Raw genomic sequence first — 128,279 nt, forward strand, 5'->3', positions numbered from 1 at the left:
CTCATCTGATTACAACATAATTTCACTTGCTTTTTGGCACCCCCCACTGGACATTTCAATGGGAACTGCAGAAAAACGTATAATGAAGCACGTAATTTTGGTTTGCAAAAATGTTGCCGTTGTTATGTACATTTCATGAAGATTGGGCTGGGAAAAAACAATGCTAAATGCAAATAATGACATGCAACTAACTATATAATCGTGCATAGTAAAGATAGCAAAATAAAAAAAGCTTATCAACTTTTAAAAGGGATAATAAAACAGTTCCCATATCTTTTGTTATTGACGTTAAAGACAGTTTGTCCTCAGCAGAATACTCAGCAGTATTTCAGTGCAAATTCATCAGTCACTTGGTAGAAGTTAACCAAATTAGACAGTGGCCAACATTTTTGATGATGTTGATGTTGAGAACCACTGTTGCAGTTGACCCTAGATGAGATGAGTGGAAGTTAAGAAAAGTTGGAATAAGAAAAGTTAGAATACACCCTGCCCTGTCCTGTATCAGTTGCCTGTTTTGAAAGTGTCTATGATGTCTCCCAGGGGTGCCACTGGGATCTGACAGGAATTAGTATAAAAGTACATCACATGCTAATGTGAAGACTGCAGCCTCAGTGACTGGATTCCTGTGCTGCAGGCAGGGGCTCCATGTCTCCAGTGGATGGTTTCCTGAAGGAGGGGCAGAGCCTGTGGAGCAGCCCAGGAGAAGAAACTCAGTTTCCTTGTGAACTGCTGTGATAGCATGAGCCGCAGAGGAAACTAGAGCGTATTCTAAGAGGACTAGAAACACATTTGAGAACTGCTGGTGGCTTTCTGTTTCAAAATGTTTAGCTGTCATTGATTCATATGTTGGTTATTTGTTCATAATGGCAGACAAACAAAAAGAACAGAGCATTTGAACATTTATTTATTTTTTTACTCCCTTTTTGACATCAAAAAGTTACACACTTCAGCTTTAAATATGATAAAAACCACTGGTTCCTTGTAAAGTTATTGTGCAGTGAGTTTATTTTGTATGTCATCTTGATATTAATGATCTTTGTTGTGCACTGCCACACTGAAGATCAACTTATCTGTCTTTGCAAGCCTCATGTTCAGGAGCACTACGGTAGTGGCCAAGTGTTTACCGCTGTTTTATATCACTCTTGTGGAGAGTGGGTGAATGTAGCTGGCAGGTCTCTCTACTCCTCATTTATCTGCTGCTTTTCTGTCTTTTAGGAGCACTTGAGGGGCTCTTCTACTGCTTGTGATCACAGGACCGGCTCTCAGCATCTCAAAACTTATATAATCAAGTACAGCAATTAGCAAAGTAGAGAGATGGTGCATCTTTCTAATATGAACAGGCTTATTCATCCACTACAGCACAATAACAGCCATCATTCAATTCTTGTAGTTTTATTTTAATGATCATCATCTTGTAATGCTCAGCATGCACAAAAACATTGAGGAGCATGGATGAAACTGAAGATACAGATGGACTGCAGGAGTGAGCTCATAGAAAAACTTTCTTTAGGGTTTTGTTTAGAGTTCCTTACACAACTCCAAAGAACCCTTGACAAGAAGTTTCCAAGTAAAAAAAAAAAAGAATCTTTTTTTATGCACAAAAGAGTTCTTGAAGCTAAAATTTCTATAAATAAATGAATGTCTTATGAAAATATTTATTCTACTGATAAAGTATCTATTGATATGAACAATTCACATATCCATGTAATGTTGTAGTAATTAAACAAACTATATGCAGATAATGTTATTATCCCATGTTTGGAAAAGAACCCTATAGGGTTCTTTTGATTGAACCATTATAAAGGGTTCCAAATATGAATCGAATGATATAACCATCTGAGGTTCTATATAGAACCATTTCTTCTAAAGGCTAGTTAATGCTACCCCAAAAATTTCAACATTTTAAAGGAATAGTTGCCCAAAAATTTAAATTCTGTCATAATTTACTCACCATCATGTCAATCCAAACCCATATGACTTTATTATGCAAAACACAAAGGAGTCATTTTAAGGATTCATGTGTCGCGTTCACAGATTTCAATACAATGGCAGTTATAAGTAACTTAAAAAAGGACTGAAAAGTATCATAAAAGTAGTCCATGCAGCTCATACGTCATATTCCAAGTCTTCTGATAGTTTAAAATGAAAAAAGTTAGTTTACTGTGAAGATCTAATAAAAATGTGCTGTATTTGCATTTGCTTTTCACTCATTAACAAGTAAAGGAAAGCTATGATGGAAGTCAACATATTCACAGTAAAATGACACACTACATGGACTACTTTTATGTCACTTTTTGGTCATAAATTCTATCATCATTTACTCACCCTCATGCCATCCCAGGTGTGTATGACTTTCTTTTTCAGCAGAACACATTTGAAGAAAAACAGAAAAATATCTTAGCTCAGTAGGTCCTTATAATGCATGTGGATGGTGATACAACCTTTGAAGCTCCAAACAGAACAGACAGACAGCATAAACGTCATCCACACGACTCGGCTGGTTAAATTAATGTCTTCTAAAGCGAAACGATCACTTTTGGTGTGAATACGTCACATGAGACTGTGTGAACTCCGGCCTCACGTGAATGCTCTATTGTTGCTGACCAGAAGCGATGATTTATAGTTAAAAAAAACGTAAATATTGTTAGATCGTTTCGCTTTAGAAGACAATCATTTAACCAGTGGAGTCGTGTGACATTTATGACGTTTATGCTGACTGTCTGTGAGTTTTGAAGCTTCAAAGGTCATTTCACCATCCACTTGCATTTTAAGGACCTACTGAGCTAAGATATTTTTCTATTTTTCTTCAAATGTGTTCTGCTGAAGAAAGAAAGTCATACACATCTGGGAAGACATGAGGGTGAGTAAATGATAATAGAGTTTTCATTTTTGTGTAAACTATTCCTTTAAGCTTTAAAGTGAGTCACCATCAACTGCCATTGTATCGAAATCAGTGAACGGGACATCCTTTAAAATGAATCCTTTTGTGTTCCTCAGTAGATAGAAAGTCATTTAACTTGAGGGTGAGTAACTGTGGGTGAACTATTCCTCTAATGATGGCTGCTGAATTTATAATGTTGGGAAACGTACTGTAACTGCCATTTTCACTCTGCCCAGACATCAACAGGGTTAACACACTTATTTTAACACATCCCAACAACCTTTGCTTGCATTTGTAGGGACAGTGTGAATTAGCCTTAAGAGTATAGGTTCTTGTCAGAATTCATCTTATTAATTATTTTAATTAGGCTATTACAAAATCCTAATTCTTATTATATAAACATAATAAGAATCCTTCTGTTAGTCTGTGTGGAGAGTTAGAAAATATAGAATGCAATAGTTTCTATATGTGCCTCTGTATGAAGCAGTTGTTGAGGTCCTGAGGTCAGTTCTGCCACCTGGTCAGAGATCTCACTCCCAAACCAAACTAAGCTTCTCCAATCACAAGACAACCAGTCCAACAGCTGTCTTTTACACTGAATATAATGCAATATCTGGCACTGTGCTTGTATAAAAATATTTAAAGCTGCAGCTCTCTAAAATAATGTTCGATTTCACACCAGAGTGCATACTCTGCACTCTTTGCATTCTTTGGGTGGATTTGGGTCGAGGTTACATGGAAAGGCAGATCTCTGCATTCTTTTTGTTTATCATAATGTCTATTAGGACATATCTGCAGTGGATAAGAGTCTGTTTTAACTGCAACTTGTTCAATTTGTCTTGGATTTATGTGTTTCCTAACTAGGCAGGAAACACATACCAGCTTCTGACATTTAAGAGCATTCACATAAACATTTTTACAGTTTATGACACATCACAGATTTTGTGGCTTTGCAAGAGATGAATCTAAATGTGAATGGAATGACACTATCCCATTTGGGATTTTGTGCTCTCCATATTTTGTTTCCAAACTTGGTCAAGACTCTGTATGAGTCATGAATGTCTGCCACTGACCTCTCAAATTCCTTATTGACAAAAGTAAATAATTTGAGGGAAATAACAGATATTAAAGCACTGCACTAAGACTGACAACAGTTCAAGGGACAGTAATCATTGTAATGATTTAATCAATGCATCAAATTAAAACAGATTGTTTGCCAATAAAACTTAGCAGTTCAGTTTTAGCAGTAAACTAATCACTTGTTCCCCAAAGGCATGACAATGTGCTATGAAAAATAACAATCAATTAACACAAGTATGAACAGAAAGTACAAAACAGTAAAACCACAAGACTAATTTAGACAAATATATTAAAGTAAATAAAGATTTTATTTAAACAATGGTTCTCAAACATTCAGACATTACTGCTTTTACTGCACCAAGACAATCGATTCTTTCAACAGAACCTGTGGTAAGTACATAAATACAGTTCTAAAGAATAAACAACACAGAAAACCTCTTTTGTATAAAGAAAGAGGGAGATATACCTCTTAAACCTCATCTGGGATGTGTAGCATCCTTTATGGCAGAGATCTTTAAAAGCCCAGATGGGAGACCAGTCCTCTAGAATGGGATCGACGTTGGGTCGAGCACACATTAAGGGCTGAAACTCAGACAGGATGGTATACTGAACAAAAACACGAAAAGTTGTTTTTGTGCTTGCCTCACTGATAGAGACTTAGCTCCATGTGAATAGTTCCCAAGAAGTCAGAAAACCCGGGGAAAGATTCCACATGCAGTACTGTGGGCCCCAAATTTCAGAACTGGCCCTGTCTAAGGCATATAGTCCCAAAGAATCCTCTCTGTTTCAGAACCAAACACTGGCCTTTGCTTTATCTTGCTCGAGCGCTGTAGGTGAGAAAATATATTATGTTAACGACACACATTACGTTTAACACTGCAGTAGCTGACATGAAATACTTTAGGGGAGTCGACCATGTCCTTCGAAGTGACATGCTACACTGTAAAAATGTATTTAGTCTAGAAAATAAAATGTACTTAATGTGAAAACATCTAAATAAACCTGTTTTACTCAAGTCAAACATTATTTAAGACTGAATCAACCTGTGGCCTGTTGCACAAAGCTGGTTGAACAAACTCTGAGTTTCGGAGTAAGTTTCAGGTTGAGAAAACCAGATAAAGCCAGATCGGGTTCAGCAAACTTGAGAAGCTCGGTTCAAATGTTCTCTGTCAACTCAAGAGTTTGATCCTGAGTTTGCGGTTAACCCTGAAGCTCGTGCACATGTATGAGTGACGTCTGCCACAAACAGCCAATGGGTGAAGCTTGGAGAGGGTTGGCATGATTTACTTCACACGAGACATTCAGCGTGATTTTCATCACTGCTAAAGATCGTTATTAAAATATAAAGAATTTCAACATTTACATAGCATGAAGAAACACCGCTGCTGCCACGAAAGAAAAGAAACTGAATATAATGTTTAATTTAGCTGATATAGGTTCACAATCAGACACATGCTTATTAATTTTAAAAGCATAAAAATCTATACATTTATCTAAAATATAAAAGCTTTTATATTTATTTCAATTAAAAGCCTAATATAATTTCATTAAGTGCAAGCAATGTCACTTTGTGTCTACGATATAATTTTACCAGTATATTTGTTCATGTGCAAAGACTCGTCACACAATAAATTTGTCTTTAAAGTGGGAGAATCACAATTGTTTCGAGGTTCTCAGCATCACGCACTGCATACAGGTACAGTATGTAAAGAAATGCAAAGAAACTCAATAATACATTTTAATGTACTGTCAAAAGATAAAAGGTTCCCTGATCTCTCAAATAAACCATCTTATAATATCATAATATGTTGGTATAATATATAAAATCTGAATACACTAAATATATATATTTCCTAGTGAAAAACACTTTAATTTGGAGCGACAGATACAGGGGGAGTCACTTTACTCACAGCTGATTGGTTCAGCATCAGTTTGCGATCTGTAACCCAGAATAAAACCTGCTCCGGAGCAGATTAGCCGTGTGGTGTAAGTTGCTATGGTGATGAACACTGGTAAAAACCAACCCACCTTCTTGAGCCCGAAAAACCAGAGTTTGCTCAAACTAAACTCAAACTTACCTGGGTAGCCACTGAAACCAGCTTTGTGCAACAGGCCTCTGAATACATTAGGTTACACCAACAAAACTCATTGTAAGGGTCAGATCATGTGGAAAAAACTGCACAAATTCACTTTTTTTACAGTGTATACTTTATCTGAAACTAATTTTAAAAGCTTTGTGCTAATTCTTTTTTTTATAATTATTATGCATACAGCTTTTATGACAACATATTAATTAAGAGACTACATGGAATATTTGTAAATATTAATAATATACTCTTAACCCTAACTTTGTCATTACTGGAAAAATCAAGTTGTCTTAAACATTACTTGAAATGTCACATTTTTGGCTCATTAATCAAATATTTAAGTTCACTGAACTTGTTTATCTTTAAAAAAAAATACCCATAGATTTTAAGTGTAAATTATTCAAACTTTTGAGTACAAAACTGAGGCTATGGTGAATACCCATAATGCTTTGCACTTTAATTATTTAATTATGTTTCCTTGGTCAAAGGGAAGTTATGGGGGCATTTAAATAGTTGTAATTAAGAATTTATAAATGTTTTTAGCTCTTTTGTAGTATTATTTATGTAGTTTTTTTGCAAATAGTTGTTTCGTGTGATGTCACCATTAGGGTGACCAGTGTCCGATTTGGACCGTCGACTAAATGTTTTTGTGCATGTACAGTTAAAGTGCAGGTATATGTGCATTTCTTTGGAGAATTAAGTTTATTTAATGACTGACCTAGAATCAGTTATGATCTTTATTTGAGGTGTGCTTTTGTTTGATCTATAATTGAATGAATTAAATTAAAATTATTAACAAAAGTAGAAACAACAATATTTATATAGCAAATCTGAGTTACATCTACTTGCATCTAGTTAACTTAACATAAATAGGTATGTTTTGGAGATGCCATTACTCAATTCAATTCAATCTTTTATCACATGTCGTTTGCCGTCAGGTTAGGGCACGGTGGGACTGTGGCTCCCTGTAGCCTTCTCTATGTCTCTGTTTGATTTCCGAGTACTCCGTTCAAAAATATAAGGCTGGACATAGAAATGCATCAGTAGTTTGACTACTCTTCAGACATGTTTAGTAAGTTCTATTCTCTGGTTTGTGTGCAGCTGTGTTGTGTTGTTTTGTCACTATCGCTGTGGATGACCTGTTTTTAGATAAACAAACGTGTTTTCGCTTGAACACCCCAATGTCGCGAGGGGGCTGCGTGAACTGTTGCTCTCGTGCCCTATCATGAACACACACAGGAGATCAAGTGAAGTGAACATTTTCACTAAATAATACATTCGATTTTAGTTTGTTTCTCATCAAACATTATCGTATGCATGCATAACAATCATGAGTCTCATGGAATAATTTATTAGACTTCTGAATTATACTTTTGTGTTCTTTTGAAGCTTGAAGAGGTGGTCACTATAAACTGTTATTGTATGACATCACTGAGCACAAATTTTTTTTCACAGTTTCTTTATGTTCAGAAAAAAGAAAGTCATATAGAGTTATAACAACACAGGTGAGTAAACAATGACAGAATTTTCATTTTTGGCTGAACTATCCCTTTAACTTAAATAGTTAAGTTCATTCTATATCATCACCAAGTTAAGTCAACTTAATTACACAAGTTTTAAAGACATGATTACTCAATTAAATTGAGAGAGCAAGTTTATTCAATCAATTGAGTAAAGTCAACTTAAAGGGTTTTTTAGTATATCTGTATATCAATTATAATGAAAAGTGAAGGCAAAAATTTGATTAAAACAGTAAAGAACTTGTTACCTGAAATAAGATATTCACTTTCCCTTATACATCCATATTAATTATAAGCTATTATAATCTTGATGTTGATCATGAACAGGGTATGTGTCAACTATCCAAAACATATAAATGCTGTACAGTGTAAAAAGTGGTACCCTGCAATTGTTAACTTATGGAGTGATTTTTACCTGATCTAACCCTCACAATTAGTTTTGTTGATGTAATCTAATGTATTTTGGTTGATTCAGTTATGGCATTTTAAATTGAACAAAACCAGTTAATTCATTAATTATTTTTTCAGTCTTGAATCAAAATTCCATAATCTTGTCTCACCTGTGTCATAGATATCCACTGACCCATGGAACGAAGCAGGCCAGCTAGGCGCCGGGATGCTACTTGGCTCCAACTCTGTCTTTATTCCATCTGTGCAGGTAGAGGGGCTACATGACGTTCTGACACCAGGTAACAGAAGGGGGCTGAAGCGAGGGTCCAGAGCAGGGCTGTGAGCGTGATGGAGCACATGGTGGGCATGGGAATGTGGATGCGGGTGCCGTGGATGCATGTGAGGGTATATCTCATGTATGTGGGGGTATCCCGCTCCACTCTGGGCTCCCAGGCCATAGTGCCAAGAATCAGTAAGCATAGAAGAAGGGGGCAGACCGGTCTGCGCAAGGTTGTGGTTACTCCAGAGGCCAGTGTCGGAAGGGTGGAAGGCGGGGGTGTGGTGGAAGTCAGAGTGAGAGGAGGGGACACAAGGGCTGGTCTGAGATGGGTAGCCGCTAGCCCACAGGGATGATGATATAGAGCCACACTGACCCTCAGAGTGGGAGCCTCCATCTGAAACACACAACGAAACAATCCGTTCCACAGCTCCACAATATATGGACATCTGAGATACACAGTTTATAGTTAAAGAGATAGTTCACCCAAAAATGAAAATTCTCTCATCATTTTCTCACCTTCATGCCATCCCAGATGTGTATGACTTTATTTCTTCTGAAGAACACAAACAGATATTTTATAAGAATATCTCAGCTCTGTAGGTCCATACAATGCAATTCAAAAGGGTCCAATTTTGAAGCTCAAAAAAGCATATAAAGGCAGCATAAAGGTAATCATAAAAGTGTTTTAATCCATGTCTTCAGAAGCCATATGATGTGGGTGAGAAACAGATCAATATTTAAGCCCTTTTTTACTATAAATTGTCCTCCCTGCCCAGTAAGTGGCGATATGCACTAAGAATGTGAATCGCCAAAAACAAAAAAAGAACTCTTAGGAGAGAAGAGCATTTAGGAGGGTTGTTTGAAAGTGGAGATTTATAATAAAAACGACTTACTGATCTGTTTCTCACCCATGTATTTAACCACTGGAGTCGTTTGGATTACTTTTATGCTGCTTTTATATGCTTTTTGAGCTTCAAAGTTTTGAACCCTGTTTACTTGCATTGAGAGGATCTACAGAGCTGAGATATTTTTCTAAAAATCTTTGTTTGTGTTCAGTAGAAGTAAGTAAGTCATACACATCTGGGATGGCATGAGGGTGAGTAAATGATGAGAGAATTTTCATTTTTGAGAGAATTATTCCTCTAAGCAAATAGCTATGCAAGGTTGTGCTGTATTGTGTATCAACACCACTTTTTCACAATATGTATGGCCTTATTGCTTGTATAAAATGGTTAATGCATAACAAGTTGACATGCAATATTTATAGGAAGTTGATACAGTCTGTCCTGCAGTGTTACATGCTGTACTCCATCTAAAATTATTACAAATAGAATTTTCTAATTCTTTTAATTGTTGTAAATATATGAATATTAATTGTGAGACTGCATGGAATATTTATACTTTAAAAAATTCCTTTGTCACACTGCAGGGCCATTTAAAAAAACCAGTGAAGGCAAAAATGGCGAAACACTTAAAAAAGAAAAGGTAACAGTCACGGCACCCAAAACATATGCTTTCCCTAAACATTCATATAGATTTTAACCAAGAACCTTCATAAAAAAGTTCAAGGACATCTTATACATCCCATAGCTTGTAAACAAAAACAGAACAGCCACGTCATTGCTGTTACTATATTGAGTATTTTAGCACAGCTGGAATTGAAACATTGTCCAATCAGAATTCAGGTCCGAAACTATCCTGAATAGTACGGTATAAAGTTAATATTTTATCATTTGCACAACTAAATTGATTTTATAGTACATTTATTGCATTTTTAAGATGACAAATATTGTAGGTTCTTAAATGGTATAACATTGCCTTCTACCTTTCCATGGTCCTCCAGTGGGAAGCTTGCTGGTTTTCGCTTCATTGGTGAAGGCGCTGGGCTGGCTCAAAGCACGGGAGAAATGTTCATCCACTACGTCCCCGATGTCCCCGCGGAAATAGGTGAACACCACACACCTGGAACTCAAGTACTCGGCCTCGGCAGGCTGCGTCTCCTTACAGTGCTCCTCTTCCCCAGAATTCTGCTCTTCCTCACTCTGGAGCTCGGGCTCAGAACGGGGCTTCACTGCTCCCAGCTGCTTGTGAAACTCCCCAGAATCCTGCATCCTGCTGTAGGCACCAAACTTCTTCTGCTGGAAGACACAAGTAGTTCAATGTAAATTGTGAGGGGTTAAAAGCTACAGCGCACTCATTCCCCATCTGGTGTTTGACCAAAATAGATTGTTGGGGATTATCTTTGAGTTGATGGCCTGGTGCCCACACTTGGCACATTAGTGGTTCGCAGCCTTCTGTATGATGGACTGTATAAACACATTCACTTGTAATTCACAGCTTGGAATTTGAAGAATTTCAGGTCGTATATCATTATATAATATTAAACTTTTAGCATTTAGTAGCATTGCATTCAAACATTAACTAAGTATGTACACTAAGAGTATTTTAGCTTCTTGAAAGTAGACACTATTTTAAACAGTACTGAGTTCACGTGTATGCTGGACACCTGTTGGCTGCTTTTTCTTCACTACTACACGGTCCAACTCATCCATTCAAAAAAAAAAAAAAAAAAAAAAAAAAAGTTAGAATTTTAGTTTTATAAAGAAATATAGACACAGACACAAATTCTGTTTGTGTACAAAACTAATTTCAAGCATTTAAGCATAATCATGAAGCTTTTGTGATTATGAGCTACATGAATTCTGTCTAAATAGCATTATAAAGAGTTTCAAAACTTTTTACTATTAGTTTTAAATGCCATTAAATGAAGCCCATATAGCAAATGTATTTATTTTATAATAATTCTTTATTTAATAAGAAAATATCTTGTCTAATATCACATATATTTATAAATAATTTCATAATATCCTCAGTAATGCACACAACACACTCACAACTGATGATCAGAGCTGTATACAGCAGGGCATCTTTCTTAAATCATCTCAACACAAGTTTTGAATCAATACTTTCTTGTTTGAGCTCTTCGTGAGTTAACTGTGACAGCACCTACCTGCTGCTGCTGCTGCTGGTGATGGTGATGATAGTATGCCGCTTTGTATGCTGCTGCTGCTGCCGCTGCTGCTGATGTCGCGGGCAAGTAATGATGAGCCCCATAACTCTGATGATACATAACATCCAAACAACTCATGGCAGACGCTTACACAAGCTCAAGAGGGTCTATAGTAATAGTGAGCGCTTTCTCAACCACACATAAACACATGTGTCATCATTCTCCCCCTATATAAACCTGAGCGTTGACAAAAGCACCACAGTTTGTAAAAGGAAATATTAGCATAAAAACAAAAGCGTCCCCATCGATGTTTCACCACCTACAGAGAGACAGCGGATCAAAACAGAGGTACAGACGCGAGCGGCTCCGCAAACTGCGCTCTAAAGTTACAGGAGCTTCTCTGATTGGTGGGAAGTTTGGAGCGCCGCGATCTGATTGGTGGAATCTGGTCACCGCTGAATAAGCAGAGACAAACATTTAAAAGCCACTCATCTACCAGTCTTCTGCTAATAGAAGATATACACTACTACTTTTAAGAGCTCATTCAGCTCAACAATAACATTTAACCAAAAAGTAGTTGGTTGGAAGGTATTTGTAAGGTCATGATGCCTTGATTTGCAATCCTGCTTTGATTTTTTTTGTTTCTTTGCTGTCCTTATATAATAATTTTCTGTTACGATGGTAAATGAGTTATTCACTGGAGGGAACATTGTAATAACTGATGACAATGTTGTTATGTCCTGTCCTCTAACTGTAATTAGCAATGTTTTGCATAGTTTTGCATTAGGTATGTGCTGCCACCTGCTGTAGGTCTGTAGGCCTTTAGACCTAACGCACACAATGACTGATGTTGGTGTAATTAAAATACACAAATGTGATAGACACTATAATACTTATGAGCTTCTTACAAGGCTGCAGTTGTTTATATTTAGTGAATAGTTCCTGGATACATGTGAGGGAACTCATTTTCATATTTCACAATTTTACATATTAGAAACATGAATAGGCTAAACATTCATGTTAGGAATCATTGGTTTTGTACATGTGAATCTGAAACTGAGTTCAAAGTGTGCCCATGCTAACAGAACTGTCTTTTAATATCTTTAATAATACTTTTCAGATTAGACATTTGACAATTATACTATATAGGCAACAAACTGCAATATAAATGTAACTGACTGCCAATTTTATGAATTATAACGGAATAAAAGATCCCAATCAAAGAGTATCTTTGGAAGAGTTATTTCATGGTTCCCATAGTCTGTTATAAAGTATTGTTTATCATATTTTTTTAACCAGTGATAGACAACGTACAGTACTGTGCAAAAGTTTTAGGCACTTGTGAAAAATGTTGCATAGTGAGGATGTCTTCAAAAATAATGTCATAAATAGTTTTCATTTATCACTTAATGTCATACAAAGTCCAGTAAACATAAAAAAGCTGAATCAATATTCGGTGTGACCACCATTGCCTTTAAAACAGCACCAATTCTCTTAGGTACACCTGGACACAGTTTCTCTTGGTTGTTGGCAGATAGGATGTTCCAAGCTTCTTGGAGAATTCGCCACAGTTCTTCAATCTATTCAGGCTCTCTCAATTGCTTCTGTCTCTTTATGTAATCTCAGACTGACTCTATGTTCAGTGGGGGGCTCTGTGGGGGCCATGACATCTGTTGCAGGGCTCCCTGTTCTTCTATTCTAATCTTTTCTATTTGCAAAAGTAATGTTTGGGAGTCTAACATTTATATTTCCTATTGACACACTAAAGCTGAAGATATAAATATCCATCTTAAGACAAATGTTTTTGTGAAACATCTTATGTGCCTAAGACTTTTGCACAGTACTGTAATTCAACCACTTTGTATAACATCTATACTCAGCTTCAGACCAGAGCAGTGCCAGAGTATATCCATTGTAACAAAGCCAATCTAAGACAATACAGAACAGTTTAGAAAATACATTATGGTTCATTATATTATTAATTTGCTCTGCCCAGCGATGTTCCCAGCTGTTGTTAGATCTCATCTACTCCTGTGGAGACAGTGTGCTGAACTTTTGAACAAATGATTGTTCACTTTGATGATGAGACACAATGCAGAAGGATATGTGAATAATTTAATTGTATTGGGGTACAAAGTTTATGGAAAATCTAGGGCACAGTTACTGAGTCTTGCAGTTACAACACACACACACACACACACACACACACACAGAGAGAGAGAGAGAGAGAGAGAGAGAGAGAGAGAGAGAGAGAGAGAGAGAGAGCAGTGGAGTCGATCCAAGTTAATCCTACAGGCCTGACTGAATGAATCTCAGCACAGTGACTTTTTCTCCCTGTCTTCCACTTTCCTCTAATAAGACACTGTGATGTTTCTAATCATGTTTTTTATGAGGTGGGATGAACATTTGAGCAGGAGACACAAAGGAATTAGTTCTGGCTCTTTTTCCTCTCTTTCTCTTGCCTCACATCTCACAAAGGATGCTTCAAAGGCCAACCCTGATGCATGTTGCCCCATAAGAGGCTGCTGCTATATTTAAAATTTCCACTGGCAAACATTTTATCAAAATCCCCCATGTGGTGAAGTCATTTTCCTTGAGAACAAAGGAAAATTAAAGTGCAATAAAAGGAAATATGCTCATTTAGATCCTTTTTACAATCTTACATTTACTAAGACCTCACATTGTTTTAAATATCCACAATCATCATTTAGTTGCTTTCACATCATTTCCAGAGCAAGACTCTGAGTCTGGAAGACGGCATGAGTAAGGACATCAGTAGAATTCAAAGCATCTAATATGAGCAATTATATGAGTTAATATGAGCTTATAATATTTGCTGATATATCACAATGGAAGTTAGAGGTCGACTGATATGTATTTTGCAATTGCAATGCCGATAACAAGGGAACAAGATGGTTTATGGCCAATGTAATGCGGATATATATGTGACATAGGCAGTGCCTGGTGTAATCTGACTACGAAGTAATTAGTTACTGTAATCTCAGTCAAATATGAATGTAACACATTATATTTTAAATTCTTGTTGACAGACTGCAGTTACTGACTTTAATGTAATTCATTTTATTACTTCAATGTACATTACTTGGGTTACAAATATTTCTGAAATAATATTATTTATGTAGAATACATTTAAAGGGATAGTTCACCCAAAAATGAAAATTCTCTCATCATTTACTCACCCTCATGACATCCTAGATGTGTGTGACTTTCATCTTCTGCAGAACACAAACGAATATTTTTAGAAGAATATTTCATCTCAATGAAAGTGAATGGTGATCAAGCCTTTGAAGCTCCAAAAGTAATAATGTAATCCATAAGTTTCCAGTGGCTTCTTCAATGTCTTCTGAAGCAATCCATTTGGTTTTGGGTGAAAACAAACTCCTTTTCACTGTACATCTTGACAGCCGTCTCCTTGGTGATCATGATTTCAAGCTCGATTACACTTCTTAAAGCGCCATCTATCGCTCTGCACATGCGTCAGCAACTAGGACGTGTAATCGAGCTTGAAATCATGATCATGCCTAGTATAGACTGCAATTGCAAAATGTATAGTGAAAAAGGAGTTACATTTTGGTCTATTCTCACCCAAAACCAACTGATTGCTTCAGAAGACATTGATTGAACCACTGCAGTCATATGGATTACATTTATGTGACTTTATCTCATTTTTGGAGCTTTAAAGGTCTGATCATTGTTCACTTGCATTGTATGGACCTGCAGAGCTGAGATATTCTTCAATACATTTTTGGTTGTATTTACCAGAAGGAAGTAAGTCATACACATCTGGGATAGCATGAGGGTGAGAAAATGATGAGAGAACTTTCATTTTTGGGTGAACTATCTCTTTAAAACTCAAATTATGTCCCTCACAAGTCATTGTAAGGGAGAAGCGTGTGTTGCCGAGTGTATGACTTAGTATAGACATTATTTAGAAGTCACTGAGCGGAAAAATATTTTTGTGAAAAGTGTTTCAGAAAGTAAAACGTAAAAGTAAAGTTATTAGTAATGTGATTACTTTCTAAAAAGTAATCATAAAATTAATCTGATTACAATTTCAGAGAAGTAATTAGTCATTTGCAGTGGATTATTTTGGGGGTAATTTACCAAACATTGGATATAGAGTTATTCGAGTTCATTAAGACAATTGAGATGTACACCTGTACGCTGAAATTAAACAACCTTTTTTATATTACATACTATTTAGTCAATTTAATAAAATATTTCAAAACAGATTTTGTGAATTGTCCATTGATAAGGCTGTTGGTAGATTTTTGGAACTGACACAAGCCACACTGCTATTAATTGGCTATCAAGTGTACATGCTGTTGGCCGATTTAATAATCTTAAAATGGTAAAAATTTCCGCCAATTCATCAGTCTGGCCGATTTTTCATTTTATCACTATAAAAGACACAAGCTGGAATTATTTTGTTACTTGGCCAGACTTTATTTATACTTCACCATACAAATCTACCTGTTGAAAAAACCTAAAAGAAATAACAGAAATTCAGTTGTGAATGAATGAATTTTTATTTATTTATTTTATTTTTTACTTTTTTCAGAATTGAGTTTAATCTACATGCTGCTGTTTTACAGTTCTAATCATCTCATCAGTCGTATGAGCAAGTGGTTGTTGAAATCAACAGAGGAAAAAGCAAGTGTGGCACAAAAGACAGACAGGTTGATGTATTGTGTAATCTAAATGCCATCACTTCAGCCAAGACCTTTGCTTTTGAGAATTTGCCTGCAAACGAAACGTGTGTTCAGAGAAACAGTGGCATTAACCCCAATTAAATGCAAATTAGAGGCTCTGTCTTTGTAAATGCTGTGGTGGTATACTAAATATTAAGAATGGAGATTAACTTGCATAAACAAAATCTACAGCACTGACAAAATCTGTTAGACAAGATAAACTATACACCCATTCATCTAAAATCCTTCTGAATATCTCATAGTCTGCTGAATTTATAAGTTTATTAATGTGTTCTAATTGCCTGTGAAGTGCATCCATATCATGATGTTTTGGTAAATTAATTAGCTATTAACTAATTTGGTTTACTAATTATATTTCTAAAATGTGTTTTTATTTGCTTAAATTTTAGACTTGATTTTTTTTTTTTAATCTTTTGAATTTCGCACACATTCCACACATTCCATGAAGTGTTTTGTTCCTTCAAATCAAGTATGTAAAGTGACAGGATGTATCGGCATGCATTCGAGGTCCATTCTCCGTGCAAGTTGTGCTTGAATGTCCTCTCTGCCTCTTCTCCAGATGGTTGTGCAGAAGTGTAGCCCAAAGAAAGGGGACAAAACCCAGGGATCTCAGAAAGAAAGCAGCACTAAAATGCATATTCTTTGCATCTCTGCTTTGCTTTAACATTTACACAAGCACCTCAAGGGGAGGTTCTGTCTTCAGTGCTCTGTCAAAAAAAAAAAAAAAAAAAAAGAAATATATATATTAGAGGGGATGTAGGCTATATCATTTTATTGGCAATTGTTATGAAAATGTAAACCATTTGTCATCAGTTATGCTGCATCTCTGTTTTAATAATTGAGAAATGAATCAGCTTGGTCATCATTTCAAGCCGATTCTTGGGGTAATAAGACCATGTACACTCAAACATGGATTAAAAATATGCTCTTGTTCATGTAAACTCTTTTTAACAGGAAATTTTCATGTTAAAGAGCATGATAAATAATCTATTGAGAACTTACAAAAATAGTCCATAGATACAATACATTTGTTTGGAAAGTACCAGAATATAGGGTGAATACAGGTAAAGTTGGGCAACTTGTGAAGTGGGACACTTAGGCTTAATGGTGCACTCAGTAACTTGTGTCTTTGTTTCATCTTGGACTTACACTGACACCTAGTGGCTTGGATGCAGCATCATTTAAAATCAATAGCTTTCAGTTTCAGATGCTGTTGTAGAAATTTAGTATTCACAGTCAACCATGGTTACTTTAACCCTTTTGCACGTATGATCAAACCGGTGTGATTACACTTGGCTAGGCTCAGAGGCGTACGATCAAACCGGTGTGATCGGCATTCATGCTGCTGTTTACCAGCAAAAGAGGGACTGAAGCGGTTGTTATAATGAACCAGCTGCTCAAATAGTCTTTTCAACATCACAATATCTTTATTTTTATGTTACAAACATTCAAACAATCATTAAATAAAAGTTTAAAGCTGTTACCGTCAGAGCTCACTGTTATGATGCAGCGTTGCGGCCATGTTTTCTGATGTCAAACAAAGAATATACAAAGTAGTCTAGTCCACTTCTAGCCATTTCTGGTGCTGGGAAAGTGGAAGGTTTTTAGAACCGTCTATGCTTGTAATACGAACTCTGAATCCCGTGTTGCATTGCAATGTAAACAATATGGTGGTGTGCATAGCCGACAAGCGCATTTGCGATGGCATCTTATCTATCATAAGCAGTCATAATAAACATCTAAAAACCACATTATATGTTTGATAATATATAATCTGTCCTTCAGTGCATCTGCTGTGAAGTGTAAAGTAAGATTTGTTTTCTTTCTTTATTTAATTACAGCATGCATTTAAGGACTCATGCTGGGGGGTGCGAAAGAGTGAAAGTGTCAAATAACAGGATGGTTACTGAGATTAAGCGAGTAGTATTTGGCTGGTCATGTGATTCTAACATGGCAGCCCCCATGTGCAGACCCTCTTCATGTAAAACAAAACAGATTTATAAGGTTATTGATATGACTGGAGTCTTCATTTTAATGTGAGTGGTCATGATTTCCTACATATATTGCAGCATTACAATTAATGTCTTTAGGAGTTAAACTTTTTTAATGAGGAAAAAAATACTGAATGCACTTTTAATTATAATGTGTATATTCTTCCATTACTACAAATCAGCATTATTGTTATTTTTCCATATTTTAAAAACTATTCACCTCTATCTATATTCATCATGTTTAATATATGAAAGCTATAGGATTTATAATAAACTGCCATACGCATTTAAATGAAATTTGAATGGAATTTCATTTTGTAATTAACTGTTGTGTTGTGTTCACCAGTTTTCAAAAAACATCTGTTTAAATTACTTTCTCTTTCCCCAATTTGCTATCTTGTATCCACCTTATTTATGACTGTTTGAATGTCTTCATGCCACATAATGAGCCAAATATTGTCTTGAATTAAAGGTCCATGTGAAATCCTGTACTCTCTAGAGAGCTATAATTCATAAGGTATACTAGACTCAGAGAACACAGCAATATCTTTACCAGAACGAGGCAATCATTTGCATAACTACCCCTTCATATCCCGAGGCAGTGTTAGCAGTTATCTATATGACATCTGTGAAGCATAAGGTGTAATGGGGTTCAATGTGTGTCACAGGCTAAATCAAAGAATATAATTTCTTGGTGAAATTTAAAATCCTTCCCCAAGACAAATGGTGAAATATGTCACCGAGGTCTTAATGAAAACATCAACAAGCATGTCCTCTGACACAAAGATCCTCTTCACATTTTTAATTGTTTCAGAAACAGTCCAGCTGCTTCAGAAATCACATGGTCACACTTGTCCTGCATTACAAATTTGAATGTTAATTGCATGCGACTCTTAAAAGGAGGCTCATTCCAGTTGGTTAGACCACCATGGAGCAGGTTCAGACATGGGCTTTTCATGTTAATTGGTCCCCTTCATTATTGTCCATCCATTTGAATAAACTTACCACTCTATCTTAGGACTATCTTTAAATAGGCTAGGCCTACAGGCACCAGATAATTGGATGGCTCTGTTTTAAAAAATATTGTCCTTTTGGCAAATTTGCTCACACTGGGTCAGAAAAAAATTACCAATTAATGTCATGATAAAAATTTCAAAGACTGAGATTGAGATAATCAAACTTATCTTTGCTCTGTGAACGTCAACGATGCACTCCCCATTTGACAGAGTGATTCATTGTGAATTGTTTTAAAAGGGACATTTAGATTGTAGTTCTCCTTGTCTTGAGCATACTTGAACTCCTGATTCTGCAGTGTCTGTTTGCCATTCTAGGAAAGTTCTTGAGAATACAATTGCTTATCAAGCACGCTATTGTTTGTGATAAACCAGAAAGATTCTGTCACAGGTTCTTTATTCTGCTGTGACAGCACTTTAAGTAATTAAGAGAGAATGCAGTTAATTCTCATGCATCTCTGCCTGAATTGCTATAATTACACAGCTTGTACTGAGAGCACTGTTATGAGCAGTTTGCTGAAAAATTGACACACAAAAGTCTGTCTAGACTTTGTCTATTTATCAAGGACTGTGTTACCCTGTATGAAGGACTCGTCCTCCCAATGCCCTTCTTCTTTTAACGATTCTAATTCCCCATGCAAATACCATTCATTTGCCTCACTCGAATAATTCTGGCCTCAGTTTAACCCTGAGGCTGTGGTTACTACAGTACAGGGGAAGACCTGCCACTGTGACCCCATTTTGAAATTATGCAGTACCTGAACATTTCTGAGGGTATCATTGTGCGACACTGTCCATGTGTAAGACATAATTGGACTAATTAAGTATGTGGTCATTAATGATGTGTTATGTGACATGCACTCATGCAGAATATGTAGCTGTACCTCCGTGCATGTGTGTAAGACAAACGCAACAGGGGTGATAATAATCTGTCATTACCCATAGTCCCTGGTTGGCCTGGTGCAGTATGGCAAGGAACACTCTGATGGTGAATTCTTCCCAGGGGCAGATGGAGTGGAGTCAGTCACTCGATATATTAGCTCTCTGCCACTAGTCCAGAGCACTCTGGCAAAACGCATTAATCACCACAAAGATGTGCCTACTAAATCAGTGCAATGAAACTCAGATTCTTCTCTGCTTGTTTGCATTCATCTAAAACTTTGTCTTGTTAAAAGCCACGTCAGTTACACTAACATTATGGCATTAAAAATGATTTTGACAGTGTGGGTTTAAGCTGATTAATTTACCAATGTAAAATTAATTACATTTTGGTATCTATTACTACCTTAAAGAAACAGTACACCAAACAATAAAAATCAGCATTTACTACATCATTCACTGTAAATGTCATAATTTACTGCTGGACATAATTTGTGCTGTTCTTTTCAGTGAAAGTGAATGGTAACCATGGCTGTCAAACAAGATTTTCATGTTAAGATTATCAGTGAATAACGACTTGAATTTTAGTCTTTTCTTCACACATAGCTATCATATGACATCTGAAGACTTAGAATATAGTGTGGCAGTAATATGGACTACTTTTATTATGTTTTTATAGAGCTTTTTGTCCTTTTTGGACCTTTTTAACAGCTCTTAGTCCCCATCTACTTTCAGTGTATATGGAAGAGAGCAGCTTGGACATTCTGCTAAACTTCTCCTTTTGTGTTCCACAGAAGACGAAAAAAGTCATACTTGTTTGGAACAACATGAGAGTGAGTAAATCATAACAACATTTTCAAGTTGGTGTGAACTCTCCATTTAAATAAATTAAACTCATAGCACATTACACTGAACATCAAAGTAAAATAAGCAGTGATTTCTGGAACAGTACTGTACATCTCCTCTAAACATCAACACAATAACAGACATAGTAAAAGCAGACTATTTAATTACACAGATGAAATATCTTATTTTATATTACTGTATGTATTATAGTCTGGAAACATAGTTAGCACATTAACATTAAACATCTGCTTGCCTCAGGCAATTCCACGAATGGAGCAAGACAGATAACTGTTGCAATGAATTCTCTGCGGGACTTCTCCAAATGCGCCGAAACAGATTATCTCTCATATGAAATGGAAATTTTAATATAATTTTAAGACACCCTCTATAGCGAATAAAATTTTTGTTTTGTCTCATTATTGCCTGCTAGAATTGGTTGGGGTGCTTGGGGCAAGATTGATCACCAGTGGGGTTATTACCATTAGCACATTTAGTGCTAGTCCCTGTTGCCAACCTTGCTGATTGCAGGAAAATATCTTCCTAATAACCTTAACGAGAATAATGCCCCCGGATGCGCTGTGTCCTCTTTAGAGAGAGGGTATAACGTGCTGGGGGGCGAGACATGCGCTATTCCTTCCAAAGTCACACTGTCTTGTTGGCTCAGTTTTCTTTGCTGTGGGGCAGTAATCTCCTGCCCTCACTTTGTCTGCTCCACTTTACCATATGATGAGCTTTACACCCACAAGGAACTGAGCTACAAATTGTTCAGATGGATGGAGCGTAAAATTGATAAGAATATTAAATTAACCATAGACAATGATATGCATCTACCCTGCAGTAAAGTCCACTGCAGTGATAGATATAGGAATAAAAAGACTGTTTATTTTGCACGATGACAATAATTTTAATGCTTTGGTATCTAATAAATTTGAGGGGAAAGATGGAGACAAAAGGAACCCTGATAGCACATGTAAATCACCCAGACATCTATTTGATGTGTGTGTTTATATCTGGAAGAAGTATTTTAAGGTTGTTTGCTCATCTGCAATACGTCTGTTAGATGATTCCTCTTGGATGCCAAAAAGACATTCAGCAGATGTCTTTGAGACATTTATGATTTAGAATGTATGTAAATCTGCTCTTGTTAAGACGTCAGTGTAAATTAAAATGAAGTGCATTCCAGATGAAACACTCTTAAACAGACATCTTGGAGGTGTACGTGTGCTATCTGGGTATATCGTTTTGATAAATTGTGAAACTAAACTGTAAAATAATTAAATTCACTCAGTACGTTGGTATTTGGTGAATAACATGTCTTGCTTTAATTCCACATCAAAACTTTAGTATGTACACACATAATGCCTGTATAATGGCAAGGTGCTGCTGTAACTGTTTACCATTTCTTTAAAGTTGTTCACCATTTTTAATCATCTTTTTGCTAGATGTAATCCCTAGATCATTTAAAATGGTCCTTTGGTGTGACAAATGAATTTTTAAAACCCATTTAATATTAGGTCATAAAAACTTATGGACGGTTTGGAAAATGTTTGTTAAAAGTAGCTTCTATAGCATGTCACTCAGTTTGCCTGTGGTGAAAGTTTCCATTTTTAGGAGTAAGTCACTGCCCCCTAAAGGACGCAAGGAGAACTGCAATGTAAATCCGCCGCCTGTGACGTCACGCCCTGCGTGACTCAATGGGATCATGTGCTAAAAAGTCAGTTGTGCTTACAAACAAGGAAATCTGAACCTTTGAATACATCGATAGTCTGTAGGTTCCCTGGCAGGGAGGTTAGACGGCGCTCAAATAAGCTAGTTTCATATTAAATCAAAGAGTATAACAAAGTATAACAAGTCATCATGGCATCTCTGTTTAAGAAGAAGACGGTCGACGGTAAGTCACTTTTTGTTAATTGTTTTATTACAGTTTTTCCACTGTCTAATCTCTAAAGTACACCTGTCTGTCTGCCTGTCTGCTGCTATTTGCCGCTGCATTTTTTAAATCATGTTTGCATGTGATCCAGTTGTCGCCCAGCATTATTCATTTAATAATTAAAGTAGTAGCACCTAAAGGTGTGTTTGCCATAAATGTAAAAGTACGTTTCATTATTGTAAAGCTCAATAATGCATACAACCAAGATTAGTCAGTAACCTCATTGTGGCTGCTGTACAGATCTTTTTAAATGAAATAAATAAATACAATAATTATTATGCATAATGAAGTCAGTGGTTGTTGTTTCTGTATTATTAATGTGTATACCATCCACACTCAGTGGGCAGAACTAGATCAAATTGAGATCACAACATTTGACTTGGTTAGCCGGTCAGATGTGGTAGATTAAACACCAGCTCTGCCTCAATTAGGGCTCAGTTGATCACTGTATCATTCAAACACCCTTACTGGAAATTGAACCCATGCATGCCATTTAAATGTTCAACAATCAAAGCACTCATTCATACATGTTCTCAAGCTGTTTTTGACCATACTGATATATATAGGTTAACATCATTCTAATTTGAGATTATTTTGTTATTATAGGTCAAATATATACAGACTCCAATAAATGACTCATTCACGATAGACTATAAGAAATGACAAGTGATTATCAGGAAAAGTGGTAAACTGTGATAAGATAATCTTTACTTACCATGTAATGCTATTGCCCTGGTTAAGAAAATTCCCATCATTTCCGAGCCTTTGTCGTCCTGAAGTCAGACCTTGGTGCCAAGGTGAGCGGAGAGTCAATGTGCCAAAGGATATTCTCAGATGGCAGAGTTGCTTTAGCTCTTCGAGTTTTGTGGACGATAACCCTCCCTCATTTAGACGTTTTTGAACACGTCATCTTTTACGTAGACTTACGTACACAAGTGTACACAAACTCTCCCATCAAGATTTAGGGATGTGCAAGTAACAAAATTAGAATGATGATTATGTTAAACTATTCAGAAAACTCATTGCAACTTTTTTTGCGACTTTAATCTCATATTCTTCCTCTTTTTCCATTTTTTTACCCCCAACATTAATGAACTTTTTTTAACTTCATGATTGCTGTATATTTCGAATTCTTTCGCAACTTCATATGTTCCCATTTTAAAATTTAATTTAATATTGAACTAACTTGGACTGGCTTTTCTCTTTTTCCTTATTTTCCATTTCCATATCTCCGTTTCTTTTTCTTTTATGTTTATCACCGTCTAATAAGCTTTATTCAACTTATTTCCCTATTTTTTTTTACATTTTTTTTTCTATCTTTTTTCATTCATTCATTCACTCATATACTTGTTGACCACTATATCCTATTCCTCTGAAATTATTATTATTATTTTATTATTACATCTATCCATTATCTTATTAGACTCATATGTGTTTTGAATTAATCACCACTTTTACTTCGGAAGGGCTGTTAAAATGAATTAACACTGAATTACCTTACAAAGTATATGAAACTTTTATCTTTATCTGAATTTTAGAATTTTATGAGCATCCATTTGTCTGCTTTATGTTTTTGAAAACCAGAATCCTCCTAATATAACCTCTTTGGCTTCTAATATTGACCATTTAACCGCATGGTCTATTCTAATATGAGTGGCATTCATGAGGGCACAGGTGGGCTGATTGCTGTGTAGGAGAGCGTAACTTCCCTGTAGGCGTTGTGGCTGCTGCACTCTCAGGCATCCTTAGAGAGTCTGTCCCCTCAATGCATGAAAATGTAAGGGGCATGATCTCGCAGGCCTTACCCCCAAACAAATGTCAGTGTTTTGGTTTTATGTCTCCCCAGTCTTATAGAAATACAATTATTTTACTCAATGCAATTTTCAGATCCAAAAGTGACAGTTTTTTATCGAAAGTCTGATAAATTCAGAATTCTGTGTCTGTTGTCCTTAAATGTGTCCTTGTATATTTGACACTAAACAATCAGTTTAAAATATCAAGTTTTTCTTGACCAAAAATTCTGGCCATAGACAAAAACAGGCCAAAATATGGATACAAAAGTAAGCAACAATGTTTAATGTAAGCTCGATGTGGAAAGACCGTTATGTTGAAGGTTAAAAAAATGGGCTGGATATTGATACAGATTTCCTGATTCAATTCCGATTCACAAGCTCTCGATTCGATTCCAATTCATATGGGTATATTTCAGTTATAATGTCCCTTTTGCTTACATATGAATTAAATTATCTCCCAGCGAATGCTGTTAATTATACAGGGGACCTTGTAATTAGGTACATTGCGAAAATATACATTTTACTAATGATATTTTATTAGTTTTTCATCATTTTGATCACATTTTGTTTAAAATTAAGTAATCCACGTATTCAATCAATAAAATAAGATATTATAATTCATATATTAATTTTTGGTACATGTTTATTGTTTAATTGTATAATTTTTACTATTTACAAATACTATCTAAGTATTTACATTGATTTGTTGAACACGTGTTAAAACCGGTACTGTCTCTTTAAGAAATCCGGCATTTCTGGAAAGAGCGTCTGTAAATGAGCGCACAGGGTTGGGAGGGTTACTTTTGAAATGTATTCCACTACAGATGACAGAATACATGCTGTAAAATGTCATTTGTAATGTATTCCATTAGATTACTCAATGTCAGTTATATCATCTATGCTATGCATGATTAGAATTAAATGTTTATTTTGTTTTTGTTTTTGATCAACAACTGACTGTAGAGAACACAAAGGGTATTAAAAGAGACATTATTCAATGACATATGGGTTGCGTGGATCTTGTCTTTGGACACACACATTACACAGGACAACTTTTAATCTCAAAACACAGTGAAAGGATCTCGCTGCTGAGTAATTCACCACTATACTACACAATTACTGGTGAGTGAAATGTAAACATTTACCAGCCAGTTGCAATATATACATTTTAGTCACATTGTGTGAAATTTGTTTGCAAATGCGAGGGATTTCCTCTCATTGTGGAAAAGGGTTTTGCACAAGTAAAAGATTGATCTTGGGATTTAAGAATTGATATCGAGATCATTCAGATGAAGATGAAGATGCATCGGAAAATCAATATTTGAATTTTATTTGTTTTATTTTTTTTTAAGTATAAAACAGTGTGCAAATCACACACATTGTCACTCAAGCTTCAGATGAAGTAAGTGTACCCATTACATTTTTTTATTTAGATTCCTTAGTTTATATGGAAAAAAGCATGGATAAAATTAAAGATTAACCTCTCATTTGAAGTTTAGCGAGTAAAGATGCTGACTACCACCCCTGGAGTTCACGAGTTCGAATCCAGGGCGTGCTAAGTGACTCTAGCCAGGTCTCCTAAGCAACCAAATTGGCCCGGTTGCTAGGGAGGGTAGAGTCATATGGGGTAACCTCCTCGTGGTCACTATAATGTGGTTCTCGCTCTGGGGCATGTGTTGAGTTGTGCGTGGATGCCGCGGAGAATAGCGTGAAGCCTCCTCATGTGCTATGTCTCTGCAGTAACGCACTCAACAAGCCACGTGATAAGGTGCACAGATTGACTGTCTCAGACGCGGAGGCAACTGAGATTCGTCCTCCGCCACCCGGATTGAGGCGAGTCACTGTGCCACCACGAGGATTTAGAGTGCGTTGGGAATTGGGCATTCCAAATTGGGGAGAAAATAAAAATAAATAAAAATATTTCATGAAGTATGTGAAAAGTCAGAAATACCCAAGGGTGTTCCAATTAAGTCCACATTTTGATTAATTTAAAAAAATATCAATGTTTTATTGTTTACATTTGATAAAACATGACTGGTAAACATAATTTAACATTTACAGCAACATAAGAATTAATTCTATATTATGTAAAATACATCAGTAGGTGAACATTAAATGTATTTAGGGAACAGACGGGTAAGGGCTGTTTTTAGGCCCTGCTCCAAATGGCGCACTTGAAGTGGACTTGTGGTCTTAATGGACTTGTGGACATCAAGGGTATATAGTCATTTTACAACGGCTTGGAACACGGCTCATCCAAATTCAGGGTCGAAATGATCCATTTCATAATAAACATTAATGCATATTGATTGAGCTCAGTCTAACAGCAGACTAGAGATAAAGAAAAAATATGGAATATAAAGAACACATTTTGATGAATTTGCTATTGGCAAAAGTACGGTGGAAAAAATTATAAAAATTTAAAAGCAAGAAATGTCCCATTGAAAAGCACTGATGTGGGTTTAAAAGGAGCATAGTGGGCTTTAATGGTACAGCAATAATTTGAGATAACATTACTTTCTGCGTGCAAGACAGTTAGAAAAAACATAGTTAAAATATATTCACTGAAGTAAAACATCACACAAAAAAATCATGCTTATGTACAGAAATAATTTGCTAGTCTCACTCAAACTGCTACCATTTAAGCCCACCTGAAAGAAATGCTAAAAAAAAAACTACATGATGAAAAGCAATTTATGGTTTATTTATGAGTTATACAGAATGAAATACAACAAAAAAATGTAAAGAGAGCATGGTTAAAATGCTTGATGCTTTGGCAGTACACCACATTATGAAGCCAATCCACTGGCCAGGCCATGTGATCTGTTTGCTAGATCAAAAAAACGTTTCTTTTTATTTAAAAATAAAGGGTAATTATTGTTGGACTAGTATTTCATTATATGCATAGATCAAACTATTAATCTCTTCAGTGAATGAAAAATACATGTCAGTTTATGGAGGTAAACAAAAACGATCTGTTTACTTAAAAGATTTGTTCAAAAAGACAGATTCATTCAAGAACAAAACATCAATACTGGACGCAGTGAAGAAAGCGGTTTAGTTGTTTCTCAGGAAAATGTTACTGCTAAAGTTTTGATTTTTTTTTTAGGATATACTAAGTCAGCCAAACCCATTTTTTTTTTCTTTTGTGGGAGAATAGAAGAAAGACTGATGGATGGAGAGAAAGGAGGATAAAAAAATGTTTCATAGTTTCGGATCAATGAACTGTATGAGGATTTTCCAGACGGTGTTATTGCATGTTCCTCCTCACCCCAACAGATATCATTAAAGAGCAGTCCAAAGAGCTGAGAGGCACCCAGAGACAAATCACCAGAGACCGAACTGCCCTGGAGAGACAGGAGAGGCAAATGGTAAGTGGAGCAAAGCACGTTCATATCTGTTGACATGGTCTTGGTTGTAAACTTCGACTTCCAACATCCACCTCTTCCCTTCCAGTAGCTCACGTTTTGCTGCTTATTCAAAGTCATCCTTCATGGATTTCATCTTATTGCAACAAACATTGAAAGAATGAAGTAGGTTAATTAATTTATTTTTGATCATCCTGTTAATTGCTCTTTAAACAGGTAGATTAGGTGGCCTTCATAGCTTAAAGAGAGAATGTTCAATACTCGTGGGATGAGTTGAAAGCGTTCATTCAGGCACACTGCACTTTTAAAGCTCTAAAGAATTAAACATTCCCTTTCACTCTCCCCATTTCAATTAATTGTCTATAAGTAAACATAGAAACGTGCATAATTATCTCCCGAGAGAGGATCGTTTTTGTTCATTTTTATTGTAATCGGGCAAGATTTTGCTTTATTTCTTAATTTTTTAATGACCTACATTGAACTACACTGCTGTGTGGGAATGTTGGTGCTGCACCACACATTCCTATTTGTCCTCTTTTTCCAATGATTATCTGTAAGGTTTCATGTCAAGAATATTCTAAAAGAAGTACATTTTCTTGGACACTTGGAGACTTGTATTGGTTTAAGGCCCTATATAGCCTCTGTAACATTGCTACCCAGTCTGTCTTAAAGGAATAGTTCACCCAAAAATTTTATAATCATTTATTCACCCTTAGTAACATTCCAAACCCTTATGATTTTCATTTTTTTTTTTCATGGAACACAAAAGGAGACATTAGGCAGAATGCCCAAGCATTACAACAAAATACAACAAAAGTAGATGGTGATATTCCAAGTCTTCTGAAGCCATATGAAAACTATTTGTGAGGAATAGACAGAAATGTAAGTCATTATTCGTGAAAAATCTTCCCATCTGCCGTAGCATCTTCATGCACCAAGTGTAAATATACAGTACTTTTGGCATAAATGAGAACTGAGAGCTACAATGGAGGGTATTTTCAGTGGATTTTCAGCAAATAACGATTTCAATTTCGGACTGTTCCTCACGGAAAGCTATTGTATGGCTTCAGAAGACTCAGAGAACCCTAAGATGGTACTCTGCTTCCTCATTCCAAGTTTACCACACACCACTGATAAAAAATATGATTTTTTTCATTCCAACAAGGTTGTACAAACAAACACATTACACTACAAAAACATTTGAGTTATAAACCTTAGACAATGACGACAGTCGAATTGCTGATTTAAAAAAAATAAAAATGTACAACCTGAGGTGTGGTGACTATTACACCTCAGGATGTGAATTAATTTTCAGTAATTCAACGATCGGAGTCTGCTTTTACTGTGATGATACATGTATATTATGATTACGCAATTCTTAAAACACAGAGGGAATCACGGAATCCAGTCATAAAAATGGCATTACTTTAACAACGCAGAACGTCACGGAATTTTTAATATTTGGGATGAAGATTAATGTTTGAATGCATAACTAATCAAATTAAAATCACGATGTCCTAGTGTGATTATTAAACTTCAAAAGGCTGCTATTTAATTAAAAAAAAAAAAAAAAAAAAAAAAAATATATATATATATATATATATATATATATACTGTATATATAATCTGCATGTGCTGCACACTTCAAAATCAATGTGCAAAGCCAATGACGATTTCTGACTCCTTCGTATGGTTTTGTTAGGTGTGGGTGTAGGGGTCGCATTTAGGTATTGGGACCATTTAGGTGGCGGGGAGTAAGTATCTGGCAGGGAGTTAGATTTCAGCACAACACCGGCTGCTCATACACTGAAAACACTGCATCATGATTCTCATGCGCACTCTGTGTGTGTGTGTTTGTGTGTGTGTAGTAAATGACAGAGAGTAAATCGCTCTGAAGCATGCAGCACATGCACACTATATATTTATTTAATTAAATCACATCTTTTTGAGGGGCTTAATAATCGCACTGGGCCATGTAGTGAACTGCTTATCCGCAGGTAAGAAACTACCAACAAAAACACACAAAAATGCCAAAATAAAAGCTTGATTTAAATGGCCATGTGAAATGGGGAATAAAGACAAAAGTATATAATTACTGTATAGTAATGTAATGTTTACTGTAATTTAATAATAACAATAATGTATTAAGGAAAATATCTCATATCTGTGATGTTCTGTTGTGGAGCACTTCATTTGACAAAAATATATCCAGTGTTTTTCAGATTGTGCTGTGAGGATTTTGTATATAAGCACTTCTTTTGATAAAAATAATGCAATGTTATGTTGAAAAATTCAAAATATTTTTTTCTCCCCAATTTGGAATGCCCAATCCCCAATGCGCTCCAAGTCCTCGTGGTGGCATAGTGACTCGCCTCAACCTGGGTGGCGGAGGACGAATCTCGGTTGCCTCCGTGTCTGGGAACCGTCAATCTGTGCATCTTATCACGTGGCTTGTTGAGCGCGTTACCACGGAGACGCAGCGCGTGTGGAGGGTTCATGCTATTCTCCGTGGCATTCACGCACAACTCACCACGCGCCCCACCGAGAGCGAGAACCACATTATAGCGACCACGAGGAGGTTACCCCATGTGACTCTACCCTCCCAAGCAACCGGGCCAATTTGGTTGCTTAGGAGACCTGGCTGGAGTCACTCAGCATGCCCTGGATTCAAACTCGTGACTCCAGGGGTGGTAGTCAGCGTCAATACTCGCTGAGCTACCCAGTCCCACCGAAAAATTCAATTATTAAAATAATTCCATTTTTATTTAGTTAAAGTTTTAATTAATTAATTTGATTAGACACAATTTTGATAATAAAATATAATTAAACTAAAGTCGTATAAATGTAATAAACTACTGATATACTGATATATGTTTATAATACTTAGTTGTCCTTTTTGGAGCTTGACATTTCAAAGTTACAATCCACTTTCCTTGTATGGAAAAGAGGAGATTGGACACTGAAACATCTTCCGTGTTTTACTGAAGAAAGAAAATAGGCCTAATACAGAACAACATGAGGGTAAGTAAATTATTTACATTTTTGGGTAGACTATTCTTTTAATCTTATTGTCACCAATAAACTACTCCAAAATGAATCGCATATATTAGTTGCAGGATAATTATTAGTCAACTAAAGCGGGTCAACGCTGCAATGTTATGTAGAACTAAAACAAAGTCCACACTGTCGGTCTAGACTGTTTTCTTGAGTATACACTATTCTCTGAAGCAGACTGTTTTTTTTAAGCACATCAGTTTGTCACTTTCATTCTGGCTCTCCAATCTAAAGTGCTACCTAGTGGCTGACATGACAATAAAACATCTCTAATAGGCCTGATTCTACTGCTCCAGCTCACTCAGCTCTCTATACTTGAATATTTATAAGCATGGCACATCATTTTTATCATGGTGTGATAGTAAAAAATGCCCTGTTCCAGTCATATTTTGTTTGTGACAGGCAAACATGCCCAATGTTCTCAGTACTAGAAGCTGTCACATTGAAATGCAGTTGTGTGTTGAAGTAGGACAGTGTTGTACGAATATATGTGTGTCAGTGCAGCTAATGTGGCTGCTTATGTTTTGCTTAGCAGGCATCATGTGAGGTGGAGTGCAGCACCTGTTCTAATGTGTGTGTCATTAGAGTATGTTCTGGTTAATGTGCCTGTTCAGCTGATCTGCACTAGTCTACATGAGAGACTAACATTAAGATCACACAGGAGAAAACAAGATCTGCTGAGTTAAACGTTAAGAAGAATAAGTCTGGGATTTAGATTATGGATTCAATAATGACTGTCTTAAAAGTGTTTGTTCACTGCAAAAATTATATTTTTTGTCATTTACACTTATGTTGTTCTAAACCTGTATTACTTTCTTCTGTGGAAAACAAAAGTAGATAATTGAATGATAATTTAATTCAGTCTTGTTTGCTAAATTCATTGCAATGTTGATAGGGACTCACTTAACTAATAAAGTGTCATAAAAGTAGTCCATGCAACTCATGCATCATATTTTGAGTCTTCTGTTGCATGTGATCACTTTGATTAAATTTTTTCGACTATCAAATCAGTTAATTGATAAACTACTGTATATAAACAGAACTAAATCCAATATGGCGGCAGCATCAGTAACATAATGTGTTCTGACACGACACAAACATGCCATACCTACTATATGCCAAAAACAGTATGCCAATGGAGGAGAATGTACGAATCCACAGTATTCATGAAGCAGTAAGTGAGAAATACCCGGATGACCTACTATTTCTGGCGAGATTTTTAAGTGCGGATCGACTGGACACTTAACGATCCCATAATCCCTCGGGAGCTGAGGTGACATCACGTTCAAAACACTGGATTTAAAGGAATGACAGTGAATCACGAGGCGGGTGCCTCAAATCAACTCTAAGTGCTATATATACCAAGATAATTTTTCTTTGTACTTAAATGGTGCTTGTTTAACAAAACAAAGCAGATAGTTTTTGCGGTTGTTGTTATTACGTCATACTGTATATTCGGGTCACAAGATGATGCCAACGTCCCCGGAAGAAGTATGTCTGAATTCTGTTCATACTACTCGCATGCATACCTAAAAGAACATACTGTTTTGCCGGCAGATAAGTGCGTCCTTCATCAAATACAGGACATACTGTGACAGTACGCAGTTTCGGACGCAGCAATTGTGTATAGAGAGAGCTATATTATAAATATATACCAGTTAAAACACTGCACATGGAGTTTGTTGGAACACCTTTTAAGTGCAGGGAGTTTTAGGCTATAATGCTGATCGGCTGCCTTGACTATATCACAGTCCATGGAGAAAGCTCTGCATACACAAACATACACTCACACACTGCATCAGGAAAACACTCATTTCTACAAGTCCCTCAGGGCATAGAGCTGTTTTCAGACTTTTACTAATGTAAAGAAAGACAGATCTTTGGGTCTAAACACGTACATATGATAAAATGTTCAGCTGTTTATGGTATGGTGCTGAGCATCTCTGCTATTGCTCTGTCCCACAAGTGAAAAATCTATTAGGTGTATGTATCAATTTGGCTTTTATCTATATCTATTCTGATATGTTGTAATTTTGCCCATTTGCCGTTTCCCTTATGCTTTGAAGTGAACACAATTCAGTTACACTCCTACAAAGCATCAGTTGGTCTTTTTATTGCTGTAGTAACATTTTGTCATTTGCCACTAAACATTACTGGATTGGATCTGTTAACTGAATGTATAACAGGACTGCATGGCAAGACAGGCACAATGAAAGAAAAGTAACTATAATGTTATTTATTCTAATGTGAGATTTTTCAATTTGCACTTATAAGCAATAAAACCCACATTTTACAAATTGTTATTGAATATTACAAATTATTTACAAAAACTCAGAAATAACTTGAATGTTCAGTTGTATTTTATGGTAAGTGTGCAGCTTTGCGAGATGGCACCGACGTCATTAAACACTGTGACTGTATCAACATGCAATATTGTTGACGAAAAAAGACGAGACTAAAATGTAGTTTAAAAAATACAATCTTTACCAAAATCTCTCTTTATTTTCGTCGGGAAAAAAAAAAGAGACAAAATATTATATAATATATAAAATAGAGAAGTACCTTTCAAGTAGTTTACATAAAGCTAATGTTCGTTAAATAATGACAGCAACAGTTGGACTTGGGAGAAAGAGAAGATGATATGAAGGCTAACCACAAAGAAATTGAGGTAGGTTAACGTATTGGTGGTAATGTTAGGTTGTTTTTTTTAAGCTATATTACGACAACTAGTGACAACTATATTAGACAACTTAATAAGCTATATTAAGACAAGGCGGTGGTGTTACATTATGTAGGCTGTGTTTTATAGCTAAACCGAATTCATTAAGCTAATAGGCTAGCAAATTGTTGTGAAGGAGCTGAAAACAAGCGGCAAAGGTAACGTAGGATTGAGTATAGACCAATGACTTATGTATTTGGTGACGATGCTGTGTTTATTTGTCCTTCACATAACCATCAAAATGAATTAGATTTGGCATCAAAATGAATTTTAATATGTTATCAAAATGAATTGCCTACAAAAACATACCTAATAAAAGGCATCTGCAGTAATATGCCTGCATAACCTGCATAAAGTACTTACTTTGTGAGTATAATATCACCTAGTTTTGATTGTGTAGAGTTTTCTTTTTCTGGATACTCAGGGTTTGTGTTATTAAGTTTAAATCATAGCAATGATTAACTATAGTGCAGTACTTGGATTTCTTGATGTTGCATCTGTCTAAATGTGACTAAAATATGACTAAAATATTAACAGTTTTAACTGACTAAAACTAGACCAAAATACTGTGGGTTTTCTTTGACTAAGTTAAGACTAAAATGCCCAGAATTTACTAAACTAAAACTTGACTAAAAAAAAACACGATAAGGTTGACTAAATATGATAAAAACTAACAAGGATATTTGACACAGGACTAAGACTAAGACTAAATTAAAAATTAGCTGACAAAATTAACGCTAAATATCACATTGACATAAGTATTCAGACCCTTTGCTATGACACTTGAAATTTAGCTCAGGTGCATCCCCTTTTTCTGGATCATCTTTGAAATGTTTCTACACTTTAATTGGAGTCTACCGGTGGCAAATTCAACCAAGCCATGAGGTCAAAGGAACTGCTTGCAGAGCCCAGAGACAAGATTGTGTCGAAGCACAGATCTGGGGAAGGCTAAAAAAAAAAAAAAAAAAAAAAGAATCGGCTGCGTTGAAGGTTCCCAAGAGCACAGTGGTCTCCATAATTCTTAAATGGAAGAAGTTTGGAACAGCCAGGACTCTTCCTAGATCTGGCCACCTGGCCAAACTGAGCTATCGGGGGAGAAGGGCCTTGGTAAGAGAGCTGACCAAGAACCCGATGGTCACTCTGGTTGAGCTCCAGAGATCATGTGTGGAGGTGGGAGAAAATTGCAGAAGAACAACCATCACTGCAACACTCCACCGATCTGGACTTTATGGCAGAGTGGCCAGACGGAAGCCTCTCCTCAGTGCAAGACACATGAAAGCCCATGGACTCTCAGACTGTGAGAAACAAGATTCTCTGGTCTGATGAAATGAAGATTGTATTGTTTAGCTTCAATTCCAAGTGTCATGTATGGAGGAAACCAGGCACCGCTTATCACCTGCGCAATACCATCACAACGGTGAAGCATGGTGGTGGTAGCATCATGTTGTGGGAGTGTTATTCAGTGGCAGGGACTGGTCAGGGTTAAAGGAAAGCTGAACACAACAAAATACAGAGATATCCTTAATGAAAACCTGGTCCAGAGTGCTCAGGACCTTAGACCAGGCTGAAGGTTCACCTTCCAACAGGACAATTACCCTAAGCACACAGCCAAGACAATGCAAGAGTGGCTTAGGGCCAACTCTGTGAATGTCCTTGAGTGGCCCAGCCAGAGCCCAGACTTGAACCCAATCGAACATCTCTGGAGAGACCTGAAAATGACTGTCCACTGACGGTCCCCATCCAACCTGACAGAGCTTGAGAGGATCTGTAGAAAAGAATGGCAGAAAGTCCCCAAATCCAGGTGTGCAAAGTTTGTCGCATCATACCCAAAAATACTGCCAATTGCTGCCAAAGTTGCTTCAACTAAGTACTGAGTTAAGGGTCTGAACACTTATTTCAGTGTGATATTTCAGTTTTTTCTTTTTTATAAATTTGCAAAGTTATCAAAAATCAGGTTTTTGCTTTGTCAATATGGGATATGGAGTGTAGATTGATGTGATTTTTTTTCTTTTAAAGCATTTTAACATAAGGCTGCAACATAACAAAATGTGAAGAAAAAAAAAATGAAGGGGTCTGAATATTTTCTGAATCCACTGTATATACAGTTGAAGTCAGAAGTTTACATACACCTTAGCCAAATACATTTAAACTTTTTCACAATTCCTGACATTTAATCGTAGAAAACATTCCCTGTCTTAGGTCAGTTAGGATCACTATTTAAAAAATGTGATATGTATAATGTAATGTAAAAATGTGAAATGTAATTAATAGTAGTGAGAATGATTTATTTCAGCTTTTATTTTTTCATCACATTCCCAGTGGGTCAGAAGTTTACATACACTTTGTTAGTATTTAGTAGCATTGCCTTTAAATTGTTTAACTTGGATCAAATATTTTGGGTAGCCTTCCACAAGCTTTTCACATTAAGTTGCTGGAATTTTGGCCCATTCCTCCAGACAGAACTGGTGTAACTGAGTCAGGTTTGTAGGCCTCCTTACACGCACACGCTTTTTCAGTTCTGATGTTGAGGTCAGGGTTTTGTGATGGCCACTCCAATACCTTGACTTTGTTGTCCTTAAGCCATTTTGCCACAACTTTGGAAGTATGCTTGGGGTCATTGTCCATTTGGAAGACCCATTTGCGACCGAGCTTTAACTTCCTGGCTGATGTCTTGAGATGTTGCTTCAACATATCCACATAATTTTCCTTCCTTATGATGCCATCTATTTTGTGAAGTGCACCAGTCCCTCCTGCAGCAAAGAACCCCTACAACATGATGCCTTCACCCCTGTGCTTCACAGTTGGGATGGTGTTCTTTGGCTTGCAAGACTATGGCAGTTTTGGTGCAGTGGCTTCTTCCTTGCTGAGCAGCCATTCAGGTTATGTCGATATAGGACTTGTTTTACTGTGGATATAGATACTTGTCTACCTGTTTGCTCCAGCATCTTCACATGGTCCTTTGCTGTTGTTCTGGGAATGATTTGCACTTTTCGCACCAAACTAAGTTCATCTCTAGGAGACAGAATGCATTTCCTTCCTGAGCGGTATGATGGCTACGTGGTCCCATGGTGTTTATACTTGCGTACTATTGTTTGTACAGATGAACGTGGTACCTTCAGGCATTTGGAAATTCCTCCAAAGGATGAACCAGTCTCCACAATTTTTTGTCTGAGGTCTTGGCTGATCTATTTAGATTTTCCCATGATGTCAAGCAAAGAAGCACTGAGTTTGAAGGTTGGCCTTAAAATACATCCACAGGTACACATCCAATTGACTCCAATTAGGCTATCAGAAGCTAATTGCTTAAAGGCTTGACATAATTTTCTGGAATTTTCCAAGCTGCTTAAAGGCACAGTTAACTTAGTGTATGTAAACTTCTGACCCACTGGAATTGTGGTATATAGTCAATTAAAAGTGAAACAATCTGTCTGTAAACAATTGTTGGACAAATTACTCTTGTCATGCACAAAGTAGATGTTCTAAACGACTTGCCAAAACTATAGTTTGGGAATATGTAATCTGTGGAGTGGTTAAAAAAATGAGTTTTAATGAGTTCAACCTAAGTGTATGTAAACTTCTGACTTCAACTGCATATAGCAAATATTTATATATGAGATTTATTTGATTACTTAATTGGCATACCATGTAATTAATTTGATTAAAAAATGTAATCGATTGACAGCCCTATTTTTATTTTATTTTATTTTTTTGCGTATTTGTGGTGAACAGCACAGGTCATTTTATCATGAGTATTATGATTATTTTACAAGCAGAAAAAGCTGATGTTAGACCCTATGCAACACAATAAATGTACCTAATTAATTATTAATAAACCTTCTGTTTTTAGCATCTGCATTTTGTGCTTCTGTTGGATGTGGATGGTTTCAATTTAGATCAATAACTGGCCAATAATATCAGTTGCCGAGGCATTAGTGCATCCCTAATATAAATGCACCCATTGTTCACTGGAAACTGAGCTGGTGTGTTTATTCCTAACAGGAAATGGAAATCAAGAAAATGGCCAAGACTGGAAACAGAGAAGCATGCAAAATTTTAGCCAAACAACTTGTACAGCTTAGAAAACAGAAGAACCGTACCTATGCCGTGAGCTCCAAGGTCACTTCCATGTCTACACAGACCAAGGTCATGAATTCTCAGATGAAGATGGCTGGAGCCATGTCTACCACAGCAAAGGTAAGACCCCTGAACTTCCTAATGGATGTGCCTGACAACCGTTTTCTATTATTCACATTTAGTCTGATGTGTTGCCGGGAAGCACTGGAAAAACAGAATCCCTTATGCAGCAACATACTTCAAAAGAATGCTTAAACAGGGCTTAATTACCATGTTGTTGAGTAACTTCTTAGTTCAGTGTTATTATTTGACCCAGTTTTATCATTTCTACTCTGCATTGAGAAAGAGACCATAACATGGCATTCTCAGTGTTAATTCACACTGTCCTCATTATCACTTATTTAGAAGTTTTTCCGTGATAGCTTGAACTGAATTTGAAATATGAGCCATATCGTCTTTTTTGGAGCTTGGAGCAGTTGAATATATTAGCATATCTATTTCTGTAATGTTACAATGTAATGCTAATCAATCAGCAAGGCATTTTGAATGTAATGTAAGTAGTTTCCTTTGTCTTAATTTGACCTCATAGTGAAACCCGAGGCAGGATCTCTACTTGCTTTTTTCATCCATATTTTGTTGACTCTTGAGACTCTTATTTTGCTGAATACAAAGATATAATTTTACACACTTCCAATACACATTTCACAGAGCAAGTCAGATCTAAAACAATCACTGCAGACATGCAGTGACATCGCATAATATGCATATTTATTTCAGCTGATTGAATTCAGTCCTTGGCTGCCCATTGGTGGGGTGTAGTTTTTCTCACCCATTTATATTTAAACCAGACTGTTCCAAAACAGATTCTGAGACTTAAATCAGGCAGTGCTGTTACTGACTGGTTGTTCATGTGACAGTGTGTAGTTAAAGATAGGCCTGCAAATGAGTTTTGTAATCAGTGGAATTTTAAATATATGTTTTTTGGAATATAATAAAATAAATATAACAATGAATTGATTAGATATGTCATCACATTTTTATTTATTTATTTTTTTTGTAGAATTTTTATTTAAAAGGGGTCATGACATGCCTTTTATAATTTAATATGTTCCTTGAGGTTCACTTATAATATTAGTAAAGTTTTTTGCTGACCTTCTGTCAGAAAGGCTTGGTTTTGGTGCTGCTTTTGGTGCTTTAAGACTTCACAGTACATGCCCACTGTTATGATTGGCTCTCTGCTCTTGACTGACCTGTCCTCTTTACTAGCCACCTCACTGCTCACCGCTACTGGGTGGGGCTACGGAAGTGATTTATGGTAAAGTAGGCGTTTATGTGTTGTTGTGGAGGTGGTCAGATGCAAACGTCTACCATCACACTGTGACATCACTGTGACTGTGGAGGAAGTAGAGAACAAGTCGTTTTGTCAGCTTGGTTTCAACAAATAATCTTTTTGCAGTGAGGAGGAAGTTTTGGGTTCTAAAATATACAGCATGATTTTATAGTACAATGACCACTAATATGTCAAAAGATCAAGGACAATTTTATTCTTTAAGTCATGGTCCCTTTAATATATCTTCGGGACTAATTATTGAATTGAATTTTTGGCTCTGAAAAGTCATTAAAAAGTCTGTGTAAACACTGCTGAGGACAGTAAATACAATAAAATTTGAATTTCTTATTTCCAAATATTTCTTCCTCAAAAGTAAGAATCATTAATGCAACCATTAAGGAATTGGAGTCGTTAAGAGAAATCCGAACCTGAATTGTTATATTCCTTACCATTCCCATCCCTGTTTAACACAACACGGCAAGACAGTATGCAAGTAAATACAAATGAATTTGAATAAAAAATATATAATCAAATAATACAAGTTTTATTTGCCACAACAATCTTAAAATCTAAATATAGAATGATGGATTTTAATGCTACATTTCCAAGGCAACATTCTGATTCAAAATGAAGTGGCAGTAATGTATAAATTCAAGATGTGTTTCAGACACACACAAATGAGACGGTAATGCCTTGCACTCTTCTGAGTGTTCACTTCAAGTACTCTAGAGTGCACTTTAGAGTGATTAGGGCACAGTAATGCTGACTTTTGAATGGAATTTTGCCCTCATTCTGTCTGCATCCAATCTATACTGTATGAGGAAGGAAGTTAATTAATAATCATATGGCGTTATCGAGTGTAATAGATATGATATGGGTGATAATGAGGCTGTGTCAAAGACCATGTGTGTAAATAATTCCCTCTAATCAGATAAAACTCTTCCTGTTTTTCTGCCCTGCCACATTGAAACCCAGAGGGACAACAAAACAGCCTCCTCTCAACGTGACCTATTTTTATGTTCTGTGTCATATACTTTCCGTACCCCCCTTCCCACCAAATGGTGCAATGTTAAGATTTATGTTGAGCTGCATTCAAAATGTATTTGTCCATGGTGGATTTTTGTCATTTTGATCACCGTTTTGTGCACCGTAAGGCTACGCCATTACTTCTTCGGTAATGTGATGGATGGCTTGAACTCTTTCTGTCTCTCAGACTATGCAGGCTGTCAATAAAAGAATGGATCCCAAGAAGACACTACAAACAATGCAGGACTTCCAAAAGGAAAACTTAAAAATGGGAACCACAGAAGACATGAGTGAGTTTATTTTTCAAAACATCTGCATCTAATTAGAGTCTAGCAGTTAATATCACCTGGTGGGTCTGTTCTGATAGTGTTACAGACAGCAGAACATTTTTTTTTGCATAGTCAGGATAGCGAAAAAAAAAGACTAATTTGCTTTTAACAGGAAGGTTAAAAACACTCCCCATACCTTTTGTTGTTAAGGTCAAAAGACTGTGTGTCCAATCAAACACATTTTGCCGCAATTTTAGAATGTGCCAACATGTACAGTTACAGCATGCCCTTATCCCTGAAAACCACAAGCAAAACTACTAATCTGTGTCCTGAAACAAAACCAGTTGCAAACCACTAGTGTAGAGATTAGGTTATTCAATCAACTTTTTAACAACTTGTACAACTGTTTGTCTGGCCACAGTCAACGATACACTGGATGAGATCTTTGATGAATCTGGTGATGAGGAGGAATGTCAGGACATCGTAAACCAGGTGCTCGATGAAATTGGCATTGAGATCTCAGGAAAGGTGAGACACTTTTTTCTCACTTTCATAAGTAAGTGGAACATTTTCAAAACTCTTAGTACTGATCTCCGTACACGATCATCAAAAATGCAGTTTTTAATAAGGGACTTTAATAAGAGCAAGAAAGTTTGATATTAAACGTATTTATTTAGAAATGTTGAATTCCCTTGCATTTGCATGCAAATCCACATTTTAATGTAGCATAGTGATGAACAAGAAAAATAAAAAAAGGTACTTGATATCAAAAAGATTGCCAACCCCAGATCTAGAGTTACCTTTCATGTAAACCAATTGCCTCTCATAATGCAAAGAACATGAAACATTTCCACTGCTAATTCAATTGAATACCATTTAATCCAACTGATCTCAGTGAGTAATTAACAGAGCATTTGGTATACCTGTAGAAATTCAAGTAGTTTTATTATGTGCATTTGTTAATTATAAGCATCTAAATTATGAATGTAATGTCCATAACCAAACATAATGATTTCTCATTACTCTTTTGCCAGCTTATCTCAATTTATGTCAACCACAATTGTTTACATTCAGCATGAGTTTGTGAGTATTTGCAGTTTGTCAGCAAAGAGCAGGATAGAGTTGAAGCAAAAGGAACCAATCACTGACTTTGTATGCAAGAGGCCCATTAGAGAGATGTGGGCACGGTTCATATTATTATGTATATTGTACACTGTACTCTGTTCTAATCTCAGAGTTTCTGCTGTCACATTGGATAGATAGTACGAGCATTATGGATTTTGTTAATTTATGGGTATCTCCTAATGTGATGGCATTGTGATCTTGCATTCAGTACCTCTTAAGAACAATTTGAAAAGTGTACTGTATCTTGCATTGATTGTTATTGAATCAAATGATCGTTAAATTACTAAATTGAAACAAGATCATTCTGTTGGTGTTTTGGTGAATAAAAACCAAATGTTCTCATAAGGGATAATATGCAGCCAGACGGTCATTATTGCAAAATAAACACTGACAGGGTGATCAGAACATCAATGAGAAGAGAAGGCGTGTTGTATCATCCTGAAGAGGTTTATTTTACGATAATGTTTGTCTGACTGTACATTATTATGTAAAATAGCTTCAGCGAAGAAAACAGTTCATTAGCTAACTGATATTTAGCCACAGTGTTATATGTCTTCCTGTTTTAAGGTCTCTCTCAAACAGCTCTTTGTGTCTTTACTGGTTCCTTGTTCTCCTGAACAGGGCTTTTGTTTTCTTGCTTAAACGTCCTGGTTACTTTCGTAACCTCCGTTCCCTGATGGAGGGAACAAGACGTTGTGTCGATGTAGTGGCACTAGGGGTCACTCTTAGGAGCCCTAAACACCTCTGCTTTTTGAAAAAGGCCAATGGGAATTGGCGAGTGGAATTTAAGTGTCATAAGTGTCTACGTCGGGGGGTGTCACTCCCAAGGGGAAGACACCACGGAGACCACACCCCGTGATATGCGTGATATGCCATCACGATGGTCTCAACGACCCAGTGGGCGATCCTCTGTTTGGAGACAGTGCTTCCTTTCCGCTGTCCACCAAAGCAGACAAAGAGCTGCTCGGAGCTTCTAAAGCTCTGCGTGCGATCCAAATAGATGCGTAAGGCACGCACCGGACACAGCAACGCCAAAGCTGGATCTGCCTCCTCCTGGGGCAGTGCTTGCAGGTTCACCATCTGATCCCTAAAAGGGGTTGTGGGAACTTTGGGCACATAGCCTGGTCGGGGCCTCAAGATCACGTGAGAGTAACCCGGACCGAACTCCAGGCACGATTCGCTGACAGAGAACGCCTGTAGGTCCCCTACCCTCTTGATGGAAGTGAGCGCAGTCAGGAGAGCAGTCTTCAAACAGAGTGCCTTAAGCTCAACTGACTCCAGGGGCTCAAAGGGAGCTCCCCGTAGACCCCGAAGGACTACAGAGAGGTCCCACGAGGGGATGTGGCGCGGTCTGGAGGGATTCAACCTCCTAGCGCCTCTCAGGAACCTGATGATCAAGTCGTGCTTAACAACACTATCAAAGTGAATAGCAGGCACAACAATGCCACTACAACATGGGCCACCATCATTGATATTTTTGGGTTGAATGGATCACATGACTGCATTACATGACAACAAATTGTTTTTAATTGTTTTCAGTCATTGTTTTCAGATATCTCCGTTTTCACAGACTGCGTTTTCAAATGTATCCATTTGAGAGGGCATTATCGAAAAGCTCCATTTTCGCTGTCAAAAACGCTGTCTCAGTGTGGATGGAAGGTCAAAATGTAGAAAAAAAATATGCGTTTTCAAATGAAAGTGTATTAGTGTGGACATGGCCTGAGGCTGCCATCAGTAGCGTCACTGGAAAAAATGTAAATTGATGAAAAAATTTCTAATAGCGAATGACACTAAACTCGGCAGAATGTGATCGATTTCAGGGTGCATAAACATTCATAGGCAACATGTCGATTTCCTGTGTGATCATGTGGTAAAAAAGCAGGATAATGGACAGTCAGATGATTATTATCACAAAATTAACACCAATAGACGAAGCAGAGGTTGAGTTCAGTGTCCCTGGACACTTAACACTCTCTTTGTTCTCACAAAATAAAATAATTTTCAAATTAATATTACATGTTCAGTTATTTGTTAAGTAGCCATATAATATATGTGTAATAACCTGCCTTATACAGTCATATTTCACCTCTTAATGCTGTAATTGACCAATCAGGATCAAGTATTCCAGAGATTACCATGCAATATTGTCACGGTAATCTTAGGTTTTGAGACAGTTATGATAAAGGATTTACAACCCTAATAAAGGCACAATAGCAGGTTTTGAATGAAAGACAAGCTGTGTGATGAGTCCTAAAAGTTTTTAAAATACAAAGCCATTTAAATGCTTCTTATAATGCTTCTCATAGAGACAGCCCCAGCGGCTACTGTAAGCAGATGGCTGGACTCTGGCTGTGTCTGTGATTACTGTAGGCCTTTTTTTCGATTCATGAGATGCACAATCATTGTTTCCGATTCCACCAGATGTGTATTTCCCTGGGGCAAAATTTAATTCACGTATTACCATATACCACAGCTTATTTTTCATGTTTTTACCCAAATAAAGTGCTTTGCCTCTGTTTTTTACAACATTTGGGAGAAGCAATGATCACATTTGATTAGTGCCTCTTTGAATCTAGCCCCCAACATGACAATTAAACTGTTAGGCTTCTGCTGATTGTGTATTAGCACCAGGTGAGCTGTGAAATTTAAAGTGTTACTACTCTAATAAATGGCTCCTTTTGTTATTGCACAGATGGTAAGAGCCCCCTCATCAGGCACCAGCCTCCCTGGCACCTCCCCAGCAAAATCGAAAGCAGCCACCATCTCAGATGCAGAGATCGAGAGACAGCTAAAGGCTCTGGGAGTGGACTAAACTTCATCACACTTTACAACTGTCTGTCACCAAAGGACTGAGTTCATACAGTGGGAGCAGGGAAGTTTGTGGGGATGGTCAAGTAATAAATGAAGGAAAAATGTCACATACTCTTATTATAGGCATGTAGAGAATGCAATAGGTCACTGGTCTGTAATTTGATTAAATGGTCTGATGTATAGAGCAGATCTTGGACTAAAAGTAAAGAGGGTTCTGACCAAATATACTCATCTAAAGTATACTCATATTTGACATACTAGTTCTCTGGCTTCTTGGCATATTAGAAAAAACATGAGGCACATATTGTAGGGGTTTAAAGGTAAAGTGTCTAATTGCCGCACCACTGGAGGCATCAAACATAATTGCAATCTGTTTGATTGAGGCACAGAGTTCTATAATACCTGGAGAAAGCTGTCTGTTAGCAGTCCCATTCATCTTAATGGCAGTTCTTCAGACTACAGGAAAACCAGCTTGTGGTAGAAGGGGAAGTATTTGAAACTTGTTTGAGAACAGTCATTTTTTGTAATTCCGTTAAGTGCCGCTAATGGCACAGACATTAAACACCTCACCTTTAAATTAAAGGGTGCTATCTGTTGTGCTTGTGGCAATAAATTGTCCGCTCTATTCTTTAAATGTACATAGTTGAACATTTTGGTTCTGCATGGGATTTTTCCCGTGTTATAGGACTAATCATCTCAAATATGTCATATAACTCATAAGATTCTCATTATGTGTACTTTGTGATGTCTCTTTAGGTTGTGTATGACTTTAGGAAGTAAGTTATGGAAACCACTTTCCTTCACAGTGAGGTTTGATATGCATTCGATAAGCATTTTTTCTCAAAAACTGACTGGAAAATATCTTGCATGAGAATCTTTGTTGATATGATAATGATAATGTGATGAAGTCTTTACTTATTAACCTTGAAACAATGCAACCATTGAGACCATTCAACTACATTGTGGATGATAACTTCGGTAGGTAACAAAACCAAATTGTAGGTTCAGAATGGTCAAATTTTTAATGAAATGAATTGAGTAATTGTTCAGGTGTTGCAGAGAGATGCTCAATCTTACCGTGAGATCTGCTAGAGCTTTCATACTGTTTACAATGTTCCTGATATCATTAGGATATTATTCCAAGACTTCATATCCTAAAATTTTTAAAAACTCATTGGAACCCTTGATGGACATGCATATATATGCACCCTAATTATTGTTACAAATCAGTTATTTGCAAAAAGCCACAAGTTTGTTGTCATATTGTGGTAATAAGATATGACAACATGTTTTAAAATGGTTCTTTCATTCTCATCAATACAGTGTGTATATGAATGTACAGTTTATGCTTTGAATTGCTTTTCTAATTAATAAAGTACCTTCATATTTGTAAAGAACCCGTGTTTATTAATTAAACCATGTTTAATAATGGCAAGCTGATTTGTGCAGCCATTAACCATGTAGAGGCTATGTGAAGGTGCCTTATATTGAACCTTTGAATGATGGTATCCTTTAAGCTCTTTGTTTACGTCAAAGTGTTAGACCTGTTTTAATGGTCTATAAGACCATTTCAGATTGCATTAAATTACACATCATTATTCATAATCATAACCAAACTTGATTTTTAAATAAGGTCTTAATGAGTTTGTAGAGTGACCTTTCTTCAATTACGTGAACCACGGTGGAGTCCATTAATTTTGAACTAACTTAATGAAGTATGAATGTATAACTGCTCCAAGGCCTTTTCTCCTGGACTGAAACCCCCATCTCTGCAAAACTTTGTGCTGGAATGCATGCAGACCAATGCATAATTTTACTGTTTTCTCAGCAATCATATTTATGTATGATATATACTCAAAATATCAAATCCTGCCAACATTATTCCAGACTATACTGTATTTATTGCATTATTAGATCACATTGGGTGTTAAGGGATGTGTGCTGACACAGTCAATGGCAGGAAGATGATGATATTATAGATCATCACCCATATCTCTGCTGAGAGAGCTGCATGCTGGTGAGAGGTTTTGCTACCTCATTATAACACTGTCAAAGGCAATATAATACAGTAAATATTCCCTCAAATAAAACCCAACAGGGACAGGGTTCTGGTGATACCACTATATTAAGTAGAAACCAGGTGCACTAAATATAAACAAGTGCCATACAGTATACACAGAGGATAGATGCTCTACCATTGGAATGTTTTAAGATTACATATAAAAGCAAGGTGAACCACACCACATTTTCCATCTTTCTTACAGAATTACAGCAAACCATGTAATTCACAATATAATTTCAGATTTTTGTAGAGTGGCTAATGACTTTGTGGGATCTTATGATAATATGGGAAACCAAGCGTGACCACAATATTAATTATTTATTTTGACAAATTCATCATTTCTAGACAATGACAGAACAAAAGTTTTGGTTTCTTCATACAAAACTCTACGGTGCAAAGACACTATGGTGTTTTTTTTTTATTTTATTTTATTTATTTTTTTTTTATTTTTTTGCATATTTAGTTTTAACCAATATATTAAACTTTGATTGGAATGTGTTTTAAATATATTTCTAAAGAATAAATAATAAACTACATTTGCTCAAGTATCAAAATGCTGTTTTGTCTTTTCAACATATAAATGTTCTCAATGAGTAGAACCCATTACAAACATTTCACTTGGCTCAGAATGTCTGGTATAAAAATGAACAAAAATGTTTCATGATGTCTTTTGACAGTTCAAGTTTAAAATTCAATTTTCGGGGGTTGCATTGTAATCTCTTATAATCCATAAAAAGAAAAAATAAATAAAATGCCCCTCAAAAAGTTAGAGTGGCCCTAAGAAGTATGTAGACACTTAAAGGAATGGTTCACCCAAAAATGAAAATTAACTCATCATTTACTCACCCTCATGCCATTCCAGATGTGTATGACTTTCTTTCTTCAGCAGAACACAAACGAAGATTTTTAGAAGAATATCTCAGCTCTGTAGGTCCTTACAATGCAAGTGAATGGGTACCAAAATTTTGAAGCTACAAAAGCACATAAAGGTATCATAAAAGTAATACATACAACTCTAGTGGTTAAATCAATATCTTCAGAAGAGATATGATAGATGTGGGCGAGAAACAGATAAATATTTAAGTCCGTTTTTACTATAAATTCTCCCTACCCAGTAGGTGGCAATATGCACAAAGAATATAAATCGCCAAAAACAAAAGAAGAATGTGAAAGTGGAGATTTAGAGTAAATAAAGGAAATAAAATGTTGATCTGTTTCTCACCCACACCTATCATATTTTTTCTGAAGATATGTATACAACCCCTGGAGTCTTATGGACTACATTTATGCTGCCTTTATGTGCATTTTGGAGCCTTAAAATTTTGGTACCCATTTACTTGTATTGCATCGACCTACAGAGCTGAAATATTCTTCTAAAAATCTACGTTTGTGTTCTTTAAATCTACGTTTGTGTTCTGCAGAAGAAAGTCATATACATCTGGGATAGCATGAGGGTGACTAAATGATGAGAGAATTTTCATTTTTGGGTGAAAAATCCCTTTAAGCTACCCTTAAAAAATATTGCATGTCATTGCATTTGATAACACATAAGTACATTTTTCAAGCAAAACATTTCACAAAAGAAGTTTGTTGGGTTTAAATAATAAAACTATAGGTATACTGTTAAAAATGAAAATAAAAGGTATTTGGACACCTGTGGTTGAGGGGAACTGACTTCATACATCAACTAAATTTAAACTGAGACCAGTTAAAAGTAATCAGAAAGTTAGTTCAGAGAAAAGGTCTAGCATCATTTGTTTGCAGATGCCACTTGGTTTGATATTTTGTATCAAATGGAGCATATATTTAATTGTGTCCAAGTAGTTTTTGGGGCCACTTTATACCCTTTCACACTCCTTTTGGTGAATCAGTACAGTAAACCCACTGTCTGCTAAAGGCCTGTGTTGTACATCCCAGAGTTTCTTTTTTGTCAGTGGATAATCACGCAGTACACAGACTATAGATATTCAGGGTCTACAGAATACAGTCTCTTTGGTCATGAATGAGCTGTGGTGTAGGCTGGTTTTGACTCTCTTCTCCCGCTGCCTGCGGTTACAGAACCACACACGGACCACCTCCTTCTCCAGATGGAGACTTTCGGCCATTCGCACAATCTCCTGAGATGAGGGCTTGCTCTTCTCCACAAAATTTCTTTCTAAGGCTTCCTTAGCCCCAAGACTGAGAGAGTAAATTAAGAATTAATTAGACGGAGATGCTGATATAATGGGTTTTGTTTTGTTTTTTTAGCTCAAATTCCCAGTTTACCTGATGGTTGTTCTCCGTTTCCGTTTACGCTCATGCATACCCATCTTCTCATTAAAAAGAGCTGAGGGTCACAAATTACAGATAAGTGTAAGATAATGATTTAATTGTAATTCATCGATAATGATGTGGTGGAAATAAATAAAAAGAAAAAAAAAAAACATCACACACAAGCAGAGGCAGCTGTCTTTTAAAAAGTGAGCAGAAGCAGTCCTTGCAAGACAAAAGATGAGAAGAACAAATAAAATGGAATCATCCAGTGGTGTAGTTTTTATTTAGTGTGAAAAGGAACCTGGTTTAAATCCAGAACTATCACATATTTTTTTAACAACCTGACTTAAAATAATGTCACTGTGGCAACATTTTTGCAAAATGTTTAAATAACAATAGATACTACATGGCTGTTTGCACATGTAGTGGCAGTTTCAACAAGTAGGTAGAGTATAGCTGCAGCCCAGAGATCTCCAAATGGGGGCAGAATCTCTAAAAGAGGGCGAGGTTACTCCAGAAGGGGTTTGTGCCAACTACAAAAGGGGGCATCACTTCCACTCACAGTTAGGGAAAGAGTTAGGTAAGGGGCTCTTTATATCTTTGCTGGAAGTTTCAAGCAGGTATAAGTGCAGGCCGGAGACATCCAAATGGGGTGAAATCTTGAAAAGAGGGCAGGAGGGTCACTTCAGAAGGAGGTGGGGTTACTCCAAAAGGGGGCGTCACTTCCACTCACGGTTAGGGTTAGGGAAAGGGTTAGATTAGGGGTAAGGATGTCATAAAATATAAATTTTTTTGATTACTGATCAGCATGTTATTTTATCAATATATTTTTGAGGCATTGATATATTAAAATTAGCCGACATTTAAATTAGAAGCCTAATTTGCGTGCTTTCCAACTCATTCAGCTGGCCTCTAACAGTCTGGTGTAATAGCGTTGGGAGACCACAAGAGGGTAAAATAACATTTACTGAAGCCAGGTATCACACACAGAGGTGCAGCAGATGGCACTCCAAAGTTACAAAGGTTTTTGTACTTCAAGAATGTACAAAGTGACGTTGATAAGTTTGCAGGTTATATTTAGCCTTGAATGGGTCTTTCATTCAAGCTGTCAAACCACAAAATGACATACTTGTAACTGAAAATACATTGTCTAGGCTCTTTGAAAGATACTTACACTACACAATATACCATCCAGCGATGGCTAGAGTAAATAATCTTTGTCCTTTGATAATGATTTGGGTCGAATTTAATGGAAAACTATGCGAGTTGCGCTCCGTGGCACCACAGAAATTTGACGCTGAGTGTTGGCGGTTTATACATACCTTCGTAGAAAATAATTGTTTCAAATTTTAGAACATGCCAAGACGTCTGCCAGACAAGTCCGTTGTCCCTTTAATTTACCCTGTCGCTCACACTTTACCAAAGTTGTGTTGAGAAAAATGTTTCTATTGTGAAACGAGTAGCCCAATTTATATCTGAAAAAATCTTCAGATTATCGATGTGTGACAAAGGCATCGATCCCAAGCCTAGTTAGGGGCTCCCTATATCTTTGCTGGCAGTTTCAAGTAGGTATAGCTGCAGGCCGGAGATCTCCTAATGGAGGTGTAATCTTAGAAAGAGGACGGGGTTACTCCAGAAGTGGGTGGGTTGATCCAATGGGGGTGGGGTTGATTTCCACTCACAGTTAAGGTTAGGGAAAGGGTTAGGTAAGGGGATCCCTACATCTTTGCTGGCAGTTTGGAGGTCCTCCCCGTTTTTGAAGCTCTGCCTGCAGCTATACCCTTCTCCAAGTTTTGGAGCTCCCGCCACTGTGTGGCACTAAAAACAAGTTACATTTTCACTCAAACAGATGTGGTTTTGAGGTTTTTGAAAGTTAATGTTCTACCGAGTTTTAAATCAGCAAGACCAACCTCTCTACCCTAAACCTTAAACCTAATCCTAACTGAGAGTGTCATAAAGAACAAAGGTGAGACTGCGCAATTGCTAAAACAACTAAGTCATTTTGTGGTGTTCAAATATCAGTGGGGACTCACTCATGACGCTGCACATATGAGTCTGTTGGCTGCTGACTCACCTCCGGCTTGCTCAGCCTCCTCCAGCCACTTGGCCAGGATGGATTTGAGCTTGCAGGCATTTTTGAAGCTGAGCTGCAAGTTCTCAAAGCGGCAGATGGTGGTTTGGCTAAATTCTGAGCCATGCACTGCGGCCAGTGCTTCACCCACATTGGTCTGAGTGTAACCTATCAATCAAAGCTAAAAGTTAGGGATAGGTGTTTTACAAGCAAAGCCTTTCCTCTTCTGTATATTCAAAAATATTAGGCATTTCTGATGTTTCATGTGTGGTAGTCTCGCACTGTGAGATTTTTGATCCTTTCAACTTTGCAGTTTATTCTGGCTAAGAACTGCCCATTTAGAAAGGGAGAAACCACTGAGAACAGGTTGACATGTACTGTAAAGCAACCAACCACAATTTGTTTTGTCTTTACGTGCCATTTAGGCACGGGTGAATTTAAAACAGGTGATGCCGCAATACTAAACCTATGTGGGAAAAACTGTTTAAACAGCTTATGTTATGTTTTGGTTGCTAGCCCCCCAGCATGGGGTGCTAGTGTGCTGGTGTCCCCACCGGGCTTTTAAACTAGTTTAATTAGCTTCATCAGAAAGAACAAGCTTGGTTCTACTGGTGAAAAGCATGGCTATGCTGGTCCACCAGCTAGACCAGCACCAAACCAGTACTAGCCAGCATGGGAATTGTCTTCTAACATCATAAGACATAACATAATAAGGTCCAACTCAAAAGACAAACCCAGTTTGATCCTCCTCAGCTTGAAGTCATTAGCAAATTTCTCCAGTTCACGGATCTGAGGTGAGTCCATATCTGGGGGCTCGTCCAGTGGCCGGCTTTTCCTGTGCAGCTCCTGCTTGATGTCACTTAGAGCGGGTTCATCTGTGAGCAGGGCATGGGGCAGCGGGGGGAAGCTGTGTGTCAAAGCACAAGAGCCTCCACCCAAGCTGTGCTCAGGGAACTTATACAGGCGTGGAGCCAGAGCTGCTTTGGGACCAAAGAGGACAGAAATGAAGACTGTGGTATGAGGGTATAACATCTGGAGCAAGTGCAAAGTGGTCATGCAAGAGACAGAATATGAAACTATAATTTACGTCAAATACTAGAAAGGAGACTTGGACATCTTTCAATGCCCCACAAACTATTTTGTGTATTCAATGATTTTCCAAACACCAACAGGTTCATTTAGCCAAAATTATTTCTCATTAAAGGTGCTGTAAGCCATTTTAGCAGTTTTGCTAACTTCTGCTACTGAATAAATGAAAAACAAAATGGCGCCGTGATGCCGAAGGATATGACTAATACCATGGAAATAAACACCTAAAGCCATTGTTTAGTGACAGATTTGAGAGTTATCTTACGTAAAACTTGATATTATTATGTTGGTTTCCAACATTTTAGGATGGATGGAATGTTGTACAAACCAATTATTATTACATATCATCACAGAATGTTTTTATCTATTGCTAATAATTATGTTTACACTGCTGTTGTCCCACCAAAATGATGTCACTTCTTGGAAGATGATGTAATTTAGGAACTGCTTTTGTTAGTCAAAGGCATATTACAAAAGACTAACACATTATTGAAAGTGATACTGAGGACAATTTGTAAGAAAATAAATTGATTAGCAGTTTAAACAATTTTCCTAAGAAAACTTTTGCAACATTTTGACTACAAAATAAATAAAATAAATAAAAATAAAATAACACACATGGAATATTTCTTAACAAATTGTTGTTTGTGTTAATAAACAGCATCCACTCAAACCAAAATAGTAAATTATATAACATTCACCTATGTTCACTTAATTTTAATATTGTGATAAGACATGATAGGGGCTTGAAAATGTACTGCATAACAGGAGTGAACCAGCGACATTTTCTGCATTATATTTCAAATAAATAAATAAATAAAATACGTTTTACAAATTGCTTACAGAACATTTATCCACAACTATCTAAGGATTCGCCGTACGTTTGCTATTTTCAATAAATTGGTCTGCATCTCCCTCTTGTGGCTGTATATTTTCAATGATTGCAGTCCCCTCACACTGATTTGTCTGTTTATTTTGGTTCTGTTTGAAAGGCAGTTTAATTCTCTTTATTCTCATTTTGAATAAGAATTTTTGAATTAATATCTCATTAAAAAGTATATGATTAATATAGTGTAATACATGTTAAATAGACACTAATATGAGTACAACGGGCTAAAGGCCCCCCTGGGTAAAAGGAACATTTGATTTGATTTTCTCACAAAACACTAAACAGCAAAAAAAAAAAAAAAAAAAAAAAAAACTGACACAGTACTTTAACACCTGTTTGTCACTATACACTGTAATATATTCCTGATCCATGAGATCATTATGTGCAATGTCTTAAGTTTGATTTTGAGGTCATTTGATTTAATATTTAATATTTTTTTATATGTTGCAAATTTGTGTAGGTATTAAAAAGCCCTGAAGTTATTACATTTATTTTAAGACAAAATACTTGTTTGTTAAGGTAAATAAACCAAACATTTTTTAATAACTGTTCAATAAGTGAAAGGATAGTATTTGGGGTAAAAGCCCCCCTGTTGCAGGGGCTAAAGATCCCCATAAATCACATAGTTTTTTTTTGTTTTGTTTTTTTTAAGAGGGGCAAATAGATTTTATATGATTTTTTTTCAAAGTGGGCTCATATTGACTGATCCAATCACAGTACAGATTAATTGCTTTATAGAATACTTGAGATGTAATGAAATGCCAAATGTAAAAGAAGTTAACAGAAGTGATTATTCTGAATAAGTACTATCTTAATTTGCTACTCAAAAAAGCATCTTGCTGTCTCAAATGTATTTGCATAAGTTGATACATTTTGCACTATAACTATTGTCCCTATATTTACACAATATCACTATAATCCCCTGGGGGCCTTTTACCCCAGATGAGGGGTAAAGGGCTCCCTCGCCACCTTTTTTTAAAAAAAGAAGAAAAAATAAAAAAATAAATTAAAATAAAATAATTTTAATCAAAACAACCATCAGTTATTATTTATTTTCACACAAATGATGTTGCTCCATCAATATTCAGATTAAATCTTGATCTTAATGACCAGAAAGAAAAAAACACATATTTCCTTCAGGTGTGCTTTTAGCCCTGTTGTACTTATAGTAATGACTTATATGGCACTAATATGAGTTATAATTAGCCAGTACATGCAGAGTTAAATGTGAAAGATGTGAATTCTCACAGGTAAACTGTCTCAAGTAGACACACAAAATGTGTATTTAAAAAAAAAAAAAAGAAAAAAAAAATATATATATTAGATTAAGAGCTCTTATTGCTAAAAGCAGTACATCACAGAAAACAACGCATCTTTTGTTATTTCTTTCTACAGACACTAGGTGGAACCCCAAACATACTGAATTTATCTGGTAAATACCATTCATTTAGTATAAGTCAACTGCAGTAGTATCACACATCCATCAGACACCACATACAGTACAGTGGCCGCAAAAAATATTTGCACATTTAAAAATGAATGAATGTCATTGCAATGACACGAAATATCAAAGCAAGAGTCATCTGCAAACAAATGTTGCTAGACCTTTTCTCAGTAGTAACTTTTTCTACATACACACACACACATGCACACACACACACACACACACACACACACACACACACATATATATATATATATATATATATATATATATATATATATATATATATATATATATATATATATATATATATATATATATATATATACATACACTACCGGTCCAAAGTTTGGAAACACTTGACTGAAATGTTTCTCATGATCTTAAAAATCTTTTGATCTGTAGGCATATGCTTAAATGTTTGAAATTAGTTTTGTAGATAAAAATATAATTGTGCCACCATATTAATTTATTTCATTATAAAACAAAAATGTAATGAAAAAAAAAAACTGTTTTTTTAAATTGATGACTTGAACCAAATAATAAAGAAAAGCAGCCAATAAGTGCCCAACATAGATGGGAACTCCTTCAATGCTGTTTAAAAAGCATCCCAGGGTGATACCTCAAGAAGTTGGTTGAGAAAATGTCAAGAGTACATGTCTGCAAATTCTAGGTAAAGGGTGACTACTTTGAAGATGCTAAAATATAACACAGTTTTGATTTATTTTGGATTTTGTTTAGTCACAACATAATTCCCACAGTTCCATTTATGTTATTCCATAGTTTTAATGACTTAACTATTATTCTAAATGTGAAGAAAAATTATAATAAAGAATGAGTAAGTGTTTTAAAACTTTTGACCGGTAGTATATACAGGTGCATCTCAATAAATTAGAATGTCGTGGAAAAGTTCATTTATTTCAGTAATTCAACTCAAATTGTGAAACTCGTGTATTAAATAAATTCAATGCACACAGACTGAAGTAGTTTAAGTCTTTGGTTCTTTTAATTGTGATGATTTTGGCTCACATTTAACAAAAACCCACCAATTCACTCTCTCAAAAAATTAGAATATGGTGACATGCCAATCAGCTAATCAACTCAAAACACCTGCAAAGGTTTCCTGAGCCTTCAAAATGGTCTCTCAGTTTGGTTCACTAGGCTACACAATCATGGGGAAGACTGCTGATCTGACAGTTGTCCAGAAGACAATCATTGACACCCTTCACAAGGAGGGTAAGCCACAAACATTCATTGCCAAAGAAGCTGGCTGTTCACAGAGTGCTGTATCCAAGCATGTTAACAGAAAGTTGAGTGGAAGGAAAAAGTGTGGAAGAAAAAGATGCACAACCAACCAAGAGAACCGCAGCCTTATGATTGTCAAGCAAAATCGATTCAAGAATTTGGGTGAACTTCACAAGGAATGGACTGAGGCTGGGGTCAAGGCATCAAGAGCCACCACACACAGACGTGTCAAGGAATTTGGCTACAGTTGTCATATTCCTCTTGTCAAGCCACTCCTGAACCACAGACAACGTCAGAGGCGTCTTACCTGGGCTAAGGAGAAGAAGAACTGGACTGTTGCCCAGTGTTCCAAAGTCCTCTTTTCAGATGAGAGCAAGTTTTGTATTTCATTTGGAAACCAAGGTCCTAGAGTCTGGAGAAAGGGTGGAGAAGCTCATAGCCCAAGTTGCTTGAAGTCCAGTGTTAAGTTTCCACAGTCTGTGATGATTTGGGGTGCAATGTCATCTGCTGGTGTTGGTCCATTGTGTTTTTTGAAAACCAAAGTCACTGCACCCGTTTACCAAGAACTTTTGGAGCACTTCATGCTTCCTTCTGCTGACCAGCTTTTTAAAGATGCTGATTTCATTTTCCAGCAGGATTTGGCACCTGCCCACACTGCCAAAAGCACCAAAAGTTGGTTAAATGACCATGGTGTTGGTGTGCTTGACTGGCCAGCAAACTCACCAGACCTGAACCCCATAGAGAATCTATGGGGTATTGTCAAGAGGAAAATGAGAAACAAGAGACCAAAAAATGCAGATGAGCTGAAGGCCACTGTCAAAGAAACCTGGGCTTCCATACCACCTCAGCAGTGCCACAAACTGATCACCTCCATGCCACGCCGAATTGAGGCAGTAATTAAAGCAAAAGGAGCCCCTACCAAGTATTGAGTACATATACAGTAAATGAACATACTTTCCAGAAGGCCAACAATTCACTAAAAATGTTTTTTTTTTATTGGTCTTATGATGTATTCTAATTTTTTGAGAGAGTGAATTGGTGGGTTTTTGTTAAATGTGAGCCAAAATCATCACAATTAAAAGAACCAAAGACTTAAACTACTTCAGTCTGTGTGCATTGAATTTATTTAATACACGAGTTTCACAATTTGAGTTGAATTACTGAAATAAATGAACTTTTCCACGACATTCTAATTTATTGAGATGCACCTGTATATATATATATATATATAATTATTATTATTATTCAATAACTTATAATCAGCTGGTGTCAAGATCATTTTTACTCTATGTATGATGTCAGTTCACACAGGTGTCCTAGCAGAGTAACCAAAATAGTTCAGCACATTAACTATGAACATGTTCCACAAACGTTTGACAACCAGAAAGTGTCCAGATTTTTAAATAGTATTGTTTTATCATTTAAACCTAACCAACTTCTTTTTGTGAAAAGTTTAACTTGAAAAGTGTACTTATGCTTCATTCTTTAAAATGAATGTCATTTGGTTTGATATTTTGCTATGTAGGCCTAATGCAGTGACATGGATACATTTTGGCTTAATTGTCGAAATACTTTTGGGGGTCACTGTACTCCGCATTTATTTTATATTTCTATTGTATCCACTTTTTGTGCTGATAATTAATTGAATGACTTTGAACTTGGTAAATCTGTATATGAGTTTGGCTGTACAGTTTGGGAGGACTTGACAGCAGGGTAAAAAACTGCATTAACTTGAGTGTCATGTGGTTGTGCTCAGACTATGATCAAAGGTTGTACCTTGCAATGAGCTTGCTCCATTGACCATGTTGGCATGAGGCACACTGCATGTCTGCAGGATGCGAGTCTGTGAGATGCTGGCAGAGAGCATTTCCTGTGCTGGGGACATCAAAATTGCACTGACATCACACATCATAACTACACACATACACACAACCTAAATTATATGTATTTTTGCATGATGGCATTGCATATGCACACTGGAACGATACTTGATGCACTTGCGTAACTTGTGCGTTACTTGACGCACCTGTCATCATGCCGTAGGTGGTCTGCTGGTTGCTATAGTGACATGGGGGCATTGGGTAGTGCAGGCTAGCTGACGCATTGCCCAGTGCAGAAGTGGGCAGGTGCATGTGAGAGCGTTTGGATGACTGGACCAGTGGGAGACCTGAGGGGACTAAATCAAAAAGCAATAAAAGAATATCACATCCAAGATACAGATTGTTCTTATTCTTTAGCCATTAGGATGTCTTTCTTGGCCTGTACCCGACCCTGTGTACAACTCATACTTGCTATAGGAGAAATGCATATTTTGATGAAATGGATGGGTGGATGGATGGATGGATGAATGGAAGGATGCATAGATGCATGGATGGATAGATGATGGATGGATAGATGGATGGATGCATAGATGGATGCATGGATGGATGGATGGATGGATGGATGAATAGATAGATAGGTGGATAGATGCATAGACAGATGGATGGATGGATGGATAGATGGATGGATGCATAGATGCATAAATGGATGGATGGATGGATGCATAGATTGTTGGATGATGGATGGATGGATGGAAGGATGCATAGATGCATAAATGGATGGATGGATGGATACATAGATGGTTGGATGATGGATGGATGGATGGAAGGATGCATACATGCATAAATGGATGGATGGATGGATGGATGATTGGATGGATGGATGGATGGATGGATAGATAAATGGAGGGATGGATGGTTGGTTGGATAGATGATGCAAGGATGGATGGATGCAAGAATGGATGGATGGATGCATAGATAGATGCACAGATGGATGCATAGATGCATGGATGGATGGATGGATGGATAGATGGATGGATGGATGGATGGATGGATGATAGATGGATGGATGCATAGATGAATGGATGGATCCATAAATGATGGATGGATAGATGGATGTATAGATGCATGGATGGATGGACGGATGGATACGTTACAGTAATAAAAATAAACTTCTAGAAGGAAAGAAAAAATGTAAATACAGTAAATTTTTCCTAATCTGCATAGTGATCTCAGGTTGGAACAACTGAAAAGAAACAGATAACATTAATTCTATTGAATTTCATTGAGCTCAAAGTACCTGTGTGCTACATCTTTTTGAGAACAGCCTGTAGTAGTACTTATGTCAAGATTATCTGCTTATATAGACTGGCCTTATCCACTAGTGCAAGAACAAGCCCAACATTGAAATGACACAATCAAACCTTTTGATCCCTCCTGACAAAAATCATTGGTTTATTCCATCAGTATATTAAGAACCAACCATTAATTGTTCAGATACAGTCAGTCCATCACACTTACAGTATTAGCTCTTCAAGCTCTCCAATAGCTGTATATACTATGACATTTAACAGATATGAATAGAAATGCCAAAACATTTCATTTGAAATTAGCAGAGTTTTGCATCTTCTGGCTCAAAGCCAGAGCTAAACTGCACCACTTAGTAATTATGCATATGAACTGTGATTTATATGGCAAACAATAGCTAGGGGATGTGACTCAATTCAGTGAGTTTCTGACAAGACTTTCACTAATGCTCTCTCACATGTGAGACAAATCTGGGACAAAATACGTACATGTTAATTTAGCTGTCAACACGTCAAAATAATAGTATGCCTGCTTTGATCATTATCTATGGAGACATAACAGCTGTGCAAATTGAGCTGATTAGCCATGTCTACATAATTTTAACTTATTTCAATAAATTACTGTTTGTCTTGCCAATCTCTTCTCTACTCCCTGGGGTGGTGAGTGATGTCACCCAAATACACTTGGCAAAATGTAAATAGTACCTATAATAAACAAGGTAAGTTAAAAAGCTGAGTGCTGTCATTTATAATTAAAATTACTCATTTAACTCATTTGAATTGCACTAAAATTTGTTTCATTACTAACATATCTGATATAAAATTACATTGGCCAGTGCATTACACTTCAGATTTAATGATCTTTCAAACACATTTCCTCTGGGGAAAAAAGATATGCAATCTTTGGAAAGGTAATTTGCTCAGAGTGAGAGTCAGACAGATTGTGAGTAAAGACAGCAGTGTGGACTGGAGATAGTACAAAATAATATCTGAACTTTAGGGTCACATAGACTAGGTCAAAAGGACATCCACTCATAGCCCAGTCTCTCTCTCTCTTTCATCTCTTTTATCCTTGTCTTTGTTTTTCCTGTCTCTTTCTCATAAAAATCTCTATGGGAAATAGTCCTAATGGATAAATGCTGTTATCTCAGGGATTTATCAAAGGAAGTCCAGTTGGGCTTTTCCAATGTTTGCAATTTCTTTAACTTATATGAGTAAGGCTTTTTCAACTTAGATTTCTATGGTAAGAGGTCAGAACAAACAATCTACGACCAGAGAAGATAAAAGTGAAAACTAAACATATACTCTCTGAGCACTTTATTAGGATCACCTGTTCACCTACTTATTAATGTGATTATCTAATCAGCCAATCATGTGACAGCAGTGCAGTGTATAAACTCATGCAGAGATGGGTCAGGAACTTTAGTTAATGTTCACATCAACCATCAGAATGGGGGAAAAATGTGATCTCAGTGATTTCCACCGTGGCATGATTTTTGGTGCCAGACGGGCTGGTTTGAGTATTTTTGTAACTGCTGATCTCCTGGGATTTTCACACACAGCAGTCTCTAAAGTTTACTACAAAAAACATCCAATGAGCGGCAGTTTTGTGGACAGAAATTTTTACAATCTAAATTTTCTTTTTTTTCTACTTCTGAAACTACTTCAAAGAGTTCTCATCAAAAAATCCTCCACGTGCAGCAATGACAGCTGTGCAGATCCTTTGCATTCTAGCTGTCAGTTTGTCCAGATACTCAGGTGACATTTCACCCCACACTTCCTGTAGCACTTGTCATAGATGTGACTGTCTTGTCGGGCACTTCTCACACACCTTACAGTCTAGCTGATCCCACAACAGCTCAATGGGGTTAAGATCCATAACACTCTTTTCCAATTATCTGTTGTCCAATGTCTATGTTTCTTTGCCCACTCTAACCTTTTTTTTGTTTGTTTTTCTGTTTCAAAAGTGGCTTTTTCTTTGCAATTCTTTACATATGGCCTGCACCCCTGAGTCTTCTCTTTACTGTTGTACATGAAACTGGTGTTGAGCGGGTAGAATTCAATGAAGCTGTCAGCTGAGGACATGTGAGGTGTCCTTGTTAGAGCCAGTTGTCCTTTGTCTTTGAAGACTGTTGTGTACACCTTTGTATGAAATCTTCAGTTTTTTGGCAATTTCAAGCATTGTACAGCCTTCATTCCTCAAAACAATGATTGACTGATGAGTTTCTAGAGAAAGCTGTTTCTTTTTTGCCATTTTTGTCCTAATATTGACCTTAAGACATGCCAGTCTATTGCATACTGTGGCAACTCAAAAACAAACACAAAGACAATGTTAAGCTTCATTTAATGAACCAAATAGCTTTCAGATGTGTTTGATATAATGGCAAGTGATTTTCTAGTACCAAATGAGCAATTTAGCATGATTACTCAAGGATAAGGTGTTGGAGTGATGGCTGCTGGAAATGGGGCCTGTCTAGATTTGATCAAAAATGACTTTTTTCAAATAGTGATGGTGCTGTTTTTTACATCAGTAATGACCTGACTTTACTTTGTGATCAGTTGAATGACACTTTGGTGAATTAAAGAACCAATATCCTTCTGATACAGCAAAATCTGAACATTATTCCAAACTTTTAGCCGCCAGTGTATATGTAGAAGGGAATGTGTACATCTTAGGTCCTGTAACTGGTCACCTTTTCTTTTAATTTTTTTCAATACTTTCAATTACCTTTTTGTCAGGACTTGTTCATTTCAAAGATGCTATGGTATGACAAATACATTTTTAAAACTACTAATATTCCATGCAGTTTTTTAATAAATGTGGGGTCCTAAATAATGTCACTATGATATATAAAACTCATTATGACATTATAAGTATGTTTTATGTATTATTATAATATAATAACAGAAGAATTGAAAAAGTGTTTTGTTTAAAGTAGTCTTAGTTGAATTGTAGTATGTCGAACTGCTATACAATAATATAATATAATATATAAAATTATAATGTATGATTATAATTACAGAAGAATTAGACAAATGTTTTGTTTAAAATAGTCTTAAAATAGTTGAATATCAATTAGGCACATAACATTTATTTTATGAGTTTATTTACACATTTTTAAGCTCAAGATTTTTAAGCTGATTTTTATCTAAAGCTTCTCAAAAATACTGCTGTCAAGCTGTCAATATAATGCAATTTGATGCATTTATTCTCTTATGCATTTGTAATTTCTGCAGAGAGACATTTGACATGACATGAATATTTACTTGACCAATGTGCATCTGGCCATCTGGCCATCTGGTCACTTGACAATTACTTTTTGTTTGGCATATTTGGTGTATGCTAAAAATATAAGCTCCAAAGCCCTAGACCTAGAGATCTTTTAACTTGCTCTATGTGATCTAAATCACTATGCTTAGCTGAGCTGGTAACCATCTGATGGGGTCTCTGAGATTCAGGTAAAACACAATATTTCATTTTAAGACTACAATGAAACTCTTTATGGTTTGAGTTTCTGTTTCTGTTTGTCAGCATGACAAAGTAATCATCTGAAGACTGTTTTCACATTGCAATCCTGAGGAAAATTTGTATTTCTGATCTGAATTGCAAATTGCTATATAGCTGGGTGACACCATGTGACTTCTCTGTTTACTCTCTTCAGGTGTCTCACCACAATGCTTGATCTATCAAAACTGCTGAAATTAAAAATTGCCCTTCCGAAAGAAAAGCAAAAAACACCTTAAACCAGCTTAAGATGGTTTGCTGGTATTAGCTGATCTTCCAGCCTGGGGTGTGTTCCTTAAAAGCATTGTTAGCCAACTATGGTCGCAAGTTCCATCATTACCAACATAGTTCAATGATTTGGTGTTTCCCGAAACAAAGTTCCAATGAACATTCACAAACTACATCACAAAGTTGTGTGGTTGGAACTACAGCTCTCCACCTGTGGTTAGAAGTATAGTTCCTTATTAGTTTGCTGTGTGGACATCATTTCTCTTCGCTGAGGCTTCTATATTTTTAATTGCATATTGTCAGAAAGCGAGACAAAGAGACCCAAGAGCAGAGGAACAGTTCAAAGGATTTATTAACAATAAATTGTAACTTCAACTGGGCTGGCAAGCTGGCAAAGAGTGGAGAACCTGGCACCGGCTGCAGTAAGCAGGAGATAGGTGTTCGTTGATGCGTGCGCGCTGTGGCCGCGCGGTGAGCAGATCTGTGAGGAATCCTCCATGAAGAGTGTGTTCGTAGGCGTACAGCAAACTGGAAGGTAACCACACTCCTGACACGCGGGCAGAGACGGGCAACCAAACAGATACACGAGACAGGACCAACTAGGCAGAGAGCGTGAGGTAAGTTACTTCACACCAAACAACAATCTAGCAAAGATACTGACACAACGGAGGGATTAAGTAGGCAGTGAATCAGAGGAGAACCAGGTACTGCTAGCATGCTAATTAGTGGCATGATCAGCGTTCCCCTGGGAACAATCAGTGTTCCCATGGAAACACTGATTATGCATGCTGGCAGTGCCTGAGACACATGAGGGAGAGAAATAGCAAAACAAAAGAAAACAAACCGATAAACTCACTGGAACCATGACACACATACTGTATATCTTTCATTCTATCAAGACTTTCACCTTGTTTACATGCACTTTAGAAAACTGCTTATTCAGGGGTTTTGCAGAAAGCAGCATTCTGAAATGTCACATAGACGTGAATGCAGCTGTTTAAGGGATTAAAGGCTGTTAAGAAAAAGTGCTTTAACACATGCAGTTTTTGTCTGAGAACACAGCTTATCAAATAAAATAAAATCACTTTATTGTCACTCAACCATATACACAAGTACAACAGTGGGTGAAAGTAGTGATGGGTCGTTCGCGAACAAGTTGGCTCTAAGAGCTGGCTCTTGTAGGTGAACGTTGGGAGCCGGCTCGCATATCAGAAGAGCCGAATCTATTTATAAAAATATTTAAAAAAAATTAAGATATGAATAATCAAAAGATTTAAATGAATAGAATTAACGAATTCAAAGAACGAAAAAAGAAATAAAATAATATAGGCCTAAATGCTCAAGTGCAAACACATTCGTTCTGACTGTCTGCTCAGTTCCAGTCAATCAGACACGCAGTGTCAACTAATGAACCAAAGATGCCTGAGGGAGGGCAGAGCCAACTTATTATGTTGTTCAGATTGTATTCATTTTGAATTGTTACATTTATATGCACTTTGTTTATATACATTAAAAAGTTATACTTTAAATGCACATGTGTAATAGCATCCTTCTGTTTTACATTTATTTCAATTTGTGGGATGCTGCAGTTTTGCAAATTGTTATTTATTTTTCTTTGATATGGTGCAATATTCTGTTATGCTGTTCAGATTGTATTAGTTTTGAATGGTTAGATTTATATTCACTTTGTTTATATACATTAAAAAGTTATACTTTAAATGCAAATGCAAACCAATGCATTTTTAAATACATTGTGGTTAAGGTAAAGTATGATTTTAGAATTGTTTTAACACCAATTATAGTCAAACTATCACAAACTGTTTGACTTGAAAAAATAAAAAAAAAATTTAAAGAGCCGGAATGCCCATCACTAGGTGAAAGTCTTGGGTGCAGTTCCGAGCAACACAGCAGTCATGACAGTGATGAGAAATAAATTTACACAACACAATTTACAAAATTAATATACACATAATAATAATGTACAGTATACAATACACACAATATGGAATACACAGTCTACAATAAAAATAGTATATATAAAATATACAGTAGGTTGTATTGTGTTGTATTGACATTCAGGCTGTCGGTTGATAGTCAGTTGCCAGTGTGTTGTTAAGAGAGAATATAATTTATGGCAGTCCAGTGTGAGTGCTGATGTATATTGATCATGAGAGATCAAGAGTTCAAAATGTGTCCATGTTAATGCATAAGTGAAGTTCTTGTGTGTTTTTGAAGAGTGCACAAAGAAGAGAACCCGGGAGTTCCGGGTTGAAGAGAACCTGGGAGTTGGAAGAAATATACGTTGGCATGGAGTCCTCACCATTGGTTGAAGTTATCCTGTCCCTCGCCAGCATGCATCATGCTCAACATCAAGCCCTGCTTGAGCTACACCAGGACCAGGATCGGCGATTCCAGGAGGTGCTCCGGGCTCAAGCAGAGGACCGGGAGGCAATCCGGAGCTTACTGCACTAGGAGAAAGCTCCAGCCACGACCCCAGATCTCATGCCTCTGGTCTCCCTCATGGAAATGGGGGAAGAAGATGATCCAGAGGTGTTCCTAGACCTCTTCGAGAGGACGGCCGAGATCTGGAGCTGTCTACATTCTCAGTGGGCGGTTAGACTCATACTACTCTTGTCCGGGAAAGCTCAGCTTGCAGCACGACAACTACCGGTGGAAAGTATCCTGGTGTATGATGACCTGAAGAAGCCCATCTTGCAGCAGGTCAGTCGCAGCCCCGGACAGCACAGACAACTCTACCGTCCACTGAAGATGGGCACGCACGGCCGCCCGTTTGTCTTCATGCAACAGCTCCATGATGCCTGATGGAAGTAGCTGCTGGCTGATGACGGTGACACTGAGGGAGTCATCGATCTTGTGGTGCTGGAACAGCTGATTCGTCATCTGCTGGAAGGAATGGCAGAGTGGGTCCAGTGCCACCACCCGGCATCACTGGAGGAAGCCATCTAACTGGCTGAGGACCATGTGTTGGCATATCCGAGGGCAAACCCCTTCCACTCTCTCTGCCCTCTCTCTTGTTTTCCCCCTTCTCTTCTCGCTTACTCTATCGCTGTCATGCAGCCTGTCCCGGTACGCCGGAGGTGAGGAAAGGTACCGCCGAAGTGTGCTCCCCATTCCCGGGGGGTTTCCCTGCTGCCGGTGACCCTGATGTCTCTTCGCTGTCCCCCTCTCCCCCTCAGGTGGTTGAAACTCGCAAGTGCAGGTGTAACGCCTGGGTCAGCCGGTTGGGGACACGGAGAACCTGGGCATTTCAGGGACCAATGCACCGTGATGAAGGTGGAAACATTGGTCCGGGTCCCCTACACTCTGCGGGCTGCCCCTGATCGATCCGGGGCGTACAGAATACCTGTGAGTATCAGGGGAAGTACATATCAAGCCTTGCTGGATACTGGCTGTAATCAGACCACTATCCAACAATGTTTGGTCTAAGACAAGGATTTGGGCACAAATAAAAGGGTGAAGCTGCGGTGTGTGCATGGGGATATTCACAATTACCCTGTAGTGACACTCGTTATTAAATTTCGGGGGCAAAAGCATGGGCTGTGGTTAGTTCCCGCCTTGCCCATCCACTAATTCTGGGGACTAATTGGCCAAAATTTGAAACTCAATTAAAAGGAATATGTGTTGATAGGTCCTGCGAGAAAGTTGTTAGATGTGAGAAGTGTATTGTGCTGGCTGGGAAGGCGGAGCTAGGGCCGTCTACATCAGCTCCACGTCAGGATGACACAAGGGAGGGGGAATTCCCAACTTCCCCAGCCCTTTGAGGATTCCCTGCAGGGGATTTCCTCTGGAGCAGAGAGATGAAACCCTGAGACACGCCTTCAACCAAGTGAAAGTAATTGATGGTCAAAGTCTTCAGCCAGACATTGAACTCCCATACCCATATTTTTCAATTATAAATTATCAGTTGTATCGAGTGACACAGGATGCTCAGACAAAAGAAGATACAACCCAGTAGTTGATACCGAAGAGCCGTCGGGAAATGTTAATCCAGACAGCTCATCATAGTCCGATGGTGGGTCACTTAGGGCGAGAAAAAACATTAAACCGTCGAATGGCCCATTTCTATTGGCCAGGCATGCATGGGGATGTTCGCAGGTGGTGTGCGGCATGCCGTGAATCCGCCAGCCACCCCAAGAATGCCTTTGCGCCCACTTCCTTTGATCGAGGTCCCCTTCGAAAGAATTGGTATGGACCTCGTCAGGCCATTAGAGCGGACGGCACGCAAACATTGCTTTGTTTTGGTTCTGGTGGACTATGCAATGCAATATCTGGAAGCAGTGCCCCTGCGCAACATCTCAGCACATAGAGTTGCAGAGGCACTCTTCAGAAATATCTCCCAAGTGGGGATTCTGAAAGAAATCCTCACTGAACAGGGCACTACATTTATGTCACGGACACTACGTGAACTGTACGAATAATTGGGTATTAATTAGATTTGCACAAGTGTTTACCACCCGCAAACAGATTGGTTGGTGGAACGGTTTAATAAAACCCTGAAGAATATGATTCGTAAGTTCATACACAAGGATGCTAGAAATTGAGATAAGTGGCTCGAACCCCTGTTATTTACAGTTCGAGAGGTCCCACAAGCCTCCACAGGGTTTTCTCCATTCGAGCTGCTGTATGGGCTGCGTCCACGTGGTGTGCTTGACGTCATGCGGCAAGCTTGGGAGGAGGAACCTTCAAACAGCAAAAAATTTAATTCAGTACATTCTTGATCTTGGAGCAAAACTCCACACTTTGGGTCAAATAACACAGGAGAATTTGCTCCAAGCACAAGAACAACAAAGCTGACTGTATGTTAGGGGAGCTCGGCTTCACACCAGGAGATAAAGTGCTTGCATTACTCCCCACATCGAGCTCCAAATTACTTGCCAAGTGGCAAGGGCCCTTTGAGGTCACACTACGAGTGGGGGATCTCGATTATGAAGTAAAATGAACAGATAGAGGCAACGCATGTCAAATATACTGTACCACCTAAACCTCCTGAAATTATGGAGGGAGGCAGTCCCTGAGACATTGGTAACATAGTTCCAGAGAGGGTGGAGCTCGTGCCAGAGGTGAACATAAAAGTCAATCATGTCACCTAGGTCACTTGTGGAGACCGCCTTTCACCGTCTCAAGTCACAGAGGTTGGCAAGTTGCAGAAAGAATTTTCAGAAGTGTTCTCACCTCTGCTTGGTCGTACAATCCTCATACAGCACCACATCGAAACAACGCCTGGTGTAGTGGTACGTAGTCATCCCTACCGGCTTCCCAAGCACAAGAAAAAAGTAGTTCGGGAAGAATTAGATGCAATGCTCGATATGGGGGTAATAGAAGAATCCCACAGTGATTGGTCCAGCCTGGTCATTCTAGATTCTAAGAGCAATGGTCGATTATGCATGGATTACAGAAAAGTCAATGCAGTGTCTAATTTGACGCATACCCAATGCCTCGTATTGATGAACTGCTCGATCGGTTGGGCACAGCTTACTTTTATTTGACATTAGATTTGAAAAAGGGTTATGGCAGATACCCTTAACGCCAATGTCCCATGAAAAAACTGCCTTCTCTTCTGTAGTCTGTACACACCATTTGGCTTACACCAATTCTTGACACTTCCGTTCGGTTTGTTCGGGGCCCCAGCTACATTTCAGTGCCTTGTGGACCGAGTTCTCAGACCACACTCGGCTCATGCCACTGCCTATTTGGATGACATCATCATATACTGTCACGATTGGCAGTGGCATATGCAGCATCTGAGGGCTGTTCTGAGGTCGCTGCGACAAGCGGGACTCACGGCAAACCCCAAGAAATGCGCAACTGGATCTGGAGTTCCACTTGGGTCACGGGCAGGTGTGCCCCCAAATTGATATGAATGCAGCAGTTGCGGCTTGCCCGAGACCCAAGACCAAAAAGGAGGTGAAACAGTTCCTAGGGCTGGCTGGCTATTATAGAAAGTTTGTGCCTAATTATTTGGATGTCACCAGCCCGCTGACTGGTCTCAATAAAAAGAGAGCTCCAGACCCGGTCCAGTGGATGGAGCAGTGTCAACAGGCATTTACACAGGTGAAAGCTGCACTTTGTGGCAGGCCTCTTTTACATGCACCTAATTTTTCTCTCCCATTTGTTTTACAGACAGACGCTTTGGACAGGGGGCTAGGGGCAGTGCTCTTGCAGGTGGTGGAGAAGGAGCGGCCGGTGCTGTACATTAGTCTGTACTATCGCTGAGAGAGACTAAGTACAGCACCATTGAAAAGGATTATCTGGCCATTAAATGGGCTGTTCTCACCCTCCAATACTATCTGTTGGGACTGGCCTTCACCCTCTGTTCTGACCATGCACCACTCCAGTGGCTCCACCGCATGAAGGATACTAATGTGCGGATCACCCATTGGTATCTGGCTTTACAGCCTTTTAAGTTCGAGGTGGTCCTCAGACCGGGGGTGCAGATGGCTGTTGCTGACTTTCTGGGGGGTGTCCTGATGGCTCCCTAGCCTGAGTTGGGCGGTGGGGGTATGTGGAGGTGGGAGCTTGGTGGAGCATTCATTCAGAGAGAGAGAAAGCGGTGAGGGTGCACACACCTGAGCACAATATGTTTAACACCTGTTTCTGATTGCAGTGAGCAATGGGGAGAGCGATATAAGGAGGAACCACGCCAGAGACTGGGAGAGAGAGAGTTGCACCAAGCTGTCTGTGTGTTAAATGCTGGAAAGCTACTTTGAGTTATTATTAAAGACTGACCTTACTGAGTTGAAGCCACATTTCCTGATTCCTTCCTGATTCACAGATGAACCCCATTAAAATATAATTGCTGTTAAGTCCTGTAGTGTGTTCCAGACCAGCCCTGAGAAAGAAATTTAGTCTCTTCTAATCCTCCAGGCTGTCAAAGGAAGTGAGCAAATTCAATGGAGGTGAGTGCAATACAAGTCCCAAGTGAGTTAGTGTCTGTCCTTAAAATAACACCTATAGTGTCTGTTGTGATGGAGGCTATACCAGAGAGATAAATGAAAAGAGAAAGAGAGTGAGTGAGAGAGAGAGGAAGGATTGGAAAAAACAGGCTTCAAACACCTGATTAAGGGGGCTGTAAAGAAGACCCTTTCCCATGAGAATGAACAAAGGACATGTGATTTGAAGACCATGTTCATTACATCTCTCAGATAAATCCCTGCACATTGAGTCTTCATTGAGTAACCAAGTAAGGCGGCACAAAGCCCTTAAACATAATTAGTACAGGGAGCATGAGCTGAGGACCAGCGCTCGGCTTTAGCACCTGTTCTAAAAAGGTCCTCACCCCAGCCTAAAATACAGACACCTCAGGCCTTTATCCTGCTCTGCAGTGGGAAAGAGACCATCACAGACCTTCTCACAGGTATCACATCTATCTAATGGATGAGCGGTGTCACCAAAATACACTTGGCAAAATGTAAATAGTACCTGCAACAAACAAGGTTAGTTAAAATGTTGAGTGCTGTCATTTATAATGAAATTTACTCATTTAACTCATTTGAATTGCACTAAAATGTGTGTCATTACTAACATATCTGATATAAAATGACACTGGCCAGTGCATTACACTTCAGATTTAGTGGTCTTTCTGCAAACAGATTTCCGCTGGGGAAAAAAGATATGCAATCTTTGAAAAGGTAATTTGCTTAGAGTGAGAGTCAGACAGTGCAATTTGATAATGTCCATTTCTTCTGTGTGTTGCTTTTAACAAACACCAAATGACTGCAAAATCAAGGCTTTTGTGAATTAAACTGAAGTTTCCAAACTGATATGCATTAATTAGCCAATCTATGAATGTGTTTATATTTACTATTTAATGCATTAAGGGAGTGAGTTTGACTGCATACATGTGGAATGATTGTGAGTAAAGACAGCAGTGTGAACTGGAGATAGTACAAAATAATATCTGAACTTTAGGGTCACATAGACTAGGTCAAAAGGACATCCACTCATAGCCCAGTCTCTCTCTCTCTTTCATCTCTTTTATCCTTGTCTTTGTTTTTCCTCTTTCTTTCAAATAAAAACCTCTATGGGAAATAGTCCTAATGGATAAATGGATTAAAGGAAGTCCAGTTGGGCTTTTCCAATGTTTGCAATTTCTTTAACTTATATGATTAGGCTTTTCCAACTTAGCAATATGCCATAAGATAATAAAAGTTATTTCTTTTATTTCAATGATAAGAGGTCAGAACAAACAATCTATGACCAGAGAAGATAAAAGTGAAAACTAAACATATACTCTCTGAGCACTTTATTAGGATCACCTGTTCACCTACTTATTAATGTGATTATCTAATCAGCCAATCATGTGACAGCAGTGCAGTGTATAAAATCATGCAGAGATGGGTCAGGAACTTTAGTTAATGTTCACATCAACCATCAGAATGGGGAAAAAATGTGATCTCAGTGATTTCCACCATGGCATGATTTTTGGTGCCAGACAGGCTGGTTTGAGTATTTCTGTATCTGCTGATCTCCTGGGATTTTCACACACAGCAGTCTCTAAAGTTTACTACAAAAAACATCCAATGAGCGGCAGTTTTGCGGACAGAAATTCCTGACATGTTCCAGCTGACAAAAAGGCTACGGTAACTCAGATAACCACTCTGTACAATTGTAGTGAGAAGAATAGCATCTTAGAATGCACAACACGCCGAACCATGAAGCAGAACCTACAACAGCAGAAGACCATGAGTGGCACTTTATTAGGACCATAGTGTTCCTAATAAAGTGCTCAGTGAGTCTAAGCCTTCATAATTAAAAACATGTTAAATTATATTTGAACAGTTGCCAAATGCAAGTGAACCACTATTGTACCCACTATGACTCATTCATTGCTAAATTTTGCATTCAATTCCATGAAAACTCAACCTTCTCAGCTGGTTTTGTTCAAGGGTCCAGATTCTACATTGGACATGAATTGCTAACCCATCACAGCACCAAAGTAAAAAATTAAATAAATAAATTAAAAAAGTATTAATATTACCATCAACTGCCTAGACCCAACTATAGGCAAAATTATTTACATGACATAGGCTAAATACAACAATTTACAATTTTACCAGCCAAACACATGTGACAAACATGGGGCCAAATGTTGTATTAATATTAGCCATATTACCAAGTTACAAATAAATTGGTGCACAACCTTTGATGGCATAAAAAAAAAAAAAACCTTTAAAAATGTAATAAGCCTACTTATTAAGCAATTTAAATTATGTGCAATTATTAAGTCCATCACATTTAATAGCTCTTCAAACTCTCCAGTAGCTTCAACAGACATGGTTTAGGGTCTTTACGGAATCCATAAACAAAGAAGAAATTATCAATTGTAACTCCTCCTGAAGCATTCAAGCCACATCCACCAAATTCAGCAGATACCTTCAGACTGTTCTAACTCAGGTTACTATGACTTTTCGCACAGTGGACAATCAAATCTTGGAAAAATCCCACAGGCTCTCTTTGGAATGTTCAAAGGGGCCAAAACTATTCAAATTCATTCATATTCCAAAAATCAAAACATTCAAATGTAAACAAACACACACAAGGCCTTTAATCAGCTTGAAGTATCTATCTCTAATTAGTTAGCTAGCTGTCTGTATAACCATCAGTCTGGTTTAAACTTTGAGACAGGGTTTTTTCAAGCCAACATCAAAGTTTTGTCTTGACATCTCTGACATTCCTATCAGAACAGACCTGCGCCCCACCAGTTGAGAAGTGTTAGATTCCTCAAGAGCACCAAATTTACCTGCAGGCATCATGCTGCTGGTGTGGCTGGTAATGGGCAAGCAGTCGGAAGCTCCAGTATGGTGCATGAGCAGAGGCAGAGCAGCCGAGTCTCCACTCAGAGCAGTGAAGGAATCAGTGGTGCTGAAGGCCTGGCAGGTCATGACTCTTGATGTTCACCTACTCAACTACTGCCTCCTGCACACGCGACATCCAAACACCTGTGTGACACGGCGGGGCGTGTGCAGGTATTTATACTGAGCCCCCTCAGACCCCCTCATGCATGTTAATGCCCTCTTGCTGTTACCACATTATGACAGCCCACAGCAGCTTTCTGAGATAACGCTCTGGTAATTAGGGCAAAGAGGTTAAATTTGATAATGTCCATTTCTTCTGTGTGTTGCTTTTAACAAACACCAAATGACTGCAAAATCAAGGCTTTTGTGAATTAAACTGAAGTTTCCAAACTGATATGCATTAATTAGCCAATCTATGAATGTGTTTATATTTACTATATAATGCATTAAAGGGAGTGAGTTTGACTGCATATATATGGAATTATTGTTGAATGAGGGAAAAAGTATACCGGTATTGTGAGGTCCACATGAATATTTATAAAAAGTTGTTGTTGACAAAACCATGCCCCTGAACCATGTTTTTTATTTTTATTTATTTTTTTATTCAACATCAAGATTTTTGGTTAAATTTACATTCGTTCATTTCAAAGATGCTATGGTGTGACAAACACATTTTTAAAACTACTAATATTCCATGCAGTTTTTTAATAAATGTGGGGTCCTAAATAATGTCATTATGATATATAAATCTCATAATGATATATAAATCTCATAATGATATATATGTATATATAATGTATTATTATAATATAGTAACAGAAGAATAGGAAAAATGTTGTTTAAAGTAGTCTTAGTTGAATTGTAGTATGTTGAACAGCTATATAAAATTGTAATGTATGATTATAATATAATTACAGAAGAATTAATAGAAAATATTTTGTTTATAATAGTTGAATATCAATTAGGCAAATAACATTTTATGAGTTTTTTTTCTCCCAATTTGGAATGCCCAATTCCCAATGTGCTTTTAAGCCCTCGTGGTCACGTAGCGATTCGCCTCAGTCCGGGTGGCGGAGGACAAATCCCAGCTGCCTCTGCGTCTGAGACTGTCAACCCATGCATCTTATCACGTGGCTTGTTGAGTGTGTTGCCACGGAGACATAGTGCGTGTGGAGGCTTCACGCCATCCACTGTGGTATCCACACCCAACTCACCATGCACCCCACCGAGAACAAACCACATTATAGCAACCATGAGGAGGTTACCCCATGTGACTCTACCCTCCCTAGCAACCGGGCCAATTTGGTTGCTTAGGAGACCTGACTGGAGTCACTCAGCACACCCTGGGTTTCAAACTAGCTAGTGAACCCCAGGGTTGGTAGCCAGCATCTTTACCACTGAGCTACCCAGGCCCCCATTTTATGAGTTTCTTTATTATTTACGAATTTTTAAGCTGATTTTTATCTAAAGCTTCTCAAAAATACTGCTGTCAAGCTGTCAATATAATGCAATTTGATGTATTTATTCTCTTATGCATTTGTCATTTCTGCAGAGAAAAAGAAATTCTCATTTAGCGAGACAAGTAAGTGCAGCGTAGTTCTAGTGGGAAGACTAGCAGCTGTACATCATCGCACCATTAGCTAGATAACTCCTAGCCAATCACATGTAAGCCAATGCTTTATAAGTCTGCTCACAATCTATCACATTGCGTTTCAGTGTGCTAACACGGCAACCTCCACCACCCCACCATCATCAGTTGAGTCCCATCCCGCATGGGGGTAGACTCCTCGCCCCTGCCTCCCATCTCCGGTAGGATATGACGGTTCCAAGTACAACTTCTTCGGACCACCAGACGGGGCTTACGCCAAAGAGAGACATTACATTTCTGTTTTATATTCATCAAATAAATGTCATCTTAAATTTCACTCAAGTCTGCGAGTCTTCCTGATAGAAATGCTTTGACACAGCATGAATATTTACTTGACCAATGTGCATCTGGCCATCTGGTTACTTGACAATTACTTTTTGTTTGGCATATTTGGTGTATGCTAAAAATATAAGCTCCAAAGCCCTAGACCTAGAGATCTTTTAACTTGCTCTATGTGATCTAAATCACTATGCTTAGCTGAGCTGGTAACCATCTGATGGGGTCTCTGAGATTCAGGTAAAACACAATATTTCATTTTAAGACTACAATGAAACTCTTTATGGTTTGAGTTTCTGTTTCTGTTTGTCAGCATGACAAAGTAATCATCTGAAGACTGTTTTCACATTGCAATCCTGAGGAAAATTTGTATTTCTGATCTGAATTGCAAATTGCTATATAGCTGGGTGACACCATGTGACTTCTCTGTTTACTCTCTTCAGGTGTCTCACCACAATGCTTGAGCCATCAAAACTGCAGAAATGAAAACTTGCCCTTCCGAAAGAAAAGCAAAAAACACCTTAAACCAGCTTAAGATGGTTTGCTGGTATTAGCTGATCTTCCAGCCTGGGGTGTGTTCCCTAAAAGCATTGTTTGCTGACTATAGTCACGTTCCATCATTACCAACATAGTTCAACAACTTGGTGTTTCCTTAAACAAAGTTCCAACGAACATTCACAAACTACATCAAAAAGTTGTGTGGTTGGAACTACAGCTCTCCACCTGTGGTTAGAAGTATAGTTCCTTATTAGTTTGCTGTGTGGATATCATTTCTCTTCGCTGAGGCTGTCTATATTTTTAATTGCATATTGTCAGAAAGCGAGACAAAGAGACCCAAGAGCAGAGGAACAGTTCAAAGGATTTATTAACAATAAACTGTAACTTCAACAGGGCTGGCGAAGTGTGGAGTACCTGGCACCGGCTGCCGTAAGCAGGAGATGATGCGCATGTTCGATGATGCGTGCGCGCCGTGGCCGCGCAGTGAGCAGATCCGTGAGGAATCCTCAGTTGAAGAGTTGTGGGTGCAGAGAACAAGCGCTCAGTAGACTGGAAGGTAATCACACTCCCGACACGCGGGCAGAGACGGGCAACCAAACAGATACACGAGACAGGACCAACTAGGCAGAGAGCGTGAGGTAAGTTACTTCACACCAAACAACAATCTAGCAAAGATACTGACACAACAGAGGAATTAAGTAGGCAGTGAATCAGCGGAGAACCAGGTGCTGCTAGCATGCTAATTAGCGGCATGATCAGCGTTCCCCTGGGAACAATCAGTGTTCCCATGGAAACACTGATTATGCATGCTGGCAGCGCCTGAGACACATGAAGGAGAGAAATAACAAAACAAACAGAACAAACCGATAAACTCACTGGAACCATGACACACATACTGTATATCTTTCATTCTATCAAGACTTTCACCTTGTTTACATGCACTTTAGAAAACTGCTTATTCAGGGGTTTTGCAGAAAGCAGCATTCTGAAATGTCACATAGACGTGAATGCAGCTGTTTAAGGGATTAAAGGCTGTTAAGAGAAAGTGCTTTAACACACGCAGTTTTTGTCAGAGAACATGGCTTATGTGTCCGTGTTAACGCATAAGTGAATTTCTTGTATGCTTTTGAAGAGTGTGCTTGTAAAGAGAAACCCCAGTATTGCAGCGCAATGTATCTGTTGCATTTACACAGTGCAAGCAGCTTTTGTGCATTAAACAGCTTTCTGAAGTACTTGTAAATTAGCTATTATGATTAATATCGGCAGAAGTTATTATTCCACCTCAGAATTAATGGCTGAAGTTTTTAATGAATGCAGAAATGAATCATTATTTTAGGTCATGTAAGTTTGCACATTGTATCATATGATGACACAACATGCTGCACTTGTGATTTGTATTTATTTATTTTGGTCTCAGGGTGCCTATGAATCGTCAAATTGACAAAAATTCTGAAGATGTAATTGCTGTTAAGTCCTGTAGTGTGTTCCACACTAGCCCTGAGAAAGAAATTTAGTCTCTTCTAATCCTCCAGTCTGTCAAAGTAAGTGAGCAAATTCAATGGAGGTGAGTGCAATACAAGTCCCAAGTGATTTAGTGTCTGCCCTTAAAATAACACCAAGTACAAGTGTCTGTTGTGATGGAGGCTATACCAGAGAGATAGATGAAAAGAGAAAGAGAGTGAGTGAGAGAGAGAGAGGAAGGCTCGGTAAAAACAGGCTTCAAACACCTGATTAAGCGGCCGTAAAGAAGACCCTTTCCCATGAGAATGAACAAAGGACATGTGATTTGAAGACCATGTTCATTACATCTCTCAGATAAATCCCTGCACATTAAGTCTTTGTTGAGTAACCAAGTACGGCGGCACAAAGCCCCTAAACGTAATTAGTACAGGGAGCATGAGCTGAGGACCAGCGCTCGGCTTTAGCACCTGTTCTAAAAAGATCCTCACCCCAGTCTACAATACAGACACCTCAGGCCTTTATCCTGCTCTGCAGTGGGAAAGAGACCATCACAGACCTTCTCACAGGTATCACATCTATCTAATGCAAGACACACATGTACAGTACACACACCTAATGACAGGGTTGGGAGGGTTACTTTTGAAATGTATTCCACTACAGATTACAGAATACATGCTGTAAAATATAATTTGTAATGTATTCCATTAGATTACTCAAGGTCAGTAACGTATTCTAAATACTTTGGATTACTTCTTCAGCACTGGTAGATTTTTTCACTTGTTTTGACTATAAAAACTCTGCCTGTACAGTAAGACAAAATACACATGTTAAAAATACATTCTCTGAAAAACCTAAATATCTTATGCAGTGTTGTTTCTAAAACAAGATAAATCAAATTGATCTTATTTTAAGGAGTTTTGGATATTTTTACAGGAAAACAATACAAAAATTATCAAGAATATGATTTTTGCCCTAATATCAAAGGTCTTACTAGAAAAAAAGAAATTATGATCCAACGTGAATTTTCTTGATAAAAAAATATGATCGTGCCTGGTAACATGTGCATGTAAAATGGCTAGAAATAGCATTTTAGCTTAGCGTAAAGCTGACAATTTACACAAGGTTTATTTCTATTTCTTCTGCTCCAAACTTACTTCATACTTACTTCTCTGTCTGCTCGTATGAATGTAGCACATCATAAGAAAGTGTTTCACCGCTGTTCAAATGCACTTTGGATCGCATCATTTATATGTATAAATGTTTTCCATCTGAAAGCACTAAATATTAAATGAAACAAATGACAATAAAATGCAAAGTAATCTCTTCAGTAATCAAAATACTTTTTGAATGTAACTGTATTGTAATTACCAATGATTTAAATTGTAACTGTAGTGGAATAGAGTTACTTATATTTTGTATTTTAAAATGTAATCCTGTTACATGTATTCCGCAACTCCCCAACCCTGCCTATAGAGCACCATATTGATTATACTCCAAATCAGTGTTTCTCAACTGGTGGATTGCAGATCTGTTCTGATAAGGTCACAAATGGCAGGGAAAATACAATGCTAAATATAAATAATAAAATGCAATTAACCATCTAATCATGCAGTTATATTTTATTGTTGCTATTTTATTCATGGTATTTTGGCACAAATTCATGTCACTTGGTAGCATGACTAATATTAAAGAGCACCTATTATGGTTTTTCAAATATTACCTTTCTGTGGTAATTACCACAGAAGTACCAAATTACCTTTGTGTTATATAGCTGTTTGTGAATGTAAAAAAGTCTGCAAAGTTTCAAAAATCAAAGTGCACAACAAATGGAGTTATTGACTCCCAAAAGAAAGAACTGATTTTGAACACCTGAAACGAGTCGTTAGTAATTCCAGACTTACTTCCTGTACTAACCTACGTAATTTGGAGAAAAAAAAAAGAACCTGCCTCTGGTCTTCACTGGCTGTTCACGAACAGCTTTGACCCACCCTCAAACACTACACTAAGCGGTACACCAGTCACAACAGACTGGGACATCTGGCCAATCAGAGCATAGTAGGCTCTCTGAAAGGAGGAGTTTAGTATGAATCCTTTAGAACGGATCACTGAACGAGTCTTTTTTAACACTGGGAAAAAAAGGTAATGCTGCAATTTAAATTATGAGCAAATTAAAGTGTTTTTTGACCTTGGATGCATGTATTTGGCACAGTGTTTGTTCCATATGCTAAGATGGTAAATCATGCTTCTTCTTGATTATGCATTTACAAAATTGCTGATTTTCCCATTTCATGCTTACTTATGTCAAGTTAATCATTTTGCATAATGTTGGGCCCATGCAGTTTATTGTAATATGAATACATTTGTTTACAAATTTGTTTGACATTTTTGTTTACTTTTGTAAGATAAACAAACTTTGATTGGTACGTTGGTATTTCGGCTCGCCACTTGATGGGAAATGTAATATAAGCAGAGAACCACTGATCTAAATACTGCTATAGAATTTATTTAGTCACAAATACATAATACATTACATCTATATAAATACATTATTACAATATATTCCAAATTAGTTCCATCTAAAAGGCTCTGAATATAAAAAATAATAATAACAATAATAACAAATTAATAAATAAAACGGATTTAATTTCCTTGCAACTGTATTTGCAGTTTAAAAGGCATTGTATGCATGCTTCAGATTCAAGATATTCGGTGCTAGAACCAATTTTATGCATTAGGAAACATCTATAAATTCAAATCCAGAGTCAGACAGATCAAGCACGGATCCTGTGGTCAATAAGAAATTAAGGAAGAGATGGAGCGTTGTTAATTACATTGCAGAAAAGTCATTACTGTTGGTTTTCGCTCTCACGTTGTGATGAGAAATGCTAAATTAGTCATTCTAAACTGAATCTAAGAAAGAACATCCCTGAAAGATTCTCTGTTTCTCTCCTTCTCTTTGCATTAGAGCTTGTTGCTTGTGTTGGTTTCATGCACATTAAAGATCTGACTTTGGCTGTGATTAATGTCATCTGCAAGTAAACAGGCCCTTGCTAAACAAATGGCAGCTCCCAGCTTTAATTCCTTAATTCATTATGCAAACATGATCTATTTTGGAACCCAGTGTACTGATGAATATCAAGAAGACCTTATGTTTAAGTCCTGAAACATCTGCCGGGAGGGATTTGCCATTCAGACATCAATGCATAAACAAAAGCAAAATGCAGGCAATGAAGGTAATTTCATTAGTATATTCAACATAACCTCATATTCTAAAAGGTTAAAGCAGCAAACCAGTGAGGGAGGGCTTGTAACTTGGTCCACATGATTTTATCAGCTATTTAGTAAATGGGATGTGCACTTGTTTGCTCTATACCACTTCAGTTAGTTCCTGTATACTGTAGCTTCTTTGCAGATCTTACAGGGATTATACATGCAATTTTCATATTTTGCTGCTTTACAGTAAATACTGTTGTTATAGTACAAGACCTCTGCCTCATAAAAATAAATAAATAAATAAAAAGACAGTAAAAAAACACATTATTGGTGCATTATTATCTTCTTTTTTTTTTTTTAGCAATTTAGATTGTTTCTCAGGTCTGAGAGTAATCACATATATACATAAAGTGCTGAGTAGTAAAGGATTACATGTAATCTGGATTATGTTAATTAATTAATTTCTTTTTTTTAATTAATTATATTTATTTATCACACATTTGCACAAATACAGTGAAATTCTGAGGTCAGAGTGCAGGGTCAGCCATGATACAGCATCCCTGGAGCAGATAGGGTCAAGGGCCTTGCTCAAGGGCCCAACAGTGGCATCTTGGCAGTGCTGGGGCTTGAACCCCCAACCTTGTGATCAGTAACCCAGAGCCTTAACCGCTGAGCCACCACTGTAATCAAATTACAAAAAACAAGTACTTGTAACTGGATTAAAATACATTTTAAAATACATGTAATTGGACTACAGTTACTTTTTTATAGATGACATGATTACATATTAACAAGGCAGCGGCAGTATACTGTTAATAATTTATTGAGAATTTTCATATCTATATCATCATATTCTTACTCCGAAGCGCAATAGATTTACAGATGAACATTTTGAGCATGTGCTCCTTTTATGTTTCAACAGTAAGATATGAACCTCAGGGCAATTCCACGAAAATGTCAACCATACCATGGAAAAATGGCGATTTCAATCTTATTTCTATTCATCATGCAGCTTTGATGGGTATTATAACGTAATATAATATATCTCTGAGGTCAAAGTCTGCAGATTTCAAAGCATTTGGATAGTTTCTACTCATGATGTCAGTGCTGCTTTCACAACTGTCACGTCCATAATGAAGAGATGTCACATTCATAATGCTGGTTTTTCCCCATTTATGTGAAAACGACGATGAATAAAAAATAAATATGACATGTTCTTAGGAGTGCTAACCCTTCTAAATGCTGTGGCTATTATTATTTGTGGATTGTGCATTTCAATTCACAGAGTTTTTACAAAGTATGTGGTCTCCCAAAAACTCCTAAAACTAAATTTTGTCACATCCATAATGCATGTTCATTTCCCGATCAAACTGGCAAACAAATTGTCTAGACTGAAACTTTTCTGATGTCTTGACTCTGTCTGCAGAGGTCTATGATTATACATAAAAATTGTTTGATGTACTGGTAATGTGTACTACATATGAAGTTAAATTTCAACATTTCACTGAAAATGTCACATCCTTAATGCTAGAATAGCCCTTCAGCTTTGAAATAGGCGATGGACTATTAGTAAGCAGTATGGGTTAAAAGTGTTTAATTGTTTCTAGATGAAAGCTTTGACCTAGACAATATCGTTGCTGTTGATTTTATGGTCATTCATTTTCGTTAATTTTATGATGGCTTTATGTTGATTTTATGGTCACTAATGTTCGTAATGCTGCTATTGTTTTATGCACTTAAAATTAATTTGATGTCTCAGTGTTTTGAATTATAAACTCTTGCCATGAACTATCATTGCTGTTAGATTTAATGTTTATTTCTTTCATATAATGTTTAATGCCCTTTTTAAAAATGTTATAAGAGCTCTTTTTGTGATGCTCTTTTTGTTAGTAATAAAAAATGTAATAAATGTTCTTCCTCTTTGTACTTTTATGTTAAAATGATTATCCTACTCAAATGCATGTGACATAAAATAAAATAGAAATAGGTTGAAAGTAATCCAAAAGTAATTGGATTAGATTATCCCAAAATGTAATCTATGAGATTACGTTACTGATTGCATTTTTTGCCATGCAATTTGTAATCAGTACCTGATTACAATTCACAAGTAATCCACCCAGCACTGTATATATATATATATATATATATATATATATATATATATAATTGGAAAATATTTTGAATTTAAGAATTGGCGTCCTTTCAATTTATAAATTCAAATTTGAATTATAATTCAGCATCTTATTTGCTACCTTAATTCAAATTACATTTAAATTCTGGAATTTAAAAAGGCATTCTCAATTCAGTTCTGAGTGGCGCATAACCCTGGTATGTTTTATAATGAATTGAAAGGTTAATACCAATTTATTAACAGTACCCATGTTTTCAAAAGGACCTGTATTTTCTAAATGAATAGAACACTCACAAATTAAAACAGAACAAAAGGAAAACATACTTACTGAATTGATGATTGTTGTTTGTTTGTTTGTTTTTCATAACCAAAAAGTTGCTAGTGGCAATTTAATTTTTGCACTCCCATATTATTCCTGTGGACTGAAAAGCATCCAAAACCAGCAATCAGTTAAACAGTTTGCTCTTCTTAACAAATTGAACTGTAGCCTACTGCACTAGCCCAAGGCATAGCTTTTAGAAATTCTCCAAAAAACACAATTATTAAAATAAAGGTTTGAAGAGTTTTAACGTAGCTACACCAGGCCGATTATCTCTCTCTGTCTCTGTCTCCCAGCTTTCAATAGTACATAAATGCTGAATACTGTTTACAGCAACTTCCAAATGCCTCATTCATTCCTTTTCCATTTTCATTATGTATTTGTAGTTGTACAGTGATTTTCTGTAAATATTTATATTTCTGAGTCAATATTAAGCGGTTCCCTGCCATCTCAACCTCAAGGCCAATTAATATACTGTATGTACCCTTTGAACTACCCTTTAAAATAATTACTGTATATGTGTCCTTGTGAAATGCCCTGTCAAATACATTTTAATAATGTCTACTGAAACAATCCATATATTTTATATTTTTATGATAATGAGTGAAAGCACTGCATATATAATGCAATGAATGGTGACAAGGATGAAATTCACAGCAAAATCGATTACATCCTCTTTATCCACCGATGTAGGATGGAAACATTTAGAAATGGTTGGTAACTAAGCAACAGGCTGTGTGAGGAATATTTGCTGTGGATGGAGGATGTGCTCTCTTTATCTTGCTGTCTACCAAAGGACAGTAGATAGTAACCTATTTTCACCAAAAAACTTTTATTATTTTTTAGTTTTTATTATTGTAGGAATATTTACCACAGTCATATATGACTGTCCTCTTTATTTGTCATTGTGATTTATGACAACATAAATTAAACATGACAGTGCACCAAGTAAATCTAAATTTGCCTTTAAAGGGGTCATGACATGCCTTTTTTTATTATTTTATTATGTTCCTTGAGGTTGACTTATGATATTACTAAAGTTTTTAGCACAAAAAAACAGTCACATATTTGTAAAACATGATCATTTTCCACCCTCATTCTGACCCTCTGTCAGAAAGGCTCTGTTTTGGTGCTGCTTCTCCTTTAAGACTTCACAGTACATGCCCACTGTTATGATTGGCTCTCTGCTCTTGACTGACCTGATCTCTACTTGCCACCTCACTGCTCACTGCTACTGGGCGGGGTGGGCCTACAGAAGGATAAGGTAAAGTGGGCGTTGATGTGTTGTTGTGAAGGTGGTCAGATGCAAATATCTACCACAGTGTGACATCACAATGTGGAGGAAGTAGAGAACAAGTCGTTTGGTTTCAACAAATGCTCTTTTGTTATGTGAGGAGGAAGTTTTGAGTTCTGAAACTTACAGTATGTTTTTGTAATACAATGACCTCTTATATGTCAAAAGATCAAGGAAGATGATTCCTCACGTCATGATCTCTTTAACTTCTATTGTAATAGACAAATGTATAACTATAATAATTACTAACTAATAGTTAATATACGTTTGGAGAAAAAAAGATTGACTATATTTTTGTTCAGTATGAAACATAAGCATTTGTTTCCTTTGTGATTTAAATATTCATGCATCAGAGGGTTAAATTTGACAAATCAACCATCTGCAACATAAATACAGAAAATATAAAGTCAGGGTTGATGACCTTCACAGACAGACTGTAGATAAAAGTGGTTCAACCACATTAATATAGACTCTTCCAGACAATGTCTACTTGTGAACCTCAAAAAGGATACTCTTACACAGAACAATGCCCTTTCATATCCACCAGCAGATTCAAAGCACTCAACAACATCCACAAAAACTTCAATTCACCAACATGTGTGTCTAGTTTTAATAGATGCTGCTAGTTCTTCCTGTAAATGGACTGAAACATTAAGAGATAATATTAATATTAGATGTAAAACACCACAATGATGCTAAGTATTCAATGGACGAAAGGAAATCTGACCTTTTTGTAAGGAGTTATCATGGTAAATGACACAAATTTGCATCTATATTTATTCACACACACATATACATATACATGTGAAAGTGTATGTTTTATTTTATATTTCGTTTACAACAATTTTAATCACATTTAAGCCTCTAAAAAATGTAGGGTGACAAATTCATTTAAAAAAGTACAATTGTAATTTTCTTTAATTTTATTAACTTAAATGTGTAATAATACGAGCTGTCACTGTTCGAATCATTTTCTCCAAATATGTAAAAGTTTCATGAACACTCAGTTTACATTGATCGTGTGAGTTTAACACCTTCTCTTGATTGGTCAGCTTCAGGTAGATCACAAAATCGGCCCAAAAAATATTGGTAGTTCGTGAGTTGCTCGTAAGCCGCTTGGCTCCGCTTGTAATTCCTCTCACACGATGCGAGCCGTGACCACTTGAGCACCCACGATTTCAAAGCGTTCTTTCCTGACTGGAAGAAATCGGTTGGAAGCTCTCACGACAGCCAAAAATCGCATAGTGTACACCCACCTTAAGAGCAGTGCAGATGTGTTAAGAGCTATCGGTCTCTTTACATTTAATATTGTGACATTACTTATTTTAGCCAGCAGGTGGAGGCAAAAGACCATTTTTTGTGTGTAATATGAGCCAGTTGGAGACATGAATTGAGTCAGCATCAGTCAATGTTTACATTCAAAAACACTCCATGATCACTCGTATTACTACCACACTATTAAAACTAGGAAATAGATTTAAACGGCTTTAAATGAACAACTTCAGCATTAAGGCACATCACAGCTGAGAGACACAACAGACTGATTAATTACACAAACTCAAGGCGCTTACCTCTTACCGGAGTTTTCACATGGGAGTGGATATTCTGTTCAAAATGGCGGAGGACATTGTGGTTTATATAGTGAAAGACTCTTGTGCACCGGCTACTGTGAAATAGAGAGGAATACCCCCACTTGGACGGCTATTTTTCCACTGAGAAAATATGATGAATTTCACCAAAATGACATCTTCAGAAAGCTAGCTAACAGACTACAGCATCATCAACAGGTGATCGCACACGCTCCATATCTCTCTCTCTCTCGCTCTCTCTCACACACACACACACACACACATCCTTGTTTCTCCAAAAACATGTTAGAAACAGCCCAAGTCGTGATACTAATAGTTCTAAAGTGATGTTTTTGAGAGGCTTGGACACATCATTTGTTTTGAACCAGCAACGGCAGATTCTGATCCGTCATGTAAGAAAGTAGTTCCATGCACAAATGCGTTTTTATGACCATACTCAGTTTTTCCTAATTTTTTCAAATGTACTTGTTCATTGAACTGTTGTATATAAACAGTATCATACTCGCAACTGTGCTATATGGCCCTAAATCAGCACTGCTGTGATTATCTACGGCATTCGGCCTGCAGCCTCGTGCCTGCTGCCGAATCACAGCAGTGCTGCAGGGCCATATCGCACTCATGCTCATGTTATATTGCTTAAGTAAACTTCCCTGTGAGAGGCTTCCATATGTCATATCACATGTGGTACATGATTACACATATGTTTGAAAAGAAAGAATTGTATGTTTGAAAGGAAAGAACATTATACACGCTCACTGCTGTGAATGTCCATTCCTGATGTGACGTTTTAAAAAATTACATATTACCAAGTTTATTTAAGTACCCTGTATATCATAAGTAAACGTTACTGAATTTACTAAAATGAAGATAAATTTACTCATTACTTTAATCAACAATATGTTATAAAACAGATTTTACTTAGTTTTATACCATTAAAATGGACTTATAAAAACTGTGTGCAAAAACTTGCAAAATAAAAATTAAGTAAATCTTACTAGTCATCTTTCAGTGCAATTGTTTAGTGCAGAATCTTAAATATTTATTTTGTCTTAATTTTATATCATGCTTCATTAATTTTATTTCATACTATCATTAATAATTTCATTTATCTAAATTAAATCAGGTTTTCCTCTAAAGTTGCACATTTGACTCAATTTGGATAACACGTTTCAAGTGTTGTAAATATTGACAGTGGCACTTGAGGGCTTAGACCGAAGCTGTCATAATGTTGTCAGTCTGACACATCCTCATCTACAATGCAGTGTATAACACACATTTACCTAGCATCTGTGTTTCCAACACAGATTATAATTAGCTTCACTTTTCATTCTATCTGAAAAGTGCTAACCTGCTGAGACAAGAAGTCAAATATAAAAATAATAATAATAAAAAAAGGACAAATAAATAGTGGCCTCTCAAATATGACTAACCACATTTTTTCCCTTTTTAGATGGAGCATTCAGAAAAAGATGCTAATAAACCTTAGGACTTTCAATGGTTTTTTACAGCTCAAATGGTAACCAGATGGCATATCCATCATGATTTATGAATGGTATTGTCTAATCAGTGGCTTTGATGCAGTCTTTGCAGATAAAAGTGCCATGGCTAATGACAGACTACTGCTGGTCCATGTAGTCCTTTAATATGAGCCTGGAGGTTGAGATCAAACAGTCTGCGATGAAAGTGACTTGCCGCTATCTGACTGGCCTGAGATTCAAGATTAACTCCAACAGGTTCGTGGCAGTTCACTTTAATAATCTGAGCGCTGGGTCAGTTCATTGATATAACACCATACAGAGTGCCATCAAAGGATAATGTGAAGTGTCCTTGGAAAAAGGCTGTAATTGTGTGCTTAAAAGTTGATGTCGTTTTGACTATTTAAGCTTATTATTTAAGTTTGTTTAATATGAGAGTCTTGTTTGACCAAACACAGTTCAGTAGTTCGCATGTTAATGTAATCTTGTGTTGAAGCAGTAAACGTATTTGGCTTGCTGTCCATATACTGGAGGGCTCAGAGCTCGAGACTCGACTTTACTTATTTAGATAATGAATCTAGAGAATAGGTGGAGATGGGGTGGAGGTGGGATGTCAGGAGAGTTGTCACAGGAAGCAGGTAAGCAGCAGCTTATATACTCCTGCTCGTGGGCTGTGATTTGTCAGATTAAAATTAACATGCTCCTCCCAAGCCTCTGTTAATTAACTCCATTTCAGTAGTTCGTATGTTAATGTAATCTTGTGTTGAAGCAGTAAACGTATTTGGCTTGCTGTCTGTACACTGGTGGGCTCGGAGCTCGAGACTCGACTCGAGTCCTGATTACCCCCAAAAAGGTATTAAGATGAAAGAACAGTACCATGACTATGGCAGGAAGTATTTAGGACAGCAAGCCAGCAACAATTCTAATTGGTAAATTGGCTTGGTGGATGCTTCTGAATTGTTCTTCCCCCAAAAATCTCTATAGAGGGAGTGCTTTAAGCATTTGAAGGTGCATTCTTGTACAATGGCTGGTCGAGAGGGCTAAGCTGCGATTCGAACGAGAGACCACCACTCGACGAAGAAGTGGGTGGGCTCACGGTATGCGAACAGGGAAGGTGAAAATGAGAGTTGGCTCATGCTGCGTTCGAAAGGGAGGGCTCACACTGCGATTCAAATGGGAGACTGCTCTATAGAGAGAGAGAGCGCTCACAGCATTCGAACGGGTAAGCCCAGCAAGCAGTTTGTAGGGCCTTGGCCCACTTAAAATGGCAGCAGAGACCGCATGGCCCTTTGTTCTATGATCAAAAGGAGAGACATTGAACTCAGTTTCCCAGGATCCTTCACAAATTCACAACTGGATGCGAAGTCCCGCCCATTGACCCAGTCTTAAACGCCATTGGTCGAGCGGCATACGACCGATGACGTCATCTCATCAACAAAACCCGCGGACAGATGAATTTCGGCCTCTCTATGCTAAGCTCTGCCTGGCTCTAAAGGGACATCTGTACTGTGCATGTACTGAAGGAGTTTTCCCTCTGTTTGGACTGAGAACAAAGAGACCACGTTTTTTAACCTCGCCATTTGGCCACGGTAGAGTAAGATTAACTTAGCTTTGTTCAAGTCTTATAGTATACTTATATCAACCAGTTCAGTTTCACTGTAAAGCAACAGTGAATTTATTTTGAAAAACGGAAAGGCGACCAGTTTCCCTTCTCCCTCTTTTTCATTCAACGTTGACTACTTTCTGCATTCTTCCCCATTGCTGGATCCGAAGAATAAAGCAGAGACGCGTCTTTTCGCTGACGAGCGTAAGACAAGGAACCATCCAGACCATTTCTCCTGACCGCTCAATGCAACAGGAATTCCAACGGACAAACCTACTGAAATCACACAGGATTTCCCAAGTAAGGCTTGATATCTGGGCAGATTTAGTTTAGAAACTGTGATTTTTCTTGTGAATCTAAATCGTATTTTTGATTCTAAATGCTGATGTTTTGAGTATATATATTTGTATGTTAAACTCTGCTCGCTGTTTCGAGTTGGGAGATTTGTTTTAGTTTCTTTTGGGGTTACGTTTGTTTTGTTGAGTGATTTGAACTAGTAATTCAGTCCCGCTGTTACGAGCGGTTACCCTTAACTAAACTGCATGCATTTTTCCTCGCTCCCACTCGCTCTCATTCTCTCTCTCTCTCACTGATATTCATTGAGTGAGCGGCGCCTCGGTTCGTGTTCGACTCGACCAAATTCTCCCACCTGTTTCGTCAGTTCCTTTGTGTGTCCGCTCATTTCCATCCGCACGTGGGATCAGCTCCATTTTGGACTTAACCCTCCATTCTGAACCTGATCCTCCATTTTGATTCCTTTGTTACCACACCTGGACACACACACACACACACACACACACACTAGCATATAGCTCCACTGTTAGCTTAGGATATCCTTGATTTTATTTTTGGATTATATTCAGATAGTATTGGCTGTGTTCACTGGCTGGCAAACCAAATTCTCCCGCCTGTTCCGTCAGTTCCTTTGTGTGTCTGCTCATTTCCACCCGCACATGGTATTAGCTCCATTTTGGATTTAACCCTCCATTTTGAACCTGATCCTCCATTTTGATTCCTTTGTTACCACACCTGGACACACACACACACACACTAGCATATAGCTCCACTGTTAGCTTAGGATATCCTTGATTTTATTTTTGGATTATATTCGGATAGTATTGGCTGTGTTCACTACTGCTTGATTATAATAAATCTTGTTATATTATAATAAGTACTCCTGTTTGTTTTTGTTTGAATGTTGTGTTGAAGTCAACCTCTGCCACGTGAAGAACTCCCAAGTTACCTCAGAGTACTATTATGTTATTGGTGTTAGAAACTAACTGTAACTAGATTACTGTTGGATTTGTATACCAATAGTTTAACTAGTTTTCCCCCTTTGTTGATTATTTTGATTAACAATTAAGATACTCAACCTACAGGGTAGATTTTGTTTTATGAGACTCAATCAGTAACTTGCTATCATTTTTCTCTTTTCAAAGAGTGGTGCCCCGAGAATAGAGTTTAATGAATTAAATTCTATTTAATTACTATTTAGTTATTTAATTATTTGATTATTCCATAATTAATAACAATTAATTATTGATCATTTCTGGAGAATAGTTTAATGAGTTAAATTCTATTTAGTTATTTAATTGTTATTTGATTATTCCATAATTAATAACAATTAACTATTGATTATTTCTGGAGAATAGTTTAATGAGTTAAATTCTATTTAGTTATTTAATTGTTATTTGATTATTCCATAATTAATAACAATTAATTATTGATCATTTCTGGAGAATAGTTTGAGTTAAATTCTATTTAGTTATTTAATTGTTATTTGATTATTCCATAATTAATAACAATTAATTATTGATTATTTCTGATAGTAAAACTGATTTAAACAACCAGTAGCACCTACATAATAATTGGTGCCCCGTGTGAGGCCGTGATAATTGTTGGCTTCCTCCAATATTCTTGCAAATAACTAAATATTTTAGAGTAGCCAAAGGTTTCCCCTCTTGGCTTCCTTTTTCTACAGGAAGTTCAAACTGCTAAGACACAAGGCCAGTTGTGGTTGTGAATCATTGCAAGTGTTGTGTTAATGGTTGCTAGTTTGGTACTAATTCATTACTCCTTCTGTTTGTGTTTGAGAGATTCAGTCACTAGATACTAACAAAGTAGTCTGACGTACTGATAGTCATACTGTGATTATTTCACCTAAATTAGCAGCTCAAGGAACAGTTAATAATACAAAGCAGTTGCTCGTGAGTGACAGGTAAGTGGTTCTCCCTTTGCATTCTTTCCTCAGGATAACGACTGGTGTGTCAGTGTTTTCCACAGAGCAACAGGTGTCGTAAGTCGCCACCCTCAAAACTCAGCTAAGTTTCAAAATCGTGAACTCATAAAGAGTTCCTATGTGGGTTCACTGGACATCACCCTCTCACCTGTCAAACCAGGGAGATATGAGTAGCCAGTCCCCATCAGCGTCCGGAGCTGAAGCTCCCAGGTCAGGTGAGGAAACCTCACTGTCCAACTGGGCCGCTGACCTCCTCCTTGTCTCTAGAGAAGAAAGGGAGGAGCTTAACAGCTACACACCATCTCAGTGTGATGCTGAAATGGCCGCCGTGGTAGATAATGCACACGATCCTCAAGGTAAGGTAACCACTATCCAGGAAGTAGTTGGTAGGCTGTTTCTACTTTACCACCACAAGGCCCAGTTGCAAATAGCAAGACTCAAGGGTGAGGTAAAAACACAGCCCAGTGTAGTCAGCTTGATGCAAGCAATCGCGCTTTACATCGAGACCTCCATACTACAAATACTATGCTGGAGGAGTGTGTAGAAAGACTCCAGTCGGCTGAAAAGGAAAGCCGAGAGGTCGCTGACGACCGAGTCCGGCAAGAAAGTCGAGACATACGGGCTAAAGCTCAAGAAGCGCTCCGCTACCCCATCTTTGACCAGAGTGGGGCAGAGGAATCAGAGGATGGCGCTACAGTGAAATACCCTACCCCTGGTTCAGGTAGTATTTCAAAACCGTTGATCCAACTCCCGGAGTTAGAGCGCATCCCTGTTCGGGACGTGAGTCCACCATGTTTCGGGGGCAAGGCCACATTTCGGCAGTCTTCCCCTCAGGCGTCTTTTAGGCCCCGCCCCAGCAGGACGCCTTCCTCCCCACAAGGAGGAAGTGGTCTCACCCAACGCCATGGCAATGGGGGCAGGCACTGGTACTCATCCTCTGACGAGTCAGATGGATACAAGCGGGACCAAGACACAGGTCTACGCATGCGCCAGCTTGACTCCTTTGCGAAGGACATAGAACGTTTCGACCCAGCAAGCCGAGATTCAAATGTCAATGATTACCTTAGGGAAATTGAACATTGTCTTGCCGACTTGCCTCATGCCTCGGCGCATGAGAAGTTGAAACTCATCTGGAAAACAACTTCCAGAAGTGTCCACGCTTTCGTCGAGACTCAACCGCCGCGCATTCGTGACAGCTATCTGAGGCTTTGCAGGGTTCTGTGCGAGGAGTACTCGCCATATACTGATGAAACATCAGCCACCCTCAGTGCCATCCGCATCCAACAGAAGCAGTTGGAGCCTCCTAGGGAGTACTATAGGCGTTTAAGAAATGCATACTTCCAAGGAAGTAATGAGCCAGGTCTGGAAGAAGAGCGAGGATTCAGGTCTCTCTTCCTCCATAACCTCCACCCCTGTGTGCAAACCCACATTACACTGATGTGTAAACAGGGTAGACCGACCATGCAGGGAATTAGGAAGATGGCCCAAATGACTTGGGAAACAGTCGTGCGTCCGACTGATAAACCAGAAGACGATGTCAGAGTCCTAGACATCCAGTCTTTGGAGAGGACGGACTTAGGGCTTGAGGGCTATGAAATACCTCAGCCTAGAGTAAGCTGCGACACGGCAGCCCCAAAACGTTTGCCCAACTACCCACAGGGGGGTTGGAGAAACCAAGGGAATGACCACAAGGGTCCCTCCCAGGGTCAGAAAAAACAGAATCCCTCTCCAAAGAAAAAGAATGTCAGGTTTGTAAAAAGCCCCAGACAGTGGAATGGAAACAAAGGGAATCATTCGGAGCCTCCTGGAAAGAGTGATCTGAAGCGTCAGCTCAGCCTCATCCAGAAAAGCTTAGCGGACATGACAAAGCATATCAAAGGGTCAGACGATGGCCACAAAAAACCCGATGGTGACAGTCTGTCAGCGTAACTAGCCCATACACTTCCCTGTTCTTTCCCCAAAGTCTACTTTGTAGGCTGGGAGAAGAACACAGGGAAGACCCAGACGCACCCAGTGGCAGTCATGCCCAATACCCATGCTCCGCTTTTTAAATTTTTGGGAGACCTCGTCCACAAGGGTAATGCCAGACGCATATATACCTCAGTGTCGGTAGGAAGGTGTATAGACATCCATGCGTTACTGGACACTGGGTCTGAAATCAGCCTAATGTGCGAGGAGACTTTTGCAGAAGTCGCCAGGGCAATGCTCTCTCATGGTAAACCACTGCAGACAGAGTCCTGTGAGGTGAGCCTTGTGAGCTACACACAAAACAGAGCCCCCATCACAAAACGCGCTTGGCTTGATATCACCTTCCAGGAGATGACCCTAAATCATCCCATTTACATCTGTGCTTTCGACACAGAACAACTTCTTATCGGCCATGACCTGTTGGACTGACTGGCCCCATTGATCGACTGCCTTCATGGGCACATGTGGGCCCAGGTCACAACCCCGAATCCGGTCCGTCTAGCCCACAGCCGTCACGCTTCAGACGACCGGGTCACTTATATCCAAGAGTCAGGAAAGACCACTTGTGACACTGTTCTTGAGTCAGCACTTTGTCATTACACAGACATCCAGACTCATCTTGGCTTTGAGCCTCTTGAGTTATCTGTGACTCCACCGACACCGCAGCTTGGCGGACCCGTGAGCACCCACGAATCATTCCTTTGCTCACTAGAAAATTCAAACCCCGCATTGTACAGCCCCTGCATAGCTGGAGGCGTGCATGCTAACGGTATCTTGGTACCTGATGTGTTTGTCGCACTCTGGTCTGAGAAGTCTGCTGTTAGTCAAGATTTGTACGACAAGTTGTGTCAGAACAGCTCCTCTCTGTCTTTTGTGCGCAAAAGTCACCGCCTTCTTTCTGCAGAGTCACCGCAGAGGCCCATCAAGGCTATTGGGATATGTGCTCTTTCCATTCAAATTGGAAAGAAGAGGTTTACACACTTCATGAGTGTGATTCCCCAACTTGATTCCTCACTCCTTGTGGGGGCCGATATCCTTGTTAGGTTAGGTGCTCTACTGGACACTGTCAACCAGGTCCTATGGTCTCAGGCAAGCATTGAAAACCATCCGGCAGTGGTTGATCCAGAACACATGTTTTCTGATCAGACCATCCCTCAGGCGTGTCAGGCAGCGAGCGAGTTTGACCTGACTATCCCAGCTAGAACTGCAGGTGCCCATGTCCGCCTCATGATCCTCAAGGGACAGATGATACCTGGTTCACAGGCATTCTTCCAAGCCATACTTCTGCGAACTCAGCCTGACCGTCTGTGGTACACCTCTGCTTGAGCTCAACAACCGCTCAGCTTACTTGCTTGTCCAGAACCTAACGAACATACCAATTGTTGTGACGGCACGTAGACCATTAGGGTTGCTGATCGACAGCTCGTTTCATGACTTCGAGGAGACAGTGCCCATGATTGGAGAGCTGCCTCCATCCTTGACGAGGGGGGAGAACCTCGAACCCCTCCTTCTCACCTTCCCGAACAAAATGATTACAGTTGCTTGTCATGAGGGGCTACACAATAAAGAAGTCTGCAGTACTGCCTTGGGCACGGACACAGACATGATTGTGTATGCCCTCACTGCTCACTCGGGTGACATGATTTCAACTGGTGATGAAGCCGGTTCCCCACCAGAGGAACCTTATCCGGGATTCGAGGATGAAATAGCACAACAACTCACTAAGGCAGACGCCTTAACGACAGAGAGTCAAAGACAAGAACTGCGGAAGTTGTTTTACGACTTCCAACAGATCTTTTCAAGGGATTCCAACGACTGTGGAATCACCGAACTCCATACAGTTCGTATCCCAACTGACCCAAATGCACCACCCACATTCGTACGCCAGTACAGAATTCCTTTAGCAGCCTACGAGTCAATTCAAGAGATACTTGACACGTTGCTAAGGAAACGCATTATTCGGGAGTGTAACTCCACATACAACTCCCCATTGTGGCCGGTGTTGAAGCCAAATGGAAAGTGGCGCTTGACAATTGACTATCGACAACTGAACAAACAGGTCCCTCTTTCACGATGGCCCATGATCCACCTGGATCAGGAGCTTGTGAAAGTGAAAAGAGCCTGTTTCTTTTCGACCGTCGACGTGTCCAATGGGTTTTGGACAATGACAGTCGACCCAGTAGATCAGTACAAGCTGGCTTTCTCTTTTGGCAATCGACAGTTCACTTGGAACCGATGCCCATTTGGATATTCAAACACTCCAGCTGAGTTTAATATCTTCTTCCACAAAGCCATGAGTGATGCTGCTGCCCGCGGCAACCTGATTTATGTGGATGACATCCTCATGCGAAGTCAGACATTTGAAGAACATCTGACTGAAATACGATACGTGCTCAGCCAGCTTTCCAGCACAGGAGCCAAGCTGGCCCTCTCCAAGGGTCAGTGGTGCCGCACCAAGGTTGAGTACGTGGGCTTATTGGTGGGTGCCAATGGCATTGAACCCCAAGCATGCAGAGTTCAAGCCATCCAAAACATCAAAGCCCCAACTGACGTGTCGGGACTCAGGAGCTTCTTGGGCATCTGCAACTACTCCAGACAGTTCATCGAGGACTATGCAGAGATAGCCAGGCCCTTACTGAGCTCCTCCGGAAAGACAAGGTCTTTGAATGGGGAGACCCTCAAGAGCAGGCTTTCAGAGAACTGAAAGCAAAGCTCTGTTCAGCTCATTGTCTTGCCTACCCAGACAAGGATAAGGAGTTTCATTTAGAGGCTAGCTTCTCCTCCCACTGCCTCAGCGCCACCCTGGCACAGAGGTATGACAAAGAGAACTGAGTCGTTGCCTACACAAGCCGACCTCTGAGCAGTGTAGAGCTGAAGTTCTCGACTGTGAGAGAGCCCTCCTAGCCACAGTCTGGGCTGTGGAACACTTTCGCAGCTACATCGAGGGTCAGAAGGTAATCATCAAAACTTGCCACCAGCCTGTCTCCTTCCTCAATAGCCAGCGGCTAAGAGAAGGACGAGTGTCCAACAGTCACATCACGTCATGGATGATGGCACTACAAGGCTACGACATCGAAGTCAGGTACGCTCAGAACCACAAGATGGCTTTGGGTCAGGGCCTGGCTGAGTGCCATCATTGTGACTGCGAAGGACAGACAGGTTCCCCGCCCTTCCTCGTTACCACTCCTTCTCTTCCCTCAAATCATCATTACTATGATGAAACCGTCTGTCAAGACCTCCCGAAGGTTTACGTGGATGGCTGCTCTTTTCACCATGAGAGCCAGACCCGAGCTGGAGTGGGCATAGTCTGGGTCAATTACATCGTTCATGCGCCAGACAGTTACCAACTTGGTGCAAAGACTAGCCAGTACGCGGAAATTGCCGCAGCACTCATTGTGTTGCAACAAGTCGCTAGGTCGGCTATTGTGCAGTTGGTAGTCTGCTCCGACTCTAACTACACCCGTCACAGTTTCGTCTCACACTTCCCACGTGGAAAGAAAATGGCATGAAGAATGCCAGAGGTAAAGAGATCAAACACTCTGAACTCTTCTTGGCGTGTGACCAACTCATGACTGACCGAGGGATGACTGTGTATTGGAAGAAGGTCAAAGGTCATTCACAAACTCTTGGCCCCGACAAAGAGAGCAACGACGAAGCTGATCGTTTAGCTAAGCGAGGTGCAGTAGAGGGCCCACTATGGGAATTCAAGGAGGAGTGGCTCCCTAAACCACTGTCTTGCTCGGTGAATGCTCTCACCCATAGACAGGCAAGAGAGAACCGGGAAAATCCCCAAAACTGCTTGCAGACTGTGAACCTGGGTCGACAACCGGGCGACACAGACTTGAGTGCCATGCAGGAACGGGACCCGGTGATCCAGGCAATCCGGCAGCGGCTGAGGGAACCTCAAACACAACAGGTCCTACCATCCTCTTTACAGGACTCAAAAGAACTAAAAGCTCTTTGTCAGGTACAACAACACCTGAAACTTGAGAAAGACCTGTTGGTCTATGTTCCCGATGGTCCAGGTCCACCCCGGTGGGTCGTTCCGACAGACCATAGGGGGGTGATGCTAATACATGCCCACGACGATCCCATTGGAGGTCACAGGAGCTACAAAGCTACCTACTACACCCTCCAACAGGTTGCGTACTGGCCATTTATGCTCAAAGACACTAATGCCTACGTAAAGGGATGTTTGATCTGTTGTCAGTTCCGTCCTTCCCGGCCACTGAATCGAGCTCCACTGCAGGTCAAGGGAATCAAGTTTCCTTGGTCCAATCTGCAGATGGATTGGATCGGACCAGTACCCAAGTCGGCACGAGGAAACAAATACCTCCTCACTGTCACCTGTGCATTTACAAAATGGGTGGAGTGTTTGCCAGCACCCAATGACACAGCTGAAACCACAGCACTCATGCTGATGAACCATGTGTTCAGCCGTTGGGAGCTGCCTCTCTCAATCGACTTGGACAGAGGCACTTATTTCACGGCAGCTGTGATGAAAACAATGTGGGAAATGTTGGGTGTGGAAGCCAAATTCCACATTGCATACCACCCCCAGTCATCAGGTCAGGTTGAGCGAACCAACCGTACCATTGTCAGCATGCTCAAGAAGTATGTCAACAGCAATGGCAAAGATTGGGACGTGAAACTCCCTTTGGTACTGATGGCCATCAGGTCTACTCCACACCGCTCCACGGGGGTCACACCCTTTGAAATGATGACTGGGAGGGAAATGACTCTCCCACTGCATCTGCTGTACCATCCAGAAGACGTCAGTATTGCAACCGCATATACTGCACATCAGTACGTGACTGAGTTACGCAAACACCTCCAAACTACATTTGCTTGGGCCCAAACAAACCTGGAAACCAGTGTCAAAGGACAAAAGGCCTATTACGATAGGAAAACGTCTGACCGCGAATATAAAGTAGGTGATAAAGTCTTCTACTTCAAGTTCGCTAAACCGGTGGGAATTGCCAAAAAGTTCCTACCAAGCTGGTCAGGCCCCTTTGAGATTATAGGGAAGCTCTCTCCGGTAGCTTACCGAATCCGTATCTCGAAGCCAAACCAAACACCAACGTACAAATGGGTCCATTCAAATCAGATCAAACCCTTTGAACAGTCTCCACTCCAAAGGGGAGCAGACCCACAACAATAGTGTCTCTTGTAGTTGGGTGTAGCATGCTTTACTCATACATTAGCATGCACTAACCCTTAAGACTACTCCCGCAAACACAAGGTAACAAGACTCTTGTATGTTTCAGGATGAAATTCTTTTGGATCCTTGGCATCTTCCTCAACCTACAGCTCGCACAAGCCAATGAGGTGGTAGAAACCAGCCCGCCAACCGGTATTGTCCTACAGGAGACCCCTGGGCTCTTAAACACCCATTGCCACCTCTACACCCAAAGAATATACGTTCGTTTAGATCCTTGGGATGTGTATCGCAAACACATCCAGTTACCTCCACAGATGACGGAGGGAAGGGTAAGCGGAACCCAAACCCAGGGCACAGCTGAACATGCCAAACTGACAACTGTCCATATCCTAGAACAACTGCAGAAATTCCTAGTCACAGAGGAAGAACTCAGTGGGAATAAATGACCAAAGCGGTTCCTCGGTGGCCTGCTAGTAGCAGCATCGGCCATTGGTTCCCTGTTCTCTATCGGCCTTTCGGCTGCCAACTCCGTCAGTCTCGGTACACTCCAAAGACAAATGGGTGAACTTAACGATGAAATGCCAGAAATCCAAGAGAAACTCCTGTTACAACAAGAACAGTTACAAGATCTGGGTAAAACCCTACAAGGTACCATACTCACTGTAAACATGCACTCAGCAATTCTAAATAACACTTTGCATGCTCTGGATGCCTTGTCAGAAGTGGTGAGATCAGACATAACATATGTGCGAATGGTTAGAGATCTAATGCATGACCTTGTAAGGAAAATTAGCACGTCAGTTAACAGCCTGAATGGGGGAAAGATCCCATCCTACCTAGTTCCCCTAAACATGGTGAACAAATCCTTAGATCGGCCACTACCACTGTTGTGCAAACTTCTCAGATACATCTGGCATACAGCCTTGGCAGTGCAATACCCATCCATGTAAATCCTCAGAACCTAGAGATAGGATTTATCCTTAACTTACCCATTATAGAGAAACAGAACATTTACCGACTGAAATCCATATTGAATGTTGGGTTTTGGAAGAAAAATGTACATGTACATATCAAAACACCACCGGTGCTTGCCTACCACGATGATGACCCCTCTCTCTACCTTATTCCCAATCTGAGCATGTGTACGAACACCAAGGACATACATTGGGTTTGCCCCAGCAACCCCTTTATCAGAGATATAACCAACCACCTGTGCGGTCTGAGGGCTGACACCCCAGAGCAAAAATGCCAGGCTAGTATGTCTGTTAAAGACGAAGGGACAGAATCTAGGGTAGAAAGAGCTGGTAGTCGATGGCTTGTCAGTACCCCTGCCACCGAGATCCTAATGTCATACGACCGTCATGACACAAACACTAAGTTAACAATCCCAAACCAAACGGTGTTCTTGAAGGTCCCACAAGGGGCCACGGTACATATAGCCGATATTGTCCTCCACCATCTTAGTCCAGAGAGACACGATTCAGAGATTGAGATGATGGACGCATTCAGAGGCCACAACCTCACTATTGTCGACACCCTTCAACAACAGCTTCTAGCTGAAGGGACCAAATTAGTAAAGTTCAGTCTCAAATCGACTGGGCTCACGACTACATTTTTCAATCGTATAGGAAAATTATCGGCTTATCAAGAACACCCCATCAGTTTGACTGCCCTTGGGCTCCTCCTTACTGGTTGGATCATCACGGCAGGTATCGCATACGCTATGCACAGACACATCCAAACACTACACACTAGACTGGATGCAATGACACTCATTCCACAGCGTTTCAAGCTCCTGTCTACCCCTCTACCACTAACTGCTCCTAACTCTGCCCAGGAACAGTTATACTAACTGTAACAATCTTTCCCATTTTCCTTTTCATAATCGTTGAAAACTCAGGGATAACAAAGGGTTGTTGCAATGTTTGATGTGTTTTACCAATGTGAAGTGCTGTTTTGATAGAAATTATGTTAGCTAGCCTAGTTAGAATTCATCTGCCCAGATGTTACCTACTATGACTGCCCAGGTATCAAAAGCCTTTATGAACTGCTAATGTTTCCAGGAACTAAGCTCATGCAAACCCAGGACACATGGACTGGACAACTTTCGGGTTGCTCTCAAGGACTGAACTGTTCAACTTTTGGGTTGCTCTCAAGGACTGTGGCAGGAACCCCAACCTTAAGACCAAAGGGGGGAGGTGTAGGGCCTTGGCCCACTTAAAATGGCAGCAGAGACCACATGGCCCTTTGTTCTATGATCAAAAGGAGAGACATTGAACTCAGTTTCCCAGGATCCTTCACAAATTCACAACTGGATGCGAAGTCCCGCCCATGGACCCAGTCTTAAACACCATTGGTCGAGCGGCCTACGACCGATGACGTCATCTCGTCAACAAAACCCGCGGACAGATGAATTTCGGCCTCTCTGTGCTAAGCTCTGCCTGGCTCTAAAGGGACATCTGTACTGTGCATGTACTGAAGGAGTTTTCCTTCCGTTTGGACTGAGAACAAAGAGACCATGTTTTTCTAACCTCGCCATTTGGCCATGGTAGAGTAAGATTAACTTAGCTTTGTTCAAGTCTTATAGTATACTTATATCAGCCGGTTCAGTTTCACTGTAAAGCAACAGTGATTCCCTATCTGTCACTCACTCGACGTTGGTGTCGATGTAGTGACACTAGGGGTCACTCTTGGGAGCCCGAGACACCTCTGGTCTTTGATAAAAGGCCAATGAAAATTGGCGAGTGGTATTTGCATGCCACTCCCCCGAACATACGGGTATAAAAGGAGCTGGTATGCAACCACTCATTCAGATTTTCTCTTCGGAGCCGAACGGTCATGCTCGCTGAGCTGAATACTACTGTTTATTCACCTGCTGGATCTGACGGCGCATTTCAGCGGCTTCTCCCTCCTCTGCACTGGTGCACTGCAGAGAACGCCCCTGGGCGCTTCGGCAGAAAAACTAGAGAGTATATTTTCTGAAAGAGCATTTTTCCCCTCTAAAAGAGTATATATTTCTCTAAAAGAGCGCACACACGGAACGTCTTTTTAAAGACGCGTCTTTTTAAAGATGCTTTTCCGATTGTGTGTTATTCCTGGTTGTGCTCGTTATCTCTCGCCTTCTAACGGTCATGATCACTGTCTTTCGTGTCTGGGCACTGCTCACGCGGAGACAGCATTCGTGGATGGTCACGTTCTCATTGCGAGAATATGTCCATGGCAACGTTGCTGTCGCGGCTCGCCTTCGTAAGAAAGCGAGCCACCCCAGAGGCTCCCGCCGTGGTCCTTTTACCCACGGGTTTGGCTCACACTGTGATTTGAATGGGAGACTTCTCTATTGAGAGATAGAGCTCACGGCATTCAAACGGGTAGGCCCAGCAAGCAATCGAACTGGGAAAATAAGAGCTAGAGTTAGCTCGTATTGCATTCGAAAGGGAGGGCTCACACTACGATTTGAATGGGAGACTGCTCTATAGAGAGCGCTCATGGCATTCGAACGGGTAAGCCCAGTAAGCAATCGAACTGGGAGAATGAGAACGAGAGGAACGGAGCTTGTTTGCAGAGGTAGACTCACTCAATAGACTACCCATAGATAGGGAAATATGGTGCTTTGAGAAGAGGAGGTGGTGACCGCTATCTCCATAATGCTAGCCTGCACTGTGGTCGAACGGGAGGGCCCACACTGCAATTCGAACGGGAGAGCCTGCGACCAATGCGCTGAGGATCACACTGCATTCAAACAGGAGAGCCCATACTGCAATTCGATGGGAAAGCCTGCATAGCGTTCGAACGGGAGGGCCCACACTGCATTCGAATGGTGGGTGGCACAAAGTAAAGAACCTTGCTGAATTGCGGTTTGTGATGGGTATATATTTATGAGCTGTGCTCCTAGAGTTTTAGTAAGAGGAAACATAAGAGGAAACAGGAAACATGATTGCGGTGTTGTGGGAGATTTAGTGGCACGGCCTGAAAAGTTCCGCAGTTGCAGCACCTGGAAAACACATTTGCGCTGCTTTGCGGTGTGCTGGGATTTTGTCGCATGGTCCGAAGGACACCGCAGTTGCAGCACCTGTACAGCATGTTTGCGCTGCTTTGCGATATGGTGGGAGTTTGTCGCATGGTCCAAAGGACACCGCAGTTGCGGCACCTGTACAGCACATTTGCACTGCTTTGCAGTGTGGTGGGAATTTGTCACATGGTCCGAAGGATGCTGCAGTTGCAGCACCTGTACAGCATGTTTGCGCTGCTTTGTGGTGTCACGGGAGTTTGTTGCATGACCCAAAAGACACCGCAGTTGTGGCATGTGGACAGCACATTTGTGCTGCTTAGGGATATTTTGAGCCGAAGGCAGAAGCACCGCAGTTGTCGTCTTAATAAACAATTTGAAAAACAGCATAAAATGATATGACAAATAAGAGCTTTGGCTCTGTAATGCATGCAGATATGCATGGACTTGCAATCATCATTGAAGGATTGACTTGAGGCCATTCGCTCCTTAGGAGTATAACTGTCACCTGTAGTACAATATACATCTTGCATAGGAAATGCATCGCATAGCAATAGGTATGAATTATCTAGAAATGCGTTGAGTTGCAGCTCTGCACTGCATACAGAAATGCAAGAGAAATGTGCTGGGAAATACAGTACGTCTTAAACAATGTGAAAAACAGCATAAACTTATCTCAGAAATAAGAGCTTTGGCACTGTACTGCATGCAGATATGCAGGAGAAATGGACTTGCGATCATTACTACAGGATACGCTTGTGCTCATTCGCTCCTTAGGAGTATGACTGCCCCCTGATCTACAATATACATCAATAATGCTGAGAGCAAGCGAGACACGTTGAGACACATGAATGAGTTGGGATGCGGCGCATATTCCGCCTCTTGCGGAGCTGAATTCGGCTCGTGTCTGTTTGGATAGAGGCCATGTAGAACGTCTCTGTTTCTGTCGTAACCTCCGTTCCCTGATGGAGGTAACGAGATGTTGTGTCAATGTAGTGACACTAGGGGTTGATCTTGAGAGCCCAAGACACATTCAGATCTTTAGAAAAGTAGAATTTGCATGCCACTCCCCCTGACATACGGGTATAAAAGGGTGGCTGGAATGCGGATTCATTCAGGTTTTTGCACTGAGGAGCCGAGACAAGGTCCCGGCCATTACAGCGGTGTAGTTCAGCCTGTGGCAAGAGGGACACAATCTCTCGTTCCCTCCATCAGGGAACGGAGGTTACGACAGTAACCGAGATGTTCCCCTTCTGTCACTCACTCAAAGGTGTGTCGAGGTAGTGACACTAGGGTCCCTATGCGAAACGCCACAATGGCTGAACTATGTTACGTAAACTACCAATGCAGGTGTAGGCAAGCTACTGTGAGCATAGGAACACATGCACACGGACTGCACCTAGCCTCCCCAGATGCCCCAAAACATCATGTAATTTCCAACAACCCTGAGGGGGGGAAGGAGACGTATCTAGTATGGGAGCAGGCCGCACCAGCCGTGGCCTTTTTTCTCTAAGTTTTTCTCTCCACAGAAAATTAGATTTGGCTGGGGCCTTTAAATGCTCATAAAATGTGCCGGGGAAGGCGTTCTTTTCCGTTCCTATTCTTTCAGGGGGAAAAGACCCCACGGAGGCCACACCCTGCCCTGAAGGGGAGGGTAAATAAGTGCCGAATACATCATATGGGCCTAAGGCCGCACATGGAATAAGCGCGGCGGTAGGTCCTGCCCTTCGTAGGGGAGGAGCTCTACAAATTCAGTGACCGGGGCAGAGAGGGCTCTGCCAAGGGAGACATGGGTCTACCAAAAAAGGGAGACTATACCGCGGAAGATACATCACAGGAGGTTACCGGGGTAACCGAGACCTGTGGAGCACTTACCCCATTACAGGGCACATTAGCACACGTACTGGGTCTGACTACGAATTCCTCCGCAGAATTCGTGAGCCAGAGGGCTAGGAGGAAAGACATCCATGGTTCACAGGTCATGAACACACATGGGAGAGAAGAGCGCATGGCTTCACCTCGTGGAGGGGAAAGGCGCTATACACAAGCAGTACACCCAGCCAGCTGCCCCGCATAACAAATCTTACCTGTTTGTACCTGAAAGAACACGGGACGAAACCGGCTCAACCCGGAGACTGTAAAATCTCGCGAAGGTATTGGGTGTTGCCCAGCCCACTGCTCTACAGATGTCTGCTAGAGAGGTGCCATTGGCTCCTTGTGGAGTGTGCTCGAACCTGCATGGGGGCGGGCACGGACTGGGTCTGTTAGGCCAAAGCGATGGTGTCCATGCAGACTGCCTCTGAGGATGCCATATGCCCCAGAAGCCTCTGAAAGTACTTCAGTGGGACCGACATTTCCTGCCTGGATAAGTTCAGGCAGTTCAGCACCGACTGCGTGCGCTCGCATGTGAGGCACGCTATCATTGACACAGAGTCTAACTCCATGCTGAGAAAAGAGATGCTCTGAACCGGGGAGAGCTTGCTCTTTTCCCAGTTGACCCGAAGCCCTAAATGGCTGAGGTGCGTGAGCACCAGGTCCCTGTGTGCACACAGTAAATCTCGAGAGTGCACTATAATCAGCCAGTCGTCGAGGTAATTGAGTATGCGAATGCCCACTTCCCTTAACGGGGCAAGGGCTGCCTCTGCGACCTTCGTGAAGACGTGAGGGGACAGGGAAAAGCCAAAGGGGAGGACCTTGTACTGATATGCCTGACCGTCAAACGCAAATCGTAGGAAGGGTCTGTGTCGAGGTAAAATTGAGACGTGAAAGTACACGTCCTTCAGGTCTACCGCCGCGAACCAATCTTGATGCCGGGTGCACGTCAAAATGTGCTTTTGTGTCAGCATCTTGAACGGGAGTCTGTGCAAGGCCCGGTTCAGAACTCGTAGGTCCAAGATTGGCCGCAACCCACCGCCCTTCTTGGGAATGATGAAGTAAGGGCTGTAAAACCCCTGTCTCACCTCAGCTAGAGGGACATGCTCTATCGCACCCTTCTGTAGGAGGACCGTGATCTCCGCCTGCAGGACGGCGGTGCTCTCGTCCTTCACTGATGTGAAGAGAACGCCGCAGAATCAGGGCAGGCGCCTGGCGAATTGAATTGCATAGCCGAATCGGATGGTTTTGGCCAGCCAGCGCGACAGGTTGGAAAGCGATAGCCACGCGTCCAAACTCCGGGCAAGGGGCACTAACGGAAGGATCGCATCTGACGTTCCTGGGGGTGGGGCCTCACAGCGGGGGGGAGCAGGGAGTGCCGCGTCAGGGAGCGGTGCTCCGACCCGAGGCAGCCGCGCTGAGGGGACCCTCGAAGCTCTTACCTTGCTCCGCACGCCCGGCGTAAGGTGGGCCGGCGACTGAGGAGGAGGGCCTCTTCGGCCGGCCGGGGGTGTGGTTTGTGTGATGCAGCAGGGCACGCGAAGGCGGGGGGCCACGTTCATGAGGCCCAGGCTGCAGGCGCTTGGTGTCCGGTGCTTGGTGTCCGCTGGGGACAGCGACGGTGTGACCCGAGGAGAGAGGAAACTGCTCTTTTTTTGACATTGTGGGTACCACAGCCCGTACGGGGTGTGGCGAACAGAAAAGAAAAAGGGAACAAAAGATTTTGTGAGTTTGTGTCGCCGCAGGGGGACGCCCTCAGCGAACAGACAGGGTGCGCATTCATGAGCCGTGTCAGGGCGAGATGTGCTGAATGGCCTCTGTCTGTTGCTTCACCGCCGAGAACTGCTGGGCGAAGTCCTCAACGGTGTCACGAAGAGGCCGATCTGGGAGATGGGCGCGTTAAGGAACCGCGCCTTGTCCGTGTCCCTCATCTCGACCAGGTTCAGCCACAGGTGGACCTCCTGGACCACAAGCGTGGACATTGTCTGCCCGAGTGCATGCGTTGTGATCTTAATCGCACGGAGGGCGAGATCGGTCACCGAGCGCAGCTCTTGTAGCACACTGGGATCAGAACTACCCTCGTGTAGCTCTTTCAAAGCCTTGGCCTGATGGACCTGTAAGAGGGCCATGGTGTGCAGGGCGGAGGCGGCCTGACTGGCAGCGCTGTAGGATTTAGTTGCCAGAGACGATATCGTCCTACAGGCTCGGAAAGGGTGTGCCAGGCGACTCCACCAGGTGGTGGCGCTCAGCGGGCACAGGTGTGCCGTGATCGCCTTATCCACCTGGGGTATCGCGGCATAACCCTCGGCCGCCCTACCGTCGAGGGTAGTGAGAGCGGACGAGCTGAAGGATCGGGTTCGGCAGCGAATGGTGCCCTCCAAGATCGCATCAGCTCGTCATGCACTTCTGGGAAGAAGGGGACTGGAGGGGGCGTGGCCGCGAGCGGCATGCCGAACCCAGAAACCAGTTGTCAAGCCACAAGTGCTCAGGGGTGAGTGGAGGGTTCCACTCAAGCTCAACACTCGCGGCGGCCCGGGCCAGTATGGCGGTCAGCTCCACGTTGGCCTCCGGTCGAGTCCTCGGCGTCCGACATCACCAAGGTGCTCTCCAATGCAGCGATCGACATCTCATCCGGCTCACAAGCTCTGAAAGAGACATTAGGCTGGCAATGAGGTGAGCTGCCTGTCTCATCCTACAACTGGATGGGCGCAAACGAGCGTCCTGTAAGTGGGCGGTCCGTAAGGGTTTACCCGGCGGAACCATACCCATTGAAGCCCCCGAATCGCCTTCAGCGTCAACAAGGGCAGCCTCGTACCCATAGGTAGAAGGACCAGCGGGGAGGGACAGCTGAAGTGGCTTTCCCTCGAAAGAAGGAAAGCAATGACCGCAAAGTTGCCATGGTCATATTCTCGCAATGAGAACATGAACCATCCACGAATGCTTCCTCAACATGATTTTGGCCCAGGCACGTGAGGCAGTGATCATGACCGTCAGAGGCGGAGAGGTAACGACCGCATCCAGGAACTGCACAGAGACGGAAGGGCATCTTTAAAAAGACGCGTCTGAAAGAAGCTGCTGGAATGCGCTGTATATCCAACAGCACACGCTTCTGAAGAGGTGAATTGATCAGTATTCAGTTCGCTGAAATATAACCGCTCGGCTCCGAAGAAAAAATCTGAATGAATCTGCATTCCAGCCTCCCTTTTATATCCATATGTCGGGGGGAGTGGCATGCAAATTCTGCTCACCAATTCTCATTGGCCTTTTCTCAAAGATCTGAAGGTGTCTCGGGCTCTCAAGATTGACCCCTTGTGTCACTACATCAACACAACGTCGAGTGAGTGATGCTCCGAAGGGCACTTTGGAGGAAGAAACAATCGTGATATTCATGTTAGAAGATGAGGAACCATCGCTGAATAAAGCATGCCCCCTAAACAAGCTGCGGCGAGGTAATGAGGCTGACGGGCATCACCTGTGCGTCAGAAGCTGATTAAACATGCTGGGGTTGAAATGGTGGTTGGATTGAATAGTTAATCTTTTTTTCTCTCGCTTTCAAATAAAATTGAATTCTAATGGCATGAAGCCGGAACGGCACCCGTTCGCGAATACAGCTGGCACTGCTTTCCGGGTGGAAAGTTTAGATAAGAGAACGTGAGCAGTCGTAGAGAGAGCTGTTTTACATTTTTAAAGTGCAGGAGCAGCCAGTTTGCAGCAGCAACTTCACGCTATAAACTGCTTCGTCGAATGGAGCATAGAAAGAGAGACAGGGTAAATACATATAACACTTAACGTGGTAGCCGTCAATACTGCTAAAAACAAAGAGCTGCTGTGGCAGCTTCTGTTGAATAACGAGACTGTTTGGATGGAAGAGCTGTTCTGGTGGAGCCGAATACTTTGCAGGGAAGTTGCATCCGATGATCCGTCTGCCTGGGGAAATGGGTGGGGCCAAATGCCAGAAAGATTCTCATGTCAGGAGAGTTGTCACAGGAAGCAGGTAATCAGTGGCTTATATACTCCTGCTCGTGGACTGTGATTTGTCAGATTAAAATTAACATGCTCCTCCCGAACCTCTGTTAATTAACTCCATATGGAGGAAGTATTTGGGAAAGCTGTTTGAAAGCAATGTTTATTTTTGCAATTGCATTTGGTGATGTTAGTGGCGCAGAAATCACACACATCATCTTAAAGTTAGAGTTCCATTAATGGTATAAACAGAGAGAATAGCAGACAAATTATGGTAATAGATCCACAAGAGAAAAAGGGCCAGTTCCGTCCAAAAGTCAACATGTGTATGGCTCCAGTGTTGACATGACTTTCAAAAGTGCAATTTCAAAAGACCTTTAAAACAGCTCTAACAAAACAAATGGAATTGATGTATTATAATAGTTTGTACAGTATTTTAGAAAAAAAAGCTTGGTGTGAATGAGATCAATTGAAAAGAATGCAAATGAATGAAGACTTTTCTGTCGTCTAAAGGGCTATAATATTTTACTTTGTTTATGCACTGCAATTTCTTTAGTAGCAAAAGCAATGGCTTGCTGACAATCAAATACCACTCTGTAAGCTGCATTGTGAGAGGTCATGCATGTTGCAGTTTCTGTAAGCCAAATGCATCTTGTAGAATAAAAGGCTGCCACTACTATTTTCTGTCTTGAATTCATCAATGCGGCATAGTGTAAAGAGGAAAATCTTTGGTGACAGGCTGTTAGTGGGAGATAAAAGACTGATACAGACACTTTAAGACTGCGGCATCATTTCATGGCTCTTTAACCACCAGGAAAAAAATCAGATGACTTCATATAGGACTCTGGGAAATGAAGGGACAGACTGTCAAAGAGACAAAAGAGGGAAACAGAAATGGACTGACAGACAAAGAGAGAAGAACAGATTGACTGGCCAACAGAGATATAAGGTGAGTTTTCTGGCTATAATGAACCAGACTCAACAGCTGCCTGGAAGCCCATGGACTGTATTGCTTTTCCCTCCATCTGTCACTTCTCGTTTAAATCCAGTGCATTATGCTGTTTCACGGAGACCACTCACAGCATAATGTAATGTTGTATCTAGACTGAGCTTTAATTAAGCATTATCACATGAGTTTTTAATTTTTAATTAAGTTCACAAGGTGTTCACAAGGTTCTGGTTTGATCCATTGAGTGATTTTGAGGAAGTAATAATCACCGGATTGGCCCAAGTTTGCCAGGTTAATGTCATCAAATCTTTTAAAGATATTCAGAGTTTTGTTTGAGGCATGAAACAGCAAGTAAAGCAGTAATCCACAATAACAAATATTTAATTGGAAAAAAAAAAATATCAATATCAAATTTCCTATGTTTTTTGTTTTTTTAATGGAGTAAATTATGGTCTGTAGTAAACGTAAGTTTGAAGATACTTGTACGTTTTATTCCACAACATAAATTACACACAGTCATACCTCAAACATTAATTTTGTTGCTGTGTCTTAAAAAAATATAAGGACTACAATTACCAGAAGCATGTGAGTGAAAGCACCTGACGAAACGGAAAACCGTTCCTTATCTAGCAACTTGTTTACAACATACTTTTTAAAAAACATGGCGGCTTCAAAATTCATGTTTGAGGTATGACTGTGTGTAATTTATGTTGCAGAACAAAATATCCAAGTATCTTAAAGAGATAGTTCACCAAAAAATGAAAATTCTGTCATCATTTACTCACCCTCGTGGTATCCCAGATGTGTATAACCTTCTTCTGCTGAACACAAACAAAGATTATTAGAAGAATATTTCAGCTCTGTAGGTCCATATAATCCAAGTTAATGGTGACCAGACCTTTGAAGCTACAAAAAGCACATAAAATCATCATAAAAGTGATCCATATGACTCCAGTGGTTAAATCCATATCTTCAGAAGCGATATGATAAGTGTGGGTGTGAAACAGATTAATATTTAAGTCTTTTTTACTATAGATTCTCTACTTCCACTTTCCTAAGCGCTCTTCTCCCCTAAGCTTTTGTTTTTGGTGATTTGCATTCTTCATGCATATTGCCACCTACAGGGCAGGGAGGAGAATTTATAGTAAAAAAGGACTTAATTATTGATCTGTTTCTCACCCACACCATCATATCATATTGCTACTGAAGATATAGATTTAGCCACTTGAGTCATATGGATTACCTGTATGCTGCCTTTATGTGCTTTTTGGAGCTTCAAAGTTCTGGTCACCAGTTACTTGCATTGGACCTACAGAGCTGAAATATTCTTCTAAAAATCTTTGTTTTTGTTCAGCAGAAGAAAGAAAGTCACACACATCTGGGATGGCATGAGGGTGAGTAAATGATGAAAGAATTTTCATTTTTGGGTGAACTATCCCTTTAAATAATGTTTACCACAGACCTGTTTACCATCATAAATCCAAAACTGCCATTATAAAAATCCAGAGGGAACCCATGGCTCAAAAATGCTAATTATTTTCCATGTTTTTGCACTACAAACTGAACAGCTCGCTACAGTCCAGACCTTTGACATTTATTATTATTATTATTTGCCAGGTTTTCTAGTTTTAGTTTAGTTTTAGCTTTTTAGTATAAGCCTATTTTGTTTTTATTTTTATTTTAGTATAGGGCTGCCAAAGTTAGTGTTAACTGCAGGGGTGGACTGGCCATCAGGGGCACCGGGCGTTTTCCTAGGGGATCGCTGGGTAATTTGGGCCGGCCCACTGCTGCACAAGTACAGGCCCAGCCTACAGGCCATATAGGCGGCCGCCTTGGGCTCCAACATGCCAGCACTGACTCCTTAACAAAGCGAAAATTAAATAAACAATGCCAATGCATTGGTTTTTATTTAAAAAAAATTTTTTTTTTTAAATAAATAAATAATGGCTTTTATTTTGAAATTATTTTCAGAGGCCATTTCCATATGTACCTGGCGTGGACCTCATTATTTGACAAACAAATCACAATAATGGTGACAACCAAAAACAACATATAAAGTATAAGATGAGCTCTGAATAATCACAAAATAACAAATAACTGCAAGTTACAACAAATACATTAACAACAGCGTAAATAAAATTGGCAAACATTAAAGCTATGAGCAGTACATAGCCATTTGCATAATTTATTCATACCGCAAAGCATTACTGCGAGCTGAAGTGCGGCTTGCTGAATAATGTTCATGCCTGATAAAAATGCAGAAAATGATTCATGAAAAATATTACTTTGTGGCTATTTGAGTCTTTGAGGCTTACTTTGTTTAAAGGATAGCAGAAACAGCACTTGTCAAAGTCACAAACAAACTCACATAGAGTGAAAATATGAGCAATTATTCTGCAAAGATCTACACTTTAAGAGGTATGTTTGTTTATTGATTTATTTATTTACATATATTTATATTTGTTTATATTTATATATCAGAATCAGAATAAGAATCAGAATGAGCTTTATTGCCAAGTATGCTTACACATACAAAGAATTTGTCTTGGTGACAGGAGCTTCCAGTACACAACAATACAAAACAGCAACAAGACTTTTAAAAAATAATTAAAAATTGAATAAAAATAAATAAAAAAAAAAAAATAATAATATATATATATATATATATATATATATATATATATATATATATATATATATATATGTATACACATAAATACATACATACACACACACATATATACACACAGACACACACATACATACATACACACATACACATACGTAGTGCAAATCTAAATACAATTCGGTTATATACAGTGCAAGGGAATGTAATGGCAGAAGAGGTTGGATGTGATGGATAATATAAAAAGACTAAGCTGTGCATTGCACATTAATTACTGCTCAATGTGGCAGTTTTAACTGTTCATGAGATGGATAGTCTGGGGGAAAAAACTGTTCCTGTGCCTGACGGTTCTGGTGCTCAGAGCTCTGAAGTGTCGGCCAGTAGGCAACAGTTTGAAAAGGTAGTGGGCAGGGTGAGTGGGGTCCAGAGTGATTTTTACAGCCCTTTTCCTCACTCTGGAAGTGTATAGTTCTTGAAGGGTGGGCAGGGGGCAACCAATAATACTTTCAGCAGTCTGAACTGTCCTATGTAGTCTTCTGATATCCGATTTCATAACTGAACCAAACCAGACAGTTACTGAAGTGCAGAGAACAGAGTCAATGACTGCGGAGTAGAACTGTATCAGCAGCGCCTGTGGCAGGTTGAACTTCCTCAACTGGCGAAGGAAGTACAACCTCTGCTGGGCCTTTTTCGCAGAGGAGTCAATGTGGGTCTCCCACTTCAGGTCCTGTGAGATGGTAGTGCCCAGGAAACTGAATGACTCCACTGCTGTCACAATTGCTGTTTAGAATGGTGAGGGGGGTCAGTGTTGTGGTGTTCCTCCTAAAGTCCACAATCATCTCCACCATTTTGAGCGTGTTCAGCTCAAGGTTGTTTTGACTGCACCAGACAGCCAGCTGTTTAACCTCCCTTCTGTATGCAGACTCATTGTCATCTCGGATGAGGCCGATGACAGTGGTGTCATCTGCAAACTTCAGGAGCTTGACAGAGGGGTCCTTGGCAATGCAATCATTGGTGTAGAGGGAGAAGAGTAGTGGGGAGAGCACACATCCCTGGGGGGCACCAGTGCTGATTGTATAGGTGCTGGAAGTAAATTTCCCCTGTCTCACAAGCTGCTGCCTGTCCATCAGAAAGCTGGTAATCCACTGACAGATAGACATGGGAACAGAGAGTTGGTGTAATTTAGTCTGGAGAATTGTTAGGATGATGGTGTTGAAAGCCGAACTGTCCACAAAAAGGATCCTTGCATATGTCCCTGGTCTGTCCAGATGTTGCAGGATATGATGCAATCCCATGTTGACTGCATCATCCACAGACCTGTTTGCTCGATAAGCAAACTGAAGGGGATCTAGAAAGGGTCCAGTGATGTCCTTCAGGTGGGCCAACACCAGTCTCTCAAATGATTTCATGACCACAGACGTCAGGGCAACAGTTCTGTAGCCATTAAGTCCTGTGATTTTTGGTTTCTTTGGGACAGGATTGATGATTGAGCTTTTGAAGCAGCAGGGAACTTCACACTGCTCCAGAGATCTATTGAATCAGTGTGAAGATGGGGGCCAACTGGTTAGCACAGGATCTAAAACATGCAGGTGAAACGCCATCTGGGCCCTGTGCTTTCCTTATCCTTTGTTTTCGAAAAACACGGCACACATCATCTTCACAGATCTTAAGTGCAGGTTGAGTAGCAGGAGGGGGGATGAAGGGGGATGCAGGAGGTGTTGGTGTTTGTGTGAAGTGAAGGTCAGAGCGGGTGTGGGGTGTGAGATTGGGCCTTTCAAATCTAGAGTAGAACACATTCAGGTCATCAGCCAGTTGTTGGTCCACCACAGGCTTGGGGGGAGTCCTGTAATTCGTAAGTTGTTTCATGCCACTCCACACTGATGCAGGGTCGTTAGCTGAAAACTTGTTTTTCAGCTTCTCAGAGTATCTTCTTTTAGCCACTCTGATTTCCTTATTCAGTGTGTTCCTGGCCTGATTGTACAAGATTTTATCCCCACCTCTGTAAGCATCCTCTTTGGCCTGACGAAGCTGCCTGAGTTCTGCTATAAAACATGGTTTGTCATTGTTAAACGTTAAATAAATCCTAGTAGGGATGCACATATCCTCACAGAAACTGATATACAGGTGCATCTCAATAAATTAGAATGTCGTGGAAAAGTTAATTTATTTCAGTAATTCAACTCAAATTGTGAAACTCGTGTATTAAATAAATTCAATGCACACAGACTGAAGTAGTTAAGTCATTGGTTCTTTTAATTGTGATGATTTTGGCTCCATTTAACAAAAACCCACCAATTCACTATCTCAAAAAATTAGAATATGGTGACATGCCAATCAGCTAATCAACTCAAAACACCTGCAAAGATTTCCTGAGCCTTCAAAATGGTCTCTCAGTTTGGTTCACTAGGCTACACAATCATGGGGAAGACTGCTGATCTGACAGTTGTCCAGAAGACAATCATTGACACCCTTCACAAGGAGGGTAAGCCACAAACATTCATTGCCAAAGAAGCTGGCTGTTCACAGAGTGCTGTATCCAAGCATGTTAACAGAAAGTTGAGTGGAAGGAAAAAGTGTGGAAGAAAAAGATGCACAACCAACCGAGAGAACCGCAGCCTTATGATTGTCAAGCAAAATCGATTCAAGAATTTGGGTGAACTTCACAAGGAATGGACTGAGACTGGGGTCAAGGCATCAAGAGCCACCACACACAGACGTGTCAAGGAATTTGGCTACAGTTGTTGTATTCCTCTTGTTGAGCCACTCCTGAACCACAGACAACGTCAGAGGCGTCTTACCTGGGCTAAGGAGAAGAAGAACTGGACTGTTGCCCAGTGGTCCAAAGTCCTCTTTTCAGATGAGAGCAAGTTTTGTATTTCATTTGGAAACCAAGGTCCTAGAGTCTGGAGGAAGGGTGGAGAAGCTCATAGCCCAAGTTGCTTGAAGTCCAGTGTTAAGTTTCCACAGTCTGTGATGATTTGGGGTGCAATGTCATCTGCTGGTGTTGGTCCATTGTGTTTTTTGAAAACCAAAGTCACTGCACCCGTTTACCAAGAAATTTTGGAGCACTTCATGCTTCCTTCTGCTGACCAGCTTTTTAAAGATGCTGATTTCATTTTCCAGCAGGAATTGGCACCTGCCCACACTGCCAAAAGCACCAAAAGTTGGTTAAATGACCATGGTGTTGGTGTGCTTGACTGGCCAGCAAACTCACCAGACCTGAACCCCATAGAGAATCTATGGGGTATTGTCAAGAGGAAAATGAGAAACAAGAGACCAAAAAATGCAGATGAGCTGAAGGCCACTGTCAAAGAAACCTGGGCTTCCATACCACCTCAGCAGTGCCACAAACTGATCACCTCCATGCCACGCCGAATTGAGGCAGTAATTAAAGCAATAGGAGCCCCTACCAAGTATTGAGTACATATACAGTAAATGAACATACTTTCCAGAAGGCCAACAATTCACAAAAAATGTTTTTTTTATTGGTCTTATGATGTATTCTAATTTTTTGAGATAGTGAATTGGTGGGTTTTTGTTAAATGTGAGCCAAAATCATCACAATTAAAAGAACCAAAGACTTAAACTACTTCAGTCTGTGTGCACTGAATTTATTTAATACACGAGTTTCACAATTTGAGTTGAATTACTGAAATAAATGAACTTTTCCACGACATTCTAATTTATTGAGATGCACCTGTATATATGTACATATTCTGGCTAACTTTGTTTTCACTGATTTTTAAAAAATAAACATTTACACATAGTTATGTGTGTAATTGACATGAAATTTTAAGCATTGTCATCAGCGTCCTGCTCTGTGACACTTTCTTCATCTAACTATTTTAAACAACATTTTATGATCTTTTATAACTATATGCACATAAATAATATATTATTATTATACTTGTTGTTTCCACAACGTCATATTAACTAACACAATAGTTTATTTGCACTTCTAGAAAAAAGTTGAAAGGTGATTAAGATCTTTAAAAACTTTGAAGAAATGCTGACTTGTCACAGCGCATAAAATACACTTTCCCTTGTACTTTCATGTACATTTTTACCTTACATCTGTATGTTGGGAAAAAAGTTATTTTAAACTTATTTTAGTGCTTTTTTTTTTTTTTAGTGCTTTCTCTAAAAAAATCCACTCATCACATTTACAGTGGTTTTATATGTTTTAAAGTTATGACAATTTTTGCACTGGTGGGGCTATGACTAGCAGTCAATAGAAATGTATTTTTTTCAACATAAAAATATGAAATTGAGCCAGAAAATAATATCAATGAGCCTTTGTGTTATGGTGTGGTGTGTTGTGGGCTGGGCTTGGTGGGCCGCTCTGGGTCAGACAGTCCAGGGCCATTTTTAGTCACAGTCCGCCCCTGGTTAACCGATTTCATTAAATGTGTTTAAAGACGTCAAATTCCTCAAGGGCGCTATCTATTAGTATTTTGAAATGCTTAAAAGGTTTCAAAGGTTTTGGCAGGACACAGAGTTCTGGCTCAAGAGACAACCCCCACCCCCCTCCCATCAGACAAACTTGCTGGATGCCACCCCTTACTCGACTCTTGCCACCACTTTGCCACCCCTAGACAAAAATCCTGGACACGCCCTTGATTACATGACTGGTAGGCAGTAGCAGTTTTAACCACCACACAAACCACGCAATTGCGTGAGGCCCCGGATGTCGGGGGAGGTACATGCGTGAATACACTGTTGTCAGCGCTCTTAAAGCGGTTCACGTTAGAGGTCCTCCAGGTTCGGGTTAGTTTTTCAGGTAGGTCTTTGGGTTCGGGTTTGTAATTTATGAAAAAATATACAGGACTTCTGAACTTGTTTCGCCCATGAGCTAGGGGCCGTTCACACCGAATGCGTTTTTGTGTGCGTCTGCTCTGTTTTTCCATTGTTTTCCTTTGTAAACACGCACTGGATGAATGTCCTTGACTGCTGCACCATATCTTGCTGTTTCTTCAGTGTCTCACGCAGGACTGGCACATTAACTGGTCAAGTTAAAAGAACTTCAGGTCTCAAAAATGCCCGTCGAGACACCTGCATTCTATTTAATTCATTGCATTGCATCTAGATTGTTTTTAGCACAGGTGTCACAAAGATTTAATGTTTTGAACAAGTTCAGATTGCAAAGAGGTGACTGTTACAATGTTTAACATTACTCCAGATTATTCTGCACCAAGCAAAGTTTCAGCGCTTGATAAACGGCAGTGTTTTTTTTCCCATTCTGCTCTAGTGTGCTGAGGGGCCGCCGTGGCTACGAATGTTGCCTATGATGCTTACATAAAATACAGCCTTTTACACATGAACAGTACACTGCAGCGTCACAATATAAGCTCCAGGTGAAAGTAGTCAATAAGACAGAAACATATTTACCATTGTTTACCCTCCTGAGACCCAGCAATTTATTTATTTAAATTTCTCTTACCCTTTGCTTGCCACAGTAGTAAATCTTGTTGTATCTTTTTATCCACACTAAATGCACTTACTTAATATTTAACAATATAAAAAGAAAAAGTAAAAAAAAAAAAAAAAATATAAAGATATTGTAATACAGCAGATATTGCTGACTTCTGTACAACAAACTGCTTGCTCTTTGCTTCCTCCGCTTTGGATAAAAGTGTTTGTGTCACGATTCACTGTTGTCTGCTCTGTGTTTTGCCCTGTCATCTGTTCCCCCTGGACTACACTACCCATAATTCCCAGCTCTGATCACTTCCAGCTGTTCCCTATTGTTCTCACCTGTGTTCCATTCACTCATTAGTCTGTGTATATACAGGTGCATCTCAATAAATTAGAATGTCGTGGAAAAGTTCATTTATTTCAGTAATTCAACTCAAATTGTGAAACTCGTGTATTAAATAAATTCAATGCACACAGACTGAAGTAGTTTAAGTCTTTGGTTCTTTTAATTGTGATGATTTTGGCTCACATTTAACAAAAACCCACCAATTCACTATCTCAAAAAATTAGAATATGGTGACATGCCAATCAGCTAATCAACTCAAAACACCTGCAAAGGTTTCCTCAGCCTTCAAAATGGTCTCTCTGTTTGGTTCATTAGGCTACACAATCATGGGGAAGACTGCTGATCTGACAGTTGTCCAGAAGACAATCACTGACACCCTTCACAAGGAGGGTAAGCCACAAACATTCATTGCCAAAGAAGCTGGCTGTTCACAGAGTGCTGTATCCAAGCATGTTAACAGAAAGTTGAGTGGAAGGAAAAAGTGTGGAAGAAAAAGATGCACAACCAACCGAGAGAACCGCAGCCTTATGATTGTCAAGCAAAATCGATTCAAGAATTTGGGTGAACTTCACAAGGAATGGACTGAGGCTGGGGTCAAGGCATCAAGAGCCACCACACACAGACGTGTCAAGGAATTTGGCTACAGTTGTCATATTCCTCTTGTTAAGCCACTCCTGAACCACAGACAACGTCAGAGGCGTCTTACCTGGGCTAAGGAGAAGAAGAACTGGACTGTTGCCCAGTGGTCCAAAGTCCTCTTTTCAGATGAGAGCAGGTTTTGTATTTCATTTGGAAACCAAGGTCCTAGAGTCTGGAGGAAGGGTGGAGAAGCTCATAGCCCAAGTTGCTTGAAGTCCAGTGTTAAGTTTCCACAGTCTGTGATGATTTGGGGTGCAATGTCATCTGCTGGTGTTGGTCCATTGTGTTTTTTTGAAAACCAAAGTCACTGCACCTGTTTACCAAAAAATTTTGGAGCACTTCATGCTTCCTTCTGCTGACCAGCTTTTTAAAGATGCTGATTTCATTTTCCAGCAGGATTTGGCACCTGCCCACACTGCCAAAAGCATCAAAAGTTGGTTAAATGACCATGGTGTTGGTGTGTTTGACTGGCCAGCAAACTCACCAGACCTGAACCCCATAGAGAATCTATGGGGTATTGTCAAGAGGAAAATGAGAAGCAAGATACCAAAAAATGCAGATGAGCTGAAGGCCACTGTCAAAGAAACCTGGGCTTCCATACCACCTCAGCAGTGCCACAAACTGATCACCTCCATGCCACGCCGAATTGAGGCAGTAATTAAAGCAAAAGGAGCCCCTACCAAGTATTGAGTACATATACAGTAAATGAACATACTTTCCAGAAGGCCAACAATTCACTAAAAATGTTTTTTTTATTGGTCTTATGATGTATTCTATTTTTTTGAGATAGTGAATTGGTGGGTTTTTGTTAAATGTGAGCCAAAATCATCACAATTAAACGAACCAAAGACTTAAACTACTTCAGTCTGTGTGCATTGAATTAATTTAATACACGAGTTTCACAATTTGAGTTGAATTACTGAAATTAATGAACTTTTCCACGACATTCTAATTTATTGAGATGCACCTGTATATGCCCTGTTGTCTGCTTGTTCTTTGTCTGTTGTTGTAGATGTATATGTGTTTTGACTTCCTGTTTACCGACCAGTTCTAATTGTTGACGTTTCCTGTGTTTTCTCCTCATGGTTGTTTTCTTTGTTCCTGTGTTTACCCTGTTATTTTGTACTTTATTTATTTATTATTAAAGTTTGCACCTAGAGCCAGCCTCCCATGACCTCCTTCCTCACATTACAGTCTGCTAAATGACTAAATGTATCTTAATAGGAAACCCTGGGCTTTTCAGAGAAGAAATGTTTAGGAGTTTGGTGACATGGATGACATCTTCCTTGGTCTATAGAAATGTATATTGAATGACATTACAATTCAGCACAGCAAATTAAATATGAATAAAATATATTTTTTCCAAAAAAAAATAAAAATAAATTATGTGCTTTTTATGCACAAAACACTATATTGATGTTTAAAAAAGGTTAAATTGTAATTTTTTTTTTTTTTTTTTTTTTTGCTGGGTCACAGGAGGATACAACAAATCCTCAAAGTAATAATAATACTGCATCATACTGTATTATAATGAAAAACTGGACAACAATGAATAATTGTTGGGTTATAATAATAAAAAACAAATTAATTCCAAAATGTTAGTGAGTGGAATAGTAGGTTTTGCACACCCTGTTTGCAAAGGCGTTTTGTAAAAATATATGTAAAAAAAAAAAATGGAAAACATGCATTAATTATCTTTAACTAGAATTTTATTTAATTAAACATTTTGAATGTTCTTGGCTGATAGGATGAATAAAAAATTATGATTTAAAATACATTTTATGTAAATTTTTGAGCAAAATTTGCTAAATGGGGCCCTGGGTTGGTTGGTTGCTTGGGGCCTCAGAAATCGTAAACCCGCCACTGCTGGTAGGCATCGCCAACTCAGATCCTGTTCAGTAAAATCCTGAACTAGTGAAATTGCAATGTTGTGTACTGCATGTACAACATCCTCATTAGCAAAGCTCTGTAGAATTCTGCTCTAATCACATGCTGCATAGAAAATTTCTGAGAAAAGCATCACCATATGGTGGCACCAAGGCATATTTTCAAGTCTAATTAAGCATTGCTGTCACTTTCATGTGATCACAGTGGGAGACAAACAAAGGCCACTGAATCTTTCTGTTGGCTTCATATGGATGCCCTGGGAACCAAAACAAGAGTTCTCATTAAATAAATAAATAAATCAGATTCTGATAGCGCAGCCAAGAGGCAAGCAAATTCTGAAATACAAAAGGTTGTTTCTGTAATGGTTATTTATGGTTCCATTATTTTTACATTGAATGTATTATCACAAGACCATAAAAACTGCTGGAATATATGCTTCATTTATTTGTAAGATGACAACTTTTATGAACTGCCTACATGAATTTATGTAAAATTTTGAACACCAAATCTGTCACAAATTGGATTGCATTCAGTAGTGTAGTCTAGGGCATACACAGGCATACGCCGTATGCCCACCTATCTTTCTTAGGATTTTGTGTATGCCCACCTAAAATAAGTGATGATACATAGCCTATGGCCACCAGAACAAGTAGGCTTTTGACCTGGAACTTTCAATCTATCTATCAATCTAATGAGTGAATTGTGTTTTTATTTTATTTTAAAAAGTGTACAGGGATTCTCTCTAAATGTGCACAGAGCTGTGGGAGTGCAACTGATGGCACGGGCAAGACAGACAGTCCGACTAAAATGATCCACCAATCAGAATGCTCATTTCAGACGCAATTGGATATTTGCTAACCAGTCATATTTTCCATTTCAGTAAGGGCCGGGACATTTCCACCATCTGATGCACAAGCATTCCTGGAGTAAATTTGCACTGTAAATTTATTTCCCTGCTAAATGTAAATGTATTTATATTTGTAAGTAAGAAAACAACTTCACTATACACAGAAAATCACATAATAGTATGCAAATAAAACAAATAACCATTCATTCTTATGTAGGCTTTATATGGTAATACAAGATAACATGTTAAGTTAACATGAATATTAGTACAGTTATATTAGCTATACAATGCTTAACAGTTTATTAAATATTATGTAAGTATTAGTTTATTAATTAGAGTACTTATAAAGTATTAACAATTTTCATGGTAGCCTAATGAAAGGCTTCATAAATTCACAGTATGCCCACCTCTTCAGACACTACTACACCACTGATTGCATTATCATGTAAGGAAGTTTTTCTTTCAGGCTAATGCACATTATGGCATATTCATATTACCTCTCATTTCTGTGTGTAAGAAAAAAGCAAAACTTTAATGTGACATTTTGAATTCTAGTCTTAACAAGCCCTCCAGCATGCTGTCAGTTTAGCTTCAAAGGTACTGACAAAGAAAGCAGTGTCTCAAAGACTGCCACATCTTTGAAAGACACTGAGATGAATGATTTATGATCATAGACCTCCCCAAAAAGCTGTGAAGTTTCTGACACATATGTAAAAAAAAAAAAAACATTTCAGACACTAAACTGGCATGATGATTAGTAAGCAGTTATAAGGTTAAAGCTTTAATTGAAAATTATTCAGAAAGAGATTCCACTGTAAGCTCTGTTAATTTGCCACTGAAGCAGAACATTAAACCCATTCAAAGCACAAATGACCAAATGGGCTGTAATTGGATTATTGTCAAATGGGGAACCAGACTGCAAATGTGAGGGTGGAAATCACACATGATTTCTGAAATAATGTCAAATATTAGGATGTGGTCATTTTTTCTGGCTACATTTACTTGTTTAACCCATCAGAAATCATGGTGGTACTGACCATCCATCCATCCATCCATCTATCTATCTAAAAACATAAATAAAATGTCCATGGATATAACATGTATGAAGAAAAAGAAGTATGAACTAGCAATCCATATAGAAATATTTGATCCATCATGGGTTCTTTCATCGTTAATGTGACTGGCGTCTTCTGAACACAACGGAACTACGTGTTTTTGTTATGATTGATTTGGCCATACGAAAGGCCAAATAAAAGGTACATGTAATACCTGCTATCTGTTACATTTGATGAATACTATATGTTTATATGTGTCAGTCAAATTCCATGGTCAATTAAAGGTCAATATAATTTGGATTCAAAGAAATAGAAAAGAGTCATAGAATGTGCTCTTCCAGACGAGCCCAAACCAGTCAAATAAATAAATTACTGTCAATGTCACGGTAGGTTGTTCAGCTAATTACAAAAGCTAAAATAAACTCTCATTAGTAAACAGGAGGCATTGCCTGCTTTGACTTTGCTTGTGCAAATACTGGCTTAGATAATCAGCCTCCTCATTCCTTTGCTTACTGAAATTAAATTCTTTGACATTTCGATTCCTCTTCAGTGTAATTCTACTCAGCTTATCGGGGTGCATAATTCTCTATTGTCCTTAAGCAAGGCTGCTGTAGCCAGTGAGTGCTGCCTCCCATCTTGTGCTATTTTCATCAAAGAAATGTCAAACTTGCTCAGTCTGACAAATACATCTCAGGTATTATGATTAAGTGGTGTTATCTGATCGGCTGAGCCTGCACAAAAGCTAAACCCTGAGAGCACATCAGAAAACACATCATGGAGGCAGCTGTTCATACTAAGATACATGAGGGATGTTTTTAAGTGAATCTTCTTGAAACAAAGTCACAAGTACTGCAAACAAAATTATATAATGTTTAACAATACAAAGTAAAACCTAAGTTGTTAATTAATGAGGTTAAAGTGTATCATTTCTTCACCACTAGCATCACCAAATGGAATTACAAAAATACTGTAGTATCCAAACAGGTTTCTTACCAAACACTCCCCCCATCTTCTGTTGGTCAGACAAACAGGAAGTCCCACCCCAAAATTGGTTGAGTCAATGCTTCTGTGTTGGGCTATATTAGATAGTGGCACAGTGTTTACTAGCTGTGTTCCGATTTGCAGGGTCCCTATGCAGTGTTCACTGCTCCCAATTCACTGAGCATGGGATATCTTTTGGTGAGTAAAAGATGGAATCGACCTATGAATTGTTCACTCTTTATATTATGTTAGGATAGAAGAAAGTCCTTTCATCTTTGGGAAAAAAACACAAATATATCACCTTCAAATTCTTTTTTCTTCTTCTTCTTTTTTTTCTTCTTTTTTTTAAGAAGAAATAGTGAGATAGTGTTTTGTTATGAAAAATAGGTGTTAAAGCTGAAAGTTCAAACTACTGTGTTCTGGTTACAATTCTATATTACATTTATTATTTGTCATTAAATGTGGCTTTTTAAAATGGCTTTCAGTAGTTTTTTGTTTATTTTTACTCCTGCTAAAAAATGATTTTCCACTGTCCAAGCAATTTTTTTCATAAACACATTCAAAAATGGAACATTTATGGCACACACTCAATTCATTTTAGTTATGTTACAAAGACAGTGTGCTCTCAGGAGTTTCTCAAAAGATTTACAAAATTGTGAAGTCGTACACCAAGAGAGAAAAATATTGTCCATTGCTCTCAGGCGTAGCTTGACTTGCATGTGTCTATTGCAATATGCAATCATTCCAAAATACACTAGCGGCAGGCTGCACAAAGCATGCTTCTGTAATAGCAATTCATTTATGGAGACAGAGCTACCAGCAGGTGGCTAATAGAGAAAAGAACCTCCTTGATACAGAATACTTTGTTTTGTTGTTACTGTTCTGTTATTAATATGATGCGAGAATGGTATTGAATTCACAATTGAGTGCAACAGTGACAGCCCACTTTTTCAGTGGCCTCAGAAGTATTTTTCACATTTATTTTCTCCAAAACATTTTTCAATAAAGAGTTAAAAGCAGTTAACCAATCCAACCAGCTCTGAGATAAATCATTACATTACTTAGATTTTGTTTTAAAGAGTCTGTACTTAATCATCCCATGAGGCATTTTGATTGTTGTTATCGATCAGAAACAACAATATTCAAATTTTATTTTAAGTTTACAATAAAAATGTATTGCAAAATATTGAAATAAGCAAAAATGTAAACAGTTTGTAGTTTCGCCGTCTCGTCATTCACAGTTCTTTATGGGAGTAGACGGTCACTGCTGAGTGCTTTCGCCAGGATTTCCCGACTTCTCTAATTAGTAGATGGCTCTTCAGGATTATGGGTAGAGTAGTTCTTCACCAGGAATTTGCAATTTAAACACAATTCTTTAAAACAAAGTTATACTCACACAAACTTGTGGTTTTTCATCTTGAAAGGTTTTTACTGTACATACGGTTGTCAACTGTCCCACATAGCCGGAACATCCTGTATTTTGGCTAAAATGAAGACTTTTTTGGCCCTATTGTCCAGTTTTAATGTGCCCTGTATTTGTGTGGTGAAAAGTTGGCAACCCTGTATGCTTTCCTCAAAAATCAATTTCTCTATAGAAAAAATAACCAAACTGTAGCGCTCTATTACCTACCGGTCAGTTTTGATCAAATATTTGGTGAGAAAGATTTCATGTTTCCATTTACCATCTGTTCTGTATAAATACACTATCTTGCCAAAAGTATTCGCTCACCCATCCAAATAATTGAATTCAGGTGTTCCAATCACTTCCATGGCCACAGGTGTATAAAATGAAGCACCTAGGCATGCAGACTGCTTCTACAAACATTTGTGAAAGAATGGGCGGCTCTCAGGAGCTCAGTGAATTCCAGCGTGGTACTGTGATAGGATGCCACCTGTGCAACAAGTCCGGTCGTGAAATTTCCTCGCTACTAAATATTCCACAGTCAACTGTCAGTGGTATTATAACAAAGTGGAAGCGATTGGGAATGACAGCAACTCAGCCACGAAGTGTTAGGCCACGTAAAATGACAGAGCGGGGTCAGCGGATTCTGAGGCGCATAGTGCGCAGAGGTCGCCAACTTTCTGCAGAGTCAATCGCTACAGACCTCCAAAGTTCATGTGGCCTTCAGATTAGCTCAAGAACAGTGCGTAGAGAGCTTCATGGAATGGGTTTCCATGGCCGAGCAGCTGCATCCAAGCCATACATCACCAAGTGCAATGCAAAGCGTTGGATGCAGTGGTGTAAAGCACGCCGCCACTGGACTCTAGAGCAGTGGAGACGCGTTCTCTGGAGTGAGGAATCACGCTTCTCCATCTGGCAATCTGATGGACGAGTCTGGGTTTGGCGGTTGCCAGGAGAACGGTACTTGTCTGACTGCATTGTGCCAACTGTGAAGTTTGGTGGAGGGGGGATTATGGTGTGGGGTTGTTTTTCAGGAGCTGGGCTTGGCCCCTTAGTTCCAGTGAAAGGAACACTGAATGCTTCAGCATACCAAGAGATTTTGGACAATTCCATGCTCCCAACTTTGTGGGAACAGTTTGGGGATGGCCCCTTCCTGTTCCAACATGACTGCACACCAGTGCACAAAGCAAGGTCCATAAAGACATGGATGAGCGAGTTTGGTGTGGAAGAACTTGACTGGCCTGCACAGAGTCCTGACCTCAACCTGATAGAGCACCTTTGGGATGAATTAGAGCGAAGACTGCGAGCCAGGCCTTCTCGTCCAACATCAGTGTCTGACCTCACAAATGCGCTTCTGGAAGAATGGTCAAAAATTCCCATAAACACACTCCTAAACCTTGTGGAAAGCCTTCCCAGAAGAGTTGAAGCTGTTATAGCTGCAAAGGGTGGGCCGACGTCATATTAAACCCTATGGATTAAGAATGGGATGTCACTTAAGTTCATATGCATCTAAAGGCAGATGAGCGAATACTTTTGGCAATATAGTGTATGTTAGAAATTTTGCTAAACAATGTTATTTAAATTTAGAATGCCATAATAAAAAATACTGCATGCTGTATAAAATCAAAATGATTATTTTATTAATAAATTGTGGCCCATCTGAGATTCCATTACAAGATCTTAAACTAGGCAAAGGCCAAACAGTTATGAAGATGGCTGAGAATGCTGACTGAGTGAGTCAACGAGAGCGATTCTTTCAATGTTTTTGGAAGCTGCCCATTTAATTAGAGACATTTTACAGTTTACCACAAGCTAAAGAGAGAGGATGAAACCAATTTACTCCTGAAAAAGGTTTTACTGTTGCATGCACAAAGAGAGTCAAAGGCCATTGACAGTGACATGTCTGACCTTTTCAGCATCTATAGCTCCACTAATTAAATTCCCAAACCTTCATTTTTCTCTTTTTCATTCTATTGCTTGGATGGCAGCGTGGCTGTTGCATGCTGTTTGTAGTTTACTCATATATAATCTATACAGGTGGTTCTCAAAAGGTTTTGCTTCAAGAACCAGATTTAAAATGTTATGTTGCTATGGACATTAAATGGCAACCCAACACAAAATTCACAAAATTGTTTATCATACAAATATTAAAAAGACATCCATAAAATAAAACATTGCAATTGAGTAACTTTACCATGCACTTTAAAGGCTCAACAATATGTTAAATAAGTAACATGACATGAAAAATGTACTATTTTGGTTTGTCTCTTGAATTTTGACGGTTTCATGCTCTCGGCAGCAGGGGTGGATTTAGTGATTTGGGGGCCCTCTTCAATGGCACACTTTTACATCAATTTACCCTTGAAAGTGCTGTAAGTGATTTAATTATTTTTTATAATGCTATGGCGAAATATTCCTACACACTGAATGATATTACTGAAATAAGTGTCCTAAATCACTGGTCTCTGTGACAGCATAAGACTGTGTAAACAACAGCAGACAAAAATGTGTCAGCGGTTTTGTCTTGACCCATGGTTGTGACAACTTTCTAAAAAGGAGTGAATAATAATATTTAACAACACATTAAATGAAAAACACATTCTGGCAACCGTAAACTCCAATATATACCAATACAATCCCTTTATTCTCTCACATTCCATTTCATTAATGCACTTTTACTCCATCAAATTGAACTTCAATTAACTATTTTCAAGGTATCAGACTGAAAGTTGACTGGGTGTTTCCAGCAGGGTTTGATCAACAATAGCGTCAACATCATAGTCACTATAGACCTTTTTCACACCTCAGGGTTGTGGAACACAAAGTAAACGATAGCACGGTAAACTTCTATTGCGGTGAATGGGAGAGCACAGCACATATATATATATATACACACACAAATATATATTATTTTTGCTTACTCATCCACAATTACATTTCCACAACATTTCACAAGAGAAACTGATTACGAAATGGATTACAGCAGTCAGAGAGGATGATGCAAATTTACTGTCACTCTCTTAGAAATCTCATTGCAGCTGTGGTTATCCTTTTTTTTTTTACTAATTCCAGGGTTATGTAATACAAAGTGTAATGTTATAAATTTACACTAAATATTTAAAAATGTGAAAATATAACAAATTTGGCTAGATTTGCACTGCTAAATAAGGCGGAAACGTGTAATCAGTCTGAGAAAAGGTCAATTTTCACAAGTGTGAACACCCAGATTATAATCATTATCAACACTGTGTTTTTTAGTGAGTGCTGTGCTCAGGTAAGCAGTAGTGGTCTGTGGTGCAGGCCATGCAGGAATCTGATCAGTTCAAAAATACAATGTTACCTTCGGAAGTGTTGAGATAAACTTTTTAGATTCCTCCCTTTTTCTCCTTTTCTCTGCCCCATTAAGATAATTAAGTGTAATTTTGTTTCTCTCCACAAATTCAAACCAAACCGAACTAGCAGCAGTAGCCTATACAGTGAAATCACAGGAAACTGTCCAAGAGGTGTGGCTCACTTCCACCTGTTTATGAACTAGCGTACTTGCGTAAAACCTTGTAACATTCCATTACAGCCTAATCTAAGGGTGTTGCTTGCACTGACAGTACTAAAATAACAGCAATATTAACCATAAATTTCAGCATATGTTATTTAGCATTAATAATAAAAATATATGTATAATCTGCATTTTCAGGGGGGGCATTTGCCTTCTGGGGGCCCCAGGCGGTTGCTTACCTTTGCCTAGTGCAGGGGTTTTCAAAGTGTGTAATGCACCTCCTCAGGGGGCGCCAGAGCATGTCAGGGGTGGCGCGGAGTGTGGTAATAAAAAATTTATTGAATAATTAATATGTATAAATATGTATTGACTTTAACTATTATATTATATTTAAAACATTATTTAAACAAAAATTATAATATTTATCAAGAATCTTTGTGAAGATTCTCTGATATTTGTCAAGCCCGCCAATAAAGCAGACATTACATATTAGTCTGCCAAATTAGAATCCTTCAATTTCAGGGGTCAAACCCAAAAGGCGACGATACGATGAGCAGTATTTAAGTTTAGGATTTACATGGACAGGATTAGTTGATGCACTTCAACATTTATGTGTCGTTTGTCAGGAGATTTTAGCTAACAACAGCATGCGACCTGCTAAACTCCGCAGATACCTTGACACCAAGCATGCTGAGGTAGCGGGAAAAACTCCTGAGTTTTTCCAAAGAAGACTTCAAGCCTTTCAAGGTCAGAAAAAAGTTGTCAGAGAATGTCAAATGAAATATAAAGGCCACTGAAGCTTCATATCACGTTGCGGTGCGTATTGCCAAGGCAGACAAAGCACATAACATCGGAGAGACATTGATTCTGCCAGCAGCCAAAGATATGTGTTCCTTGATGATAGGAGAGGCAGCAGCTTCTAAGCTTGATTCTATTTCACTCTCTAACAACACAGTGGGTCGGCACATCTCTGACATGACACAGGATGTGAAGGACCAAGTGTTAGACAGCATCGGGCACAGCACATTGTTTGCACTCCAGATCAACGAATCCACTGATGTATCAAGCTGCGCACAGCTGCTAACATATGTGAGGTACGGGAAAACATGGACAATCAAGAAGAGTTTCTATTCAGTAGTCCTTTGCCCGCTCGCCCACACACACACACACACATACACACACACATGTTGGTGCAGCTATCCTTATAAGGACTCTCCACAGACATAATGACTTTTATACTGTACGAACTATAGATTCTATCCCCTAACCCTACCCCTACCCCTAAACCTAATCCTCAAAAACACTGTGAAGAGTGAACCCTTCCTAAACGTAATCTGGGTTGCATTTTCTTTCATGGTTTTTAAAGATGAGGGGACGTCAAGCAAACCTGATGCAACAACAGCAACAACCTAATTTGGCTAGCACCTACTGTACCAATTGCATCAAAGTGAAAGATGAATTTGCGGCAAAATAATGTAGGGTTTAACTGTATGCACATCCTTTGCCGTCAACCACAAAAGACATGAGAATTGCTTTACCCTTCCTTTTAAGTTGATAAGCCTATTCATTTTGCTATCTGAGGGGCATGGCGGCAGCCTCCTCACTGGCGACCTAGCTGGTGGTGCCGTCTATACCTTGAAATGGCCCTGACACTGTACATTTGTAAACCTTGGTTTTAAAAAGACGTCAAAGCAATAGTTCACCCGAAAAGAAAAATTATTTCATCATTTACCCTCATGTCGTTCCAAACCTTTATGAATTTCTCTCTTCTGCAAAACAAAAAAAAGGAAATAATTGAATGTGTCGTTGAATGACTTCAGTACAATGGCAGTAAAACGTGACACTCTTTAACGCTTAATAAAGTCTTAAAATACCAAGTCTTCTGAAGGCATAAAATCACTTTGTATTAAGAACAAACTGAAATGTATGACATTATTCACTCTGAAATCAAATCAAACAATTGTTAAAGTCCGTAAACAGCAATAAAAT

General features: G+C 39.2%; 3 protein-coding genes across 5 annotated transcripts; 1 reads left to right on the forward strand and 2 right to left on the reverse strand.

Annotated features, from left to right (window-relative positions):
- Positions 1-4,043: 4,043 nt before the first annotated feature.
- Positions 4,044-11,629, reverse strand: vgll3 (vestigial-like family member 3). 3 transcript variants are annotated; one of them, XM_051708549.1, is made up of 4 exons: positions 11,249-11,629; positions 10,064-10,370; positions 8,129-8,632; positions 4,044-4,788 (listed from the first exon to the last, which is right to left on the reverse strand). In XM_051708549.1, the coding sequence occupies exons 1-4, from the start codon at positions 11,384-11,386 to the stop codon at positions 4,748-4,750; spliced, it is 990 nt and encodes a 329-aa protein (XP_051564509.1). In that variant the 5' UTR covers positions 11,387-11,629; the 3' UTR covers positions 4,044-4,747. The 3 variants fall into 3 exon arrangements, with proteins under 3 accessions (XP_051564509.1, XP_051564507.1, XP_051564506.1); XM_051708547.1 differs by having other exon boundaries at positions 10,064-10,373; XM_051708546.1 differs by having other exon boundaries at positions 10,064-10,376; positions 11,249-11,628.
- A 10,765-nt stretch (positions 11,630-22,394) lies between these two features.
- Positions 22,395-45,599, forward strand: chmp2ba (charged multivesicular body protein 2Ba). Its single transcript, XM_051708572.1, has 6 exons — positions 22,395-22,601; positions 27,713-27,804; positions 37,574-37,768; positions 40,192-40,294; positions 40,695-40,801; positions 44,091-45,599. The coding sequence occupies exons 1-6, from the start codon at positions 22,568-22,570 to the stop codon at positions 44,208-44,210; spliced, it is 651 nt and encodes a 216-aa protein (XP_051564532.1). The 5' UTR covers positions 22,395-22,567; the 3' UTR covers positions 44,211-45,599.
- Positions 45,600-48,238: 2,639 nt separating this feature from the next.
- pou1f1 (POU class 1 homeobox 1) lies at positions 48,239-72,021 on the reverse strand. Its single transcript, XM_051708555.1, has 7 exons — positions 71,880-72,021; positions 57,289-57,438; positions 57,039-57,137; positions 51,330-51,575; positions 50,599-50,763; positions 48,537-48,597; positions 48,239-48,449 (listed from the first exon to the last, which is right to left on the reverse strand). Exons 1-7 carry the CDS (start codon positions 72,019-72,021, stop codon positions 48,239-48,241), a joined length of 1,074 nt encoding a protein of 357 aa, XP_051564515.1.
- Positions 72,022-128,279: the final 56,258 nt, after the last annotated feature.

This window comes from Myxocyprinus asiaticus, chromosome 10, assembly GCF_019703515.2.
Source record: "Myxocyprinus asiaticus isolate MX2 ecotype Aquarium Trade chromosome 10, UBuf_Myxa_2, whole genome shotgun sequence".
NCBI lineage: Eukaryota > Metazoa > Chordata > Actinopteri > Cypriniformes > Catostomidae > Myxocyprinus > Myxocyprinus asiaticus.

What these genes read in the sequence shown, in the direction of transcription:
- chmp2ba (XM_051708572.1), top strand. Translation starts at nt 22,568, where the DNA reads ATGGCATCTCTGTTTAAGAAGAAGACGGTCGACG. An exon ending in AGAGACAGGAGAGGCAAATG is followed by an intron (nt 27,805 to 37,573) that starts GTAAGTGGAGCA and finishes TATTCCTAACAG; the next exon opens with GAAATGGAAATCAAGAAAAT. An exon ending in GGGAACCACAGAAGACATGA is followed by an intron (nt 40,295 to 40,694) that starts GTGAGTTTATTT and finishes GTCTGGCCACAG; the next exon opens with TCAACGATACACTGGATGAG.
- pou1f1 (XM_051708555.1), bottom strand. Translation starts at nt 72,021, where the DNA reads ATGACCTGCCAGGCCTTCAGCACCACTGATTCCTTCACTGCTCTGAGT. An exon ending in TGGAGCAAGCTCATTGCAAG is followed by an intron (nt 51,576 to 57,038) that starts GTACAACCTTTG and finishes TTGGTCCCAAAG; the next exon opens with CAGCTCTGGCTCCACGCCTG. An exon ending in GGAGGCTGAGCAAGCCGGAG is followed by an intron (nt 48,598 to 50,598) that starts GTGAGTCAGCAG and finishes TGTGACCCTCAG; the next exon opens with CTCTTTTTAATGAGAAGATG.
- vgll3 (XM_051708546.1), bottom strand. Translation starts at nt 11,386, where the DNA reads ATGAGTTGTTTGGATGTTATGTATCATCAGAGTTATGGGGCTCATCAT. An exon ending in CACTGGAGGACCATGGAAAG is followed by an intron (nt 8,633 to 10,063) that starts GTAGAAGGCAAT and finishes TGTGTGTTTCAG; the next exon opens with ATGGAGGCTCCCACTCTGAG. An exon ending in AGTGGATATCTATGACACAG is followed by an intron (nt 4,789 to 8,128) that starts GTGAGACAAGAT and finishes TCTCACCTACAG; the next exon opens with CGCTCGAGCAAGATAAAGCA.